Source organism: Amblyomma mixtum, chromosome 1 (assembly GCF_055824585.1).
Source record: "Amblyomma mixtum isolate Tamu chromosome 1, ASM5582458v1, whole genome shotgun sequence".
Classification (NCBI taxonomy): Eukaryota; Metazoa; Arthropoda; class Arachnida; order Ixodida; family Ixodidae; genus Amblyomma; species Amblyomma mixtum.
In genome coordinates this window covers 63,811,731-63,940,330 of record NC_143012.1, presented here as the reverse complement: position 1 = coordinate 63,940,330, position 128,600 = coordinate 63,811,731, and the positions used below count along the sequence as shown (strand labels likewise).

The following is a 128,600-nucleotide window of genomic DNA, read 5'->3' as shown; positions in this document are numbered from 1 at the left end:
GGAACGCTTTTACAATGCCTGTATGCCCTCCATGCTTTCCGCACAGGTTCCCCTTTGGTATCCACAAGAACGAGCTCACATCGGCTATCCTATGCTGTCAGCAGGGGGGACTCCGAGGCGCCATACCACTGTCGTGCAGCAAACCCCCGTTCTGCTGCTGCTGTCACAAATGCTGAATGTCTGTGTAGTAAGTGCCCGCATCTTTTGTATCCTTGGAACGCTTTTACAATGCGTGTATGCCCTCCATGCTTTCCCCACAGGTTCCCCTTTGGTATCCACAAGAGCGAGCTCACATCGGCTTTCCTATGCTGTCAGCAGGGGGGCTCCGAGGTGCCATACCACTGTCGTGCAGCAAACCCCCGTTCTGCTGCTGTTGTCACAAATGCTGAATGTCTGTGTAGTAAGTGCCCGCATCTTTTGTATCCTTGGAACGCTTTTACAATGCGTGTATGCCCTCGATGCTTTCCGCACAGGTTCCCCTTTGGTATCCACAAGAACGAGCTCACATCGGCTATCCTATGCTGTCAGCAGGGGGGACTCTGAGGCGCCATACCACCCTCGTGCAGCAAACCCCCGTTCTGCTGCTGCTGTCACAAATGCTGAATGTCTGTGTAGTAAGTGCCCGCATCTTTTGTATCCTTGGAACGCTTTTACAATGCGTGTATGCCCTCCATGCTTTTCGCACAGGTTCCCCTTTGGTATCCACAAGAACGAGCTCACATCGGCTATCCTACGCTGTCAGCAGGGGGGACTCCGAGGCGCCATACCACTGTCGTGCAGCAAACCCCCGTTCTGCTGCTGCTGTCACAAATGCTGAATGTCTGTGAAGTAAGTGCGCGCATCTTTTGTATCCTTAGCATGCGTTTACAATGCGTGCATGCCCTCCATGCTTTCCCCACAGGTTCCCCTTCGGTATCCACAAGAACGAGCTCACATCGGCTATCCTATGCTGTCAGCAGGGTGGACTCTGAGGCGCCATACCACCGTCGTGCATGCAGCAAACCCCCGTTCTGCTGCTGTTGTCACAAGTGCTGAATGTCTGTGTAGTAAGTGCCCGCATCTTTTGTATCCTTGGAACGCTTTTACAATGCGTGTATGCCCTCCATGCTTTCCCCACAGGTTCCCCTTTGGCATCCACAAGAACGAGCTCACATCGGCCATCCTATGCTGTCAGCAGGGGGGACTCTGAGGCGCCATACCACTGTCGTGCAGCAAACCCCTGTTCTGCTGCTGTTGTCACAAATGCTGAATGTCTGTGTAGTAAGTGCCCGCATCTTTTGTATCCTCGGAACGCTTTTACAATGTGTGCATGCCCTGCATGCTTTCCCCACAGGTTCCCCTTTAGTATCCAAAGAACGAGCTCACATCGGCCATCCTATGCTGTCAGCAGGGGGGACTCTGAGGCGCCATACCACTGTCGTGCAGCAAACCCCTGTTCTGCTGCTGTTGTCACAAATGCTGAATGTCTGTGTAGTAAGTGCCCGCATCTTTTGTATCCTTAGAACACTTTTACAATGCGTATATGCCCTCCATGCTGTCCCCACAGGTTCCCCTTTAGTATCCACAAGAACGAGCTCACATCGGCTATCCTATGCTGTCAGCAGGGGGGACTCTGAGGCGCCATACCACCGTCGTGCAGCAAACCCCCGTTCTGCTGCTGCTGTCACAAATGCTGAATTTCTGTGTAGTAAGTGCCCGCATCTTTTGTATCCTTGGAACGCTTTTACAATGCGTGTATGCCCTCCATGCTTTTCGCACAGGTTCCCCTTTGGTATCCACAAGAACGAGCTCACATCGGCTATCCTACGCTGTCAGCAGGGGGGACTCCGAGGCGCCATACCACTGTCGTGCAGCAAACCCCCGTTCTGCTGCTGCTGTCACAAATGCTGAATGTCTGTGAAGTAAGTGCGCGCATCTTTTGTATCCTTAGCATGCGTTTACAATGCGTGCATGCCCTCCATGCTTTCCCCACAGGTTCCCCTTCGGTATCCACAAGAACGAGCTCACATCGGCTATCCTATGCTGTCAGCAGGGTGGACTCTGAGGCGCCATACCACCGTCGTGCATGCAGCAAACCCCCGTTCTGCTGCTGTTGTCACAAATGCTGAATGTCTGTGTAGTAAGTGCCCGCATCTTTTGTATCCTTGGAACGCTTTTACAATGCGTGTATGCCCTCCATGCTTTCCCCACAGGTTCCCCTTTGGCATCCACAAGAACGAGCTCACATCGGCCATCCTATGCTGTCAGCAGGGGGGACTCTGAGGCGCCATACCACTGTCGTGCAGCAAACCCCTGTTCTGCTGCTGTTGTCACAAATGCTGAATGTCTGTGTAGTAAGTGCCCGCATCTTTTGTATCCTCGGAACGCTTTTACAATGTGTGCATGCCCTGCATGCTTTCCCCACAGGTTCCCCTTTAGTATCCAAAGAACGAGCTCACATCGGCCATCCTATGCTGTCAGCAGGGGGGACTCTGAGGCGCCATACCACTGTCGTGCAGCAAACCCCTGTTCTGCTGCTGTTGTCACAAATGCTGAATGTCTGTGTAGTAAGTGCCCGCATCTTTTGTATCCTTAGAACACTTTTACAATGCGTATATGCCCTCCATGCTTTCCCCACAGGTTCCCCTTTAGTATCCACAAGAACGAGCTCACATCGGCTATCCTATGCTGTCAGCAGGGGGGACTCTGAGGCGCCATACCACCGTCGTGCAGCAAACCCCCGTTCTGCTGCTGCTGTCACAAATGCTGAATTTCTGTGTAGTAAGTGCCCACATCTTTTGTATCCTTGGAACGCTTTTACAATGCCTGTATGCCCTCCATGCTTTCCGCACAGGTTCCCCTTTGGTATCCACAAGAACGAGCTCACATCGGCTATCCTATGCTGTCAGCAGGGGGGACTCCGAGGCGCCATACCACTGTCGTGTAGCAAACCCCCGTTCTGCTGCTGCTGTCACAAATGCTGAATGTCTGTGTAGTAAGTGCCCGCATCTTTTGTATCCTTGGAACGCTTTTACAATGCGTGTATGCCCTCCATGCTTTCCCCACAGGTTCCCCTTTGGTATCCACAAGAGCGAGCTCACATCGGCTTTCCTATGCTGTCAGCAGGGGGGCTCCGAGGTGCCATACTACTGTCGTGCAGCAAACCCCCGTTCTGCTGCTGTTGTCACAAATGCTGAATGTCTGTGTAGTAAGTGCCCACATCTTTTGTATCCTTGGAACGCTTTTACAATGCGTGTATGCCCTCGATGCTTTCCGCACAGGTTCCCCTTTGGTATCCACAAGAACGAGCTCACATCGGCTATCCTATGCTGTCAGCAGGGGGGACTCCGAGGCGCCATACCACCCTCGTGCAGCAAACCCCCGTTCTGCTGCTGCTGTCACAAATGCTGAATGTCTGTGTAGTAAGTGCCCGCATCTTTTGTATCCTTGGAACGCTTTTACAATGCGTGTATACCCTCCATGCTTTTCGCACAGGTTCCCCTTTGGTATCCACAAGAACGAGCTCACATCGGCTATCCTATGCTGTCAGCAGGGGGGACTCTGAGGCGCCATACCACCCTCGTGCAGCAAACCCCCGTTCTGCTGCTGCTGTCACAAATGCTGAATGTCTGTGTAGTAAGTGCCCGCATCTTTTGTATCCTTGGAACGCTTTTACAATGCGTGTATGCCCTCGATGCTTTCCGCACAGGTTCCCCTTTGGTATCCACAAGAACGAGCTCACATCGGCTATCCTATGCTGTCAGCAGGGGGGACTCCGAGGCGCCATACCACCCTCGTGCAGCAAACCCCCGTTCTGCTGCTGCTGTCACAAATGCTGAATGTCTGTGTAGTAAGTGCCCGCATCTTTTGTATCCTTGGAACGCTTTTACAATGCGTGTATGCCCTCGATGCTTTCCGCACAGGTTCCCCTTTGGTATCCACAAGAACGAGCTCACATCGGCTATCCTATGCTGTCAGCAGGGGGGACTCCGAGGCGCCATACCACCCTCGTGCAGCAAACCCCCGTTCTGCTGCTGCTGTCACAAATGCTGAATGTCTGTGTAGTAAGTGCCCACATCTTTTGTATCCTTGGAACGCTTTTACAATGCGTGTATGCCCTCGATGCTTTCCGCACAGGTTCCCCTTTGGTATCCACAAGAACGAGCTCACATCGGCTATCCTATGCTGTCAGCAGGGGGGACTCTGAGGCGCCATACCACCCTCGTGCAGCAAACCCCCGTTCTGCTGCTGCTGTCACAAATGCTGAATGTCTGTGTAGTAAGTGCCCGCATCTTTTGTATCCTTGGAACGCTTTTACAATGCGTGTATGCCCTCCATGCTTTCCCCACAGGTTCCCCTTTGGTATCCACAAGAACGAGCTCACATCGGCTATCCTATGCTGTCAGCAGGGGGGCTTCGAGGCGCCATACCACCCTCGTGCAGCAAACCCCCGTTCTGCTGCTGCTGTCACAAATGCTGAATGTCTGTGTAGTAAGTGCCCGCATCTTTTGTATCCTTGGAACGCTTTTACAATGCGTGTATGCCCTCGATGCTTTCCGCACAGGTTCCCCTTTGGTATCCACAAGAACGAGCTCACATCGGCTATCCTATGCTGTCAGCAGGGGGGACTCCGAGGCGCCATACCACCCTCGTGCAGCAAACCCCCGTTCTGCTGCTGCTGTCACAAATGCTGAATGTCTGTGTAGTAAGTGCCCGCATCTTTTGTATCCTTGGAACGCTTTTACAATGCGTGTATGCCCTCGATGCTTTCCGCACAGGTTCCCCTTTGGTATCCACAAGAACGAGCTCACATCGGCTATCCTATGCTGTCAGCAGGGGGGACTCCGAGGCGCCATACCACCCTCGTGCAGCAAACCCCCGTTCTGCTGCTGCTGTCACAAATGCTGAATGTCTGTGTAGTAAGTGCCCGCATCTTTTGTATCCTTGGAACGCTTTTACAATGCGTGTATGCCCTCGATGCTTTCCGCACAGGTTCCCCTTTGGTATCCACAAGAACGAGCTCACATCGGCTATCCTATGCTGTCAGCAGGGGGGACTCCGAGGCGCCATACCACCCTCGTGCAGCAAACCCCCGTTCTGCTGCTGCTGTCACAAATGCTGAATGTCTGTGTAGTAAGTGCCCACATCTTTTGTATCCTTGGAACGCTTTTACAATGCGTGTATGCCCTCGATGCTTTCCGCACAGGTTCCCCTTTGGTATCCACAAGAACGAGCTCACATCGGCTATCCTATGCTGTCAGCAGGGGGGACTCTGAGGCGCCATACCACCCTCGTGCAGCAAACCCCCGTTCTGCTGCTGCTGTCACAAATGCTGAATGTCTGTGTAGTAAGTGCCCGCATCTTTTGTATCCTTGGAACGCTTTTACAATGCGTGTATGCCCTCCATGCTTTCCCCACAGGTTCCCCTTTGGTATCCACAAGAACGAGCTCACATCGGCTATCCTATGCTGTCAGCAGGGGGGCTTCGAGGCGCCATACCACCCTCGTGCAGCAAACCCCCGTTCTGCTGCTGCTGTCACAAATGCTGAATGTCTGTGTAGTAAGTGCCCGCATCTTTTGTATCCTTGGAACGCTTTTACAATGCGTGTATGCCCTCGATGCTTTCCGCACAGGTTCCCCTTTGGTATCCACAAGAACGAGCTCACATCGGCTATCCTATGCTGTCAGCAGGGGGGACTCCGAGGCGCCATACCACCCTCGTGCAGCAAACCCCCGTTCTGCTGCTGCTGTCACAAATGCTGAATGTCTGTGTAGTAAGTGCCCGCATCTTTTGTATCCTTGGAACGCTTTTACAATGCGTGTATGCCCTCGATGCTTTCCGCACAGGTTCCCCTTTGGTATCCACAAGAACGAGCTCACATCGGCTATCCTATGCTGTCAGCAGGGGGGACTCCGAGGCGCCATACCACCCTCGTGCAGCAAACCCCCGTTCTGCTGCTGCTGTCACAAATGCTGAATGTCTGTGTAGTAAGTGCCCACATCTTTTGTATCCTTGGAACGCTTTTACAATGCGTGTATGCCCTCGATGCTTTCCGCACAGGTTCCCCTTTGGTATCCACAAGAACGAGCTCACATCGGCTATCCTATGCTGTCAGCAGGGGGGACTCTGAGGCGCCATACCACCCTCGTGCAGCAAACCCCCGTTCTGCTGCTGCTGTCACAAATGCTGAATGTCTGTGTAGTAAGTGCCCGCATCTTTTGTATCCTTGGAACGCTTTTACAATGCGTGTATGCCCTCCATGCTTTCCCCACAGGTTCCCCTTTGGTATCCACAAGAACGAGCTCACATCGGCTATCCTATGCTGTCAGCAGGGGGGACTCCGAGGCGCCATACCACCCTCGTGCAGCAAACCCCCGTTCTGCTGCTGCTGTCACAAATGCTGAATGTCTGTGTAGTAAGTGCCCGCATCTTTTGTATCCTTGGAACGCTTTTACAATGCGTGTATGCCCTCGATGCTTTCCGCACAGGTTCCCCTTTGGTATCCACAAGAACGAGCTCACATCGGCTATCCTATGCTGTCAGCAGGGGGGACTCCGAGGCGCCATACCACCCTCGTGCAGCAAACCCCCGTTCTGCTGCTGCTGTCACAAATGCTGAATGTCTGTGTAGTAAGTGCCCACATCTTTTGTATCCTTGGAACGCTTTTACAATGCGTGTATGCCCTCGATGCTTTCCGCACAGGTTCCCCTTTGGTATCCACAAGAACGAGCTCACATCGGCTATCCTATGCTGTCAGCAGGGGGGACTCTGAGGCGCCATACCACCCTCGTGCAGCAAACCCCCGTTCTGCTGCTGCTGTCACAAATGCTGAATGTCTGTGTAGTAAGTGCCCGCATCTTTTGTATCCTTGGAACGCTTTTACAATGCGTGTATGCCCTCCATGCTTTCCCCACAGGTTCCCCTTTGGTATCCACAAGAACGAGCTCACATCGGCTATCCTATGCTGTCAGCAGGGGGGCTTCGAGGTGCCATACCACTGTCGTGCAGCAAACCCCCGTTCTGCTGCTGCTGTCACAAATGCTGAATGTCTGTGTAGTAAGTGCCCGCATCTTTTATATCCTTGGAACGCTTTTACAATGCGTGTATGCCCTCCATGCTTTCCGCACAGGTTCCCCTTTGGTATCCACAAGAAGGAGCTCACATCGGCTATCCTATGCTGTCAGCAGGGGGGCTCCGAGGTGCCATACCACTGTTGTGCAGCAAACCCCCCTTCTGCTGCTGTTGTCACAAATGCTGAATGTCTGTGTAGTAAGTGTCCGAATCTTTTGTATCCTTGGAACGCTTTTACAATGCGTGTATGCCCTCCATGCTTTCCCCACAGGTTCCCCTTTGGTATCCACAAGAACGTGCTCACATCGGCTATCCTATGCTGTCAGCATGGGGGCTCTGAGGTGCCATACCACTGTCGTGCAGGAAACCCCCGTTCCGCTGCTGCTGTCACAAACGCTGAATGTTTGTGCAGTAAGTGCCCGCAGCTTTTATATGCTTGCATCTGTTGCAGTTCCAATTTGTCTCGTAGGTGCGGACTCCAGTTCTGCCGTATACCCCACAGGCCACCTCATCGTGCATGGTCGGGCATACGCAGTGCACTCTCCGGGACCACGTGTCACCCCGCCTTGACGTCCAGTGTGATGCCAGATTATTCAGTCGCCATGGAGTCGTTTTGCTAAAGCTCTCAGCACATGGGTTGAGGCTAGTGAAGGCCAGCTGACAGGCTGAGTTGACAAGGACAATGGGGTGGCCATCCGAGGCTGGAAGTCTTTGGATTGAAGCGATCCAGGCTGGAGGCTTCCTGTAGGCTATCATGAACGTTAGACCATGCTTTTTGGTTGCCTGCTGTGCCCCTTATGTGCATTCTCTTTCGGCGCATAACACTGTCACCTATATGGGCTTTGTAGGACCTGTGGGAACTCCGCCACACTCGGCCAGTGCCTCCTCCGCCAAACTGGGTGACTGGACCTGGGCAGCCAGCTCCTTCATGGTGGAGCCATGCTTGGGGAAGTGCCTTAACCGCCGCTGTGGTGACTCCGCAACCCGCATCCTGACTTCGGTGGTGAGGTCAGGCCTGCGGTGGTTGTTGGCCTCGCTGCGCCTACATTATCGAACCGCCGCTAGTAGCGAGTGGGCTACACATTGGTCGTTTACTGCGCTGTCCACTCTGATCCCTCAACTGCACCTCGCCCCCACTTCTGGACTGACTGCCACAAACCAGTCAGCTCTCCTCATGCTAATTTCTAGTGTGTTCCGTTTTCTCTCTTCCTAGTGCTCCTACAGCCATCATTTTAATTGTAACCGTACTTTTTTCGTTTGCTGTGTAGCTCGGTCTGGTATGGTTTACTTGATTGTCCAGGGTCACACTTTGGAGGAATTAGCGAACCTGTCCTTCGGGGTTTTTCCTCTTACAGCCTGTCATCGCACTGCTCAGTCACTATTTCTTTCCAAAGGGACTCGTGGGCTTTGCTGGGCTGTCATTTATGATCCTTCTGCTAAAGCTGACAGATTCTTTGCTCGTTAGTCATGGTAGAACACCATCATTCACATATTTTCTTTCTACTGCTTGTCAACATTGATTTACTTTGGCTGCAACAGTTATGTTGCGAATGTAGTCCATGTGCACCTGTCCATGACGAGCTGGACAAGACTTGCTTTTGAATGATGTATCAACGTGTTCCTTAAGTCAAGTAATGCCATCTGTGGATCACTGTTGCTCACAAGTGCCTTCTTTGGTTGCATGTAGCCTTTCTCTTGCCACAACGTGACCTAGAAATGCCATGCTTTAGCAGTGGAGTTCAGTTTTCTCTGTTGAGACGCACACTAATCTGCAGACATTTCTGTAGCACGTTCTCCACCTTCTCAACATGGTCACAGCGAGCTTTATGATCGGCCTTTCCATTGCCAGAAACCAACACATAGCACACCGTCCAGGTCATGAAGTGCTCACTGTAGATTTCACTTGAAAATTTTGCTCTCTGGGCACACATCTAGGAGCTTCAAAATGTGGTACAACGTGTTTCCAGCACTCGATTCATTAATGTAGGCAACGAGGTTGTAGTTTGACACAACAGACAAAAATTCAGCTGTGCATTGCCCTGTCAGAGGTGCAAGATCATCCCGAAGAATATGCTTGCATCTATCGGCCACTGTAGAGTTCACTCTTGCCTTGCCAAGTGTGACAACAATGCAGCGCTTCCACATGCGGAAGGTGGTTGTCATCAGCTCGATATGTCTTCACGTCACAAGCTTCTTCAGAATCACATTCATGGCACCACAAGTACCTCAAGAATGTTGTCTTCATGCTGGACGTTTGCGATGGTTTCGCTGCTTTCGCACATTGTTGCAAAACAGTTCTACTTCTTGCGATTATCGCATATTTGATTCCAGGCAGGACGGGCATTTACTGCAGGCTCACGATTGTCTGCGCAATACCCTACAGCTCTGAACTGCTTGCATCATGGTCTTGTACTTTGACATCGCTGCAACACACAACGCGTGACGGCGACAGTTGCCTTTTATTGCATGGACTTCTTGGGTCGCTCTTGAAAAATTCAGTTTTCATTCCTGCTTTGTAGATTCAGGCACCAGGCATACTCTCACTACCTTTTCGAACATCAGCACGGTTGTGTCCATTGGTGACTGTTGCGTTCACTGTTGCCTTACGAAGTGGGACAAACAAAAAGCCATTCCACATGGGCAGGGTCGTTGTCTACTCAATCTGTCCTGACGTAACAAAGTTATTCGGAATCTCATTCACGGCAGCACCACTGTGAAGCTGCAATTTCAGTTTTTTTCTGTTGACATACAACAAGGACGAGTTTGCTTTGCACTCTCTCACGAAGATTACCTGAAGAATATTTTTTGGTTGCCTGGTTTGGTCGATCATGGTTGCCTCCACAGTACATCAACTCTGTGTTGCTGGCTTCAAGGCCTTGTGGCTTGCCTTCTCGGCATCACTGGACGGGTGACGGTGGCGATTGCCTTTCATAGTGCGAACATCTTCAGTCGCTGCTGAGCATTCTTTCAACGCTTTCATGCTGCTTTGTAGATTCATGCTTCAGGCACTCTGACGAACTTTTGAAGAATCACCAACGTGTTTGTGTTGATTGGCCACTGTTGCATTCATTCATGCCTCGCTTCGTGGGATATCAATGCAGTCATTCCATGTGCAACGGCTCATTGTTGCCTCGATCAGACCCTACACCGCAAACATTTTTGCAACCACATTCACGGCTGTACCACCGTCAACTTTGCATTTCAATTTTATTTCGTTGACATGCAGGGCTCTGAAGGAGTTCGCTTTGCTTGATGATTCGGACGGCTTTTCACGCAGTTTCAGACTGGTTTCACTTATACCACATTGTATTCAAGGCAATAAAGGCGTTTCTCAGGCGCTCATGACTGCCTTTGTAAAGCTTGCATCACTACCGTGATCACTTCATGTTCTTGCGGTTTTCATTCTCTGCGCCTTAGAACTGGTGGCGACGCCAATTGTCTTTCCTTTTCCGCTTTGTGGAATTCTGCACCAGGCAGTCTGACGACTTTTCAAGAATCTGCAACAAGCTTGCCTCGATTTGCCACTGTTGCATTCATTTATTCATTCATTCATGCCTTGCCAAGTGGGACATCAGTGCAGTACTCCATATCCACAGTCTCATCGTTGCCTAAATCAGACATGATGCCGCAAACTTCTCTGGAATCACATTCATGGCTGTACCCCTGTAAACTTTGAATTTCACATTTCTTATGTTGACATCCAATGTTGTGAATGAGTTGGCTTTGCTTGACGCGTCGTACGACTTTGCACACTGTTGTAACATGGTTCCACTGATACCACATTATATTCAAGGCAAGACGTGTTTCTCAAACGATCATGACTACCCGTGCAGTGCTTGCGTCTCTGGCATGATCACTTTATGTTCTGGTGCTTTTCCTTCTTTGCGCCATTGAACTGATGTCAGCAATTGCCTTTTATTTGCCACTTTTTGGAACCATGCACCAGGCACTCTGATGAACTTTTCAAGAATCATCAACGTGCTTGTTTCGAGTGGCCAGTCTTCCTTTCTTTCATTCATGACTTGCCAAGTGGGAGATCAAGTCAACCATTCCATATACACAGGATTATTGTTGCCTCAATCAGACCCGACGCCTCAAACTTGTTTTGGAATTGCATTCACGGCTGCACCACTGTCAACTTTGAATTTCACTTTTCTTCGATTGATATGCAAGGTTGTGAATGAGTTTGCTTTGCTCGACGCTTCGTACGGCTTTGCACGCCGTTGCAAAGCAGTTCCACTGATACCATGCTGCTTTCCAGGGAATACAGGCATTTCTCGGACGCTCATGGCTGCCTTTGCAGTGATCGCGTCTCTCCAATCATCACTTCATGTTCTTGCGCTTTTCGTTCTCTGCACGTTTGAGCTGGTGGCTGACAGCAATGATTGTCTTTCATTTACCGCTTTGTGATATCATGCAGCAGGCACTGTGACGAACTTTTGAAGAATCAGCAACGTGCTTGTCTCAAGTGGCCACTGCTGCATTCATTCATGCCTTGCCATGTAGAATATCAATGCCACCATTGCATGTGCACAGACACATCGTCGTTTCGATCAGGCCTGACGTCGCCAGCTTCTTTGGAATCACATTCAGGGCTGCACCACTGTCAAGTTTGAATTTAACTTTTCTTCCTTTGACATGTAAGGTTGTGATTGAGTTTGCCTAGCTCGACGCTTCGTATGGCTTTGCACACCACTGCAAAATGCTTGCATTGATATCGTGTTGTATTCCAGGCAATGCACGTGTTTTTTGGGCGCTCATGACTGCCTTCGCAGAGCTTGCATCTCTGCAATGATCATTTCATGTTGTTGCGCTTTTCCTTCTTTGCACCTTTGAACTGGTGACGGTGGTGATTGCCTTTCATTTCCCGCTTTGTGGAAACATGCACCAGCCACACTGACGAACTTTTCTAGAACCAGCAAAGTGCTTGCCCCGATTGGCCACTGTTGCATTCATTCATGCCATGCCATTGCGGACATCAATGCAGCCATTCCATATTCACCGGCGCGTCGTTGCCTCAATCAGACCTGACGCCGCGAACTTCTTTGGAATCATATTCATGGAAGCACCACTGTCAGCTTTGAAATTCATTTTGGTTGTGAACGGGTTTGCTTTGCTTGACACTTCAGACAGCTTTACACACTGTTCAGAAATTGTTCCACTGATACCACGTTGTGCTTCACGCAATACAGGTGTTTCTCGGATGCTCATGACTGCCATCACACTGCATGCTTCTCTGCAATGATCACTACATGTTCTTGCACTCTTCCTTCTTTGCGCTCTTGAACTGGGGACGGCGGTGATTGCCTTTCATTTGCCACCTTGTGGTCTCATGCACCATGCATTCTGACAAACTTTTCAAGAATCAGCAACGTGCTTGTCTCAACTGGCCACTGTTGCATTCATTCGTGCCTGGTCAAGTGGGACATCAATGCAGCCATTCCTTATGCACTGGCTCATCGTTAGCTCAATGAGATCTGACGTCGCGAACTTTGGAATCGCATTCAGGGCAGTACCGCTGTCAGCTTTGAATTTAATTTTGGTTGTTAAGGAGTTTGCTTTGCTCGAAGCTTTTTACAGCTTTACGCACCATTGCAAAATGGTTCCGCTGATTCAATGTTGGATTCCAGGCAATACAGGTGTTTCTCGGACACTCATGACTATCTTCGCAGTACTTGCGTCTCTGAAACACTTCATAATAAGGGAGTAATTACTCATTGGCATCCACCCGAGCGCAGCCATACGGCTACAAAGGAAAGCTAAACAGCTTTCTCAGAAACTTCGTAGGTAAACAAAAATTCGTCCTGGTCCGGGGTTCGAACCCAGGACCACCGCTACACTTCATGTTCTTGTGTTTTTCCTTCTCAGCACCTTTGAACGGGTGATGGCGAAGATTGTCTTTCATTTACCGCTTTGTGAAATCATGCAACAGGAACAGTGACAAACTATTCAAGAATCAGCAATGTGCTTGTCTCGAGTGACCAATACTGCATTCATTCATGCCTTGCCACGTGGGATATCAATGCAGCCATTGCATATGCACAGGCTCAACGTTGTCTCGATCAGACTTGAAGTCGCAAGCTTTGGAATCACATTCACGGCTGCACTACTGTCAATTTCGAGTTTCACTTTTCTTCCTTTGACATGTAAGGTTGTGAACAAATTTCTTTGCTCAATGCTTATGGCTTTCCGCACTGCTGCAAAATGCTTCCACTGATACCACGTTGAATTCCAGGCAATACACGTGTTTCTCAGGTGCTCATGGCGGCCTTGCAGTGGTTGTCTCTGCAATTATCATTACATGTTCTTGCGCTTTTCCTTCTCTGCGCCTTTGATTTGGTGACAGCAGTGATTGCCTTTCATTTTCCGCTTTGTGAAAGCATGCACCAGCCACTCTGACGAACTTTTCTAGAACCAGCAAAGTGCTTGTCTCGATTGCCCGCTGTTGCATTCATTCATGCCTTGCCAATGTGGACGTCAATACAGCCAATAAATATTCACCGGCTCATAATTGCCTCAATCAGACCTGATGTCGCGAACATCTTTCTAATCACTGTGCGATGTCAGTGCACGTTAAAGAACCCCTGGTGGTCGAAATTTCCGGAGCCCTCCACTACGGCGTCTCTCATAGCCTTAGTCGCTTTGGGACGTTAAACCCCATAAACCAACCATAAACCAACCATAAACCAACCATCTTTCTAATCACATTCACGAGAGCACCACTGTCAGCTTTGAAATTCATTTTGGTTGTGAACGGGTTTGCTTTGCTTGACGCTTCAGACAGCTTTACACACAGTTCAGAAATTGGTCCACAGATACCACGTCGTACTTCATGCAATACAGGTGTTTCTCGGACGCTCATGACCGCCATCGCAGTACTTGCGTCTCTGCAATTGTCATTTGAGGTTCTTGCGCTGTTCATTCTCTGCACCTTTGAGGTGGAGACAGCGGTGATCGCCTTTCATTTGCCGCTTTGTAGAATCATGCACCAGACCTTCTGATGAACTTTTTAAGAATCAGAAACATGGTTGTCTTGAATAGCCACTGTTGCATTCATTCGTGCCTCGTCAAGTGGGACATCAATGCAGCCATTCCTTATGCACCGGCTTATCATTGGCTCCTACAGACCTGATGTCTCAAACATTGCAATCACATTCATCGCAGCACCACTCTCAGCTTTGAATTTCATTTTGGTTTTGAAGCAGTTTGCTTTGCTCGACTCTTCATATGGCTTCGCACGCTGTTACAAAACCGTTCCACTGATTTCATGTTGTATTCCAGGCAATGCAAGCGTTTCTCGCATGATCGACCATGACTGCCTTCATAGTGCTTGCGCCTCTGCAATGATCACTTCATATTCTTGCGCTTTTCCTTCTCTGCGCTTTTGTACTGGTGACGGTGGCGATTGCCTTTCATTTGCCGCTTTATGGATTCATGCACCAGGCATTCTCATTAACTTTTCAGTAACCAGCAACGTGCTTGTCTTAGTTGGCCACTGTTGAATTCATTCATGCTTTGCCAAGTGGGACATCAAGGCAGCCATTCCATATAAACAGGCTCATTGTTGCCTCAATCAAACCCGGCGCCTCAAACTTGTTTTGGAACCGCAGTCACGGCAGCACCACTGTCAGCTTTGAATTTAATTTTCGTTGGGAACGAGTTTGCTTTGCTCGGTGGTTCGCAAGGCTTTTCCCACGGTTGCAAAATGGTTCCACCGAGGCAAGACAGGTGTTTCTCAGACGCTCATCACTACCTTAGCAGTGCTTGCGTCTCTACAATGATCACTTCATGTTCTTGCGCTTTTAATTCTGTGCGCTTTTGAACTGTTGACGGTGGCGATTGCCTTTGTTTGCCGATTTTGGAATCATGCACCAGGCACTGTGACGGACTTTTTGAGAACAAGCCCACTCTTTCATTCATTCGTGCCTTGCCAAGTGAGACATCAATGCGGCCGTTCCATATGCACCGGCTCGTCATTGCCTCGATCAGTCCTGACATCGAAAACTTCTTTGGAATCACATTCACCGCTGCGCCACTGCAAACTTTCAATTCCTCTTTTCTTCTCTTGACATGCAAGGTTGTGAACAAGTTTCTTTGCCCGACGGTCCGAACGGCTTTTTACACTGCTGCAAAATGCTTCCACTGATACCGCGCTGTATTCCAGGCAATACACGCATTTCTCAGGTGCTCATGACTGCCTTCGCAGTGGTTGCGTCTCTGCAATGACAATTTCAATTTCTTGCCCTTTTCCTTCTGTGCACCTTTGAACTGGTGATGTCGGTGATTGGCTTTCATTTGGCACTTTGTGGAAATATACACCAGGCACTCTGACGAACTTTTCAAAGTCAGGAACGTGCTTGTCTTGAGTGGCCACCACTGCATTCATTCATGTCTTGCCACGTGGGATATCAATGCAGCCATTGCATATGCACAGGCTCATCGTTGTCTTGATCAGACCTGACGACGCAAGTTTCTTTGGAATCACACTCACGGCTGCACCAATGTGAACTTTGAATTTCACTTTTCGTCCGTTGAAATGTAAGGTTGTGAATGAGTTTGCCAAGCTTGATGCTTCATATGGCTTTGCACACTGTTGAAAATGCTTCCACTGATACCACATTGTATTCCAGGCAATACACAATGTTTCTCGAACGCTCATCACTGCCTTCACAGTCCTTGCATCTCTGGAATGATCATTTCATGTTTTTTGTGCTTTCCCTTCTCTGCGTCTTTGAACTGGTGGCGGCGGTGATTGCGTTTCATTTGCTGTTTTGTGGAAGCATGCAATAGGCACTCTGACAAACTTTTCAAGAACCAGCGAGAAGTGCTTGTCTCAATTGGCCACTGTTGCATTTATTCTTGCCTTACGAAGTGAGGCATCAATGGAGCCGTTCTATATACACCAGCACATCGTTGCCTCCATCAGACCTGACGTCGCAAACTTCTTTGGAATCACATTCATGGCTGCACCACTGTCAACGTTAAATTTCACCTTTCTTCCGTTGATATGCAAGGTTGTGAACGAGTTTGCTTTGCACAGCGCTTCTTACGGCTTTGCACACATTTGCTAAATGGTTCCACTGATGCCATGTCGTACTCCAGGCAATAAAGGCGTTTCTCGGACACTCATGACCATCTTCGCAGTGCTTGCATCTCTGCAACACTTCATGCTCTTGCTGTTTTCCTTCTCTGCACCTTTAAACTGGTGACAGCAGTGACTGCCTTTCATTTGCCACTTTGTAGAAGCATGCACCAGCCACTCTGACGAACTTCTCTAGAACCAGGAAAGTGCTTGTCTCGATTGGCCACTGTTGCATTCATTCATGCCTTGCAAATGTGGACAGAAATACAGCCATTGCATATTCACCGGCTCATCGTTGCTTCGATCAGACCTGACATCGTGAACTTTTTTGGAATCACATTCATGGCAGCAACCCTGTCAGCTTTGATATTCATTTTGGTTGTGGATTGGTTTGCTGTGCTTGACACTTCAGACAGCTTTGCACACTGTTCAGGAATTGTTCTACTGATACCACATTGTATTCCAGGCAATAGAGGCGTTTCTCGGATGCTCATGACCACCATGACAGTACTTGCATCTCTGCAATTATCATTTCATGTTCTTGTGCTTTTCCTTCTCTGCGCCTTTGAGGTGGTGACAGCGGTGATTTCATTTCATTTGCCGCTTTTTGGAATCATGCACCAGGCCTTCTGATGAACTTTTTGAGAATCAGCAATGTGCTTGTCTCGACTGGCCACTGTTGCATTCATTTGTGCCTTGTCACGTGGGACATCAATGCAGCCGTTCCTTATGCACCGGCTTATCATTGGCTCCTACAGACCTGATGTCGCAAACATTGCAATCACATTCATGGCAGCACCACTCTCAGCTTTGAATTTCATTTTGGTTGTGAAGCAGTTTGCTTTGCTCGACTCTTCGTATGGCTTCGCACGCTGTTGCAAAATCGTTCCACTGATTTCATGTTGTATTCCAGGCAATACAGGTGTTTCTCGCATGATCGACCATGACTGCCTTCATAGTGCTTGCGCCTCTGCAATGATCACTTTATAGTCTTGTGCTTTTCGTTCTCTGCGCTTTTGTACTGGTGACGGTGGCGATTGCCTTTCATTTGCCGCTTTATGGATTCATGCACCAGGCATTCTCATGAACTTTTCAGGAACCAGCAACGTGCTTGTCTCAATTGGCCACTGTTGTATTCATTCATGCTTTGCGAAGTGGGACATCAAGGCAGCCATTCCATGTACACAGGCTCATTGTTGCCTCAATCAAACCCGGCGCCTCAAGCTTGTTTTGGAACCGCAGTCACGGCATCACCACTGTCAGCTTTGAATTTCATTTTCGTCGGGAACGAGTTTGCTTTTCTCGATGGTTCGCAAGGCTTTTCCCATGGTTGCAAAATGATTCCACTGATACCATTGTATTGCAGGCAAGACAGGTGTTTCTCGGACGCTTATCACTACCTTAGCAGTGCTTGCGTCTCTGCAATGATCACTTCATGTTCTTGCGCTTTTAATTCTCTGCGCTTTTGAACTGGTGACGGTGGCGATTGCCTTTCATTTGCCACTTTTGTAATCATGCACCACGCATTCTGACGGACTTTTTGAGAACCAGCCCACTGTTGCATTCATTCGTGCCTTGCCAAGTGAGACATCAATGCAGCCGTTCCATATGCACCGGCTCGTCGTTGCCCTGATCAGTCCTGACATCGCAAACTTCTTTGGAATCACATTCACGGCTGTACCACTGCGAACTTTGAATTCCTCTTTCCATCTCTTGGCATGCAAGGTTGTGAACAAGTTTCTTTGCTCTACGCATCAGACGGCCTTGCACACTGTTGCAAAATGCTTCCACTGATACCACGCTGTATTTCAGGCAATACACGGGTTTCTCAGATGCACATGACTGCCTTCGCAGTGGTTGCGTCTCTGCAATGACCATTTCATTTTCTTGCACTTTTCCTTCGCTGCACCTTTGAACTGGCGATGTCTCAGATTGCCTTTCATTTGCCACTTTGTGTAATCATGCTGCAGGCACATTTACGAACTTTTCAAGAATGAGGAACGTGCTTCTCTCGAGTGGCCACTGCTGCATTCATTCATGCCTTGCCACCTGGGATATCAGTGCAACCATTGCATATGCACAGGCTCATCATTCTCTCGATCAGACCTGAGGTCACAAGTTTCTTTGGAATCACTTTCACGACTACGCTACTGTCAACCTTGAATTTCACTTTTCGTCCATTGAAATGCAAGGTTGTGAACGAGTTTGTCAAGCTCGATGCTTCATACAGCTTTGCAAACTGTCGAAAATGTTCCACTGATGCCACGTTGTATTCCAGGCAATACACAACGTTTCTGGGACGCTCATTTCTGCCTTCGTAGTGCTTGCATCTCTGCAAGGATCATTTCATGTTTTTTATGCTTTCCCTTTTCGGCGCCTTTGAACTGGTGACGGAGGTGATTGCGTTCCATTTGCTGCTTTGTGGAAGCATGCACTAGGCACTCTGACGAACTTTCCAAGAACCAGCGAAGTGCTTGTCTTTATTGGCCACTGTTGCATTCATTCTTGCCTTGAGAAGTGAGACATCAATGCAGCTGTTCCATATCCACCAGCTCATCATTGCGTCGATCAGACCGGGCGTCGCAAACTTCTTTGGAATCACATTCATGGCTGCACCACTGCCAGCTTGAATTTGCACCTTACTTCCGTTGATATGCAAGGTTGTGCACAAGTTTGCTTTGCACGACGCTTCTTAAGGCTTTGCACGATGTTGCTAAGTAGTTCCACTGACACCATGTCATATTCCAGGCAATACAGGCGTTTCTCAGATGCTCATGACTATCTTCGCAGTGCTTGCGTCTCTGCAACACTTCATGTTCTTGCGCTTTTCCTTCTCTGCACCTTTAAACTAGTGATGGCGAAGATTGTCTTTCATTTACTGCTTTGTGAAATCATGCACCAGGGACGGTGACAAACTTTTCAAGGATCAGCAAAGAGCTTGTCTCGAGTGGCCACTGCTGCATTCATTCATGCCTTGCCACGTGGGATATCAATGCAGCCATTGCATATGCGCAGGTTCATCGTTGTCTCAATCAGCCTTGACGTCACAAACTTTTTTGGAATCACATTCATGGTTGCATCACTGTCAATTTTGAGTTTCACTTTTCTTCCTTTGACATGTAACGTTGTGAACGAGTTTGCCAAGCTCGACGCTTCGTATGGTCTTGCGCACTGCTGCAAAATGCTTCCGCTGATACCACGCTGTATTCCAGGCAATACATGCATTTTTCGGACGCTCATGACTGCCTTCGCAGTGCTTGTGTCTTTGCAATTATCATTTCATGTTCTTGGGCTTTTCCTTCTTTGCACCTTTGAACTGGTGACAGCGGTGATTGCCTTTCATTTGCCACTTTGTGGAAGCATGCACCAGCTACTATGATGAACTTTTCTAGAACCGGGAAAGTGCTTGTCTCAATTGGCCGCTGTTGCATTCATTCATGCCTTGCCAATGTGGACCTCAATAGAGCCATTGCATATTCACCTGCTCATCATTGCTTCGATCAGACCTGACGTCGCGAACTTTTTTGGAATCACATTCATGGCAGCACCCATGTCAGCTTTGAAATTCATTTTCGTCGTGAACGGGTTTGCTTTGCTCGACGCTTTATAAAGCTTTGCACATTGTTGAGAAATTTTTATACTTATGCCACATTGTATTACAGGCAATACAGGCGTTTCTCACATGATCGATCATGACTGCCTTCATACTGCTTTTGTCTCTGTAATGATCACTTCATAGTCTTGCGCTTTTCCTTACCTGCACTTTTGCACTGGTGATGGGGGCGATTGTCTTTCATTTGGCAGTTTATGGAATCATGCACCTGGGCATTCTCGCGACCTTTTCAAGAATCAGCAATGTGCTTGTCTCGAGTGGCTATTGTTGCTTTCATTCATGACTCACCAAGTAGAACATCATGTCAGCCATTTCATATACGCAGTCTCATAGTTGCCTCAGTCAGACCCTGCACCTCAAACTTGTTTTGGAATCGCAGTCGCGGCAGCACCACTGTCAGATTTGAATTTCATTTTCGTGGTGCACGAGTTTGCTTTGCTCGGCGCTTCGTACGGCTTTTCACTGTTTTCAAAACGGTTCCACTGCTACTACATTGTATTGCAGGGAAGACAGGTGTTTCTCGGACGCTCATCACTACCTTTGCAGTGCTTGCATCTCTGCAATGATCCCTTCATGTTCTTGCGCTTTTCCTTCTCTGCACCTTTGAACTGGTGATATCGGAGATTGCCTTTCATTTGCCACTTTGTGGAATCATGCACCGGGCACCCTGACGAAGTTTTCAAGGATTAGGAACATGCTTGTCTCGAGTGGCCACTGCTGCATTCATTCATGCCTTGCCACGTGGGATATCGATGCAGCCATTGCATATACACAGGCTCATCGTTGTCCCGATCAGCCCTGACGTCGCAAGTTTCTTTGGAATCGCATTCACGGCTGCACCACTGTCAGCTTTGAATTTTCCTTTTCGTCCGTTCAAATGCAAGGTTTTGAACGAGTTTGCCAACCTCCATGCTTCATATGGCTTTGCACACTGCTGAAAATGCTTCCACTGTTACCACGCACTAGGCATGCACTAGGCACTCTGACGAACTTTTCAAGAACCAGCGAAGTGCTCGTCTCGAGTGACCACTGTTGCATTCATTCTTTCCTTGCGAAGTCAGACATCAATGCAGCCCTTCCATATGCACCAGCTCATCGTTGCCTCGATCAGACGTGATGTTGCAAACTTCTGTGGGATCACATACATGGCAGCACCATTGTCTGTTTCGAATTTCATTTTGGTTGGGAAGGAGTTTGCTTTGCTTGACACTTTGGACAGCTTTGCACACTGGTGAAAAATGGTTCCACTGATACCATGTTGTATTCTAGGCAACATTGGTAGCCAATGTTTTAAATCTATTATAATGTAACCTCTGTACACTTGACATATCATCTAACCTTGTGTTTGGCGCATGATAGCCCTAGTTGCTTGTGTGCCATAAAACCCCATATAACTATCTAGGCAACATTGGCGTTTCTCACATGCCCATGACTGCCTTCACAGTGCCTGCCTCTTTGCACTGATCAGTTCATTTTTTTGCTATTTTCCTTCTTGGTGCCTTTGACCTGGTGACATTGGCAATTTGCTCTCATTTGCCACTTTGTGGAATCATGCACCAGGCACAATGACAAACTTTTCCAAGAATCAGCAACAAGCTTGTCTCGATTGGCCGCTGTTGCATTTATTCATGCCTTGCTATGTGGGACAAGAATGCAACCATTCCACATGCTTAGGCTTGTCGTCTCGATCAGACCTGATGTTACAAACTTCTTCGGAACCACATGTACTGTGAGGTGTCAGCAGCTCTCAAGCGCTCAGTTCTATTTCGCCAGCTGCACGACAGATGGCTACACCTCCCCAGCATCGCGTCCCTCTTAATTCCCGCCATTACCGCTTTGAGCCAGTGTGTCGACTGAACAGTTGTCTACCTGTCTGCCATGCCATGAACCTTTGGAAACTTTTGTGCAAAAACCTGCCAGAGCAAGCCACTGCTGCACCGGGTGATCATCATCTCTCATTTGCTCGTGATGAGGATGACGTTGACCATTTCCAAGGTGTGGAACATTGCATCGACCTAGTGCCCAATGCTGTGCCATGCAGCAGAAGCCCATACTTACACTGTGCAGACAACCGCAAGTTCTTAGATAACCAAACAACCAAGCTCTTGCATGAAGGCATCATCCTACTTCTGTTCCTGTGCCTGGTGCCTGCTGCTGTTCGCTCCACAAATGCAAAAGAAGTTATTGAACATCTACATTCTGTCTTTTATCGCTTTGGCTCACCTGACCACTGCCTGTCAGATCATGGTGCTGCCTTTGAATCTGCTCAATTGTCTGCTTCATGCACCTCCATGGGGTTGAAATACTCTACTCTGCAGTGTACGGAGCACAAGGCAATGGACTGGTCAAGCGCAGTAATGGCTCATTATTATCAGTCCTCCACAAGGCCTCCCCAGAAAGTAGGCTATCATGGGTGACTATATTAGAGGAAGGAGCATTCGCTGCAAACACTACATTCAATGCCAGCACTGGCTTCAGCCCATTTTAATTACTCTTTGGGTACGTCCCAAGGCTACCAAGCGAACACCATCACCGAGTGAGCAACTCTTCCCCCACGGATCGTCTTCTGGATGGATGTCCAAGCACTTCATGCTGAAGTCATGGCTAACTCTGAAGAAGCTCAGCATCTCCAAAAGAGCATCTATGATAGAACGCAGCGCCCATATACATTCAGTGTTCATGATTTCGTGTGGATCCACTGTCAACAACCTGTGCTTGAGACTTCAGAAACTGTCGTTTCACTTCAAGAGCATCTACCGCCTAGTAGAACATCTTACGCCTGCCAGATTTAGAACAATCCGTGTTTCAAGCCCATCCACCAAGCACTTGGCTCAGCCAAGAACAGTGCATGTTTCGCAACTGAAACGTTACGTACCACCTCTGCCTAAAGGTGCCTAGAAGACACATTGCCGGCTTTGCCTCCGCCCACTGAACAAGATACGTTTGCGTGCCCTCAGCAGTGCGAATCGCTCAACCTGCAGCAGTCAGCCAGCAGTTTGACACTTAACTGAGAAGCTGAAATTACTTCACTGCTTAACGGTCAGCGCCACGTTAGGCAGTGCCGATGGCCCGCCTATCTCCAGGACTACGAAGTGAACCTGTGAAAGTGCTGTGCTTGTGCCTTTTTCACTTTGTCTAGAGTTTGTTCATGCGTGACTGACTTTTATTCATGTAGTGCTTTTATGAATTTGCCAAGCATGTTGCTACTACCATTGTCATTTGCCACATTGCCTATTGTCCATGTCTAGCGCTTCCTTCCCTTTTGCAATAGTGATGAAATGGGACTTTGATCAAAAAAGTGGGGCCTGATGTGAGGTGTCAGCACTTCTTAAGTGCCCAGTTCCATTTCACCAGCTGCACGACAGATGGCGACACCTTCCCAGCATCGCCTTCCTCTTGGTTCCCGCCATTCCCACTTTGAGCCAGTGGGTTGACGGAACAGTTGTCAACCTGTCCGCCATGCTGTGAACTTGTGAAACCTTTTTCGAGCAGTGCTCTCATGCTCTAGCCTCGTGTTTCTATGTGTCGACAGTAATAAAATATGTCATTTTACTCCTCAAGCCTTCACTTCAGTCATCTCGCCCCAGCAACGTACTCACAGTACGGCAGCACTACTGTCAGCTTTAAATTTCATTTTTCTTGCGTTGACATGCAAGGTTGTGAGCGAGTTTGCTCTGCAGTTTTGCACCACGAGTATTTCTTGAAGCTCGATGCTTGTGATGGTTCGCTGCTTTTGCACAGTGCTCCAAAATAATTCCACTTGCACTTTTTACATGTCTGGGTTATTCAGGCATTTCTGGAACACTCATGACTGCCTCCATAGTAAGTACAGCTCTGGACTGCTTGCATCATTGTCTTTTGCTTTGTCTTCTCTGCGTCGGTGAATGGGTGCCGGTTTCAACTGCCTTTCAACGTGTGAAGGTGTTTGGGTGCTGTTGAGTATTCTTTAGATTCTTTCATTTCCTGCTTTTTAGATGCATGTGGTAAGCACACACTCAGAACATGTTTGAGCGTCGGTTCTTTCAGCTTGAAATTGTTTGCACTCGCTCGTTTGGCTTTGATACGACCTAGTCCCAGATAATCTTTTGGTTTTCGGTGCAATGCTGCAGTCTAATTTTCATCTTGAGATCAGTCAAGAGTGTATGGGACCTGTTGTTTTTTGTGCGAAAAATGTAGCGAGAGGCATCTACTATTGCTTCGGCATCGTGTGCTTCAGACAGCTTCAACATGTGGCCATAGTTAAATTCGTAGTGTGGATTTGCAATCAGTTGCTTTCCGAAGTTGAACGTGCTATAGATATCTCGAAGGTTTAGTTTCCCGACCATTAGAGGAGCAGCTTGCAATCCCGAAGATGAACCAGCAACATGCATGACCTCCATGCTAAGGTGGAGTGATTGTTGGACAGTGTTCCATTGTTTGGGAGCATTGCTGTCGTTCTCAAACTCCGGTGGCGGCAAAAACCTTTCCATTTCTTTGCCTTCGGTCATTTTGTAGTTGAGGTAGGCATTTGGTTTTATTTCTGACTCCACGTTTCAAATGCACCATGCCTGAAGACTGCGTACGAGGCCAGATTGCACTGGCGGGAAACTAAACCGGTGCCACCGCCAAGAGAAGCATATATGGTCATCTGCACTCCCAACACCAGCGCCCTCAATCTACCACATCGATCTTCAAGCATCGTGAATTGGACTCTGAAAAATATTATTCTGCCTTTCTACTGCAGTCGCCTTTTTGTAAGAGAACTTTACAACCTAAACTGTGCCAATAAACGCTCACTCCCAATCTCCCAGGCTTCAAGTTTTCCTGTCGCCGCTTCTGTGCCCACTGGCATTAGCCAGTTTGAGCCGGACGTGGCTGACAAAACAGGTCGTGGTTTAGCAGAGTAGCCGAATTGGTAAAGTGCTTTCACATTGAGGAAGATTAGATGGAGTAAAATTAGCAACCATTAATGAAAAGTGCACCCTACTTTCTACACAAGGTGCCCAAAGCGTCGAAGAGGCTAGTGGACTTGTAATCAGTATAGAAATTATGCAGTGACTTAGCTCTGGTTAAGCCTGGATATAAAAGCGAAAAGCTGCTGTTATACTTGGTTTGACATCATGGCTGTCGCAGTTCGCGCACAATGCACTGGGAGCACCACGATAACGGTGGAGGCGTTCGGCCATCCACACAGTGCCTGAGCAGAGGAGGAGACTGTAATCGGCGCGGTTAAAATTCAGGGGTCAGTTTGGCTCTCTCAAGGGCTGCAAAGCGAAAGCGTTTCCTGTGCACTGTTTTTTAAAAATATTTTTTCGTTATTGTTTTTCATTTTTTTTCATTTTTACTTTTTCATTCCTTTTATTTTATTTCGTATTAAAAAAACCATTCCTAAACTAATTGGACATTCCCATTGGTTCCAATTGGATCCAATTGGTTCCTGTTGTGTACAGCCCCCGGCCAGTTGGACCCAACTGGACTAGCCAATTGGACCCATTAGGCCAGGCAGTTATTTCACCCAGAAAATATTCACAAAACGTTATGTTCATTGAGAGAGGTAGCTAAATTTTTGTGAATAATATGCTCTAGAATCTTGGATAAATAAAAGGAAAATTGATTTATGAGGACTGCAGGGAGATGCTGTGCCTAGTGCCAATCAACATTTTCTACGGAATTGAAATGAACATGTTTTTACGGAAATCAAAGCCAACAGGCACACATATATCACACACAAGCAACACTGCACATTCAGGCACTAGTAGCATATATTAGCTCAATATGTACATCCAGAGAACATACTTCTGCTCCAACTTATATACCCAAATTTGTGAGGCTCTCATGCTGGAGCCAGTGGCGCTTGCCCACTGAGCGCAGTTATTTAATTTCAGCTGCAGTGGTGGTGCAGATGAGTACTATTTAGTAGGTTAAGCCGCTGATAGCTCTAATTATAGGAACCATATTGGTTCTACCTTATTTGTCAAAAGTGCAAACATTCATTGGAAAAATTGGGTACAGTTGGGCGGTCCAATTGGATGCAATGGGTGACCAATTGGGTCCACCAATTGGAAACCCAACTGGTTCAATTGGATAGTCCATTTAGACCATCCAATTGGAACACAACCATTTCAATTGGAACTACTTGGAAACTCAACTAGTCCAATTGGAACCATTTGGAAATTCAATTGGTGCCAGTGGTTGTTTTGATTGGGTTATGAAACCCGTGCATTTACTAGATGCGCCTTTATTCATGCTCAGACCTTGAGCCTCCGTGGCGGAGTGGTAGCGTCTCCGCTTCAAATGCCAAAGGCCCTGGTTCGATTCCCACCCTTGGCGCAGTTTCTTCTTTTTAAGTAGTGACGAGTCCGAGTCGGCGGTGATGGCTGCGGCCACCTGCGCCATGTGTGATGTCACTCGGTTTCGCGCATGCGCAGAGGTGGCAAATCTGGGCTCACGCGAAGCGCGGTGTTGACTAGCATAGTGAAGCTTTTCGCTACAAAACTCGGCGAAATATGCTATCACATTGCCGCCTTCTGGGCGGGATAATTTAGGGATGCACAACAGTGATTGCACAGGCAGCAATGCGTGGTGCAATGAAGACCATGTGGATGTTGCGAAAAGCTTTGAACACCGCTACTTCTCTAGGTTTACCTACTTGCACCAACACACAGTATATATAAAGAGCCTTTGCTCTTTTGCGTAACCATTGTGTAGCTTAAAACCTGTGTAAAAAATTGGAGGAGCACTTAAGCTCCACTAAACGGGTAAGATGTGATAGTGTATTGGGTTAATTCCCATATATAGAGAAGGTCATTCACTTCTTTAAATTCATAGATACCTGGGAGTCCTCTAGCCCTCCTGGTGCAGTGGTGCAGCGGCTAAGCAATGCGACACTGCTCTGCAATGGCAGCTGCTTCCAGCGGTGGGCCTTGCGTAGCCCAGGTTGCTCCTTAAGAGAGACCAATCATTAATAAATAAAATAAATCAAAACCACCTAGTTTGCTCACTGTGGGCACGTTGTGATGATGCCGCAAGGTCACGTGACAGAGGTGGTCCACCTGCCTCCTAGCTTGCTCCCTGGGCATTGCCTGCCAGAACCATGTTCGTGATTTCTGGCTCACAATGCCTGCGTTCCCTTACAAAAAAGTTTCACAGTCTATAGAAATCTATAACAAAAGTCTATAGGCAATGCAAATGCCATACAGTCTATCGACAATCTATTGATTTATGGCCATACACTTTTAGTAGACTTGTGTCTATAGACAGTCTGTAGACTATGAATAGACAAAAAGCAATATCTATAGGAAGTCAATAGTCAATAAGAATTAAGTCTATAGACTGTCTATAGACCATTTTTATAAGGGTTGGATTTTCTGCGTAAAAGGGTTTTAACGCTATCGTGTTAAAATTGCAAACTCTGTACAAACCCTTGGAAGCTGAACGTGACAGCATTAGAAGTCACTTAGCCCTCCTTCGCAATTCCACAAGCACAATTGTGGAACGCACGCATCCGTCTCGGCGCCTTCCTTTTGAGAACCGCTCCTTCAGCGCTGCTCTACCCCACAGCCATGTCAAGCACATGACTCACCGCGCCATGTACAGAGCAGAGAAAACTTTCCACACGTTCCGAGTGCTGACCAGCTAGCCCACCTGTATCCCCTCGACTCTGTTGTCATACCTCACTCTTATTGGTTGACTGCGGTGTGACGTCAAGACCTCTGCCGTCGACCAATCCTGAATTAGTGTAACAACGTGCAAGGATTTTTCCAATCGCAAGCTCTAGGACTAGCGTTAAAAGCGCAAAACATCAATAGATAAAGTCCACGGTAGAGAGAGAGGGCAGGTAGATGGGTTTCATGGGTATATGGGTGAAGAAGAGTGGAGGAAGCCTCAGGGTACTTAGCCATTTCGATGAGGACCTGCCTCCGTCTGGGAAAAGCATTCATAATACATCATCATCCTGACTATGCCCACTGCAAGACAAAGGCCTCTCATATCTTTCTAATTAAATGGCTTAAATAGGGCCTTCACTCTGATTAGAAAGCTTCGGTGAAGGGCAGGGGGCGTTATGTGGGAAGGTTGTTTGGATAGGGAGTATGAACTTGAAAATCTTATCCAGGCAGTATGGCTGCTAAAGAGGATTAACCAGTTGACCTGCACTACTTTGATAAAGATACGCCAGCTCAGCGGAAAGGGATTGGAGGGGGTGGGGCAGATATGCTTCATCTGAGGAGAGGTAGTATATAAACCAGGTGCAGGAAAAAAATTCCCCAGAAGATACGACTCTGGAATAAAAGTTTCCTGAGGAAGCGCCAACTAGGAAAAAATGTCCCCAGGTGAAGAATCACCCAAAGGATGAATTCTGTGGAGCCTACTTGACTCAGTTGCCCCTTTATTGGGCTGCGAGATAAGATGTACGCATGAAGTATTTTTCAGTACCAGATCACGCTGTGGTCATTTAGTGCAAGTCATGCCAAGGAAACCCACACCACAAAGCACCTCCGTCGACGACTTCGCTGAAGCACTCAGTGATCCAGAGACGCGGTTGCTCTCGGCCACTCCCTTTCCGCCGCCATCACTTTTTTTTTGGTCGCCGTACAGTGGGTGTCATATAGAAAAACTGATAAAGAGAGCCCTTGACCCTACCTCAAACACAACCGCCGCGGTGGCTCAGTGGTTACGGCGCTCGGCTGCTGACCCGAAAGACGCGGGTTCGATCCCGGCCGCGGCGGCTGAATTTCGATGAAGGCGAAATTCTAGAGGCCCGTGTACTGTGCCATGTCAGTGAACGTTGAAGAACCCCAGGTGGTCGTAATTTCCGGAGCCCTTCATACGGTGTCCCTCATAGCCTGAGTTACTTTGGGACGTTAAACCCCGATAAACCAAACTAAACCAAACCTACCTCAAACACTCGCCATAAGGCACCAGTTGATAGCTAACACCAGGAACTCGAGGAAGATACCTCACAAACCAGTGCACACTATTAGCCAAAGCATGCTCTGGCCAGGCACTGCTTGACAGCCTGCATGCAGTATAACACGACCTAGTACATATATAAAGGATAGAGGGCTGGTACCTGAACTACGGCGCTGCGCCACATCAGTCCACCGCCTCCCCGCGAAAATGGATAGAGAAGAATAAGAGGGCCTACTGGCGCGTTCACGCTTGGGTATTTGGCGGCGAGGGCCAGCGAAATCCGCCGCCGCCGAAATGCTGCCTCGTTCACACCTCCCGGCCACCACTTCGTCGCTCGTCGCCTGCTCACGGCGCACACAGATATGGCAAGAGGTTTATAGATGCTGTCTACGTACCCTAACGGTATGCACGCTTACGTACGCTAAATGCAGCTACTTCAACATTCTCACTTTTAAAACAGGCGATGTTTAGCCCAGTGACGCCATCTGTTGATTAGGAGGGGAACCATTCTTGTCAACAAGCTGACGCCAATATTAAGCCTAAAAGCGCAGAATCTTCACTCTAAATAAAAAACAAATCAAATTTATTATTCGCACGTTTTCTTATGGACGAGATGAAACGAAGCGAAAGACCGGTGGCCCATTTATGGCCAGTGAACACGCTAAAGAAAGCAGTAACAACGACGAATCCAGTCCGATGCGAGGCGTCATGCATCGAAGGGCGTCTCTTCCTTCATGGGCGCCGCATGTTAGTCGCCGCGGGAATGTAACCTCGTACTCGCCATTCTATTGGCCGATGAGAATCGGCGGAATTTTTGCGGAATTGACGAATCGGGCTTTCCGCTGGATATTTCGGCGGAACCTCTGCTGCGACATATCGACCTGCCGGAGCAGTGGGGTCGTCGCGCCATACCAGCAGCTGATTTCGTTCACACAAGCCAGGATTGAGAGCAGCACAATCGTGGGGCGCGAATGCGTTAGCCACGTGATTTTTTTTTATTTCGCGGACTTTCTGTGGAGCTCGGAAAAGAGATACATGTGAGGCTTTCTTTAGGGCAAATAAATAAAATGAGGATTTCTGAAGGTGCTCTCCAACTTCGCTATTCACATCTGCCGTCTAGAGACGATATTTACGCATTTAAGCCTATAGTTTCCGGTGCCGCCGAAGCGTGATGTTTATTTTGCGAAAACTGCCAATATTGACATACAGGGATAGAATAAGCGTCGTTTTACCCACCAGCAGTCTCTGTGTCTATGTGCGCCACGGACAGGCAATTGTGATGATATAACAAACTGTTGTGTGATTTCAAACACGGCAGACTTACAAAAGTATGTTCTCTTTCAGAGCGCCACCAAGCGCATACTTTTCCTGTGCTTTTAGCCAGTGTGAGAGGTATGCGGGATAAGTTCCTTGCTTATCATGTGAAAATCCTCTTCTTTCCCTTCCAAACATCGGCAGTGGCCTTTCAATTAGATGCCTATCTTCGCTCAATAAAAAAGAACGAAACGCTGAGGCAGCGTATGAGCATCGAGCTAGCAATATCGAAAGAATATTACGTTATTAGCCATCTTCGCTATACCCGGTACAAATTTCTTGGTATATCCGGATATCTGCTTTTTTGGCGCCAAAGTATACAGCGCACAAAGGAAAAACGTTTGACACTACTTGGAATGTCCTACGTCAATTAGTTTGGCCGTAGTGGGCGTTTGAAGTTTCATGAGGTCATGGTTTGTGGAAGTAAAGGTCGTCGCTGCGAAGCCCTGTGATAAGGTACGCCTTCATTCGACTAGTAATCTTATGCTCCGTAAAGCGCTGAATAGTTTGATACCACTCCGAACATTCTACGCCAAATACGGTCCACAATCTGTGTATGCCATTGGTACCACCCACTGGTCCCATGTTGCACGGCCTTGCGTTTCATGCTAACGGGTCCTTGAGTAATTCTAGCATTAGAGCTGACACACTAAAAAAAGCACCGCTCGAAGATTGTCTCGCGTAATGTACTTCCGGTACAAGATGAATCATGCATAGCCCCATTAACATCGGCATGCGCCTTTTATTTAACTCCAAAAATAAGGTAATTTAGAGTCGGTCATCCGAACAGGCGTTTAAACCCATCAATTTGTCGAGCGATCCAGTTCATGATCTGTTCATCCGTTTCGTCATCGACGGCATTATTCGAAGTCTTCAAGAGCTTCACAATTTTCATCAGATCCTCCCGATGTTGCATGACGTATCCGGTAATTTTTTCTGGAAGCGCCTGCACTTCGCCTTCAGCCTCTCCCGGTTCGTTCAACGCTGCAGCTTGGATTTCTGCAGTGAACAATAAAACAGCACCGGGAAAAGAAACACCACAAGTTGCTCCTCTGAAAATGAGGCAACAAGCTTAACAAGCCGCGGTAACAGACTGCGGTGTAATACTCCTATTTATTTTTAAATTTGCTGTGATTTAAACCATACATATGGTGCCTTAGACTACATGACCTAAAGTACGCGTAGAGTTTCAAGTTTAAGACCGAGAATCTACAGGTGGGCTTGCCGTTTCATTTAAACTTCGCGGAATGCATTAACGTGTCTTACATTGCGCACACTTCACACATGCTTTTATAGCATTTTGCGCCGGACGGTAAGCAGCCGCAAAAGCTTAGATGATAAGTTGTGCAAACGATACTTATGTATTAGGTATAATCTTATGCAAGAAGTACCGCCGAAAGCTGATAAGGACTAGATCAGCCCTTTCTTTCCGTCATAAAGCCACACCGACCTACTCCTACCTACCTACTCACCACCCACCTAACTACCTGCCTGCGTGCCCTTTAAGGCGCCTGCAGACAGGTACTCTACTCTGTCCTGCAATCTTAAAGCATTACGATCCAAACACGGATGGGCGATGCCCGCACTGTGGGGAGACCTGTGATATCTTCCACATGGTGTGGGCATGTACTCAAAATCCCCACCACCCCCCTTCCCCTACCCCTTCAAGAGAGGCATGGGAGACTGCCCTCCTCAACTGCTCCTCGCTTGAGTCCCAAAGGGCTCTGGTGAAACGGGCGAGAGACGGGGCCTCGTCATGCGGTGTCCCGGACTAGGGACGCCGATCATGTAGCGGGGCCACTCTGTGGCTCCCAAACTCTATTACAACAATTAAAAGTTTTCACCACCACCACCTGCCGACATTCAAATATGATCTTGGCTTACTGATGCCGTACTCAATGTTTAAAACGAAGAAGTATGACCGATATATCAGAGCTCCTTCCACCTATAATGTAGTCAGAACGACCCTGTAATACATGCCCCTTATCGGTTAAGTCTCGTTCAGTTTCCGTGGCGTTACGTTTATTTAATGTAACATACCAACCACTCTATTGCACAGGAGTAGTATTCGCAGAGAACTTCAACGACCACGCAAGAAGCTTCCACATTTCTGGACATGAAAAAAAAAACCTGCAGCGCCTTATCAATAAGCACCGTTTAGAAAAAGATGGTCCATAAATATGGCTATCAGGCGAATTAATCTCGGTTGTCTTTTCAACGCATAAAAAAAGAGAATCTTCTTAGTGTGCGTTCACCGACACAAAACACGGCAGCGCTGCACAAATTCTGCGCAATTTTTTTCTCAAGCAAAAATCTTCCTAAACTCTAGCTAAATATTCTCATTTTTCATGAGGCTCTTGTGCACTTCAACTCATTCTTCACCTAAGTGCAATCAGGGATTCCTAGTTAGTCAAATAACCTGCGCCGTTCTACTCCGTATCCGGTTATAGTGATTTTCGTGCCATACTGGGTACACATTCCAGCGACAACTTGATCTTGTACAAAGCTTTTTGTTACTTTGTTGTCTTAGCTTGATAACTACTTGCTTTGACACGTATGCAAAAATGAATGCGTGACAAGTTGAGGATTTTTACTTACGGCACATTTGCCCGAGTATGATGAGGCTCAACACCAGGTAGACCTTCATGGCGATTAACTGCGTTTGGGAGAAAATGAAGTGAGCGTTGAGGAATGAGTCGCAGTTCTCAGCCACTGTAACCGTGGCTCAGTCGCGTCACTTTTAATATAAAATCTTCTAGGTTCTAGTGTAACACAGTGTTCCTCTAGTGAATAGAGTGTGACTCCTCTACAAAAAAAAAAAATATAAATGATAGCTAAATCTCGGCCAACTTCTCGACAGGCACTACTGAGCTGAAAGAAAAAACTCTCTCGGCGTATTTTCAGTGTAAAAACATAGAGGTTGAGAAAGTTTTGGAACCATTAATGCAGAACAAAATCAAGGCTTCGGCGCAAGTTCGTCTAGTCAGTCATGGAAAGAAGTTAATCATGGGCACTGATAAAGTCTGAAGAAGTATTGTTTCGGATCGCCTGTGCTCCTTGAACCGTCTAGAAAACTTTCCTGTTTCGCCAATGTATGCTTGATGGCAATCAGCGCATGGTGTCTTTTAGTCCGTCGGCAACCTGTCTTAAACGTTCATGATCTGGCTCCGGAGTTTGCTCGTCGGGATGTGGGCAGCGCGCATGTAAATTTAGTGCGTATTCTATTTAATCTGAGGTCACTATTCTTATATAGTGCATAAACATTCATTGTATATAGTGCATAAACATCCATAGGACATAAACATAGTATATAATGCATAAACATCCACAGCTCTATGGCCATCTGGCTTCAGTCAAAAACTGCAGCCCATTTAGATACAGCTGCCAATTTAAAATCAACTGTCCTTTCTAGAACCTGGACGCCAAGAATCGTTCTTACTGATGAAGGGCTATTACAGCGAGAACAAAATCAAGCATAGCACCACCGAAGACCTAACAAGTAGCTTGGAATGCTTAACATGACTTACCTCTTCGTTCACACGGGCCCTGAAGATTCGATCCTGTGAGTGAAACAGCTACACTAGGAGGTGTATTTATACAAAAGAACCAACGTGCCTTTCTCGTGTTTAATGTTTTGTGTGTGTGTGTGTGTGTGTGTGTGTGTGTGTGTGTGTGTGTGTGTGTGTGTGTGTGTGTGTGTGTGTGCGTGCGGGGAGGGGGGGGGTTAGGTTTCTTTTTAGGACTGATAAAAGGTGACATCTTTTGCATTGTTTCTGTTTCCATGTTGACTTGAATGCTGGGTCCCTACAGTGAGCCCTCCGTCATTTTTACAATAATAGCACGACTATCTCGGCTGCTGCAGGTGGCAAATACACATTCTACTCGAAGCGTCGTGTCACACGCTTTGAAGTGCACGCATTGCACTTCGAAAATAGCCCTCTCATGCGAGCAGCGCAGGCAGGGTCAATATTTAAAACTATACGCTGTACAAACGCCTGCAAACACAGGGATCGGAAAAACCAGATTAGAAGCTTCAAAAGCCGCCATGTTCCTTCTTTGTGGATCCTCAAGTCCTGATTGTTCTGAGTGATTGCAGCTCAGCGGAAGACTGATTGCTATGTGTTGAGAGCACAACGGAAAGATCCACATATGTTTGTCCGTACGCATTGTTCTAACTCGATCAGGAGAGGCTGTGCAAAGCTCTAGGATCCTAAATGCGCATCACGCGACCGCAGATGGCTGTAACGCGATAACTGGTGTCACGCCTGTTGAGAAATACACCTTAAAAAATGGTTTGGTTTATTGGGGTTTAACGTCCCGAAGCGACTGAGGCTATGAGGGGACGCCGTTGTGAAGGGCTCTGGAAATTTCGACCATCTGGGGTTCTTTCACGTGCACTGACATCTTAAAAAATGGGCTCAAATATTATATTGGTTACGGTTGGTGTATGGTTTATGGGGTTTATGGTCCTAAAGCGACTAAGGCTTTCAGAAGCGCCGTAGTGGAGGGTTCCGGGAATTTCGACCACCTGGCGTTCTTTAACGTGCGCTGACATCGCACAGTACACGGGCCTCTAGAATTTCTCCTCCAAAGAAATTCAACCGCCGCGGCCGGGATCGAACCCGCACATTTTCTCTGCAGTCACAGCCCAGCATGGCAGCCACCGTCAAAATGTAAAGTGACTCAGCTCACTCCGTCTATCTGGAGTTCGTACGGTTGAATCATGTGATTGGAGTTTGCGTCGATCACAATGTACTCCCAATCACGCCGTTTTTGCTACCACAAGCCGCCAGGCCTAACACCGACATAGCCACACTCTCCACTTGAGAATCATTGCGAGTGGTTGCACGTGCAGGTAAATTCAAGCGGTCGGCAATGGCTTCTTTTTAAAGGATGCCTGTTTAAAAAACGACATCTTTTTACAGGCCATTTCTGACGAGCGCACTCCTATTATTATTGCCAAAAAAAAAAACTGCGCGAAGTTCGACGGGGCAAGAAGAGGCACAAAGACGCACAAACAAAACTCATCTCTTATAAAAATGATCTATAGACAGCCTATAGACTTCTTGTAGACTCTATTGTCTTCCTACAGGTATTTCTTTCTTTCTATTCATACTCTGTAGACTTTCGGTAGACAAAAGTCTACTGAAAATCTATGGCCACAAATCTATATATTGCCTACAGACTGTCTATATAGCATTTGATTGCCTATAGACTGTTCTCTAGGATTTTTCTCTAGAGCGTCCATAGACTTTACAGACATAAGTGTATAGCCTGTCAAAAAATTTTTGTAAGGGATATCTTCCAACTGCTTCCTTCAGACAAAGCGCAGAACTTCCGACTGTCATAACTGCTTCCTTCGGCTGTTCGAACGAAACTCTTGTTTGATCTTTCGAAACGGGGAATAAAAGAGCAAAGCGTTCTCTTCCCGCAGCTTGTAGCGCGAAGGAGAAAGAAAAGAGAGCGAGCAGTTGGTTTTATTTATTTTATTTATAGTTTCTGCGCTTTGTGTGTGCGCCTTCCCATGTATACAGAAGGTCATTCTCTACTTCACGTTCATAGATCCCTGGGAGTTCACATATCCCTCCTGGTGAGCGGGTAAACAATGCGACGCTGCTGTGCAATGATAGCTGCTTCCAGCGGTGGGCCTTGTGGAGCCCAGGTAGCTCTTTAACCGGGACCAATCAATAAATAAAATAAATCAAAACCACCTAGTTTGCTCACTATCCTGTGCGAACGTTGTGATGACGCCTCAAGGTCACGTGACATAGGTATACCCACATGATTCGTAGCTTGCTCTCTGGGCATTGCCTGCCAGAGCCATGCTCGTGATTTCTGGCTCACAACGCCTGCGTTCCCTTACAAAAAAGTTTTAGACAGTCTATAGAGTGTCTATAGACTTCTGTATATAAAGTCTATAGACTGTCTATAACAAGTCTATAGGCAATACAAATGCCACAGGCAGTCTATAGACAATCTATAGATTTATGGCCATACACTTTTAGTAGACTTTTGTCTATACACTCTTTAGGCTATGAATAGACAAAAAGCAATATCTAGAGGAAGTCAATAATCAATAAGAAGTCTATAGACTGTTTATAGACCATTTTTATAAGAGTTGGATTTTCTGCGTAAAAGGGTTTCAAAGCTATCGCGTTAAAATTTCCAACTCCGAACAAACCCTTGGAAGCCGAACGAGACAGCATTAGAAGTGACTTAGCCCTCCTTCGCAAATTCACAAGCACAATTGTGGGGTAGAGGAGCGCTGAAGGAGCGCTCCTCTACCCCACAGCCATGTCAAGCACATAACTCACCACGCCATGTACAGAGCAGAGGAAACTTTCCGCACGCTCCGAGTGCTGAACAGCTGGCACACCCCTATCCCCTCGACTCTAGTGTCATACCTCACTCTTATTGGTTGACTGCGGTGTGACGTCAAGACCTCTGCCGTCGACCAATCCTGAATTAGTGTAACAACGTGCAAGGATTTTTCCAAACGTCAGCTCTACGACTAGCGTTAAAAGTGCGTAACATCAATAGATAAAGTTCATGGTAGGGAGTGAGGGCAGGTACGTGGGGTTCATGACAACACGAAATGAACAAGAGTGGAGGGAGCCTCAGGGTGCTTAGCCATTCCGATCAGGACTTGCCTCCATCTGGGTAAAGCATTCATAATATATCATCATCCTGACTATGCCCACTGCTGTACGAACGCCTCTCATACCTTTCTAATTAATTGCCTTAAATAGGGCCTTCACTCTGATTAGGAAGCTTCGGTGAGGGGCAGGCGTTGTAATGTGGGAAGGGTGTTAGGATGGGGAGTATGAACTTGAAAATCTGGTCCAGGCAGTATGGCTGGTAAAGAAGATTAATCAGTTGACCTGCACTACTGTGATAAAGATACGCCAGCTCAGCGGAAAGGGATTGAAGGGGGTGGGGCAGATGTGCTTCACCTGAGGAGAGGTAGTATATAAACCAGGTCCAGGAAGAAATGTGCCCAGAAGATACGACTCTGGAATAAAAGATTCCTGAGGAAGCGCCAACTAGGAAAAAATGTCCCCATGTGGAGAATCACCCAAGGAATGAATTTTGTGGGAACCTACTTGATTAAGTTGTCCTTTTTATTGAGCTGTTTTTTGACTTTGAGAATAGATGTAAGCATGAAGTATATTTCAATACCAGATCATGCTGTGGTCATTTAGTGCAAGTCATGCCAAGGAAAGCCACACCACAAAAGCCCCTCCGTCGATGACTTTGCTGAAGCAACCAGTGATCCAGAGACGCGGTTGCTCTCGGCCACTCCCTTTCTGCTGCCATCACTTTTTTATGGTCGCCCTACAGTGAGTGTCATCATAGAAAAACTGATAAAGAGAACCCTTGACTACCTCAAACACTCGCCGTATAGCCCTAGTGGTAGCTAACAGTTACCAGGATTTCAAGGAAGATGCGTCACAAATCAGTGCACACTATTAGCCAAAACACGCTCTGGCCAGGCACGGCTTGACAGCCTACATATAGTATAACACGACGTACAGTCTTTGTCAAAAGTAACCAGGCTGAATGGTTTGCTTCTAGCTTCTATAGTGGAGCCCTTGTGGCTTTCCTAAAGATCAAAAGGTGTGTGAAAGGTAAGAAGACCCCCAGTCCTCACCTTTAACGATCATTTCATCTTCAGGAAAGCTTTAAGGGCTTGTACAATCTCGAAGCAAATCATGCAGCCTGGTTACTTTTGACAAAGGCTGTATACGTGTATACAGGAGAGAGTGCTGGTACCTGAACTAGGGTGCTGCGCCCCATTAGACCACCGCCACATTAGACCATTAGACCACGCGAAAATGGATAAAGAATATGAGGGCCTACTGGAGCGTTCACACTTGGGTATTCGGCGGCGAGGACCAGCGAAATCCACCGCCGCCGAAATGCTGCCTCGTTTACACCTTCCGGCCACCAGTTCGTCGCTCGTCGTCTGCTCACGGCGCACACAGATATGGCAAGAGGTTAATAGATGCCGTCTACGTACTCTAACGGTATGGCACGCTTACGTACGCTAAATGCAGCTGCTTTGCCGGATGTTGCATGAATGAATGAATGAATGAATGAATGAACGAATGAATGAATGAATGAATGAATGAATGAATGAATGAATGAATGAATGAATGAATGAACGAACTTTATTTCCGGCATCATGGGGCCTCACGGTCGGGGCGCAGCAATTAGGAGGGGGCGCCTCCCAGCCGGCTCTCAGCACCGGAGACCGCGGAGAGAGTCTTGTGGTAAGCTGTCTCCGCCTGACGGATGATGAGTCTCTGCTGATCCGGGTCGTGGCTTCGGATCAGCGCTTCCCAGGTGGCAAGGTCTGGGATGATTTGTGTTTTAGCCCCAGGAGAATCCTGACATTCCCAAATTAAGTGATTTTGCGAAGTGATTCTGTGACAGCTACTGCAGAGCTCAGGCTCCCCAGTGTCTTCGTCGTGCAGTATAAAGTAGGAAAAGAATCTGTTGACCTGAAGCCTCCTCCAGGCCCTGCACTCCTTTGGAGTGAGTGACCTATCCGGAAGTGAGAGTGTTCTCCTATCTAGTCTCGGTGTCTCAGTAATCTCTTTATACGTTATGAGAGGGTCTTTATTCCCACTCCGGGACACTTCCAGAGCTGCTCGGATGTATAATTCTCGAGCGAGGCTGTGAGCAGCCTCATTCCCCGGAATGCCCTCATGAGCAGGAACCCATATGAGGGAGACCTCTCTGCTTGAGGGGTATCTTCTTAGTAATTTAGTGGCTTGACTGGAGACCACCCCCTTACAAAAGTTGTGGACAGCTGCCTTACTGTCAGACAAGATTATCTTGGCTTTGGTACTGACGCACGCAAGAGCAATAGCAGCTTCCTCTGCCACTAATGCACTCCTAGTATTAATCGATGCTGCTGTCACTTTCTGCCCATTCCCATCAACTACTGCAATGACAGAGGCGCCATCGGACCCACAGGCTGCGTCGCAGAAGGCTATGTTACCCGGCGGGTCCCGGGCAAGATTGTTCATTATTGTTCGAGCTCTGTGTCTTCTCCTTTCTTTATCATGCTCCGGGTGCATGTTCTTAGGTATACTGGCCATTTTGAGATGCTTCCGTATGTCTAAGGGGATTAGCTCTGCAGTATACGGGGGCTTCCTCTCGCTCTCCCCTAGGTCATTGAGGATCTGCCTGCCTGCTGTTGAGGAGCTAAGCCTCCAAATTTGCGCTTCTCTTACTGCCCTGGTGATCTCCGCGCATGTATTGTGGACTCCCATGCTAAGGAGTTTCTCCGTTGAGGAGTTCGGTGGGATGTCGAGAGCTCTTTTGTATGCATTTCGTATTAACTTGTCTATTCTCTCCTCCTCTTGCCCACTAAGCTTCAGAAATGGTGTCGCGTATGCAATCCTACTCACTATGAATGCTTGTACTAATCTCAGGAGACAGTGCTCTCGCAGGCCTTTGTTTCTGAGGGAGATCCGCCTAAAGATACCTATGACCTGGGTGACATAGGTACTAAGCTTCATGATAGTGGTTGTGTTACGCCCGTTCGTCTGGAGAAAATATCCAAGCACCCTGATAGTGTCAACCCTAGGCACTAACCTACCACCACCAACAACCTCTATCGAGCCGTATAGGTGAGGGAAGCGAGTCTCTTTCTTCATCTGGTCTTTGTTATTAAGCGAGAAGATCTCAGATTTTTGAGGGGAGCAGGAAAGCCTTCTCTCCAGAGCATAGTTTTCAACCACCTCTGCCGCTGCCTGCAGTCGGTATGAGATGTCAGCGTTCGTTCCCCCTGCTGTCCAAATAGTTATATCATCAGCATAAATACTGTGCTTTAGCCCGTCAATTTTATTTAGTCTGTGGGATAGTCCTCTCATGGCAAAATTGAAGAGCATTGGAGAGAGGACTGAACCTTGAGGGGTCCCCTTATTTCCGAGCCCAATCTGCTTCGAGGAAAGTCCTACAAAGCTTATAGTGGTCTTTCGATTACTTAAGAATCTTTTGACATAGTTAAAGCAATTGATGCCTACTCCGGCTTCAACGAGGCCTTCAAGGACCGCTTTGTGCTCAACGTTATCGAAGGCTTTTGTAAGATCCAGCCCCAAGATTGCCCTGCCCCCTTTAGTTCCGTCGGGATCATCAAGTATATCATGTTTAAGCCTTAACATAACGTCCTGTGCGCTGAGACGCGGTCTATAACCTACCATTTCAACCGGCCAGAGTCCCTCGCTCTCCATGTAGCGCGAGACTCTTGTTTGCACCACCGTTTCCATGAGCTTGCCCAAGCAAGACGTCAGAGAGATGGGTCTCATGTTGCCCAGATCAAGACTTTTTCCCGGCTTAGGGATAAGCACTAATTTAGAGATTTTCCATTCCTCCGGTAAGTCCTCACCGTTCCAAATCTTGTTCATTAGCTCAGTTAGAAAAGAGATAGAATTATCATCCAAGTTCTTCAGAGTGGTGTTGGTGATCCCGTCAGGGCCTGGAGCCGATTTCTTTTTCAGGTCCTGTAACGCTGCCCACACCTCCGCAACCTCGAATGGAGAATCAATGCTTCTATTTTCCCCGCCTTCATATTGCACTATTTCTAACATTCTCACTTTTAAAACAGGCGCCACGTTCTTTAGCCCAGTGACGCCATCTGTTGGTTAGGAGGGGAACCATTATTGTCAACAAGCCTAGAAGTGCAGAATCTTCACTCTAAATAAAAAAAATAAAGCAAATTTATTACTCGTACGTTTTCTTATGGACGAGATGAGACGAAGCGAAAGACCGGTGGCCCATTTATGGCCAGTGAACACGCTAAAGAAGGCAGTAACAACGACGAATCCAGTCCGATGCGAGGCGTCATGCATCGAAGGGCGTCTCTTCCTCCATGGGCGCCGCCATGTTTGTCGCCGCGGGAATGTAACCTCGTACTCACCGTCCTATTGGCCGATGAGAATCGGCGGGATTTTTTCCGGCGGCAGAAATCGGTTCGTGACCGATCGGGCTTTCCGCTGGATAGTTCGGCGGAATCTCTGCTGCGACACATCGGCCTGCCGGAGCAGTGGGGTCGTCGGGCCATACCAGCAGCTGATTTCGTTCACTCAAGCCAGGATTGAGAGCAGCACAATTGTGGGGCGCGAATGCGCTAGTCGCGTGATTTTTTTTCTATTTCGCGGACTTTCTTTGCAGCTCGGAAAAAAAGATGCTTGTGAGGCTTTCTTTAGCGCAAATAAATAGAACGAGGGTTTCTGAAGGTGCTCTCCAACTTTGCTATTCACATCTGCCGTCTAGAGATAATATTTACGCATTTAAGCCTATAGTTTCCGGTGCCGCCGCAGCGTGATGTTGATTTTGCGAAAACTGCCAATATTGATATACAGGGGATAGAATAAGCGTCGTTTTACCCCCCAGCAGTGTCTGTGTCTATGTGCGCCACGGACAGGCAATTGTGATGATGTAACAAACTGTTGTGTGATTTCAAACACGGCAGACTTACAAAAGTATGTTCTCTTTCAGAGCGCCACCAAGCACATACTTTTCCTGTGCTTTTAGCCAGTGTGAGAGGTATGCGGGATAAGTTCCTTGTTTATCGTGTGAAAATGCTCTTCTTTCCCTTCCAAACATCGGCAGTGGCCCTTCAATTAGATGCCTATTTTCGCTCAATAAAGAAGAGCAAAACGCTGAGGCAGCCTACGAGCATCGAGCTAGCAATATGGAACGACTTTATCAGCCATCTTCGCTACACCCGGTACAAATTTTTTGTTTTATCCGGATATCTGCTTTTTTGGTGCCAAAGTATACAGCGCGCGAAGAACAAATGTTTGACACTACTTGGAATGTCCGACGTCAATTAGTTTGGTCGTAATGGATGTTTGAAGTTTCATGAGGTCATGGTTTGTGGAAGTAAAGTTCGTCGCTGCGAAGCCCTGTGACAAGTTACACTTTTTTTACTAGTAATCTTATGCTCCGTAAAGCGCTGAATCGTTTGATACCACTCCGAACATTCTACGCCAATTAGGCGGGCCGCAATCTCTGTACCAATGATACCACCCACTGGTCCGGTGTTGCACGACCTTGCATATCTTACTAACGGGACCTTGAGTAATGCTAGTATTAAAGCTAACACTCTAAAAAAAGCACCTCTTGTACTAAAACGTCTCGCGTAATGCACTTGCGGTAAAAAATCATGCATAGACCAATTAACATCGGCACGCACGTTTTTATTTAACTCCAAAAATAAGGTCATTTAGAGTCGGTCATCCAATGATGCGTTTGACCCCTTCAATTTGTCGAGCGATCCAGTTGAAGAACTGTTCATTCGTTTCGTCACCGACGGCGTTATTCGAAGTCTTCAGGAGCTTCACAATTTTCATCAGATCCTCGCGATGTTGCATGATATATCCGGCAATTTTTTCTGGAAGCTCCTGCACTTCGCCTTCAGCCTCTCCCGGTTCCTTCAACGCTGCAGCTTGGATTTCTGCAGTGAACAATAAAACAGCACTGGGAAAAGAATTGCCACAAGTTGCTCCTCTCAAAAAGAGGCTGCAAGCTCAACAAAATGAACTAAGCGCTGCGGTAACAGACAGCGGTGTAATAATACTATTTACCTTTAAATCTACTGTGATTTGAACCATACCATAGTCCTTCAATGACCATACACATGGTGTCTTAGACTCTGTGGCCTAAGGTACGCATAGAGTTTCAAGTTTGATACGGGACAGCTACAGGTGGGCTTTGTGAGATGCCGATTGATTTAAACTTCGCGGAATTCATTAACCTGTCCTACGTTGCGCACACTTCACACATTCTTTTATAACATTTTAAGGCGGAAGTCTTTAATGCTTCACCGTTGTAAGCAGGAGCTGTCGACAGAAATGTCACGCTTTTCAATTGGTCGAAATGGTCGTGACGTCAGAGAGCGCGAATTTCAAACGAGGCCAATTGTACTTGGCCTAGGAACCGCACAACCAATTTAACAATTAAATAAATAAATTAAACCGAGTAGGCAATTGGTCGATTTGGGGAATCGAACCAGGGTCTCTGGAGTACAACTCCGCCATGCCAGCTAGATGGTTTGGAATGAACAAAGGCGCGTCTAGTGAATGCGGTGTCTTCGTTCACTCCCATCTTCCTGCCTTTCCGTTACGGCGAGGTTCAGGTGTCCACCGATGTATGCGAGACAGATACATTTCCTTTCCTCAAAAACCAATTTACCGATGAGCAAGGCGTAGAGCCGAACGGGCGATGGCGTTCTGTGGACTCCCTGGCAGCGTTGCAAGACGCTGTCGCGTTCCACTCTCAGAGGCATAGCTAAACATCTTAACAACACATCAGTGACACAAGCAGCAACACCACGCTTAATGCTTTCGGCCCACCGCGCTTTAGGTCAACAAAGCGCCCCCTGAAGTTTTGCTCCGGACGGTAAGCAGCCGTCAAGGCTTAGTTGATCAATTGTGCAATTGAAACTAATTTATTAGGTATACTCTTATGAAAGAAGTACCACTGAAAGCCGATATGGACTAGATCAGCTCTTTTTTTCCCTTCATAAAGCCACACCCAACTACTCGTACCTACCTACCTACCTACTCACCCACTCATCTAATTGCCTGTCGCCGACATTACATTACGATATTGGCTTACTGATGCCGTACGCAATGTTTAAAACGAACTAGCATAACCGATATATTAGAGCTCCTTCGACCTATAATATAGTCAGAACGACCCTGTAATATATACCTTTTATCGGTTAAGTCTCGTTCAATGTCCGTGGAGTTAGTACGTTTATTTAATGTAACATACCACTCTTGCACAGGAGTAGTATCGCAGAGAGCTCCAACGAACACACAAGAAGCTTTCAAATAACTGGATACGAAAAAAAAGCCGTTGGCGTCTTATCAATAAGGGCCATTTAAAAAAAGATAGCTCATAAATATGGCTATCAGGCGAATGAATCTCGGTTGATTTATAATACATAAAAAAAAAGAATCTTTTTAGTGTGCGTTCGCCTACATAAAATACGGCAGCGGTGCAGAAATTCTGTACAATTTTTTTTCTCAAGCAAAACACTTCCTAAACACTGACAAAATATGCTCATTTTCCATGCGGCTCAATGTGCATTTCAACTCATTCTCCACGTAACTGCAGTCAGTGATTCCTAATTAGTCAAATAACCTGCGCCGTCCTACTCCGTATCCGGTTATAGCGATTTTCGTGCCACACTCGGTACACATTCCAGCGTCAACTTGATCCTGTACAATGCTTTTTTGGTAATTTGTTGTTTTAGTTTGAAAAGCCCTTGCTTTGACACGCATGCAGTAATGAATGCGTAACGTGTTGAGCATTTTCACTTACGGCACATTTGCCCGAGTATGATGAGGCTCAAGAGCAGGTAAACGTTCATGGTGATTAGCTGCGTTAGGGAGAAAAGAAAGGGAGCGTTGAGGAATGAGTCGCAGTTCTCAGCCACTGTAGCTGTGGCTCAGTCGTGTCACTTTTAATTGAAAATCTTCTAGGTTCTAGTGCAACACAGTGTTCCTCTAGTGAATAGAGTGTGACTCCTCTACAAAAAGAAATATATGTGGTAGCTAAATCTCGGCCAACTTCTAGACTTGCACTATTGAGCTGAAAAAAAAAAAGCTCTCTCGGCGTATTTTCCGTGTAAAAACATAAAGGTTGAGAAAGTTTTGGAACCACTGATGCAGAACAAAATCAAGGCTTCGACGCAAGTTCGTCTAGTCAGTCATGGAAAGAAGTTAAACATGGGCACTGATCAAGTCTGAAGAAGTATTGTTACGGAACGTTTGTGCTCGTTGAACCGTCTAGAAAACTTTCTTGTTTCGCCAATGTATGCTTGATGGCAGTCAGCGCATGGTGTCTTGTAGTCCGTCGGCAACCTGTCTTAAACGTTCATGATCTGGATCCGGAGTATGCTCGTCGGGATTGGGGCAGTGCGCATGTAAATTTAGTAAGTATTGTATTTAATCTGAGGTCACTATTCTTATATAATGCATAAACATTCATAGTATATAGTGCATATACATCCATAGGGCATAAACATAGTATATAGTGCATAAACATCCACAGCTCTATGGCCGTCTGGCTTCAGTCAAGAATTGCAGCCCATTTAGATACAGTTGCCAATTTAAAATCAACTGCCCTTTCTAGAACCTAGACGCCAAGAATCGTTCTTACTGATGAAGGGCTATTACAGCGAGAACAAAATCAAGCATAGCACCACCGAAGACCTAACGAGTAGCTTCGAATGCATAACATGACTTACCTCTTCGTTCAAGATGCGATCCTGTGAGTGAAACAGCGACACTAGGAGGTGTATTTATACAAAAGAACCAACGTGCCTTTCACGTGTTTAATGTTTTGTGTGTGTGTGTGTGTGTGTGTGTGTGTGTGTGTGTGTGTGTGTGTGTGCGTGCGCGCGTGTGCGCGCGTGTGCGTGCGCGCGTGTGCGTGCGCGTGCGTGCGTGCGTGTGCGTGCGTGCGTGCGTGTGTGTGTGTGTGTGTGTGTGTGTGCGTGCGTGCGTGCGTGCGTGCGTGCGTGCGTGCGGGGAGGGGGGGTTAGGTTTCTTTTTAGGACTGATAAAAGCTGACATCTTTTGCATTGTTTCTGTTTCCGTGTTGACTTGAATGCTGGGTCCCTAGAGTGAGCCCTCCGTCATTTTTACAATAATAGCACGCCTATCTCGGCTGCTGCAGGGGGCAAATACACATTCTACTCGAAGCGTCGTGTCACGCGCTTTGTAGTGCACGCATTGCACTTCGAAAATAGCCCTCTCATGCGAGCAGCGCAGGCAGTGTCAATATTTAAAACTATACGCTGTACAAACGCCTGCAAACACAGGGATCGGAAAAACCAGATTAGAAGCTTCGAAAGCCGTCATGTTCCTTCTTTGTGGATCCTCAAGTCCTTATTGTTCTGAGTGATTGCAGCTCAGCGGAAGACTGATTGCTATGTGTTGAGAGCACAACGGAAAGATCCACCTATGTTTGTCCGTACGCATTGTTCTAACTCGATCAGGAGAGGCTGTGCAAAGCTGCAAGTTCCTAAATGCGCATCAAGCGGCCGCAGATGGCTGTAACGCGGCAATTGGTGTCCCGCCTGTTGAAAAATACACCTTAAAAAATGGTTTGGTTTATTGGGGTTTAACGTCCCGAAGCGACTGAGGCTATGAGGGGACGCCGTCGTGAAGGGCTCCGGAAATTTCGACCACCTGGGGTTCTTTCACGTGCTCTGACATCTTAAAAAATGGGCTCAAATATTATATTGGTTACGGTTGGTGTATGGTTTATGGGGTTTATGGTCCTAAAGCGACTAAGGCTTTGAGAGGCGCCGTAGTGGAGGGTTCCGGGAATTTCGACCACCTGGGGTTCTTTAACGTGCACTGACATCGCACAGTATACGGGCCTCTAGAATTTCTCCTCCAAAGAAATTCAACCGCCGCGGCCGGGATCGAACCCGCACATTTTCTCTGCAGTCACAGCCCAGCATGGCAGCCACCGTCAAAATGTAAAGTGACTCAGCGCACTCCGTCTATCTGGAGTTCGTACGGTTCAGTCATGTGATTGGTGTTTGCGTCGATCACAATGTACACCCAATCACGCCGTTTTTGCTCCCAGAAGCCGCGAGTCCTAACGCCGCCACAGTCACACTCTCCACTTGAGAATGATTGCGAGTGGTTGCAAGTGCAGGCCAGTTCAAGCGGTCGGCAATGGCTTGCTTTTAAAGGATGCCTGTTTAAAGGACGACATCTATTTACAGGCCCTTTCTGAAGAGCTCACTCCTATCATGATTGTCAAAATTTGCGCGAAGTCGACGGCACAAGAAGAGGCACAAAGACGCACACACAAAGCTCATCCCTTATAAAAATGGTCTTTAGACAGTCTATAGACTCCTTGTAGACTCCATTGTCTTCCTATAGATATTTATTTTTGTCTATTCATACTCTGTAAACTGTCGATAGACAAGTCTACTGAAAATCTATGGCCAAAAATCTATATATTGCCTACAAACTGTCTATATAGCATTTGATTGCCTATAGACTGTTCTCTAGGATTTTTCTCTAGAGCGTCTATAGACTTTACAGACAGAAGTCTATATAGCCTGTCTGAAAAAATTTTGTAAGGGATAACTTCCAACTGCTTCCTTCAGACAAAGCGCAGGACTTCCAACTGTCATAACTGCTTCCTTCGGCTGTTCGAACGAAACTCTTGTTCGATCTTTCAAAACGACGAATGAAAGAGCAGAACCTTCTCACCCCGCAGCCTGTGGAGCGAAAGAGAAAGAAAAGTGAGCGAGGAGTCGATTTTTATTTATTTATAGGTTATGAGCTTTGTGTGTGCGTCTTTGTGTCTCTTCTTGCCCTGTCTTCTTGCGCAGTTTTTTTTAGCGATCACTATGAACCTACTAGCTCAACATCTTGTCTGACTCCTATTATTATTTCCATCTCTTGTTGTACCCGGTGTCTCTTGAACGAACTTCTGAAAAATGTCTATTTTTACTTGGCGATATACTTTGTTTCAGTTAGCCTTTAGTAAAGCAACACGCCAGCAAACTCTGAACATCCTTAAAATGTCCCAAAACTAACACATCGGGATGTTTGCAATCTCCCCCGGAGGTACCCATTTGACCCGAACACATCCAAAAAACATTCCCACAGCCAGCAGTGTCCAGAACGTTGTGCGTTCCAGGAAAGGCCTCATAAAGTTACTTCGTAATTTCTCTGCTGTAGTTTGACGAACTGCGCATTATTTTGTAGTGCTGAAGGACGACATCGTATCGTTGATGTGTGCAATATTTCATGTTCCGTTCGAAACTGCACCGCTAGTTTTCTAGCCGTTCTTAATGTATCCAGTCTGCTAAAATGAAGACAAGCAGCTGACGCGTGTATGCACCATTTAATACACAATATATGAAACATTGCGGAATCAGTATAATAGGTATACAGGGCGTCTCACCTAATATTTTACATAATTTTTAAGAGCACGCTTCTTGAATTAGAAAAGCGCTTTTTCGGCATAGTATCGTCAGTGGCGTAGTACATCAGAATACAGCTTGAATATTGAATAGCTAACTCTTAAGTTGCCTAACTATTACTGCTGGCTACTTATCATTGAGAGCCGTCGCTATGGCTCAGTGGTTATGGCGCTCGGCTGGTGACTCGAAAGACGCGGGTTCGATCCCGGCCGCGGCGGTCGATTTTGGATGGAGGCAATATTCTAGAGGCCCGTGTACTGTGCGATGTCAGTGCACGTTAAAGAACCCCAGGTGGTCGAAATTTCCGGAGCCCTTCTTCACTACGGCGTCTCTCATAGCCTTAGTCGCTTTGGGACGTTAAACCCCATAAACCGTAAACCTTATTTATTGAGAGGCGTCTAGCCCATTGTAAATAATATCCATATCAGTTTTTAGAATTTCTAAAACGTGGCCACCCTGGGCGCTGCAGCCCAACAAAATTTGGCTATTTCGGTGAGTTACAGGCACTGGAGAGGTTGCTTTTCCTGCAGGCTTCTCGAAAGTGAAAGTATTTTGACTCGATGTAGCCAAAATTTGATGGGCCACGGTGCCGTGTGTAACCGTCTTTTCAAAATTGTAAAAAAATATATATGGATATTAGTTACGGTGGGCTACACACCACTTAAGAATTAACGAGCCTAACAATAATACTTAAAGTTAATTATTCAGTATTAGTTAGCCAGCTTACTAGTTATCCCGTCTTAGCTGTATTCTGATGTACACACACACATGCCACAGATAAACACACAGAGATAAACACACACAGGCCATGGAAATTATTCAGAAATCTGTTACCCTTAACTCCTTCAAAAGAAATGCTATAACTTACCTCCTTTCTTACTCTATTTGAAAGGCTGTGCGCTAAAAAGACGTTCACAGGAAAAAAGGATAGAGACGACAGGAAAGAAGCGCTTCTTTCCTGTCGTCTCTATCCTTTTTCCTGTGAACGTCTTTTTAGCGCATAGATTTTCAAATATGAATATGTACCAACTAGCCAGTCAAAAAGCTTTACTTCTTACTCTAATGATTGAAAGGTTGTTCACATAGAAATTCTTGATGTCCCTGTTTTTCCGTTAACTGTGTGAATTCTCTTGTATTTCTCATTCTAATATGCCTTGTAAATATCTAGTGTATAATTTAGTCAGTGCTAAAGTATGCACCTTCCTCCTACTTTCTACCCTGTATAAATATGTTTTTTTGGATAATGAGAACGTATGAAGTTCTTCTTTTGCTGCTTGTCCTGAGCACTGTATCGGGTGCTTGGGCCCCGTCAGGCAGAGTACATCTGCCTTTTGCCCTTGTATCCGAGACCTTGTCTGAAATAAAGAATATCTATCTATCTATGTACTACACCGCTTACAATGCTATGCCGAAGAAAGTGCTCTTCTAACTCAAAAAGCCTATTGTTCAAAATTGTGTGCAATATTAGGTGAAACAGCCTGTACGCACACCTTAGGAAAAAGTCTAGAAAGTTCTAAAAACAACTACTTACAAAAATCCTGATGAGTTCTGAGAGGCCACGCAGCAATACATTTATCAGCACATTTAAGCCAGCCACTAAAGCTCGTCCAAGGGTAAAAGTCAGTGAAGTCCATTGTGAACGTTGATAGGCGACTAATAAAGCCAGAGTACCCAATGACTTTGCTCTTACTTAAGTGCAATGAGGCGAAATCCGTTTCCGCCTCCGTTGCTGCCCCCGCTACTACGATGATGACGTCATAGGCGACGTCACGCGCATGCGCCGGCAGCTGGCAGGGTGGCGTCGGAGCGGCGGTCGGCGCTCCATATGTAGACGGGGGTGATGACGTTTTAGGTGACGTCACGCGCATGCGCAGTACGTTTCCGGTTAGGACACACTGCGCCATGTTGATGACGTCATTAGCCTGAATGACAGCTAGGGTGGGACAACTTCTGCGCGCGGACACGCCGGCGAGTCATGAGTCTATAAGGCTTTCTCCTTAAAAGGCTAAACCTCTGCGAAACAATGGCCTCGTCCTTTGACAATAATCAACCATCATTTTTTTTATTTATATAACCATTTGCGCTTTTTTCATTCATTCAACTCCTTTTTTGGCCTGAGGCAACAAACATTGCCCCCTATGTCTCAAAAAAAAGAAAGAAATTCACCAGGCGAAGCAGAACAGGGGGCGCAGCTGTCGCCCAAGCAAAGAAGAAGAAAGGGCGCTCCCGTCCCTAACCGCCGGGCCGCTGAGTCTCCGGCGCTCACGGCTTCGCTGCCAACGGATGGTTGGTCTCGTGATCTGAACCGTCGGACTTGAACACGGATCGAAACTACCGAAGCAGCGGGTGAGCTTCTCGAAACCGATGTGATCGCAAGCGAGTGGTGTCGTCCCATGCGTGGGCATACCTAGATGCGATAGCATTCTGTGCCGCAACCTGCCGCAGTGGCTTTGACTTTCGGCTGGCTGGTTCAAGGACGGAGGCGAGATGCCTATGCATTTTCAGTTAAAAAAAAACAGATGAACAACAGCTCAAGGGCTGAAACACAATTGAAATCGATTTGTATTCAGTTGGTTCCAATTGCGCTTTGGCCTCTTCGAATTGCTTAGTGGACTATGCGGCGTGAATGCACGTTTAAGAACTCCATATACCGTTTAAGAACTCCATATTATATCGAAGCCCTCCAGTACAGAGTCACTCACAGCGCATTTACAGCTAGGGGCGGTTAAACTTCACATGCCATACCTCCTACTACAAATTCCCGCAACTCAAACAACTTCCGCCTGCCACTGTGCACAGTTAGAGATTCACTATCCGATGGGCAGGTTTTGATGATGCCGCAAGGTCACGTGACTAGGTGGCGCACCTGCCTCCGAGGTTCCGGAACCCTTAACGTTATCGCATTAAATGTTGAATTCAGTTATCCCCAGCGTGCCTTCAAGTATAGCCAAAAAACCGACCTACTGACCGACCGATCAATGAACGAATCAGTGAATCACTCACTCACTCACTCACTGACACTCACTCACTCACCCACCCACCCACCCACCCACCCACCCACTCACCCGCCCACTCACTCACTCACCCACCCACTCACCCACTCACTCACTCACTCACCCACCCACCCCCTGACTTACCCACCCACCCACTCACTCACTCACTCACGCACTCACGCACCCACCCACTCACTCACCCACCCACTCACCCACCCCTCCACTCACTCACTGAATCAATCAATCAATAAATCAATCAATCAATCAATCAATCAATCAATCAATCAATCAATCAATCAATCAATCAACTTAATTTTCTTTATTTTGCTGTTTTCTTCCTAGGTAAAAGATGGGAGTCTCGGGCTTGTTCAGGTGGCTCGTAAGGAGGTATCCATCCATTATGGCCCGCTGCATCGAAGAGACGGTGAGCACGGCTCCTGGTGACGTTATGAACCAAATTTTTAACTTTTTTGAGCCGTTATCCTTAGGAATGGTTCTTGTAGCGCTCAGGAGAGCAGATGCACTGCATTTGTTTGTATTCCTATTACTTTTAATGAACCGCTAGTCGAGCTTCATGAGCTTTTCAAACAAGAACAGAAGAGTGCATTTGCGATGGAAATTCAAACAGAATTAGTCTCCAGAGTATGAGGAAGAAAGGAGCAGAAGCCATGCGAATCGAACAAGTTAACAGGGTGTGTTCATGGTTATTGCAATGGATTCTGTCACAAGATCGGACGAAAGGTGTTTGGGACAGCTCACTGCGCTCAGAATCCATAAGGTCTGCCTTATTTTATGGGTTGCACCGAAGTTCCAGCTTCAGGTATCGGGCACAACAGCCAAGCTGTTGGCAGCCGTTACAAGTACTTCATTAGGCGTTCACAGACCACCTGTTGGCTGTCTGTGAAGTGCCTGGAATTTTCCGAGACACTGATTTAGGGTTTTATCTGTACGTTGAAAGCGCTGGAGGCGAGGATGTAGTGAAAGCATATCAGACGCTGGACCGAAAGGCCACAGTAGCTTGGGCTCAGTCTCGCAAGCCGGCAGCCATCTTTAGTCATCGCATTACCTTCATCTCCACTACAGCAGGCAGACACGGTGACACTCTCTATATGCCGGCTGCCTCTATGAATTTGTAGAATAATTATGCAGAGCATTCCGCAGCTTCCTTGGGAGTATAAAAACTCCGAAGAAATTTTACTTTACTATGCCCCAGACCATCGTATTTGTCTCATCTAGGCTTTGAGGTAATCAATTATAGGAGATTGAAACCTCGGTTAGAATGTAACTGCAAGCACTTCTCATGTTTTGAAGTGGGAATATACTTGCATTGCCAACTCTAACTATCCCGTATAGTGATGGAAATCTGCTCCTGAGCTTGGGCAGCATACCCGGCGCCTATTGGGGAGTGCGTTAGAAGGGTGTTCACTCCCTTTTGACTCCTCTACAGGGCCATTCGTGTTTACAGTGCATAGGCAGCACAACTTAAACCATAACTTCGACGTACGGCAGTGTGCAAACATCAAAACTGCGCTGACGTGACTCCCTTAAAGGGCATATCTGGAGCGCATTTTCCCACCTTTGCCGAGGATTCAGCGTAAATTTATTTTCTGGCCATGTTTACTGTTCCAGGCGACGACTGTTGACGAAGTCGAGGTTCCCGTAGACACGACCAAACCTAACCCGAATGGCGTGGAGTTCGACAACTTGTACCTGGACATGAACAACATAATACACGTCTGTTCCCATCCAGAGAACAAGCAAGTTTCAGTCACTGTTCTTCAGTTACTCACCTCTCACCGTGTGTGCTTCTAATTTCGAAGTATCTGTTGCTCTACTACGCGCGTTAAGAGGGAACGCGCTCGATTCACGTCAGCATTTTCCATCGCATACAGCCCGTTTATCGGATAAGATTCGTGGAACAAACGTGCTTATGGACGAGTTGATGACTCGCAGTATCCTCGCAAGTGGGTCGTCGAGGGAGTTCAGAATTCGAATTATATATACAGTTCACGCACCTTTAAGCCCCACCGGCCCAAATGACCACTTCTGCAGCGCAATAAAATTTTAAATTTCGCGCTGTAACCTGGGAGTACATACTGTGAACGGAAAGAAGTGTAAGGTAGTAAGCTGTCCTCTATCGCACTATTTGGACCCAGGAGCATAAAAGGGACAGCCGTCCCTCCACAAAACAGAAAAACACATTACAGCGACAGATGTCGCCCGATGCGCACACATACATACAACCACAAGCAACGTAAGTGTCCAAAACACAAAGTGTCCAAAGTAGGAGAGTCCAAGAGGGTCCGTACGCGCGGGGGAAGCACTCGGGAGGAAGACCGCGCACCAATTCCGCGCACAAACATCGCGCACTACTCTGACGCGCGACACTCAATATGGCAGGAGCCGCACCGTCACACGGCTCCTGCTTGCGATGGTGAAGCGGGTGCTCCACCGTCGCAAGAACATCTACAGGCGGCGCCTGGAATCGAGGCAGCCAATGCGTGACCTTTATTATCAGCAGGCATGTCGCTTGGCTCGTTTCAATGCTTCGTGCTATAGCTCGGCATAATGCTGCTGATTTCTGTTGCACCGGCTCCCGCCGCGTGGAGTATATTACTTTTGTCCCCGAATATACGTCCTGAAAAAAAAAACTTCCAGAAGTTATAAATTCCTTATCATCACTCAATGGCCATCGCTGGCACCTTTGAGCCCTGGTGGTATCGAAATCGCACGTGTTAAAAACTTGCTGCGGCAATGCCTGTACGCATTCAATAATATTTGCGACGCGGATATGAGTTTGCAAAAACGTTTCACAAAGCATTTAAAAATCGGAGCTGAATATAGGGAATGCTTCCCGAGACATAAATATACAAATGTGCTGTAGCTCGGCTTCTTCACCCATGCTAACCGTGCTGCTGCGTTTCCTTCCTGAGATCGCACAGCCCAGTGGAATCGCGAGGACCGTGATGCCGACAGCAGCGGGTATCGCGGAGCCTGGTAAAATTTTAGCGTATTTTTTTTTGTCCACTACTGAGCCGCGAGGGGATAAGAAATGAAATCTGAGAGTAGTTCTGGGTGTTGCAGGCAAATGAAAAACAGCCTGTAGCGGGCTAGAAAAACTAGAGTTCCAGCCCTAGACAGATGCTTAGACAGGAAGAAGTGCGCGAGCGGGCAAGTTTACTACGCTTAAAAGAAACTGCACGCTTGGAACCAAAAGGCGCACAACCTGATTGCCTGTACTGCAGTGAAGAGTGCGACTTCTACCACATGGTCTGGGACTGTCACAACGACTCACAGATCTTCAATATCACAAATCCGGCACGCCAGAAATGGTTGGCGTACCGGGCCAAGCGAACAGCTGAAGCCAGTAGGAACCTTTCATAGGGTTCGCAACCAGGACCCTTCCCTTTTACTGGAAATAAAAGTTTTCAACAACAGCAGCAGCACGAGCAACGCATTTCATCGCCAGTCGTCACACGCGTGGGTATTCAGTCGCGTCATTCTTGAGTCATGCTCTCTTATTGAGTGCCTCTTCCGACTGCAGATATAGACTCTGGTAAAATATTCACAGAAACACCTAATTCCATTGCGCTTGCAATGCGGTCATATTAGCAGCTGTTGAGGGCTTTAACGGAAATACGTCACTTCCGTTCTGGTGAGGTCACTTACCTCCTGCCAATAAGCCAATGGAAACGCTCCGGTCTGACGACGTCATTTCCTTCCAGCCAATCAGCGAATCTAGCTTCCGATGATACGTTTTCTTCCCGATGAGGCTAATGATGCTGTTGCGTTAATATGATGTCAAAATAGTTTAGCTCGGCTGTTTTCAGTACGTTGATTTCCTTGGATAAGAATTCTCATTTTTTTTCTTGCTTTGTCTTGTTCTTCATAACGTAGGCCTTCTCCCAAGAGCGAAGATGACATGATGACCGCGATGTTCGAGTATATCGACCGCGTCTTCAACATCGTCCGTCCGAGGCGACTTGTTTACCTCGCTGTCGACGGTGTGGTAAGTACGGCACACCTGCGTCCAAACTTCTGGCGTTCGAATATTTCTGGCATTTCAGCGCAGCTTCTAATACCACGATATTTCGATATTTCGCTTCTGCAGATAAAGCTTCTGCGTATCCTATTAGAAGGCGCACGCTGTACGTGAAGGACAAAACTTAAACATGACGCGAAACTGGTTAGAACTGGACAGTTATGCGCGAACTGGCAATTGGTTTATTCCACCATGCCTTTTTAAAGTTTTCTAACCTTAATGCCTTCATGACAACGTATAGGATGGGGTTGAGTCGTTCACTAATTATTAATTCCTACTGCAAATTAGGTTGTACTTCAGGTTTGAAAGCCTCGCGCTGAGGGTGCAGTGATAAAAATTTATAAAAAACGAATTGCAGAAGGGGCAAGGGGAAACACGGAACTACAAGCAAATATTAAAAAAAAAAAACATCGATACAGGACGCTTGACCCTAATGAAAAATGAAACATGGGGACCCATGTTTCCCCCTTTCCTCTCCTTCCTCCTTTCCTCGGCTCTCTTCCTAGGCCTTGGGCCTTACGCTGTTTCAATTATAACATGCATAACCAACTCGCCCATCCCTCGCCGCGGTGGCTCAGTGGTTACGGCGCTGGGCTACTGACCCGAAAGACGCGGGTTCAATCCCGGCCGCAGTGGCCGAATTTCGATGAAGGCGAAATTCTAGAGGCCCGTGCACTGTGCGATGTCAGTGCACGTTAAAGAACCTCAGGTGGTCTAAATTTCCGAAGCCCTTCACTATGGCGTCCCTCATAGCCTTAGTCTCTTTGGGATGTTAAACACCAATAAACGAAACCAAACCAAATCAGTTCGCTGGTCCGGTGATATCGCTTCTCTGCCACCATAGAGGGAACTTCATGAGCGACGACGCATTCTGGTGCCATCGAGCTGCTAATCCTATCGCATTAAAAGGTGACAAATGTACGCCAATGGAAGTCCTCCAACGAATGGCATTGATCGGTTGTCATGGCAGAGCTGTCATGGACACTAGCAAGTGCATGTTGCAAGGTTCAGGACGGTTGGGCGTGACGTCATGGCAATCGGGGGGCGAAAAGGGTTGGAGGACTTTGTTTGAGGGGTGCTCGCACTTTAGTTCTTGAACTGTGCCTGACTAACTGTTTCCTGAATAACCTTTCCGAACTCGTAATCGCTCTCCACATGCAAAAAATCAACCGCTAAATGAGATAGCACGACGGCGGATTGTTGACTCTATCTAATCAGTCCCTCTCCTTACGCAGCGGTCGCTTTTAATGCACTTAGAGCAACCGGGCAGGTGTTTAAATGATAGAATAACACTTCTTGTACGACGAAATTAAGCAGATTTCTGGTGAATTTTGGCCTTAACTGCAGGAACCACGATTGCTCTCCACAGTTCCAAAAAGACCCAAGTTCGGCGCACCGCTGAAGAGTAACTACCATGATCAGCTGAATAAGAACGTAAACAAAAACTAATTTCGTTCTAGCTTTCGCTTGCTTCGATCTTTCTCTGTAAAAGTCTGTCTTATGCAGCCTCAGTAATGCGAAATGCGTAACCGCCATGTCCACCAATCTAGGACAAAAATTTCGAACATTACGAAACTGTAAGGTACTGATATTCAAATATTGAAGATAATGGCCCGTTCTTCTGATATGTAGCGAAATGGTTATTTTGTAGTGTTTCCATCGATTGCATCGAGCAGTCAAGACTGCCATAGAAAACCACGGTGGGAACCTTTTGACGGCAGCAAAAACGTTGACAGCTAAAAAATGCAAGCCTGCCGCCAGGAGATGTGCGCACATAATGATTGTTATCGTGAAATTTTACAATGTATGAAAAATTGCGTTCATAAACTTTTTCTCCTTCAAAAATGTTGTTGTTCAGAATAGTGTCGCTGTCGCTCTACTGCTTTTAGTCATTGGCTACGGAGTGCAAAAATGGCGTGTACCACTCACTGTTGCTTGCCTCGCTGCTGTTGCGACGTCTTTCGGTGACTAGGTTACTGTGATATGATGGAATGCCGACAGTGTCGCGGTGGCGCCAAATGCGAGAATAAACGTGAAATGGTGTCACTAGTTCTCCAGCCATCAGAATGAGAGATAGAGGGAATCATTCCATTAAAGAGCGCCGATCAGGTTTTGTATCACGTGCCCGGTTGACTAGGGCGAGATGGTCTCCGTGGACTTCTGTGAAAATCAAAGCAATCGCAGTAGATAACCAGCTAAACTAGCTGGACATCTTTGGCAGGCGTGCCTTTAACGGTATTACGCATGAGTTTGCTTTAATCTCTTCAACCTTCGCTCTTCGGGGGCAATATATCCACGACCCTTCCGGACAGTACTTAAGATACTCGATTCGCTGCTTCATGCTGCGTCTTCTACTTGAGTGACAACTAGTTGTAAGGCTTAACGACCTTGACTGTTTCCGTGATAGACTGATTTGCGTCATAGGATTCTTGATAACATAAAACAAAGTTAACAGAGTTGAGCGGGAACCTCGGTACACTAGCCAGATTTTCGACAAAAAGACTTTGGCTAGCGGAATGAGGCTTTCCCTCAACCCTAGTTCACTATATTTTATGTTAGGCGTTTTTTGTCATGCTTACACCTAATTCCTAAGGTCACAAGGTCACTTCCTAAAACGACATTTTGGACTTAAAGGAAGCCCTAAAGAGTGCTAGCCCCGATAACACCCTTAAGGTGCAAGTACGATGGGATGTTCCGTTAACACCGCGCCTACAATGTTAACCCTTGGCGGTGTCTTTGCACCGTTCTAGGTGTTAAAATGATCAAACTGCAGTTGCAGGGCACAGGTTATAGAAGTACTGCAGCGACAGTGTGTTTCCGCGACTCTTCACGCAGCCGCCCCGAGCCAAGATCAACCAGCAGCGCGCCCGGCGGTTCTGCACCTCCCAGGAGTTGATAGAGAAGGCCCTACTCATGAAAGAAGTGCGCGCCGACCTTCTGGAACGTGGCGCCCGTCTGCCGCCCGAGCGTACGCTCTTCGATAGCAACTGCATCACGCCGGTAAGAGTGATGCAGCATGCGGTGGCAGCATTTACTCTCAAACCGGTGGAATTGAAAACATTCGTGGCTATTAAGCAGGGCAGATTAACACAGCGCTGTAGCACAGGGACACAAGAAGAAGATACGCAAGACAGGACGGGCTCTTTAGGAGAGCACTTTGGAATGGGAGGTGGTACTTCACAGTTACATGGGCGGTCTGAGCAACGATGCCTTTTCAGTTCAATTTGTCTTTTCTTGCTCTTTGTCACGCAAGTCACGCGGCCTCGCCATCGCTAAGCTTGAGCCAGTGACGAAGAAAAGGGGGCGTGGCTTTCACTGCAGCCATTCACAGAGAAGAAAAAAATACGGAATGTAATCGATCAGGAATCATATCATTCAAGCCTTGTACTCATATCAAAGTTTCCACCTGTGTTCGCCACAATGCTCTTTTTTTTTGTTCGGCGTACAGTCTGAGCTGTATTGAGTGCCCACTCGCACCCTTCCCATGCGTTAGTATAAACACTTCCTGACACTGCATTGTAGTCGTCGTGGCAACATCATGTCATAACTGCATTCCGCAGAGACTAAACAGCGAACTTGAGCTGAAGCGGTAGATGACATTGTTAATAAATATACTTAGCTGTTAGGCATAGACGCGTAAGAAGAACCTACGATGGTTCTCCTTGAGAGTTTTACAATAAGGAGAGGAGGGTTGAGTTGTAGTAAGGGGTCGAGGAGCTGAAAATGGCATGTTGATTTTCCAGGGGCATAACGTAGCGCTAAAGTCTCATTTCGGCCAAGCACTCGCAGATGTCTTTCTCTTCAGTGGTATCCGGACAGTGTTGGTACTGCCGTGGGTCGATCTGGCTGCGGCGTCAGCTGCGTCGTTTCCAACAATGCCACTGCGTCCCGGTAAGCCACGGCAAGTTAATATCACGAGCCTCTTCCAGTGCAGACACCGACAACGCCGACACCGGATTATCTGGACAGCGGGGCCTTCAAGGCTATCGCGTTAAAGCGGGATGAACGTACTATTTTTACTAGTCCCGTGACTGGAATCGCCTACAACTTCTGTCGGGCGTACTTTTAAGGGTGTCCATCCAACGCAGGGTACGGAGTTCATGGAGCGGGTGACCAAGTGCCTCCATTTTTACATCCACCACCGGCTCAACTCTGACCCCGGGTGGCAGAACGTTGAAGTAATCCTATCGGACGCAACCGTGCCGGGCGAGGGCGAACACAAGATCATGGATTTTATTAGGTCACAAAAAGGTTTGTCTACGCATGTCTTTGTGTGCATGCGTGCGTGTGTGTGCGCATGCGCGTTCGCTCTAGCCGTATAAAACTAAAGAAAAAAGTAGTCGGCAAGCATAATCCATGCGCCGCGTGGCGTTGTATTCATACCCAACAATTCTGGACACAAGCAGTTTTCAACGGTAAAGAGTTTGTGACTGCAATTTTGTAGCGAGAGCTACACTACGCCAGCTCTTAAAGCCTTCAGCGTAGCACCCCTTGAGCTCCGTGGAAGCGCCGTTGGTCACGTGGGTTGGCCACGTGGTGCGGAGCAGCTGGTGGCGAAACCGAGCTGCAAGAGCTGTGCGCAGGCGCCGTGTCGAGTGGGGTAGGGGGGAGTGGAGAGGGGGAGAGGTGTCGCAGCTGTACAGTAGTCGGCTCGGCGGAGCTCGCGTCCCTCCAGGTTTAACCAGAGCTAAACCACAACCAATTTTTTTTCATATGTTATAAGACTTCATTATAACAATCAATATATCCGCATATCTCCGCAGGTTTTTTTTAGCTGAAGTGCATCAAAACCTAGTCGACAAATGATTTCGTGCTTGACATGGACTCGTCACTTTAGTTGCTCTCTCATTCCTGCCTATCGTGATTGGTGAAAGTACAGGACGCGAGCTACCGCGAAGCGAGCATGCAGCATGGTTTTGTGAAACAGTCCCAAATTGTCCGAGTTGTTTATTTCATTGTTGACGTTCTTTTTTTCCTTTGCTCCTGCAGGCAGCCCCAATCATAACCCCGACACCCAACATTGTCTTTGCGGAGCCGATGGTAAGCTTGTTTTTTGTTTCTAATTTTGCGTCGCAATTTTTACCGAAGTTTCAAAAAGGAGAATATGCGAACACTATAACTATGACAGAAGAGCCCAAATGTACGCTCTCCAAAGCCCTGGACGCGTATGTTCAAGTGATGGGGTGCATTATATGGCTGTGTCGCGTCAACAAAAAGTGTCCGCAATTTTTTCCGCATGATTACGTCGTCCTGTGAAGATAAATGTGTGAAAGAGTGATTATGACAGATAGTGTGTGATAAAGTGTTGCCGTAGAAAATATTTGATTAATGAGCTGTAATTACCTAATTAGAAGCTAAAGACCACGAAAAAATACATTTAAACATCATAATAGTCATGGACATCGATATAGTACGTGGACGCTTTGCCTTCGCATTGTTCCAATGCGTGTCGCCACAATGATCTCAAAATTTTAACCAGGATTTCGTGACAACGGTTTCCGTTAGTTCTGCCCCTGCGTAGCACATGACAGGAAACTAACGGATGCATTGTTTCTCTACTTAAAAAGAAACACCACGGGGGAAAATTGGCAGTGGCTTAGCTCGGCTATGCCAGGATATACGTAGCGAAAGCGAGAGCAACGACGAGGCAAGCGGTGTGACGTCATACCAAACGGCGGCGGCGGCTCCGCGGTGAGGCGCGCGATGTGACGTCATGCCAGATGACGCGGCGAGCGCGCGGCGTCCGCCAGCTGCGGCGGTTGCTAGGCAACGGCTCAAGGTCGGCCTCCGTGCCTCCTCGGAGCCCTGCCACAGTGAAATCGCAAATTCGTGACCAATGTAGCTTTCGCTACAAAAGATCGATCTGAGAACACCTTCATTTCTGCAGTGAAGCATTAGACCTCTCGCCTACGGCACGACGCTTACGTGCATCTGGACGCTTTGGCTTGTAGCGCAGCAGCGTGAGATGGCCTAACCGGGTTGTGAAAACGCCAGTTTTAGGGCATTTTTTCCTTTTTTTCAATAAAAATGGCATTCTACATTGGAAACCCCAGTCCGTTATCTAATCGAACCCGCTGGCAAAACATGATTGGAGCTATGGATTCTTCAAAGATATTGTTTTCGTCATCGAAAATGACCCTAAAATTTCATAGTATCCATAGACGTCCCTTGGTTAAAATTTGAATTGTTAAAAAAAAAAAATGTTCGGCGAGGCATGGAGACGCCGCTGCTTTCGACGTTTGTGGGAGATCACCTAGAGCGTAATTCATGCGGAAAAAATGGCGGACCGTCGCGATTGCAGCCTGGCTATCGCGGGTGCCGCAACCACCGTCGAAATATCGGCCTGCCGGAGCAGTGAGGTCGTCGCGCCTTGCCAGCCGCTGATTTTGTTCGCTCAAGCCACGTTTGAGAGCACCACAATCGTGGCGCGCGAATGCGCTAGTCACGTGATTTTTTTTTGCATTTCGCGGGCTTTCTTTGGAGCTCGGAAAAAATGTACACGTGAGGCTTTCGTTATCGCAAATAAATGGAATGCGGGTTTCTGAAGGTGCTCTCCAACTTTGCTATTCGCATCTGCTGTTTATGTCAATATTTACGCATTTAGAAAATTATCTTAACTGCTAATTAATTAATTGCAAAATAAAAAAAATTGCCTATGATGCGCAGCCGGTTGGTAGCGGTATGTAAGTGTTTTCCCTGGCCTACCTCAAATATCTTATTTTTTAACCCTTGGCTGAAGTTAGCCTGAACGTCCTGTATAAGTGGCCCACCAAATTTAGGGCGCCAGGCAGATGTCACACGATGTTGACGAAGTTGTAGCTTTCCTATGATTTTTCTTTGTTTCACAGGTGACCTAATTATGCTGGGCTTGGCCACGCACGAGCCGAACTTCACTGTTATCCGGGAAGACCCGAGGGGCAGTTTAGTCCGATTCTGCGATCTCTGCGAGCGGCCCGGTGAGCTTCGTGACACACCATCTATAGGCCATTTTGGTCACCAGCAATTATGCAGTAGCTTTGGAAGCCCTATGAGGCCAAAATGCATGGTCGGTAATAGGAGGATGAATAGTAGTGACGTGATCAGACCGGGAATGACGGCACTTCCGCTAAAGGCTGCTGCTAATGTTATCGCATCGCCAACACATAATGGAAATGTGTGTTCTTGTGAATTTTTATTTTGTGCCTGTTACACTTACTATCAATGCACCTTAACTCCTATCAGCTACGGTTCGCCAACTTGGAAGCGAGCAAAAAGTTGCTTTAAATTACATTAAGGGCAGCCCTGCTAGACACGAAAGCGGAAAATAGTGGTGATGTCAAAGTACTAGACATGAGGACGAAGGGGAGGTGTTCTGCATCGCCGTTTTATCGGTATCTAGTTATGAGTAGACAGCGGCCATTGAGAACAGAGTTGTTATAAGGCAGGAAACATAAAAACTTTGAAATATGGTCTCCTTGAGACCGCAGTACTTGTAAATAAATAAATAAATAAATAAATAAATAAATAAATAAATAAATAAATAAATAAAATATGATCATCGCTACCGCGGGTTGTTTTCACAAGCCAACAGCAATGGCGTAAAAGCCGCTTTGTAACATGCGATCTCCGAGGCTAGTCTACAGGGACATTCACGTGATCCCGGAGTGAGTTCTTTTCGATCTTGACGCCAGTAGTTTTAATCGAGTTAAGAGGAAAGGATGTTCAGACCTCGAATCCAATTTTCATAGCTGTAAACGCTCGCTTTGAAGCCAAAGAAACATCAAAGCTGCCCCCATAAATGCCGAAAATGTGAATTTTACTAAGAGCAACATTTTATGGAGTTGTTGTTGGTGTCGCTTCAAGAAAAAGGGGCTGTGTGGACTATTGAGCAAACATGATATAAAGATATCTCGGCTGAAATTAAGAAGATGAAAAGCACTCAGTCGGGACACGTAGGCCGGAGAAAATACAGCCGACGAAGTGAATGGAGGGAAACGTATGCAAGGGGTCGCCAAAGACTCAGCCGGGAAGACGGCTGAGTGTTTGGCGAGTCTTTGGATGGGCTTTGGATGGGCTGTAATAAATTTGCTGTATGCCTGGGATATCAGAGCTCGCCGCTTCTCGAATGTTATCCATCGAGAACTTTTTAAATGCGCTTTGTAGAATCTGAGCTATCTGTGTTCAAAATTTGAATTTCAGCGTCATCACGCCTATCCCTCTGCTCTTGTATCTGTATGCCCGTTGGAAGGTTGGGCGCTCTTCCGCCGGCCCCACCTTCGGGGGCGGAGCTTCCTGCGGAACTACGCGGCTTATTGGCCACGGCCATGGTAGCTTCGTGACGTCTGAAAGAATCTGACCAATAGCCATCTCTGAACGGATATACGCAGGAGCATTGCGACAGAGGAGGGTGCGAGCATGAAAAAGTTGCCCGGAAGGGCTCGGCAACTTTTGCGTGTGATTGTGGGTTCTTTGCTGCGTGCAGTAGTGTTTTATTTGGCTCAGGTGATCAGGACGACGGAGTTCAGTGATTGAGCGAGTTGATGTGCTCTCCCTGGAAGGTGTTTCAGAGGTCCTTTAAGAACTTTGCGGGGATAGGGCATATGGAGCAAGACTGGGTTGACTGGAAAGTAGTAAGAGAAGCATTGATGCTACAATGGATTTTGCCTGCCTGATGATGGTGATAGTTGTCATTTCTACCTCTATTTTCTTCAAGGACATCTAACGGCAGTTTGTCCTGGGCTGCCGGAAAAGCATTTAGAAGTAAGTTCCTGCTCTTGAGTAGGCATTCAGACGTCACATACACAATACTTCTATCTTCTAATTCTCCCGTCTAGGATAGCATCCTCATAGAGAAGCCGCGTGAACACAAGGCTAGGTTCATTTTCCTTCGCCTGCATGTCTTGCGAGACCTCTTGGCACGTGATCTTCGACCATACAATCCAGAGTTCGAGTTCAAAACCGAGGTACGCCTGTTTAATTTTATCTTTGGGTTGTCTTTTGTAAATGACGGCGATTATAAATCAACAAAACGCTGGCAGGGCAATAACAAAAGTTATGCCCGCGTGCCAACAAAGGTGACAAAAAAGGTTTCAGCAATTTCTTTTTATACCACGTTTCGACCTTTCTACTACATCCTCTTCGTTTATACAAGCAACGGCCCCTGTATATTTTTTCTTTAAAACAAGGAGACGAGCTCCATAACACGTGTCTCTTTTCCGTCTCTTTTTTGGCCAGTGATAGCAGTTCTTTGTTTCCGTCGTTAAACAAGGTTTCAGTGTTTTCTACGTTGTAGTACGAACATGTAGCTATTTCTTTTGTGCTAAAGGTAATACAATTCCAAGACGTTTCACCAAAGCCACGGAAGAAGAACGGCCAGGGATAGAACGGCCATCGCATCCTAGCGGCTATTGAAAGCGTGCATCCTCTTCTACAATGTGACACCAGATGACGCATTTTCGATACCTCCCTCTACACCACGTGTTTCTCATTTCCAAGGCCCTATTGTACGGCGTCAGTACAAAGAAGTTCGAAGTAGTCTTCCACACCAACCTACTAAGATTCCGACGTTGTTCACGACGTTTACGGAGTTCCTCACACAGGTCTCAATCCAGAAAAGGCAGACACCTTTAGGATACTTAAAGGGAACGATAACTGACTTTTAAGGACCCTTGCTTCTCAAGCGAAGCGATATCAGAACACTTAAGTAGGGCTCGTGGACAACAGTCTTAATGAAGCAACAAATGGAAAGTGCTGCGGCGCCATCCAGTAAGAAGATCACAAAACACCTCACTCAGCGATGAGAAGGGATCGTGACTGTGCCTGTGCCTGTAACTGTGCTCTACGTTGGGACAGTCACGTTAAAATTGTGAGTTCGTTAAGAGACTCAAGGGCTAGACAAAACGCGAAGATGACGACGAGACGATGTAACTGTGTTCAAACTTTAGCTAGCAACAGGCAGTCTTTTTTGGATTGGTTTATGGTTGATTGGGGTTTGACGTTCCTTCATCCGCAAGCCACCCGGACGGCGATCACATAACAGAGTGCGATAATTAGGTTTGATTTATGATGGTTTAACCTCCCAAAAGGACTCAGGCTATGAGGGACGCCGTAGTGAAGGGCTCCGGAAATTTCGACTGCCTGGGGTTCTTTAACGTGCACTGACATCGCACAGTACACGAGCCTCTAGAATTTCGCCTTCATCGAAATTTACCCGCTGCGGCCGGGATCGAACCCGCGTCTCTCGGGTCAGCAGCCGAGCGCCATAACCACTGAGCCACCGCGGCGGGGCCCTTTTTTGGATATACGCAGCAAACGGGATTTCCTTCTAAGCTGTGCAGCGGGTCTCTTGTTGCACCCTTGCAAACCTCACACCCAGCAACTCTGGACACAAGTATTTTCAATCAATCAATCAATCAATCAATCAATCAATCAATCAATCAATCAATCAATCAATCAATCAATCAATCAATCAATCAATCAATCAATCAATCAATCAATCAATCAATCAATCAATCAATCAATCAATCAATCAATCAATCAATCAATCAATCAATCAATCAATCAGCGGTTATGGTGCTCGGCTGCTGACCCGAAAGACGCGGGTTCGATCCCGGCCGCGGCGGCTGGAATTTCTTTGGAGGAGAAATTCTAGAGGCCCGTGTACTGTGCGATGTCAGTGCACGTTAAAAAACCCCAGGTGGTCGAAATTTCCGGAGCCCTTCACTACGGCGTCTCTCATAGCCTTAGTCGCTTTGGGACGTTAAACCCCATAAACCAAATCAATCAATCAATCAATCAATCAATCAATCAATCAATCAATCAATCAATCAATCAACCAATCAATCAATCAATCAATCAATCAATCAATCAATCAATCAATCAATCAATCAATCAATCAATCAATCAAGTTTATTTTCACATCAAGGATGTGAGGAGTGGGGACAAAAAGCCTCTAGAGGCTTTACGGAGGTCTCCGCCCACTACAGCAGCTACATTGTGCACAAAAACCCACAATCACACAATGCTACAGTACATATTATGCCTGTGACATATTTAAATGAAGAGTACATTGCATCGAAAATAAACATGTTCAGGGCATCAAAAAGCACATAACCATCAAACATTCACGTCAAGACGGAAGACATAACAGCAGGCTGAGTTAGTACAGTAAATAAAGAAACAATATGTTGTTACTCTTCACTAATTAGATTTTCACAATTGTTTACAATAGACGGCATATTATAGGACAGCATTTGTCTGCCATGGTTAGTTCGTGTTCGCGGATAATACTAATTGTCTCCAAAGCGTGTATTGTAGGCGCGTTCTCTGCATATTAGTCTAGACAAATCAGCGAGAAATGCAGTTCCTTGATTAATATTTGATGTGTACGCAGCAGGACAGAGTACAATTGCACAATAGGTACTATGTGTAATGCCTCAAGGACAGGTTTGATGTGTGCATCATTTGGAATGTTGTTAATTGCACGAACTGCTTTTTTCTGTAGTACACGGAGTTTTGTAGTATTGCAGACAGTGGTTGTACCCGTGAGCGTGAAAGAGTTCATGAGCTGAATTTTTTCACATATTGTAAGATTTCACTGTAGCTATCAATATTTCCGCAGAGCTACCTTCGGAAGGCCTGGATTTTTTGCTATTGACGTTTTTGCTATCGTCAAATGCTTTCCCCAGTGATTTTCTATGGCAGTCCTTACTGCTCTAAGTGAGCGTTGGAAAGACTATAAAAGAATGATTTTAATAAATATCGGAAGAATGGACCATTACCTTGCATATAGCTATACCAATACCTTGCAGTTCTCCAGTATTCAAAATTTTTTCCCCAGAATCTCTGGGGGAGTGTGTACTTGTTCTTCACCATCGAGAGTTTTAAAACACTGGATGTGCAGAGCTCGCCGCACAGTATATGACCCATTAGCAAGCCCGGTGAGGTGTATTTTAAGAGTGTTAGCTCTTATTCATCACGCTTCTCGATTTCTTGGGGTCTGCTACCACCTCCCTTCGGCGTGAAATTTTCTGTCCGAGGAATTCAAGATGGCGGCTCCCATAGCAAATCTATATTTCAACCCAGTTGGTGATTGATTGGCGACGTCGTTGGTATATCGAATTGGTGATTGGTGACGTCACTGATTTTGTGACGTCATAATTAACTAGTCAGATGGCTATGTCTAATTGTTTTTAACTCAGTAATTAATGAGGCATCATAAAACAAATTAGGTATTTGGAATCCTCAATATGAGTAGGATAGGTTAGACACCAAGATTAACAAATGAAGTTTATATTTATTTATGGTTATGGTTATATTTAATTGCTTATAATTAACGAACCGATAACGTCATGATGTAATGGTATTCGTAGCGGGATCGATGAGTAGGACATGTTAGACACCTAGTATTGTCTAATTAGATTGATATTTACTTATGGTTATGCTTAACATGGCGACCATATGGTCAGCACTCGGCAGCTCACAATTTCATACCTAATGGCGACCAGGCACCTACCGCCTTGACGTGAGGAAAAATGGCCCCCCAAAGAGTCGAAAAACCTTTTCGACCCAAAATTGGTCAAAAATATCCGACCTCAAGGCGGTAGGCGCTCCGCTCGCCATTAGGTATGAAAAGTAGCCTAATCATGTGGCAATACAACACATGGACGATAGATGGCGTTACCGAACAGACAACGCTCGTTACTTCAACGTCTTCCAGGCGGTGGCGGCATTTTTTTTGTCGCCAAACGCTTTACCCGTCCACAATACAAAGAACAGTATAGTGCGCCGGCCATTCCTCGCAGGCATGACGTACGATTTGCGACAAATTCTGTGTTTGCAGAGAGCCATTGACGATTGGCTGTTGCTGTGCTCCATGGCTACCCAGTCAAAACGCACTACAGGAATTTACGACAGAAAACTTCTGTAGTCTGTCGTATTTTGGGCATGTAGTATTTCTGTAGTCTGTCCTCTGTAGTCTGTAGTGTCGTACTTCTGTAGTCTGTCTTCTGTAGTGTAGTATTTCTGTAGTCTGTCTTCTGTAGTGTAGTATTTCTGTAGTCTTTCTGTAGTGTAGTATTTCTGTAGTCTGTCTTCTGTAGTGACGTAATTCTGTAGTGTCGTATCTCTGTAGTCTGCCTTCTGTAGTTCATTTGTGTAGTGTGTTGTATTCCTGTAGTCATTACCAAGTACGCTTTATTTGTCAATTAATATGCAGCTACAGAGCAGCAGTCTGACTCTGAACATTCGATGCATTCCTGCAGTACAGCCAGGTATAAAAACGCCTCACTTGGAGCAAATCGACTATTTATTTACATATATACAGAATTTTTCTTCAGCAGGTCTCTCTTGTTCAGACTGTCCTAGGTGAAGAAAAAGAACAGTGATATATATAGTATGCATACACAACAAATGCATGCAAATGTTACAAAAGTCATACAGTGGAATCTTGATTATGCATTCCCCTTTCATGCAACGATCCACATTTAACATCAAATTGGCACGGGCCCGACGTAAACCTATAGGAATAATGCATTAAAGCCTCAATTATACAACTGAAGAATATGCACACGCCGCTTCATACAATGGCTGGCGGGAACCGTCCGGAATGGGGGAGACATTGGCATGCAGAGCACTTTACTGACAGAAGTGACGTCAACCAAGCTGTTTCCAGACAGAAATCAAGATGCAGACGTGCATGCAACGTGTGACCAAGTGCATCATGGCCTGTAATGACTGTTCTGCCAACGGCTCAGAATGAGTCCGTGCATGCAACCCGCATCTATCAGTGCGAGGCGGTCCGCCTGGCCCGTTTTTCCGCGCGCTTCACTTACGAAGACGTTGCGGGAATAAAAACTGCACGTTCATACCACCATAAAGTTATTGTAGAGGCGGTAAAAAGAGTAGACATTTCTGTGATCGCTGGTGGCTAGTTCAAAAGCGCTTCTCGCTACACCTTGAGTAAAGCACATGTTAGGCCTACAACACCAAGCAAGCGGTGTACTGTCAGCCGGCAGAACGCACATAACTGCAGAAATCGTGCTAAAGGTGGACATTGCGCTTTCTTTTTTCCTTTAAGATACGAATTCTTAGTACAACATGAACTGGTGGGCGAGTTGGTCTGACATATCTTAGTGAAGCAGCGCAACGGCACAAGGCCAAGGGAAGAAGGGGACAAACAGCGCTGAACTGACAACAAATGTTTATTCCGGATGCTAACAGCATATATATACTCTTTTGCACCTTAGAAAAAACAAAGAAGCAGAGAGCAGTAGAAAGTATCAATCCCAGTCATTGTGCGCATGCAGCTGTATCGCGTGTACATCGATCATTTGAAATCAGGAAGTTGTGCTCTTTCACCGAGATGGCAACGGAAGGAGTGCTGATACAATTCACACCCAGCTTCATGATCTCAGATGCCTCAATAATCTCTCGTGTAAGCTTATCCTTGTGTTTGGTAACAACTTGGCTGTTTTTGAATTCTGGGTAACATGAACAGTCACGACAGTGAGTACCTATGTGGCGGGCCGCGTTCTTGACATTGTTTGCGTGCTCTTTAAATCTTTCATTAAGACACCGGCCAGTTTGGCCGATGTATGACCCACCACACTTCAACGAGACTGAGTACACCACGTTGTCTTGGCATGGCACATACTTCATCCTGTGGTTTTTCTTGCAATTATGACCAGATTCCGATCTTTTATCCGGGCGATTAACTCTCGCACACAAGCCACTCAGTCTGACAGGAGCCGAAAAAACAACATCTACTCCAGCCTTTTTGCCTATTCTCTTCAAATTGTGGGACACAACATGAACATAAGGTATTACTGCCAGATTTTTTTGCTTGGAATGGGGGACAGCTTTGCCCTCCTTCAGCTTTTTCAATATCCCTTCTGCTACTGATGCCAGAATATGAAGGGGGTATTTTGCGTCTGTTAGCCTATCAACCTGATTGGAGAAACTAAATTCAAACTTGTGTGGGCAGGATTTTTGCATGGCATTTTGAAAGCATGACGCCACAATGCCTCATTTAACAAGCTTCGAATGGGCTGAGCTGTAAGGAAGTAAGGGCTTTTTACCCCTAGGATCAAATGCCCAGCATACATGGAAATGAGTAAAATATAAGGTCAGATCAAGGAACTTAATGCGATCATTCACAGCCACTTCATGCGTAATTTCCAGCGGCGAAAGCACTTCACAGAATATCGCGCACAGGTCATTCACTTCCGCAGCGAAGCTACCCGGGTCACAACCTAGTAAAATTAGGTAATCATCTACATATCGGAACACTCTTGCAACTGTTGAGCTCATGAGTGATTGTTCGAGTGCCCTGTCAAGCTTAGCAAGGAACATGACACTTAGCAATGGAGCGATGCAAGATCCTATGCAGATCCCATTCTTTTGAACTGTTTTTATTCAAAAGAATGGGATCTGCATAGGATCTTGCATCGCTCCATTGCTAAGTGACATGTTCCTTGCTAAGCTTGACAGGACACTCGAACAATCACTCATGAGCTCAACAGTTGCAAGAGTGTTCCGATATGTAGATGATTACCTAATTTTACTAGATTGTGACCCGGCTAGCTTCGCTGCGGAAGTGAATGACCTGTGCGCGATATTCTGTGAAGTGCTTTCGCCGCTGGAAATTACGCATGAAGTGGCTGTGAATGATCGCCTTAAGTTCCTTGATCTGACCTTATATTTTACTCATTTCCATGTATGCTGGGCATTTGATCCTAGGGGTAAAAAGCCCTTACTTCCATACAGCTCAGCCCATTCGAAGCTTGTTAAGAGGCATTGTGGCGTCATGCTTTCAAAATGCCATGCAAAAATCCTGCCCACACAAGTTTGAATTTAGTTTCTCCAATCAGGTTGATAGGCTAACAGACGCAAAATACCCCCTTCATATTCTGGCATCAGTAGCAGAAGGGATATTGAAAAAGCTGAAGGAGGGCAAAGCTGTCCCCCATTCCAAGCAAAAAAATCTGGCAGTAATACCTTATGTTCATGTTGTGTCCCACAATTTGAAGAGAATAGGCAAAAAGGCAGGAGTAGATGTTGTTTTATCGGCTCCTGTCAGACTGAGTGGCTTGTGTGCGAGAGTTAATCGCCCGGATAAAAGATCGGACTCTGGTCATAATTGCAAGAAAAACAACAGGATGAAGTATGTGCCATGCCAAGACAACGTGGTATACTCAGTCCCGTTGAAGTGTGGTGGGTCATACATCGGCCAAACTGGCCGGTGTCTTAATGAAAGACTTAAAGAGCACGCAAACAATGTCAAGAACGCGGCCCGCCACATAGGTACTCACTGTCGTGACTGTTCATGTTACCCAGAATTCAAAAACAGCCAAGTTGTTACCAAACACAAGGATAAGCTTACACGAGAGATTATTGAGGCATCTGAGATCATGAAGCTGGGTGCGAATTGTATCAGCACTCCTTCCGTTGCCATCTCGGTGAAAGAGCACAACTTCCTGATTTCAAATGATCGATGTACATGCGATACAGCTGCATGCGCACAATGACTGGGGTTGATACTTTCTGCTGCTCTCTGTTTCTTTGTTTTTTCTAAGGTGCAAAAGAGTATATATATGCTGTTAGCATCCGGAATAAACATTTGTTGTCAGTTCAGCGCTGTTTTTGTCCCCTTCTTCCCTAGGCCTTGTGCCGTTGCGCTGCTTCAATAAGAGATTCTTAGTACAGATACTGCTACCTGCTCCTGCGTAGTGACAGCGGTTTTAGAGAAAGTTTGAACAGAAAGACATGTCGCTGGCATGGCCGTATACTGTGCACTGCACATCTCCGAAGGGTAGTAGTAGTCATATTCCTGGCGCGTCGTTCATATTTTTTCGAGATTCATCCGACATCTACTTAATGTGCAGGAACAGAGCGCTCGCCTGCCTTGTCTAAAGCCGCCTCTTCCACGCTGAAAAGCCTGGCTGCGTGCGGTCTCAGAACAGTCTGCTAATGTGGTCCATAAGTGCTGTTAACAGTCTGGTTCATAAATATAATCTTCTGTGCGTCATCTCAGTAGCAGACTATCCTTAAGCAGAACTTGGGTAAAGCAGTATCTCACTATAGTAGGCAAATTCCAGTGCGATTTGCAGGTTATTCCAGTGCCTAAGTGTACCATACAGACAGTTAGGAAATACAGTCAAGTTACGAGTTTTGTAAGCACATGAGCTTACCCAATCTATTCATGCATATAACAAGAGACTATTGGCTTGAACAGATATTTACCGCCGCAGGCCACAGCACTTCTGTGCCAGGTAGCGCGTCACCTTCTTGTGGTACTTTTGGAGATCATCAGCCGAGCAACCCTTCAGCTTCAAATAGTGCCAGAAGGAATCTGCACAGATGGGGTAATAAGTAATGTTAGTGTGGTTGAATATAAAAAATGAGCAGATCGAATAATGAGCATTAATACACCTAACATAGGTTGTCAGTTCGAATCCGTGCTGCAAGAAAAGCTCTAACTTAACTAGTAAGTTTATGCTGCACGACAGGCTGAATCGTATGACACCATCTGGTACATTCATGCCAAACGGTTCACCCACTAATTTTACAGGAATGTCGTGACTAAGCAGCCAGACTTTAATGCCTGCCAGACAGATATACATATACTGATCGATATAGTTTAGTTTCGAGCTGTGGTGCTCGAGCATCACACTGCCACCTGCTATTATTTTATTCCATTATCTAACCACCTCGGCTCCCATGGCAACTACTGGGATACACTGCTGCATTGGAGGCTGCCAACTTGGGTTCTATCCGTGGAATCAGCACAACTCAGGCTCAAAACGCAACCAGGCTGAGAACGCAACGCAATGCTCTAAAATTACTACCTCGGGCTAATAGCTCTGGGAGCAAAGCTTCACACACTGGTGCATAATATTATACTTCAGATACACCCAGCAAAGCAGTAGAGAGAAAAGCCCTTTGATGAATAACAAAATTTAGCTGGAGTTTAAAAACCCACTTGCACTCTGCGTAGGTTTGGGACTTGGGGGAAAAAGAGAGGTGCAGGAAATTGCAAAGGTTTTCATGCAATTTCAACAAAATTTCAAAAATTATACAGCCCCTGAATTAGGGATGGCATACATCAAAGTGGTGACAAATGGAGTGACAAAGTTCCTTACACAGTGTGTGCACTGATGAGGAATGAGGAGGATTTGTGTTTAACTGGAAGATTAACAGCAAATAAAGTTTATTGCGCATATCTGCTGCCTATGAAAGGCTAACCGCCGAATTCAGAAGTGGGCCTCAACTCGATACTCCGTCTCCACTCTGTGCAGTGGAGAAAACAACTGCTTTTCCATTTGATGGGCAGTTAGGATTGAAGAATGCCACTCGGCATTTCTTCAGACAAGGAGCTGCTCTAGAGACCTTCTTCCAACTGCCGTCCCTCGAGGAAGCATGAAAGGCAAATGATGATGAGAATAAGGCGAAAAATTGCCTTTGGCTACAAAAAAGCATGGCATGGCTATTATGTGTCTGTTTTATCACGCTGCACCACCTTAAGAACACAAAGAACCTCACCGTTTATTAGCCTAGTAAAACATCGTTTGCAAGCTGCCTGACGAAAGCAACAGAGAAAAACTACCGGAAACGCTTGCACATCTGGCAACCTTTGCCACCAATGATGTAGCGTCTATGTAGGCATTTACGAATGGTGTAAAAACTGCCGTTCGTCAACTTGTGGGAGGTTTCGCTGGCCTGCAGAGGCCAGCGGCGAAGCTGAGAAGTACCAAAATGGGTTTGGATTTATGGGGTTTAATGTCCCAAGTGACTCAGGCTATGAGGGATGCCATAGTGAAGGGCTCTGATAATTTCATCCACATGGGGTTCTTTCACGTGCACTGACATCGCACAGTACACAAGCTTCCAGCATTTTGTCTCCATCAGAATGCGACTGCCGCGGCCAGGATCGATCCTGTGTCTTTGAAGTCAACAGCTGAGCACCGCAACCCCTGAGACTGCTTCATCATCAAATTATGCATTACATAAATGACACTGCATCACAGAAAAGGACTAACAGTCATGGCCAAACTGTAGTTACAGCCAAAAGTTGGCACCGTGAACCTGCTCCCCACATCCAAAAGCTTAGACAGCTTCAGCCAACACACAGGAATCAGATTGTCTCCCAAACCCCATGACACTGCCTCCCAAAGAAGGTGGCAGCCAATAAGTGGGCAACAAAAAAGTAAACTGTGGGTAACAACTTGAACGTCTTGCATCACGCTACAAGGTGATGTGAAATTTGAGGAAAGGCCCCAAGAAGCACATAATTTTTAGATTTTCAGAGCACTCTTAGCCCTTTAAATGCCAAATGTTTTCCTAAAAAACATGCCAGAAATTTTAAGCAATCAATTTTTTTGTGTACATTATTCTTGAAGCCACTTCATTGCATACACATGGGTAGCTGCAGAGCAGTCAGCTCAATGCACCGATTGTGGTTGACAGCACTCAGACATACAGACAAGGGACAGAAACAAAAAAGATGATGGCACAGGCACTGAACTTAAAACTTTTCCCAGAACTGCCGACATACTGCATAAATACCCACACCACAGGCACCAACACGCAGCGATTTATGCACTCGTGGTAACAAGAAGTGGTATGAGAAGTAGTGGAAAAACAACAAAAGCTAGAAGCAAAAACCAGAGGACACAGCACAGGATAAAACCAGAACAAGGTGAGAGAAAAGTTTATAAGCAAGTCATTTTTAAAAGACTGCCAACAGTGGATAGGTTTGACCGAAAGAATATTTAAGAACTGGTCTGATAAAATGGAACTAAAAAACCTTATGCACAAACACAGACCAAGCGCAGTGAAAAAAAAAATGAAGGAGAAATGGCAAGAAAAAACACGCAATAGAAGCAAAATGGCGATTGGGTAAGCAAACGAGAAATAAGCAACAAGCGAAGGTGAAGTGTGCTAAAAATTAAAAGGATAAAAGGGGAATAAAAACGCGCATGAGCCACAAAGGTGAAGCCAACAATTAAGATGGTTAAAAGTGGAAGATGACGTACAGTGAAGCCGAGAGATAAAATATAAAAAAGTGAAATTCAATAACCAGTATGAAGGCAAAAATCAAGGAAAAACACCAAAAGAGGGAAGTTGGCAGAAGAGGCAAGGCATGTAACACACATGTAGAACCAGGGCTAGATCAAGTACGTCCACAAAGAAAGGCAATCCTCCGAGTGAAACCAAGCGTGTTCTTTACATTCACCCCGGAGCCTGAAAATCTCTGCGGCTTCCACCATTGCATTGCGTCAGCTTATTACGGGGCTCTATTAACACAGTGGCTTTCTCGAACTTTGGGCAGCATGGCTTTTTTGCGTCCCATTATCAGCAGTGGACTTGCAGGTACCTAAGAGATGTACCTGATAAATCAGTGTAATGCTCTCTTAGCCTTCCATTGATGCCAATGTATACCTTGCAGCAAGAAAAAGGGATTGAGAAAGCACTTCTTGTGCATGCCACTAAGGGTTTCTGTGCAATGCAGTGCAGCCTGTTTCTTTTTTCTTTTTATTGACGATCCTAGAGAGGTGTGATAGGTGATGGGGGGGGGGGGGCGGCAGCAAAAAAAGCACCTACTCTATCTCTCGAATTTTCTAAAGGTAAATTTCACAGAACCTTAAGAAAATCGGAGAGAAAGCAGGAGTAGACATTGCCTTTTCTGACCCCCTAGCACCTATTGCAGTTGCGGAATCCTAAATTAAAAAAAGAAAGACGCTGCACCACGCAGCACAGAAAACCCTTAGCGCCATGCGCGGAGGGCATTTAATCAATCCTTTTGTCTTGCGGCAAGGTATACATTGGCATCAATGAAAGGATAAGGGAGCATAAGATTGATTTATCGGGTACATTTCTCGGGAATCTGCCAGTCGGAAAAAGCAAAACCACAAAACTATCACACAGAGGCAGGTGACAACACAAGGCCGTACTGACAACTGAAAATTTATTGAACAGCAGTGCTTATATAGACAAGTCACGTGTGTAATCTGCAAACAATCGTAAAGAGGCAAAAAAATTCAATGGCAACCATAGAGCTGAGCAAATATGACAATCACCTGCTCAAAAACGAAACAAAAACAACCGGGGGAAACACAGACAGAAACGCTAATTTTCCTGAAAAATGAACACAGTAGGCGTGCTGACACACTTATCTGGCTCTGACCTCAAGATGGCAACAGCCTCGACAATTTCTCTTTCCAACTGCTTCTTTCTTCATCCAATAATCTGTGTGCAGTTCAGTTTGGGATAGCAGTCTACAATGAGACAGTGAGTGGGACGGCAAATGCCTCCGGGTCTACTCAAGGAACACGCATACTCTTGCAAACAAATGTGTAAACATCTACCACTTTTGGACGATATAAAACTGGCCACAGCTGAGGGGAATCTCGTACAACATGCCCGTTGGCGGTACTTTTTGAATGCCTCATGCCATGTGCAACGGGGGTGGTGTACACGATTCCTCTCAGCTGTGGTCGATTTTATACCGGCCAAATTGGTAGATGGTGAAACACTCCCTTGCAAGAGTATTAGCATTCCTTGGGTAGGCCCGGACGACCTTGCCTGCCTGTCCACTGTCCCAGTTGTAAAGACTGTTAACCTAAACTGAACTGCACATTATTATTGGATGAATAAAGGGCCAGTTGGAAAGAAATTCTCAAGGCTGTTGCCATTCTGAGGTCGAAGCCAGATAGGTGGGATAGCACGCCTTCTGTGTCCATTTTTCAGAAAGAATTGGAATTTGTTTCCCTCCCTAGGTTGTTTTTGCAATGATTGTTTGCAGATTACATGCGCAACTGATCCATATGAGCACTCATTTCTTCAATAAATGTTCAGTTGTCGTACCGCCTTGTGTTTTGCCTGCCTTTGTCCCATTCTGTTTTGCGGTTTTTCTAACGATTTCCAACCAACTGGCCTACAAGCACGTCCTAAATCTGCAAGTCCATTGCCAAAACTGTGACCGAAAAAAGCCATGCCACCCATGTTCGAAAAAGTTCCATTGTGTTAAAAAAGCACCAGAATAAGCCGACATGACGAACTGGTGGGAGCCGCCGGGATTTTGAGGCTCGAGGATTAATGGGCAAGAACACCCTCAGAAAAAAAGATTGCCTTTCTTCAGGATGTTTGACCTAGCCCTGGTTTTAAAAACATCTTGCATGCCTTGACTTTTCTGCCAACTCCTCTATTTTCGCGTTTTTGTTTGCTTTTATCTTTAATACTCATTGAATTTCATCTTTTTATATTTTATCTCTCTCTTGTTTTTACAGTAGCTCATCTTCCTCCTTTAGCCATGTTAATTCTTGGCTTCACCTTTGTTGCTCACCTGCATTTATTCCCCTTTTATTCTTTCAGTTTTTTAGCTCACTTCACCTTTGTAGACCAATTCTTGTTTGCTTGCCCAATCACCATTTTCTTTTCACGGCATGTTTTTTCTTGCCATTTTACTTTTATTTCACTGCCCTTGATCTGTGTTTGCGTGTAGTGTTTTAGTTCCGTGTTATCAGACCAGTACTTGAAAATTTTGGTCAAACCGTTTTACTGTTTCACGTGCTGGTGGTCTTAAAAATGACTTGCTTAAAACTATTCCTTTAACCTTGTTATGGTTTCATCCTTCCCTGCTCTATAGTCTTGGTTTCTGTTTCTAGTTTGTGTTGTTTTCCCACTATTGGCCATATCACTTATTGTTGCCACGAGTGCATAAAATTGCCACCTGTTGGCGCCTGTGTTTTGGTTATATATGCAGTGTTTCGGTGATTCTGGAATAAATCTGTAGTCAGCACCTGTGCCCTCATATTTTTTCTTTCTGACCCCAGTCTGTGTTTCTAAGCTCTGTCCACCACAAAGGATCAGACCAACTAGACCGACAGCTTGTCCTATTCAAGCTCAATGCGTACTTTTCAAAGAAATGCTATGGCGAAAACACTGTACTTACAGTAAAGCCTGCTTGACTGAGCGAATACCACTGGCAATTCGCAAATTCCCAGCCTGCTCCTGATTGCTGGCTCAAGCCGCACGCAACTTTGTGGCTTGCACGACTTCCACGCAACTCTTGGTCCCTTGAAACTGAAACACAGAGGGATGAGTGAGAGATATCAGATTTGATATGCTTGTATTGCTGCAATGACTAAGAAAAAACGATATTTTCCATAAGAACAATTATTATTTCACACTAGCTTCGCAGAGTAAACCTCGTTTATCACGACCTCGTTAACACTGACATACTGCACAGTCCCAGCCTGACTGCATCTAGTTCTATGGTGTCATATGCTTGTTAGCTATGAGCCCTTGGCCTTGCACCGGTTAATACAGACAACCACGGAATGGGCAATCAGCTCCGACCTTTTGAGTCATAGATACTCACAAGCTCAGTGGTCCCAGGGGTTCTAGAAATATTGGCAGGGCGACACAGTAACAAGCATTCCGCACCACTTGCTCTCGCTTCATTGCAAAAAAACTCTCACAGCAGACCTGTCCTACATTTTGCAGTGTGAAAATAATCAAATTCAAAGCATGCACACAAAATGTGGACCTCTCTTCGAACAGAGCTTCAGAAATACGGGTATAATTATTGTAATTAAACCTACCTGCAGTTTTCAATTTATCCTAAAATTTTATGCAACTCGACAAGCAATAAGCATTAAAAAGGAATTAAAATAGCCAGCACTGTTTAAACAATATAGCTGCGAAGAAATACGAGACGTATCCACTACTCTCCAGTGGTTCTTTAGCTTCATGCATTATCAATCTACACTTTCTTACAGGCACATTTGCACGCGAAACTTGGGTTTAACCCAATCTTGATGAATCTTTCTGGAATGCAACAATCAGGAGAAACCAGTTTTACTCAAAAACAAAGGGCCCTATACAATGCATCACAAGGCCGGCTAGGCGCACTCAAGACTACAGCCCCTTCCACAAGTCTCCAATTTGCCTGTCCTCCACAAGTTGCAGGATCCCTGTCCACTGCTTGTCGAATTTCGCTATCCCGTCTTGCTAGTTCTCCCACTGCCCTTCTCAAACTCTTGGAATTCTGTTGCTCTAGCAGATCATCAGCTATTGTATTATTTTTTGTTTTAGCACTACACACTCCATGCCAACAATGCTGGATAATGTACTTTAAATAGGTTTGTAGAGCGTGCAAGTGGCTTGCAGCTTGACGAATAGGTGAGAAAAAAACGCGGAGCCTGACAAATAGGTGTGAAAAAAACGTGGGTTATTTGGAAGAAATGGGCTTGGGCAGGAGATGTAATGCAAAGGCAAGATAACCGGTGGTCCTTAAGAGTGATAGAGTGGATTCCAAGAGAAGGCAAACGTAGCAGGGGGCAGCAGAAAGTTAGGCGGGCGGATGAGATTAAGAAGTTTGTGGGGATACGGTGGCCACAACTGGCGAAGGACAGGGTTAATTGGAGAGACATGGGAGAGGCCTCTGCCCTGCATTGGGTGTTAGACTGATGATGATGACAACCTGGTGAATTTGCCTCGCAACAACCGCTGCAGCCTGATATTTTGTAGAGCAGCACAATGGCCTTCATTTTTTGAGTGGTGAAGTATTCAAATAGCATTTTGTTTCAACCATGAGTGTAAAGGGAAGGCATTTTATGTTGCACAAAATGAAGGAATTACATGCATACTGGGCTTTGGAAGAATGCCCTGTGGACATTACAAAACACTGCCATCCTTGCTTTATCTCTGCCAGGTAACAAAATTCATTATTCTCCAAATACTTTGGACAAAGACAAGCTGCCGTGCACTCATTCGAGCTCAGTGGACTTTCCCTCAAACCAATCTTCAGTAAATAATATCAGGATTAGGCAAAAGCAACTGTAGTGTATTTCAGTGAGTCAGTGCCTTTTACAGAAAGTTTTGGAAACAGAAAAGTTTATGAGCTTTGTGAGCACATGATCGCCCAACCTATTTACATAGTCAAATGGGAAATTTGCCTTCCTATTCAATTTATGCACATTCAAACAATATTTACCGCTGTAGGCCACATCAGTTCTGTACCAGGTAGCACATGCCAAAAAAAAGCCTTGATAGCATAATAAGTAATGTGTGGTTGACTATAGAACTTAAAATCTAGGCCATATCTCTTGGATCTAATCTTGACCTATTTCTGTATAATACTATACTGCAGATACAAAAAGCAAAAGCAATAGAGAGAGACAGAGAAACTTTGCTAATGAAATGAACAAAATATTTACTTAAAATCACTGACCTGTTACTCAGCATGAGGGAGGAAATAAGAGGGAAAGACGAAGGAAAACAGGTGCAGAAAATTGTTAACGTTTAGAAAATAATAAATTTAAACAATTTCTGGAAATGATGTATCCATTACTTTACTTGGTTTTAAAGGATTTAATGCCACAAAGCGGCGCAGGCTATACAGGGCGCTATTGTAGAGGACTGGAAAATACTTTAGGTGTGCTGACATCACACGGTACCTGGGCCTCTAGCATTTCGTCTCCATTGAAATGAGACTAGTACAGCTGGAATCAAAACTGGCTGGAATCGAACCTGCCTCTTCCGGGTCAGCAGCCAAGCACAATAACCACTCAGCCACCATGACGGCTCCCATTTGGGGTGACATGCATCAATGTGGTGACTGACGGGGCTGACAAAGTTCACTTCAGAGAGGGTGTGCATTGATGAGGTTATATAGTTCAATTCTCCCTGTGCCACATAATTAGACAGGTAAAAATTTATTATGAGCATATGCTGCCTATGGCAGGCCAAGAGATGTAAGACACAAAGCATATGTCCATAAAATGAAAGCAAGAACAGCACAATTTCCTGCTGTGAGTAGCCGCTCCACTATCCAAAAGGATAGCCAGCTTCTTTAAAAAATGTATGTCCTGCCTATGTCCATTTATGATTCCCGCTCAGATTTTAATTCGCATTTATTTCCAACCAACTCAGTTCTCTCCCAATCTCTTATCATTAACCCTATGATTTTCCTGAGTGGTTCACCGCACTGTTCTCAATTTTAAGCACTTTGTAAAGTACCCCACTTTTCCCGATAGCTTAGCAAAGGCAAAGCAGTTTAAAATTTCTTTTTGAGCATACTGCAAGGTGCTGCTCGTAACTTCTGAGTGCATGCCTAAGGCAATAAACCCCTTTCTTATTCTCCCAACCATTTCTTTCAAATGCTCTATATCTGTGCATGACCTGGCCGAGGTGTATTCTGTTTCGACTTCCAGTACCTTACTGCATTTCATAAAAAGGCCTCTTTCCTGATTATTAAGTATTGATTTAGCTCTCATTTTCACACTGAGTATTGATGTCCTCAATCATTTGCAAGAATTCATCACTTATACTACAACTCACCATTAATACTACAATAACATGAAATCAAATATAACTGAGCGGTTCTCCATGAGTCTTCGCATTTCCTGAACCAACCTGCTGCTATGCAGAGAGGGTCACCTCGTCTAGCATCATCACATCTTGTTCAGGGTATGTGGGTTGTGCAAAGTAAACAACAGTTGATTTCAGGTCACTGCAGTCAAAGCTACAAAGTAGCTGGTGCAATGAAATGTTAGTTCTAAGAAGGTCTGCTCGTTTTTTTTTATGCAGGCCCAAGTGAACACAGGCTAAACTGCATGCTGTTTGATGTCAGTGCAGGATAAAGATCCCCAGGTGGCCAAAATTATTCTGCAGCCCTCTGCTACGGCACCTCTTTTCTTCTTTAACTCCCTCCTTTATCCCTTCCCTTGCATCATTGTTCAGGTGCCTATCAAGATGTGAGACAGTTACTCTGTCACTTCCTTGGCTCAAAAACCAATTTTAAATTTTTCAAGGATACTTTCAAGAACGTAGAGGTACAAACTGTACAGTATAACCACATGCCACAGCAATAAACCAGCAATACATCTGCGCTGACAGGAGCTTGCCAAGTACGCTGCAAGGATGCTATGCCACGCAAGATTTGGTGTCATCATACAATGTTACTTTACTGACTGACATTTCAGTGTACAAGCAAGAAATACCATCAAAGTATTATTGTACAGCACAACGTTTTTAAAAGATAAACGAACATTTTGGCCCTTTTAGAGGACACACAAGCATAAAAGGCAACAGGTGTGGAATAGTCACTGCACCTGAAGCAGGCTCAACTTTATAATAACAGCGCAGTGTCAAGAGCTACATGAGCAGCTATATTTCGTACAAATTTGCAGTTCATGTAATAAGCTGAGGTACTGCTGTAAAGTGCATGTAGAGTTCTGCATGCATTTTTAAACACAGCAGTGAGCCTATGTTGAAAATATTTTTCAAAACAGGCAGGTAAGGTATGCGTAACTGAAAAAGATAATTACCATGAATGGCTTGGAGGGATGGCACAGCTGAAGGCAGGAAGCACGCATGGCCCAGAAGATGCTGGCAGCTGGCAACTGCAGATAAATACGTCCCGACCAACAGCTGTCAGTGCCAGTGACAATGTCATGAATGACAACAAAACAAACTGTCGACTGCTTCAGAAACTAAAATGAGGTATTAATATAGGAACACAAAAAGCAATGAGGTGGCCCATGACAAAATAAATAAGGAGATTGTATGTGAAACACCCATACACATTCTTTGAGTACATTTACATGACTGTCATAACCACATTGAAAGATGAGCTGGCTGGAATACCGCTTTATTCTTATGCATGATGAAAAGAGCCCAACTATTCGAATATAGCATGCGCAGGCTTTAGTTAATTACTATTAGGGTGCCTTGCACCAGCGTCTAATGTATTCTTAAATTGAACATAGCACCCAGTCGACCAGTTTACCTTGCATAAATGAGAAGAGAAAATGCAAAAGACATGCATTCAATACCAAGGAGCCCGATATCTCACGTCACAACTGAGCATGATACGAAAATTAGTAGTGCATTTAACAAATTCCACACAAATAAAAACAGCAAAACATTTGTCGAGTGGTAATGCAAGTAGGGGCAAGAGCAAGAAAAATACCGAAGAACACTGGTGAGTGAGGTGCAGGGAGGTCTGTGGGTAGGGTTCCGTGCCTGGGAACAGTTCCGAGCGCGGAGAACTGCTGCCGGCAGTCAACCAAGAATAAATAAGAGAAAGTGAAAATGAATAACAAACCATCACCAATTGCGAACGACCTGAAAGCGGGCCGCATAAGCGAGGCATACAGCAAAAATCTTGAAATCCCAAATAAGTGTGCAGTTGCATCCCCAACAGTTCAGTGCCCTGAAGGAGAGGAAGCATGGACGCCTACAGTTCAGGGAAGACACAAGAACGACCTAACTGACATAATATTGCCAAATTCTGTTCCAATGGGGAAGCACAGATAAAAAGTTTACAAATGACTAGTACATATGCGCCAGCCTTCCACATGCGATCACTGTCTTCAAAATAATTTGCATGACGAATATTAAGAAGTAAGCACTGATCCGATGAGCACCAACACCGAGCAAAACCATCCGTCGTCTGTTCGCAGTTCGCCTAGCGCGAGTGCTTCATCGCGCAGCACTGCCGCTCATAATAATCTTCTAAATAGCACAAATCCATCCGATGGGTACCAGCCGCGAGCAAAATCACCCGTTGTCAGTTCCCTCGCCTGTTCTCAGCTGTCCACGCAAAAGCGCTCTCACCCGCGGCACTGATCGTCGTCTTCTACGCAGTACAAATCCATGCCAGTTGAATGTAGTAAACATTGTCTGTAGTTTTTCGCAGCGCTAGCAAGCGACCGCATAACTCTGTTGTGATCTCTGGTGGCATTTTTATTTACCACGGCACCTGAGTACTAAACGCAGACATAGACTATGAAGCAAGACTTGTCACGCAGGCTATACGTCCGTTCTTTTCAGGCAACGCATTATAGCTGAGGCAACCGCACGCAGACTGCCTCCGCTGCCATCCCTATATAGCCGCACACTAATAACGCGTGTGAATACAGATCAGTAATAGAGAAGCGGTGACGGTACTCACCAACCATGCAGCTCATCCAGGCTTAGTAAAACCGCGCCGTCGTCTTCATTGCCTTTCCAGATGACAAGACGTCGTAGCGCTGCCTTTCTTCATGGCTTTGCCCGTCCAAACTCACCGATGTTGACTGTGCGTAATACTCGTCGTTGGCTTCCAAAACACACTTCTGTTCTTCACACATGTCCGCCGCACAAGCACTCAAACAATGCCATGAAAATCCAAATAACACAATACGTGAGGCAACGCACGCACTGACATGGCGCCGGCGCCAGCGGCTTTGCCCTTGTTTTTCCGTCGTTGAAAAACTGCAACTCAAATGCGCTTTTTTACTACTAATATTTAAATTATGTTCAGAAGAAAAATATTTCAATTTTTTTAAATTTATTTTTTTATTAAGTGCGAACACTAAAGCGCTTTTAAATGCTTTTGTAGAAGCTGCGATCCTGTGATCCCATCACCCAGGGTGCCCCGGATGTTCTAGCAGACGACGGAGCAGACGACGGCGCAGACGACGCTGTTGACGGAATGAAATTTCGTTTGCTGCCAGCTAAAATCTCTTAATTGCGACAAAACGGGCAAAGAAATGCACCGTACCTCAAGCTGGTGCATATCAAGGATATGTTGGACGTGAGCGGTAGGACTGAGAGCAGCTGCGATGCATTACTTTGACTGACGCGGGCATGCTCGACGGAGATTTACACGAAACTGAGGGCTTAACTGTGACCCGTACAAGCGGATAACTTTGATATCAACTGCTTTGCGAAACTACGCCGATAGTTGCGTCACACTTTAGCTGATATGCAACAGCGGCTCGCACTCGCCGCATCTTGCTCGCGTGTACTTTCACAATTGAGCAAGAGCCCACATGAAAGCCGATAGAAGCAACTGTGTTTTCGAGTTCAGATTGTTCCGCGAAATACGAGCAGCTTGTTTTAGCACGCACTCGAATTGTAGTTCTCAGCCAGTGCGTCACGAGCGGTGACGATGGCCTCGATGACGAGCGTAAGAATCACCTTAAGGTGGCCGCAACGAAGCCGGTATCCCAAGCGTATATGTGAGCTAAAAGTTGTTTACCTGTGCTGCGAACGTGGGCTCAGTCGCAGTCCAGCCGCTAGCTGCTCAGTTTTCCAGCCTTGCGAGCCCAAGTCGCTGGCTGCTGAGCATTGCGGGAGCTGAGCTTTCAGAAATGACACTGCCCGCGAGCGCGCCGGGCGACAGTTTGCACTGCTCCCTGGATGTCGTATTCGTCGCTAAGCCTGGCAGGTTTCATATCGATGCCAGAGCTGAGAGTGCTTTCGAACTGGCTAGCGCTGAGGTGCTACTCTCTTCACTGTACGTTGTACTGTGAACCATGTCTCGTAGTGAAATAAAGATATGCGCGGTTTCCGCGCTAACGGTGACGTCGAGGACGAGCTTAATAAACGCTGTAAGGCAGCAGATATTCGATGCATATATGTGTGCTAAATTTGTTCACCTATGCTGCATGCAAACGTGAGAATAAAGTCTCGATCGCTCAGTCGCAGGACAGACGCTCGCTGCTCGATTTTCCAGCCTTGCCTGCTCAGTTCGCGAGCTACTGAGCCAATCATTGAGCGAGCCGAGCTTTCGGCAACGACGCCGCCCGCGGGCGCGCCGGCCGACGAACTGCGCGCTGCTCTCTAGCTACCCCTGTCGTCGCTAAGCTTAGCCGATTGCACATCGACGCCTAAGCTGAGTGCGATTCGGAACTGGCTAGCACTGAGGTGCTACCCTCGCCACCGTTTTACTGTGAGCCCCGCGTCATAGTGAAGTAAGCTCGGTTTCCGCGACCCCTTCAGGAGCAGAGCTAGCAGAAGCCAGGCGAGCTGCAATGGGCAGCAGAAGCGGCTGTGGGAGAAAATTTGTTTTGCTGTTATCGCTTCTACCAACAACTCGATATTGGCTAACGATACTCTATCCCAGAGCTTAGTAAATGGACGTGAACAAACAATACCAGTGAATTTTTCTGACGCCGGCTTCCAGGCTGGCAGGCCGGTCCCGAGAAGAGCGCCCTTACGCTTGCATGGCAGTGGCGCACGTCAAAACCGCCCCGACATTCTACTCTTCGCTCAGGTTGTCGTAGCACACTGTTAATAGCGAGGGACCAGAACACTTTAGTGGACCGAGCGTGAGGGACCAGAACACTCTAGAGGACGAGGCGCGAGGGCGCAGGAGACTGAACCAAAGCGCGCGATCGACTGACGTCAGTCCCAAGACTCATTTCACGTGAGAATCAAACGAGCAGGCGAGCTGCAGGTCACTCTTGTAGGTGTGAGGAAGTGTCGTGGAGCTGCTGCCCGATCGCAAGCGACTGCTGGCCGCATGGCCTTTGCTATTGCGAGTGTGAATGGACATTAAACGCACGTTTACAGTAGGGAGTCACAGAGTTCGCGCGAGTTAAGCCCCTTGGTCACGGAGGGGGAGCCCCGAACTAATACATCCTCATGGGGAAGTCACTCACTGACCGAATTCTTGCGGCGCGACTTCATGTCGCAGAACTCGCCACCCAATCCTTGGCGTCGCGGGGTAACGCCACGTCGACTGGCAAATATTCGGGTTCTTGCTCCTCCGGGAAATTACAGCGCAGGCGCGACGCAACGGTCCACGCGCGCGCCCTTTCTAGGCGTCCGTGTTCAAACACGCTCAAGGCTGTACTGGGCCTTAGGATTCGTACGCTGTTCTCTATATTTAGCGAGATGGTTGTGTCACTGTCATGAAATTTTCAATGGAAGCAATGAACGAAGTCGTACGTAAGAATATATATATATTTTTTTCATATTTTATGATGATCTTGCAGCATGCGCGGCTAAAAACTGAAACGTGGAAACTTGATATGGGAGTCGCCTTGATCATTTATACAGGCAACAGGTCATGCGTGCGTAACATACATGCTGCCTTTGTGATAGCAGGACGATTACTGCGAGTAATCTTCCAGCTTTTTCGCCATCAGGTTACTCTCATTACGTGACGTTAAGCGACGCGTATATGTGACCTTAGCCTTTTCTCCGCATGTGGTAGTGGGTACAGTATGTTGCGAGACGCACAGGTCACAGCAGCCACGAGTACACTGACCTTCAGTAGCGCTATTCGTCATGCTCGCGCCGGATGGAATGAAGACGCTCGCGTGGCTCGCAGCATGCCACTACCGCAAGCACTGCCTCATTCACAGGCACAGCTAGCATTCTCGCTGGTGCATATGCTTTCTCTTGAGCATGGTCTTCTTTCGCTCACACTGTCATGTGCGAACTGAAGGGAAGATTGATTGCGAGCGGCGCCTCTCATCCCCGCCAATTTTCGTGCGGCCGGTAGCTAGGTAGGGAAGCGAGTTGCAAACTCGAGTCGCGTTTGTGAATTAACACTTCATTTAATTCCCTCGATGATCGTCGCCAATCGATCAAAGCAAGTCGCATCGTCTTCGTGGCTCGCCAAAGTGCAAGCGATTTAACACGAAATTGGTGAATGTCCGCCTATCACTATCCCACGATGGCGCTACAGAAATTCGAGATTTCTGTAGAAAACCACAATTACCATCGACTGCAACCTCTAACACGACACTTGCCTCGACAGATATTTGTCCCAAGACAGAACCCACGACAGATATTTGTCCCAAGACAGAACCCACGACAGATATCTGTCGCAAGACAGACCCACGACAGGTATCTGTCGCAAGACAGATACCTCGACAGGCTGTAGTGTCGCGCGACTGAACCCGCGACAGGCAACTCTGTCGATGCACGCAGGCCCTGTCGCGCGGCACGACTCTCCCTGAAGCACGACAGCACCTACGACAGAAACCTGTCGCGCGACAAATCCTGCGACAGGCACCTTCTGCACACTACAAAATACAGGAATGATGACTGTCGTGCGACAGAACCCACTACAAACACTTTTGTCGCGAGAAAGAACCCACGACACGAGCCCCTGTCGCACGACACAATGCACTACAAGAGAGCTTGTCGCGCGACACAAAATTTTGTCGCCCGACAGATACGCGACAAAAAATTCTGTCGTGCGTTTTGATCGGGTAGGAACGACTTCATTCCCAACATTCCATCAGTAAAGATCTGGTAACTTTTTTTTTGCTTTTAATCAGTGTTTTTTCTTAACAATCCTGATATGTGAGTCCTTCGAATGAATTTTTGTTTCCCGCATAAAATGACGAAGATTGACAGTGAAGGTCCGCTATCTTGTTTCAGGGAAAATGTCATTCACAGGTTGATGGACGTGTACAGGCATACCTTGAACGCGAATAAGGTATGATATTTGCTTTCCTTGGGCTCGTCTATCAATCCTGTGCACTGTGTTCTTAAAAGTACACTAGAGCAACATGCGGCGGTTTCAGCCTGTTTCTCATGGAGAAATTTGTGCTAAATGCCTTGAGCCAAAGCTATCGATTTAAATGTCCAAGTTAGCATTATCTTTCTGATGTAACATTCTTTTCCCAGGGCTACCTCACGGAAAATGGAGGTGTTGACCTGAAAAGACTGGAACTGGTCCTGTCCGGTACGGCTCTTATTTTAGAAAGCAAAATTTACCACAGTTTACAAGCCTTCTCTTATAAAAATGGTCTGTAGACCTTCTATAGACGTCTTATACACTCGTTTGCTTTCCTATAGCTATTTCCTTTTGTCTATTCATAGCCAATACACTGTGTACAGACAAATCTGTACTAGAAATGTATGGTCAGAACTCTCTAGATTGCCTGTAGGCTGGCTATAAAATTTACATTGTCGATGGGCAAGCGTATAGCATTTGTCTAAATAGAGTCTAAACACTTCCTTGAGAAAAGTCCATGGTGAGTCTATAGGCTGCATAAAGAAGTTTTCGTAATGGCTAATATATTCCATACGCCCTGTATGTGCTTGTAAGACGTGTGGCATAGCGTAGACGCATATCTTTTGTAGCTCCTTTCATCATTGGATGTGTCCCATTAAAAACCGTTCTACAGCGCCGGCTATGCTGTATCTGTTAGAGCCAGTTTTCAAAGCGCACGAAGATTCGTCACCTTCAGCACCTTCATGAAATGTTAACGCAGATGGTTCACAAAACCGTCGATTTTGACAAAGCGAATCGAAAGCAACGTGTCCAACATAGTTCCTTCCTTTGATAAGCAACACATTCTGAAAAAAAAATAAATATTAGTCTTAAAGTGGTGTATATTCTCTACAGAAGACCACTGCCGCTCGATGTGTTGAAGGTCGCGTATTGAAGTTTACTTATGTAACTTAGAAGAAGTAGGAAACTTTATCTGCCTGCGGCGTGAGGCGCTGCGTCTCCAACAGTAGTGTGTAATTTTACACCATACTCTCTAGTCAACATATAACAATTTATTCATGTAACCAAACAACAATTGATGAGTTACGTGAACATTATTGTCATGAAAGTGCTAACATAAGACCTTGGCTCCGTTAAACAGCTCACACTAAGTTTTGGTCATATTACAGGAGTGCTCCAACTGTTTTTGATATCCTTCGCAATAGTCATTCTTAGCAACTTCTAACAACGCGCTGTTCAAATTTTCTTCCTGATAAATGTTTCGATGCAGAGATGGCCAAGTTCGAAGACGAAATCTTCAGGCGACGCCTTCACAACGAGGTAAAAAAAATACCGAGGACACTTTGGAAATTCTAAAGCGTGCTTGGCGAAAGCCTTGTAGTCAACCCACTGCCGAACCGCTTGGCGCGGAATCACTGGGCCGCTTCGGAGCCATGCGTCTCACTCACTCGACTGAAACGAGACGTCTGGCGAGGGAGCGGCTGTGCAGCTGCCACCACCGACGCATGCGCGCTCGTTCTACCGCTACTGTGTGACGTCACGGTTGCTGTGCACAGCTGCGCCCCCCACCGGCGCGCCGGTTGCTAAGGAGGGGAGGAGGTTACGCCGCTGCGCGGAGGAGAGGCCACAGTTGGCACGATTCCAGCACGCGGACGGACACCGCGAACATGAGCCATTAAATGCTTTCGCCTTAATATCCCTAAAACTTCGGCATTGCTCGGTGAGAAGCTTATCAAAGCAACTCTATGTGATAGTCCTCCTTGTTTCTCACATTTCCCAGACCATCTTCAAGACGCGGACCAAAGAGAAGGCGGAGGTGAAGACGGTGAGTGCCGTTCCATCTACCTTTCCTTTGACTTTCCTGCAACTCCTGCTAATGTCGTATCCTGCTCGAGCACCATACTCTCGCATTCAGTGCCAGCCGGATCAGCCAGTTTGGGCAAGTGTACGAGACGGAGATGCCACCTCATAACTAGCGACCTATGGCAGGTTCTCTCAGATCATGAATGGCAGTTTACCGATATCCTTCAAGAGAAAAGTATACAACAGCTGTTGCTAACTGGTACTCAAGTATGGAACAGAAACGTGGAGGACAACGAAAATGATTCACCTTGAGGACAACGCAGTGAGCTATAATGATTGATGTAACATTAAAAGCCAGGCAGAGGGCGAGTGGGGTTTTAAAGGGAGCAGCGCAGAGACAAACCATGAAGGGAGTTCACAGGGCAAGTGCTGACTATCAGCTGAAGATTTATTTGAAAAAAAAGTGAAATATATACATCCCTAACCAAGTTCCCTTCCTTAAAAAGTAAAAAAAAAACACCGTATGGTTGTACACATCTAAACGACAACTCGCGGCACACACGACCATTCCATAAACAAAGAACACTCATACTCATGCAAATATTGCCATATATATGCATATGCATACATTGTATATAATCATGTATTTTTGTCCTTAGCGGTCCCCGGTTAAGGATGGCCATGACAACTGCAGTACGATGAGCTCGATGGCAGTTTTAAAATGTTCGGTGTTGATGTTGTGTATTGAGTTCGGAGGTGAATCATACGAGTCCCAAGATAAAAGACGACCGTGGTGACCGGACATCGGTCGGTGATCGGTGCAGATGGCTAGTGCGATTCTAGAAGCGATATAACTAATATGACAGGTGATATGACTGATGCTCCTAAAGAATAATAAAAAACTGACACAGTCGAGAAATACTCCGCAGCGTTTCAACTTGGATAAGGTTAGCTTTTGATATCAAATTAGGCACAATATGACAATATAACTAATGCATTGTTTAGGAGAAACATCTAAATAGAGTAAGTTGGTAAAAAATAGAGCACTTACTCGTTTGCATCCACCCAACCGCAGCCAGACAGCTACAAAGGGGATCTATACAGCTCTCACAGGAAATTTCCGAAAAAGGTGATGGTCCCTGATTTGATCGCCACCCCAAGACAAATTTTTCTTAATCTACGAAGCTTCTGTGAATTCATGCATAGTTTTCCTTTGTAGCCGCATGGCTTGGCTTGAGTGAATCTTAAAAATTAACTTCTTCATTATTACAATGTAATTAAGTAGAATATAAGACACTGAGAGCCCCAGTTCGTACCGTTTTTATCTTCGAAGAGAGGTTCGACTGACAACAGTACGTCACCTCCGACGCGCATTTTATTCTTTGCCTCCTACCTCAGTCTTTTCTTTTGTAATTTTCACTTTTTCTCTCCTCTCTTTCTCCCTACCCTCTTCCTTTCATTCCCACGGGCTCCAGAGCAGCAGCCCGAATATACAGCTACCGTTTGCGGTATTTATACCTTTCTTTTTAACATTTCTTAAATTTATAACCACCACTTTTGCTACCGGAGAGTGTAGCGAGAAGGCTATATACTCTGAAGAATGGAGTATAGCTCAAGCGAATCCTTCTAAAATGTGTTAATTGGAGTGTGCTCGTTTCACTTTGTCCTTTTCAGACTGTTGAAAGCGACGACGACGACATATCGCTCCAGCCGGACAAACCTCAAGCACAAGTTGTAAGAACATTGTCTATTTTTCTTCCGAATTTTAGACGAAATTTGAGTCATGTTGCGAACAACAACAAAAAAAAAACCGTCGACCATTGTTTTTTTTTATTACACTATTATAGATTTCCTTCATATTCGAGTACCTTGACTATTTAAGACGGAATGTGGCGGTTGCTCTTGTTTGTGAGTTTACAGGGTGGTACCTATTTTTAGCATGGGTAATAATCAAAGAGAAGGGGTTGCATAATCACAACGTGAATGTCGTACTCTCTGCCGCAAAATAAACTCGCCCAGTCTTGTCACTGATCACGCTGGGTTCCATAATTACGCAACAATAATGGCATTGTACGGTTTTATAGATATAGCAGCAAAATATTCTACAAATCAGAAATTTGGCACTAAGAAGCCACGGCCATGTTTTGGTGCAAGACATGTGGAAGTAAAAAATATTTTAAAGCAGGATGGTGCCTAAGTATTGTAAATAAATTAATACATGAAAATTTGGTGAAAATAAAATTTTTGTACTAGCTCAAAGCAGGAGCAAGAGAACTTAGCAACCTAAAATTTGGTCAAGCGCTTTTCAGCTCTTTTCTTCGAGTAGTTAGGGTTTTCTAAGGCCAACCGTAAAACATTCACTAACTTCGAATTTGCTATGGGCTGGTTGGTTGCCTCTAATTTGGACAGTTTACTCTGGAGCGTTATATTTCAGCAAAGGAAAAACAGTGATTCTGAATTAGCGTTTTTTTTTTTGGGGGAAACCATGTGTTCAATTAAACAACGCTTTCAACATTGCCATATGAACTGTAATTTTTTCCCACCTGCACTGGCCATTCGTAATTTTCGTTACAAAACATTCAAGGCAATCATCCTGCATCCATGTTTGTGTTAAAGGGCAGAATGTTGGAAAAACAGGAATATAATGGAAGCTGTTTTTTACTCCTTATCTCCCAAGCCTTCAGTTTCCACTGAGCAGAGTATAAATGTATATAGAGATAGCAGTTAAACTATCCCATACAAGTAATCATAGCATCTAGCACCTGATGAGTATTTTGTAGTCTGTTAAAATTATCGCCACTGGAACTCTGTACTTATTCACGGTCTGCCCATAGGCGCGAACTCTACTTGGATGCTGTCGTTGGAAGTACTATCAAGCATAAAAGTTTCCAGGACGCATGACCAGGAACCAAAGCTGACATCTCCGTCATTAGCCTATAGCGCCCGGCGACGCTATAAAGCGCCGGCGCTAAGATCGGCGTTACAGCGCGCGCTAGAAAGAGAATAAAGATGGACCGCGCGTGCTCGGGGCGCACGCCCGGCACGGGCAGTCCGGAACTAGAAGCCTGCCACGCTGGTCGTCTCTCTGGTGCTCCGCTGCGACCCCGCAAATCCTCAACAGTGGTGACTCCGGCCTAAGACATGACCGACCCCAGCAACCTACCGCCCTCAGGCGGCCTTCCGCCTGACGCTACCTTGCGCCCACGGCACGTCGCAGCTCTCCAGCTCCGCCTACCAACATTCTGGCCCAAGTGTCCGCAGACCTGGTTCGCCCAAGTGGAAGCCGTCTTCCATCTGCACCACGTCACCTCGGAGGCATCTCGGTATCGTCATTTACTTTCCAACCTGCCTTCTGAGGTGGCTCAAGAGGTAGCGGACATCATCGCTGCACCCTTGGGCGATACCCCGTACCAGCGACTAAAGCAGGGCATCCTGGCCCGCACCACGGCGTCAGAGAGTGCGCGCCTCCAGCAGCTGCTCACCTACGAAGAGCTTGGAGACCGCCGCCCCTCCCAGTTACTCCCAGTGCGACCCCGCAAATCCTCAACAAGCCAAACAGGAGGAGGTGGTAGTTGGAGGCAAGCACTCGAATGCGGGGCAGTGAAACAAGACGTTTGTTAGCAGGCCTGACACCTACCAATGCGTCTGGATCGCTTTTGCCGCGTCCTGGAGACTTTTGTCCCCTATAGTACATCCAAAAGTGCCACAATATAAATAAGTAGCAGTAAGGTTTTTGTTAACGGCCTAGGCTGCCCAGCTGCCCTAAAGCTTTTATGCTCGGGGACAACTTTTTTTTTGGCAATGCAGCAGAGGCTAGGCAGCAAATAGAGAGAACCAGGTTTTCGTCATCCCCACGTGCCGTTGGGGTGGTCTCCTCAGCCCTAGCGACCCCTCAACGCCTCTGCAACTTCCCTCCTTCCATCCCTCCGCATCCCTAACCAGAACGACGAAAAACCCACCCCTACGGCATGGGGACAAACACCCATCTCTCTCCCTTTCCCGCACATCCTCTGCTTCATTGCCAAAAAAAGGTCCCCGAATCTAGTAGTGCTAACCCCCTTCATAACCGGCTAACACCCCGAATTCTTCTCCATGTAACCCGGTCATTTCAGGTGTTCCCCAAGGTACAGTCCTAGGACCTTTGCTTTTCCTCATATATATTAACGATCTTCCTTCCAGTATTTCCTCTACCATCCATTTATTTGCTGACGATTGTGTAATTTACCGCCCAATCACTAACGGTACTGACGCTGGCATTCTTCAACAAGATCTTAACCGAATCCAAACTTGGTGCGAACGTTGGTTAATGTCTCTCAATATTTCCAAAACATGTTTAATCTCATTCCATCGTCGGCAGGTGCATACTCCTTCTAAATACAATCTTTTCGGTTCAGAAGTATCGTCCGTCTCTTCCTGTAAGTACCTGGGTATTACTGTAACGCAAAACCTAACATGGTCATCTCATATCACGAACATCGCTAACGAAGCTAATCGTACCCTTGGTTTCATACGGCGCAATCTACGTTTTGCCACCCCATCCATCAAATCATTAGCATACATAACTTTTGTCCGTCCTAAACTAGAATATGCTTCGGCAATATGGGATCCTCACCAGTCTAACCTCTCTTTAACCTTAGAAAAAATACAAAATCGAGCTATCCGTTTCATTTATTCTGAGTATTCGTACTACACTAGTGTGTCTGCCTTAAAAACTAAAGCTAACTTACCCAGCCTTGAAACGCGACGAAAAATTTCTCGATTGTGCCTCTTTCATATGTTTTATCATTCATCTTTAGGAGAATCAGTCATATCACCTGCTTATCGCCTCTCAAGCCGTATTAACCACCATAAGGCCGTCTACGCCCCCCCGCAAGAACTACCGCTCATTCTCGATCTTTTTTCGTCACGTCATCCCGGGACTGGAATGATCTGCCACAGGACGCCGTGCATCACATCAACGCCATCCATTTTAAGAACACCATCAAGACCATTATTGTTTAACTGTCATGCCCATCCCTCATGTAATGCCCCATACCAGGGGCCTTTGAGGTATCAAATAAAAAAAAAATACTGTTTACACGCGGTGTACTCCTTACTGCATTGAGCTCGAATACAAAGTTTGTGGTCAACGTGTTCTCAGTGGCCAGCGCGTCCGGAACAAAGCGTCTGGCGTCGCAGTGAGTTATGTGGGAGAAGAAAAAGAGGCACGAATGTGCGAATTCCAGCCAAAGTTCAACAAATACCTAATTCCCGAGAAATGTTTCTAGGAAAAGTAGCGAGAAATCGCTTGTATAAAAAATTGCCTACTGTTTCTCTGCCCTCAAGTTGGTTCGAGATTCTGTTCCGCTGTAGATGCTGCGCCAAGTCTATAAGACCTGAAGGTATCTAATGAAGAGCCGCTTTGAAACCCCGTATACGTATGTATGTTAAGCGAGTTTTAAAAGCAAGCCAACATTCGGGTGAGGTTCTGCTTTGCCTGCTGCGTTAGGAGCTTAAGTGTATGACAACACGATATAAAGGCTGGCTGAGTTTAGTGTAAAAAAAAAGTGTCTGAAGGCCTATTTCAGGTGTCAGGAAAAGCAACGCACCCGAACGCTTCGAGCTACGCGTTGTCCCTGCCTACAACTTGTAATATTAGGAAACAATTTTTAAATCCCGGCCGCGGCGGCTAGAATTTCTTTGGAGGAGAAATTCTAGAGGCCCGTGTACTGTGCGATGTCAGTGCACGTTAAAGAACCCCAGGTGGTCAAAATTTCCGGAGCCCTTCACTACGGCGTCTCTCATGGCCTTAGTCGCTTTGGGACGTTAAACCCCAGAAAACCAAAACCTAATGAGAGGAAAAGGTGGAGAGGTCGGCCGGTGGTAACATGGCCCTGGCCTGCTACTCCACTACAACTTGTAGTATGTAAGGACTTCTAACGCTGTTCTCTATACTTTCTTACCGTCACCTGGTTAGTGCAGATTATAACGCACGGGTCATTTTAGAAATGTCTTCAAGAACTCGTGAAACTACTTTTTTATTTTATTTACCGTTTCCATCTGTAACGTCTTATCCTGCGCAGAAACTGGATGATGATATGATGGCACCCAAGGGTATCAAGCGTAAGCTGGAGGATGACGACCTCTCCGATAGTGACGACGAACATCACGATGAAGTGCGGTAAGCATTAGCCAACCATTTCACTGCCTGATATATTAGTAGTTTTTTTATGAAATGTACCGTTCTCTAATAAATAGAAAGCAACCTTCCGGGGCCATATGCAATTCAGCTCGTTCTTTCACTGCAATATCTTACTTTTTTTCATAATAGAAAATTGAAGCTAACAGGAGTATGTTTGCCTGAGTTAAAGCAGCGTTTTATGACTTGATCTGTTTTCTTATTTTGCTTATAACAGTGCGCGGGACGTGAATAACTTTATAAGAAGGAAGCCAACAGCCACGGAGCAAGCGCCTCGGTTCTGGCAGTCTTGGTGTCATAAGCAGCATACACTCTAAACAAAAAGGTGTAAAAAGAGAGTAAAGTTGTCCCTTTCATGAAAGGGTGTGCGCTGGAGGACATGTCTTACTCCCTTTTTAGTCCCATATAGGTGTATTTGTGTTTAGTGTGCAGAAGGGTTCTCGCACCGAACTCCGGAACCGAAGTTAAACCGAGATGATAGCGCACCAAATTTCTGTTCGGCTGAACTGCGCTAATCGACCAACAGTTTTTCTTCTGCTTTGAATGAATTATCTTTAAGGGATCAAATTTTTACATTATTAATGTCACGTTGATGAAGATCACAAATTGTTTTAAATAATTCCTCTATGCTCCTTGATTGCGGTGGCTACCTTCATATATACGGCATAACGAACCCCTCGTTTCCTTTCCGTTGTCTTCTGGGCAAGTTTAGTTTCTCACCCTAAACTAAGCTGATCATCGTCCTGCTGAATTGCTTTCACAGTGCGTTACTGTTTCGACGACAAACTGAGTGAGGAAAGTCTTTGTTTTATTCCAGGCTCGGAGAGGACGGCTGGAAAGAACGCTACTACGTGTCCAAGTTTGGCGTCAGCCCAGAGAACGTCGAGTTTCGCCGTGACGTGGTAATCCTCGCCGATATTCTCATTCAGCAGTAGTTTGTTCCTAACGCCGCCACCTTACGATGTTCAATAAAAAAAAAGTAGTAGGATAGTAGAAGAGCGGACAGAAACAAGATAAAGTTCGTAGTTCGTCTGCTTAAACCAGGGAGTTTAACGGTCACTGGTGCTTCCCAATGGACAGTGTGCGATATTTGAAGTGGTGTGAAATGAACATTGCAGATATTGTGTACTCACTTTCCTTTCGTAATCATCGGGGTCGTAATCAGAAGCTCTATTTTTGTACAGTGAATGAAAAAGATATTTTGCCATTCTCTTGAGCTTATCTCTTTTTAGAAATTAGCTGCGGCCGTACTATACCAGGAAACTGCTTTATCTTATCTCCCGAACCTGACTCGATTGCCACCACTCATGGCTGCGCTTATCTAAGCTTCATATCTCCGGCTTCCACTCAATGCCTTTGCCCTTAAAGGTGCAGTGAGGAGGAATCTGAACTCGTCTTTCTGCCGCGGGAACTCAATCTACCCCTTCCGAGCATTCTCAGAAACTTCGACTTTTTGCCCTGTGTGGCCGATTTCCCCAATTAAACGTAATTAACGTCCGGCTCCCGCCTTTTTTTTATTTAATTCTCCCCGTACGGTGGGCGGAGTCGACGAACGCGTGGAGTGCCTTTCACCCAGTCCCGTGGCGGCTCGCCGCTCTGCCATCGGCGGAGTAATACGTAGTAGTCCGTAGTAGCAAATAGTCCGAGCGTATTTTTATTTCTGCGGTCTTATTTTGCGGCTATATTATCTGCGAGTGAAACTATTTATTCACGGTAACCTAAAAAACAAAATAAAGCGAAAGCAAAGCCTCCACGGAGCTGGCTGAAAGGAACTCCACGTGTTGGTCGACTCCGCCCACCGTACGCGGAGAATTCAAAAAATAAAGGGAGGAGCCGGAGGTTAATCCGATTTAATTAGGGAAATCGGCCACACAGGGCAATAAGTCGAAGTTTCTAAGATTGCTCGGAACGTGTAGATCGAGTTCCCGCGGCAAAAAGACGAGTTCATATTCCTCTTCACTGCACCTTTAATCTCTAGCAGTCATTGTCGAACCATAGTCACTGCCTTATAAAAGGCTCTATACTCGATGATACGAGTACATGCACTAACTTGCCCTACAGTACATTCTGATGGGATGTGTAATAGTTCGGTGTTGACCACCTTTTAGACTGTTATATCCCACAAGCACAGACCTGTGTAAATCAAGTGACTTTGTTACTGGCGAACTTTAGCCTGACCTGTTTTTTCTGCCATTAAAATACATAGCATGATCATCATCCATCGGTTACCAGCATGCACATAAATTATGAAGTCCTTTTCCTTCCCTGTATTTCCGCTGGGATATCACTGAAAGCTTGTTATCTAATCTCGGCCGTTCTCTTTCTGGTCTTAAGTAAGCTTTAAATTTTCTTACCTTTACTAAAGGAGGGACTGAAATGCTGGAATCTTTTTACCGTGCCAATAAAACTTACCATATGACCAAGATAGATGATTACAAATATCATCTCTAGTTGGTCGCTTAACAGGCCACTGAGGACATCATCTAATTATTTTTCTGAGTAAAAATTTATTCTCCAGCTCTTTCTGGCTGTGTTGACGTTTGTCCAAAAAAAAACATCATTTATCGCTTAGAAAATCGAATTTCAAAATGTTCCTGCCAGTCGATTCGAAATTGTGACGTCGTCACCGAAAATGACGGGTTGCCGCCGTTTTAATGTCATTGGGGGAGTAGCGTAGCCTCCGGGATCCCCGCGGAAGAATCAATGTCGACATACGCATTTCATTTGGGGAAAGTGACATATGGTGGTGACACCTGTGTTTCGTTTATTATCTTTCTTCTAGCATATAAGCTCTCCGTTCTCGACCAGAGAGGTCTATTTGCGATCAGAACGCGGTAAACCATGGATACAGGGCAGCTTATATTGGTCCTCAGTGTCCCTTTAGCACCGCCTCTTCATGACGTCACTGTGGAGGACGAGGTTGAATAGCGGCACAGGCGGAACAGGGACATGGCAAGGCAGAACTTGGTAGCCCTACAACAGCCGGTGATCATCATATCGTTAGATCAGGGGATTGCGGAAGCTGTGGAGGAGGCTCAAATGTGAACCTGCACCGTTCTGGACCCGTGTTCCTGGGGTCACCCCTGTTAACCCTTTGAGGGTCGAATTATTTTGAAGAAAACTTTCCCAGGTGGTCAAATTACTTTATTGCGGATCTTGAATCTACAAAATGTATATAATCGAGAATAAATAGTAAAAAAAATTAGGAACAGTACTTTGGTGACAGCATCACTCACAACTGGAAAATGTTCAATAGAATAGAATAGCAACGGTGATAAGCAAGCTAAGAGCAGCACCAATAAAGATAGAAATCAACTTTCGCCGCCTCTGCAAAACAGTGCCCACAAAGAGAAAACACGTTTCGCGCGACTCCGTTCCGATCCCGCGGCGGAATCGAAACCGCGTAGGCGCGTTGCCACAGAGGGCGAGAGTACCTCGCGAGCAACGGTGATAAGCAAGCTAAGAGCAGCGCCAATAAAGATAGAAATCAACTTCGGCAGCCCCTGCAAGATAGTGCTGACAAAAAGAAAACTCAAATTTCGCGCGACTCCGTTGCGATCACGCGGCGAAACCAAAACTGCAAAAGGGGTGTTGCCGCAGTCTGTGCCGCCGCGCTAAAGCTAGACATAAGTTCTGCTTATCTCCGTAAAAAGGCAGCACAAAATTCAAACACTTCTTGTAAGTCCTAAGAGGTGGCAGCACCCCCCAGTGAGCACGCATTGTTCTTTTGGCGCAAAGTTTCAAACGCAAGATCGAAACCGTACCCGTACGGCAAAGACCTTGCGGGACAGAAAACCGCCGCCGTACATATACGGCAAAAACCTTCAAAGGGTTAAAGTGCGAAGAGACGTCGAAATAACAGCCGGCCACTTTTGGTGCAGGTTGCCGCGTATGTCAAAGGGCTCTGCTGGGTTCATCGGTACTACACCAAGGTAAGCGTTTAATCACGGAAAGTTTAAGTAAACCTGTCCCTTTGAAAAAAATATAATTTAGCTCCAAGAAAAAATATCGGCCATTTCTTAATTCTATTACAACCACAGTTCGAGCTGGGCATAAAGATGCGGCCTTGTCTTTGAGCCTCATCGAACTATGGATACCAAACTTGGCCTTATTATGACTGCACTTTTAGTGCGCTAGTCCTTACTGTGACCATTCCCAGAATTTAGTCTCCCTGAAGATTGCTGCTGTCAAACGGCCTACCTGAAACGTCGGGCAAGTGCGTTCATTTCGCGAGTGTCTTAACGCGAGTAAATACGGTACTTGAATGTACTGAAACATTCCATATCAGCGGTTCCATTTCAGTAGTTGGGTAGGTAGCTAGGCGGGTAGGTAGGTAGGCGGGTAGGTAGGTAGGTAGGTAGGTAGGTAGGTACACACTAAACAATTTCTCACCCTTAAGGGTGCAAAAAAGGGTGTGCCATAAATTTACACCCTATTTCACACCCTTTGAGCACCCTATTGAGCCGCAGCACCCTACAAGCAGGAAGCAAAGGGTGCATTTACCAGAAGGGTGTAAACGAGGGAGCAAGAAGGGTGCTACAACTAATGGGTGCTGAAGTGCTCACAAGGGTGTACATGGAACTGAGTATATTTATTAATGTACGGATAGATATAATCAAGATATAAGCAAATATCTAAACCAAAAACACGGCGAGAACTACAGCTGATATCCTTTGTACAGAATACGTATTTATTTGCCTTGCAGAATACCACAGTTTGCTTTGTCATTCCTTATTGTCGAAAATGCATAGCGATTATGTGTGCATATTACTCATGTAATTTATAGCAGCAGCAAATACAAGCGATAAATGTTTACACAGTGAACCACAAATCCTATAAATGTAAACAAACCAAATGGCTGACATGGCGGAGCGCGGACACGCGCGGAGCATGGAAATGACTTCCAAAAGGTGAACTGCTCAGTTACGTCTTTAAGTACTTTCGAGCTTAGCGAACATGGAACGCCAACCAGCAAGAAACACGCAACCCAAAATTACCGACGGTCGCGGGGAAGACCCTGCTACACCCTCGGCCGCTGCGGTTGGCTGCTTTTGAGATCGAGAGTACTAACTATCCACGACAGCCTCTAGTGTGAACAGATTCACACCAACAGTAACTTTTGTTAGCAGAACTAATTAAATATACTTTCTAGGTTTGGCATTGTGCACATTATTTTTTCGCGTCGCTTGTTTGTGGTGCGTATCTGGTGTCCAGAGTACGCATTCGGTTCGAGATCGAAGGCGAAAGTTCCCCTAACTCATTCGATGGTGAATGTCAATCGAACCTAATGACATTACATGTTCCCGTGTAGCAGTCGATTAATGACATTAGGTGCTAGTGTCATGCGACGAGAATTAATTCATGAGAATTAATCAATCAATCAATTAATTCATTAATGAGAATTAAAATTAATGACATTAAATTTGGTACTGCTCGAATCGTCTTAGCTTTGCAAGTGTGCCTGCGCAGTTAGAGCCTTAATACAGCGATAACACTCACCAAGCGCAACGCACCAACCCATGATTGGCCTTTCGAGAACAAAAAGAACGCAAGCAACGCAAGCTGGAAAGAAAACTCGTGAGAGGCCCTCGCCTGGCCACCCTCGCTGGGAGTCCTAGTCCTCTCAGTAAAGACTCAAACAAGTCCCATAATTGTCTATCAATTTTAAAACTTTTAAGTTGTTCTGACACCTATGAAGAAATTTGTAAAATGTTTGTACAGTTTTAGTGTGCCAAACTGCGTAGTTGTGTTTTTTTTTCTTCCCTATAAATGGCAGAAACATCGGCTTAGGCCTAATAGTTTGAAGTTTTTTTAAACTGCTAATATTGTTTGCATGCTGTGTGTGAGAAGTTTCGCGACTGCCTCTTGTTCTGCTACGGTCACGTGATGTTGTTTTCTTGGTGCCGTCGCCGCTTCAACAGATTGCTGCATCTGTCAGAGCCTGCTGTTTGGAAGTGCGTGCGACCGAAACGTTGCGTGCGACCGTGTGTGTACGATTCTGCCCCGCGATGCCGCGTTGCGTACCACACTTTGGTGTGGTCGGCGCGCGAACGACGTTCGCTACGAGCCTATACGCTTCAGGGCACGGTGGAATTCTTCAGGGCGACACCCTCAGCGCTCTCAAAGACGCAGTGTGCGCGTGCCCGGTTCTTGGCAGCAAATTGGACCTGGCGTCATGCTCGTTCCAGGCAAGTGCACGTGTGTTCCTTTGCTTGTTTTCAGCTGCGTTTGATAAGGTGGCGGTGTATGGAGTTTAACGTCCCAAAGCGACCGAGTTTTTGTGAGACTCCATAGTGAAGGGCCGCGGACAATTTCGACCACCTGTGGTTCATTTAACGCGCACTGACATCGCACAATACACGAGCCTCTAGCATTTCGCCTCCATCGAAATGCGACCGCCGCGGCAGAGATCGAGCTCGCGTCTTGTGGGTCAACAGCCGAGTGCAACACTGAGCCATCGCGGTGGCAGCCGATAAGGTAGCGTTACGCGGAAATACTGCCAACTGAGGCTTTTCGGCAAATGTTCGAATCCGGATGGTGTTCACATCGCTAAGAGAGGCATGGCATATTCATGCACGTGAGGACCAGAGCTATACAATTTGCAGTGGAATATATGGTTCGCGCCTGGTTCGCGTCGTGTTCCGCTTGGTAACCGTGCGGGCCGAGCTGTAGCTTTTACATTTGTTTGTGTAAGAGCACATGGCACATTTTGTTCTCTTCCTTTGTGTTCTTTTGCGCTATTCATGTGTAAGGATTACATGCAGCAGTTTTTATTTTTACTATGGCCTTACGAGAACAGGCACTGCTGAACTGTGCTATTATTTCTGGCGATGGTTGAAATAAACAGTAACTGGAGGGGCGCTAAACTTTTCGTTTTTCACAGTCTCGTTTCGGGCTTCGCGGCCGAAACCTATGTGCATGAACCTCAGGGCGACGGCGGCCAGCTACGATACGATGCGTTGCTGTCGAAGCGTTTTGTTCATGTCTCTTGTCTTGTAGCTTATTTTCTGAGTCTTCCAAAATTTCCCTATTCGCCCGGAGATAGTACCCATACGTAGTTTGACTAACCAGGCAGTCACCCTCTGACTGTACACGTTAACCATTTGCCATACTGCTGCTCCCCCTTTGTCTGGCTTTGCCTTAGCAGTCGCGCCGTGCAACCTAGCTGTCATCGCCGCTGCCTTGCACAGTCCGCAATGGACATAATATTCGATTTGCCGCGGCTGTGAAGCATAACCGAGAAAAAAAAAAGAAAATATAACTATGTTTGTCAGTAACAAAAGGCTGAAACACTTCTTGTGGGGCTACGTGCTAGCACACACAAGAGCGAAAGGCATTTCATGCCCAGTACAAGCACTTCATCCACTTTGCTGATTTTTGTAGTGGTCGGTGGAGGATCGCTCACCATGCAAATGCATATTAGTGATTTTGCTCATATCAGAATAAATTTAGTGTACATTACTGGTCTGTTTTCTAATCCGTGTGCATAGCTCTGCTCTTGCACATTTACTTTGTTTTGCTGTACTAGGCAACGGAGGCAGTGACGGCGGTCCTTGCCGCACCAACTTGTCTTGCATGGAGTTTCCTGAGACTCGTGCACAGTATAAAAACCAATTGTTATTTGCCGTTTCCAGATTTTGGACAAGACGTTTGATGAATACGTCAACCTTTCTGCTGAGGACAGTATCCCAGATTTGTCCAAAATTCAGCTACGTGCACATGTCAGTGAGCAGCAGTGTGCATCGACATCTTCAGAGGTATTTGGATTCAGTAGTCGTGTAGTCAGTGAAATCACAACTCAGTTTCGAATTCATGAATGAGCTGTTGGCTTTTTCTTGCAGCCCACTGTGTCTGACAGGACTCTGGCCAGTGGCGGAGATGACCACGAAAACAGGACTGTGGCCAGTGGCAGAGATGACCACGAAAATGGCCTTGATGTGTCCTTCAATCTGTAAGTGCATAGAGCGGTACAGTATGATCTCAATAATGAGCCTCACAGTATCGCAAATTAATATTTGTTTTGCCTGTTAACCATGTAGTAAAGAAAAATTTATTTAGTGTAAAAACAGAGAAGTCGGCCTGATGGTACATATCTATATATCAACCTACTACTCTGTGCTGGAGCGTGGAAGAGGAAAAGAGGGTTCAGAAACAAATGAACAATACACTGTAGCATGGAAACTGAAACCACACCTATCCGTTATGGCTAACGACATTTGCCTGCTGCTCACTTTATCGGTGCTTGCAGTGTGCACTTTTCAACTAGCAGTCATGGCGGTGCTGATGTCAGGATAATGCTTATTGCTCACTGTCGTGTTCGCTGCTCCCATGCTTATATTGCCGCCGTTTCAAGTAAAACTTCTCTACACATCAGATTTTAAAATTCATACACAGTACACTTGTGGTACGAAATTTTATGAATTCGAATCATATCGAAATTTGTGACAGACGTGATTGTATCACCGAGATTCTGCTTGGATGTAATTCTGCTTTCCTCATCATAACACTGGCTTTGAACATTAAGATTCTTAAAGTCCGAGCGTCATAAATATTCTGAAGCACAACACGCTTCACATAGGCATCCACTATGGCCTTTTGTTGCATTTAGAATAGAGGCTAACTTCAGAATACTATCCAACAAATCCATGAGAATGTTCATTACTGATCTTATGCATTTCAGTTCCTCCTAATTTATATACTAGACTAGTTCTGGAACCTTGACAGTGAATTTAGTGTTGGAATTGGCTGGTAGAGACATGCTACTCAATCTTACACAGAAGGCGTACAATTAGGGTGCAGTAGTACAGCGGGAGACAATTTCTGAGACGAAGGAGCTTAAGAGTTCAGATAAAGCAGCTCCTTCTTCAAGAGTAATCGAAGGCATGCTGACGGAGGTCTCTCCTCTTGTGTTAATGATGAAAGTTCTATAGATGTTCTGGTTGTTTTCTCTTGATATCTTCTTAAGATGCATGTCTGATGAAGCGTCAGTCTGCAGTTTTTATAGCATTTGCAGTGTATAGAAAGATTGCTCCTCCCCAGGCAAAAAGCCTCCCCAGATGAACTGCAAATGCAGGAAAGGATGTCGCTGACTTCCCGCCATAGGATTACCGAGCTTTCAACAAGTACTGTTCAAGAGGCAAAGGAGAAATACCCTTACTTAAGGAACTTTGAAAAGCTATGTCAACTCTTCCTACTATATTTGAGAGACAGCATTTACATTATTTTAGGCTACTTCTTAGGTGAGGCAGCATTTGTTGAAAAAGTAATATAGGTTCTGTGACTGGTCGAAAAACAAATTTTTAATGCACACTAAATGCGAGTGATTGAGTAAAACTTGAAAAAATGGAAGAAAAAATGCCAATTTTCGAAGCTGAATTTTCTGCACAGTAGCACCTCACAGTACGCACTATAAAATTTTGTCTAAATGAGCTGTTTGGGAATCAACCATCCACATCGTGGCAATGTCTTTGTAGCAAGCAACTGCTGACATCAGTCATGTGTCGGCTACTCCTGATTCCAACGTTATCTGTGTTGTGAAAAAAAAACTGGTCGCAGTTTGGTAATGTGCACACTGAGCTGCTCTACGGGGGGAATGCATACAAAGCGTTGTGTACCGGTTGCTCTCGAGCCTTAATGCAAGAAAAGGTGCATGAGCATACATTTTTTTTACCCAGCGATGATGTCATAGTGATGCAACAATTTTGTTACTGCTGTAGTTGGACTCTAGTGACTACACTTATACTAGCAGTTCCTGCATTTAGCTGTTGTGTGTTTCTTAAGCCAGGGCTCACTGCTTACCTCCAGCGGGGGATGCACTATGGGTAATTTATGCTGATGTCGCACATTCAGGCGACTAATTAAGTAGTAATCACTGGGCAGGTACTAACAACATATAAAGCAAGAACCATGCAGGTGGTAATCAGGTTGTAAGCTTGGACAGTAACAGGGGGGGGAAGGGGTTAGCCCATGAAGGAAGACACACCCTACACACCTTAGCGTGGCAACGTTTTAAGATGCAAAACCAAGTGAAACAAAACGAAGCATATCAATGAAAGCAGCTCGAACTACCACGCTGTTTTGACTTTGCCTAGCCGAAGAAATGATTGCTATTTTTTAATGTGAAAGCATTTATTTCTTGGCTCATGACGCGGTGTTCTGTGCATCGAGTGTGTGAACAGAAAGTGTGCACTCCTAGTTGGAGAGCAACATGGGTCACACCCTATGGGTGCTTGTGGCAAGAAGAGCCACTTGCCAATGCATTGGCGCTTCGCTTAAACGCTGCCCCACTGTGCTGGCAGTGGCATGAGCACTCACCGGCGTCTGTGAACGTTCAGCAGAGACTGACTAATTATGCATTTAGTATGGGGATTGGCCCATGGAGGAGCTCTGAATAGTGTGCGGTTTGGTGGCCACTGCGAACTAAATTGCACAAATGCACCAACAGAAACAGCAGTAGTGCACATTGCTTTCGCATTTCTCCACTAAAGCAGACTTCAGTGCCCCCGGTATACTCTTTTGATTATGAGATTGAACCTTCTTAAGCAAGTCAAGTCTTTGAAGTACAAGGTAGTGGAGGGCTCCGAATTAATTTAGGTCATCTGGGATTCTTTAACATAATTCACATCCCATAGCAGACGGACGTTTTTCCATTTCGCTTCTATTGAAATACAATCACAGTGGCCAAGGTCGAACTGCCGACCTTGGAATCTGCGGCCGAACGTTAGTCACTGAACCGTCATACCTGGTAGATTGATGCCATGCTTTGCGTCAACTGCATTCTATGCATTGTTACTAACTTTTCCTGAAAACGATTTGCAGCACTTTTGCTCTGATGTCAACAAAATTCTTTACTTATTTCTGATTTTCAAGATAAGTTTGTTGAATGAAAATGTGCTTTATCGTTTTTTCCCCCTAATGTTGCATTCTTCTGGGGAAGAAAACAAAAAATAGCTGTTTTCTAACTTCCAAAATTTCTTGAGATTTCACATCTCTTCTGTGCACTCATGTTCTGTTGTACTACAAGAAAACTCAGCTACTGCTTCCAAAAAATTGATGTGGTGAAAAAGTTAGTGCTCAAATGCATTTGGGCAGAAGACCCATTAGCTGTGCCACGAAGGCTGTGCTTGTGCCAAGGTTAAACTGTCAGCATCATAACTTTTGGTTTTCTTTCGTGTGTGACTCGAAATTTTCAGGCTCAAGTACACCTTCAGAAATAAGGTGGTGTTAGTATTTTGTGAGGTCAGAGTGCTCATTTGAACTGTGCATTCGTCAGTTCCTTGCCTTATATTCAGTAGATGCCATGATAAAGTAAAATCACCGCTTTGTATGCGTTGCTGTTTTGTTGTAAAGCACTTTTACATACTTTTTTTTTCAGTTTTGCAGTGACTTTCAGAGATTGACGAAGGTCAGCCCTTCAGCTTGCATAGCAGAGGGGATTGACAAGATTATAAAATCAGCCCAAGTGCAACTCATTCCTTGCGAAGCAAGCATAATGGATTCTCTCCGACGTGCTGGAGAAATGGCACCAGAGAGGCTGCGAACGCGATGTGAGTAGTGTTACAAAGGCTTTATTGCTATACTTCAGACCTACACTCTGTGTCAAATTATTTTTGCAGGGTTTCATCTTATAGGCATAGCATTAGACTTCATCTGTGTTTAAAGGTTTGGTTCTTTCGAGGTTTGCAACTCGTATCTGGTCCTGCATGGAAAGAATTTGATGGCATGTTGCTTAGTCTGCGGAATAGAAAACTGTTGTAATATAGCACAATTATATGTGTAAATAAGGAATGTTTTTAGCTGTGTCAAGCACTAGACAATATTTGAAGACCCGTTGGAATGGCCGTCAAGATAGAGCAGACTTAAATAAGATAATGTTAACCTAGCAGCAATGTTTCATTACTTGTGGGCACAGAAGATTACAAACAACTCACTTTCTAAACAGCCTTTGTCATATAATTAGGGAACTTTAAGAAGATACTAAAAAAGTGCATTCAAACATTCCCTATAAATGTTTTGCTTTTGCAGACATCCTAACAGTCGCAGTTGTGCGGATAATTTCTGCAAGTGTTAAAGAGATGAATGGGCTCTCAGCTTTTTTTGTGCGAGAGAAGGTAAGTTTCTTAATTTTGTGCTGCTAGAATGCGTGTGTACTATACTAATTTGCTTTGCTGAAAACATTGGTCTAAGACGTTGCTGAGCTTTAATCTGATACATTAAACAGGAGAAGCCTAATATCAACGTAATTACTTTAGTGTAATGGTTTAAATTTTGTTAGCAAATGTGTTATAAATATATAAAGGTAATAAAGTTGTCATCTAAGAATTGTGAGTGCTGCTGGCTATGGTCCAAAAGTTAACATTGCGTATAAACGAAAATTGCATGTGTAAATATGAGACAAGCCATTTTGTACTGTTAACATTCTTTGTATTGTATTGAAAAAATGTATAATGTACAGACAACTTTATGAAGAGGGTGACTTAAGCATGGAGAGATGGGATTGAATTAATCCCTCATGGGCTGTTTCTAATAATGAAATATTTTCTTGCCACAACAGGACTTGAGCGTTCCGGCAACGCCATGTATAATTTTCACTGGACAGCAGATTGAAGAAGCAGACATTCTTCATATTAAGGTGGATCGGGAGAAACTTCATGGTCAAAAGCGCAGAGGAGGGGCTGGCGGCTGTTTTATCGGCCAACTGGCTCTTCAGTGTCCAGTACGAACGCAAGCTCTGCAACACGCCTGTAGTGTTAGAGCGCCTTTTTCTTGGCCTCACACTAAGCACACCAAGAGTAGTGGCTACTAAGTTTCTCAATAAAGTCACAAAAAGTGTGTAGTTAAGTATAGTCATGGTGATGTGTATTTTTCTGTGATATGTAGACGCATTGTGTGAAGTGTTTTATTAGTGTTTTTAATAAATTTGCTCTGCTATGCCAAAACTATAGCCTCATATGCACTCACTCATGTGCACTCTGATATGCATATATACAAGGCTCCGTGTGCCGCACATGCCTCAAATGAGGAAAATGTGGCCCTGCTGTATGATGGGTTATCTGTCTGTGTTGTCAAGGAAGTGTATGTTACTATTGAAGTGGTCAGCATTGTTTTCCGTAATGAATTTTTCCTTGCAGGCATGTCTGGATGGTGACCAAGCATATCCGGCACATGCATGTGTGCATGGAGGTGCCCTCGATTGGCATGCATGTGATCCAAAAAACTGGGTAGCTATAGAACATTATGCAATGTGTTGCCAGCAGTGGCCTGTCAACCAGCATTGTCTGCAGATTCGATCATTTTACATATATGGACGCATTTGCTGTCTTGCATCAATCCTAGCCTATTGCTTGTTCGGTGAATCAATGCGGAGCACCCTTTCAACACCCATTTTGAAGGGTGTTATGGTTAAAATAGCACCCTTTAGTAAGGGTGCAACCTTTACACCCTTCAAAATTTCATGCTGTGCACCCTTTCTTAAGGGTGCTGATGTCTGCACCCTATCTCAGCACCCTTTTTCGAGCACCCATTTGGGTGCAAAGGGTGTTCGTCTGGGGACAAACTGATTTGCACCCTTAAGGGTGAGAAATTGTTTAGTGTGTAGGTAGGTAGGTAGGTAGATGGGTAGACAGGCCGGTAGGTAGGTAGGTAGGTAGGTAGGTGGGTGGGCGGGCGGGTGGGCAAGTGGGTAGCTAGGCGGGTAGGTAGGCGGGTAGCTAGGCGGGTAGGTATGTGGGTAGATAGGCGGGTAGGTATCTGGGTAGATAGTTGGCTATGTAGGTAGATAGGTAGGTTGACCGTTCACCTTGTGTTTGGCGTTGTTTGGCCTGAAATGTCCCTGCGCCATTAAAACTCACCATAATCATAGGTGGGTTAGGTGGGTAGGCAGGTGAGTAGGTAGGTAGGTCACTGTGGCGATGAGCACTGTTATATCATCCCAGTGGCGTTTAGGATAACTTCGGTGGAGCTCAAAACGATACTGCACGCTGAACGTGGTACAAATTCCATCTTTTTTTCTGATTTTTTTCCACATGTCTCGATAACAGGGCTGTGCTTCCTGGAAATGGTTCTACCCCTACTACTACGCGCCTTTCGCGTCTGATTTCGTCGACTTGGGTGACTTGGAGATAACCTTCGAGGAAGGAACCCAACCTGTGAGTCCATGCCATGCCTGTATTCCAGGGCACATCTCGTGACAAGTAATAGCGCCCACACTGGGGCTTGCGAGTGCCATTGCGTCATCAGGGAGCGCTCGGAGATTTAGTTCATGTCCGTTATTTAAAAGGAACGTCAAAAATGTACGTTGACCACGCTCGCCAGTGGTCTTAATTTGCGCTGAGAAGTAAGGTCAGAACATTGATATTTTACAATATTTTAGTTTATATCCCGTCCTTTTCAGTGTACACTCCGCGAGCTATACATGTTTCATCGTACACTATGCAGATTTTATGCACGTCTGGTCTGTGCAAGATTTTTTTTTGTTTAAAATCGCCTTTATGGCATGTCGGGCCATAAAGGCAGCTATCACTGTCTCATGAAATAAAAATAGCGCACAAGGAACACAAGGGACGGAAAGGAAACGAGGCAGACAAGCGCTAACTCGCAACTGAGGTTTATTGCTGACACGCGCAATATAAGGTAGTCACTTTAAAAAAAACATAAAAACAAAAACAACCACACGCAGTCCCTCCTCGAAAGACCAAGTCAGAGGGAAAAAAATGGAATGGAAGCATCAGGCGCCACTTGTCAGCGTCGTTTCCTTTCCGTCCCTTGTGTTCCTTGTGCGCTATTTTTACATCATGAACGCTATCCAACTTGCCCAACTTTCGGCTGTGCTTAATATCACTGTCACGAAGTTATTTACTCGAAAACTTCGGATCTGTTTACGTCTGTAGCCATCGAGTGATCTACTCTATTCATAAAAGATTATCGGCACCAAAACTTCACCTCCATTCAAAGATTATCCCTGGTCTTTCTTCCTACAAACGACATTGAGAACAAAATACGTGGTGCTCATCGGCCACTGACTTCGAAAAGCGATGCTCGTAGACTTTCTAGTATCACAATAGTGCAGCCCGAAAGTGATGACGCGAGTTTCGCCTCGCAGGCAGTAAAATATCGTAAACTCCTGCTACAGCACTCTGCCTTCAAAAATGAAAATTAGCGAAGTGGGGTATGACGTACCTTTTGCCGACATATAAACGATAGCCCCCGTTTGTTCCATGAGCCAGGAGGACAGATCTTGAGACTCAATAATTTTATCTAGCGATTTCAAGAGGAAAATTGCACCGTTTGTAAAAAACATTGGTGCCTGCCGAGCCCAATAAAAGTTACAGAACACTGACCAACAAACGACAAATTTCTCAGCCGTTTTTGTCGGAAAAAATTTCTCGGTTTTATGGTATTTTTGTAGTACTATAAATATTTCTGTATTATATTTTTGCAATAACTAAACAAAACTCTGACGTTACTACAAGAATTTATATTGTTAGAAGCCCATGGGAAAGATCTCTTGTGACGAGAGGAAATATATTAGTGTGAAAGCACTCATACGATCGTCACAGCCGAGCAGAAATCTTGCTTGTGCATCTTTCTAGTGTATCGCTCGTTGCCATAGCAGCTCTGACACCAGGTGGCAAGAATTTGACCCGGGCCGCCCCTGAAATTTGGTCTTGGGCGATTTCGGCCAAAATCAGTGAATTTGGCGCGCGCCACTACCGAAATTGGACCTTAGTCGATTTCGACCAAAATCGATGTCCAACCATAAGGAACCATGCCCGACACGATGACGACCTCCAAATTTGACCTGCATCATTTCCCCCCCCCCCCCCCCAAAAAAAAAATTGCCCGGGGCGCCCCGAAAATGTAGTTCACGGCTTTTAGAGGCAAATTTTGTCGAGCCACAGCTAGCGGCCTCCTTGTTCACTCAATCTTCTTAACCTCTTCTTAGAATCCTTTCCGTAGCCCTTAAGGACAAGCGGTTATCCTGCATTCGCATTACATGCCCTGCACAAGCCCACTTCTTCCTCTTGATTTCGACTAGAATGTCACTAACCCGTGTTTGATCCCTGACGCACTCTGCCCTCTTCCTTTCTCTTAGCGTTACACATATCTTCTTTCTTTCCATAGCTAGCTTTGTCTTTTTTTTTTTTTTTTGAGGATCAAGCTTTTGCGACGTCCGAAATATGGGGTCTACTGCTCTGATGATAAAACAAGTCCTAATTTGGAGGAGTTTACAAGTTTGTGGTTGTTGGGCTTTGGGTTTCACTGGCGTTTTTTTTTTTTTTCATCTCGCGCAGCTGAAACCGATGGAGCAGCTGATGAGCGTCTTACCGACTGCCAGCAACCACCTCCTTCCCGAGCCTTTTGCTGACCTCATGGAGGACCCGGTGCGCTCCTATCTTTTCTTCAGCACGACGCAGCCGACCATGTTAGAATATTCGGAGGCAGCAAGGAGCAGCTAATTTTAGGGCTCATGTTCACAGCGCCAGCTCAGAAAAAAACACTGAGCCGTTTGCATATTTGCGGACGACGACCGTAAGACAGCGTCCCACTTCTGCCCGGAGTGTTGAACGTGGTTCTCTTATGGGAAGCTCCTGTGGCACTCGAAATGAAAGGCCACGATTATCGAGAAACGGCGTTTTCTTATGAAGAACTCGAAATTAAAGGCTTGCAATTGTACCAAAAAAAAAAACTAGAGACGTATGGAAATGATGATAACTGGGAGTTTTAAACAGTAAGAAAGAAGGCATTGTTGATTAGAGGACTAAATCGCGTGAATGTTTTCCTAGAAGAAATAAACGGGAGAAAATTGACTCCTCCCAAAGGAAGTAAAAACTCTCAAGGGCTGACGGAGATTAGGATGGGGAGATAAGATAAAAAAGTGGTTCAGACTATTGCCAAGATTTTTAAGGGAATCCCGAATATACGGTAGATTTTTTAAGAAGGGAGCCATTACACATAAGTTAACTTTAGCATACCGTGTGCCGTGTTATCGTTATCGTTATCGTTAACGCAGTGCAGGGAACCCGCGCACCGTTACTGTACAAATGCTGATAGCCTTGATAACGCCAGATGGCGCTAGGTGCTTGGCAGCTGCGAACAAGCCTGTCAAATTCGGACCAATCAACGCTTGCGCATTGCCTTCGGGCGGGCTCCCGGTACCCCGGTAGCGGTGCCACGGTACACGGTATCCTTGAGGTATCTATTAGCATCCACCAAAGTGCAGCCTACGGCCACAAAGGAATGGAAAGGCAAATGGAGAAAGAGGCGCTTTCGTTCCTATCTTTCTCAAGCACGCTGTGGAAAATCGCGGGCCGTGTTCACAACTGATCGGCTCAAGCTGCGAATGTGAGCAACTTCGTTGTTGAACCAAGCGGCTACCACGAGACGGCGCTACAGGCATTTCTTTCCACGCGCTCCCTTATTCCTGACGGCATCTTTCAGAGGCTGTTTCCTCGCAAATCGTAGGTACTCGCGCACCCAGAAGTTATTCGAGTGACTAATGGAGCGGAGAAGTCTCAGATATTTCTGTAGCGAGTAAAGTTTTGATGTGGGAAAAACAGATGCGCTTATGCAATGTTGTTGTGACTTTTGTTTAGGGAAAGATGGGGAAGGCTGAGTTTGCAATTGAAAACCGCAGTGCGCAATTAACTAATCGAAGCACACGCAAAAAGCCTGAAACTTCGTTACATTTTGCATAGCGTGAGCAAGGGTGCCTCCACCCATCGCACAAATGCGTACTATCGCGGGAAAACGTAACCGACGCCCACTTCAACTTCCGATCACTGCCACTATGCGTGGGGGCGGCACCTGGCACAGCACTTCTGGTGTCGAGACAGGCGCAGTGAGTTCTTCCCGAAACCTGAAGTTCTTTGTCAAATGGCGGCCCCACGAAGAGTGTGGCACGGGTCGGAACTTGAAAGGGGGTCTCCTACTTTTGCCCATGATTGTACATCAAGTCAACCTAGTGGACCATACCAACCGTCATTGCGATCTCTGTATTGCAAGTGATCTCCTCTGCGTCTTAGTAATCAAGTGTAGCCTGTGCTGCCGGCCGAAGAGTCTAAACCAGTTTTCCGTGCTCTGTTGTTCTTAGGCGTCCCCCGTCATCGATTTCTACCCGTGCTCCTTCCAGGTCGACCTCAACGGCAACAGATACCACTGGCAAGGTTGGTCTACGTTCCCTCCTGACCTCTTCTTGTTGACCTTACCCCCGCCTTTCGTCTGACACGTGACTCATTATTCCCACGTTGGCGCTTTGCCACCGTGGACCTTTACAGTTTCTTTCTGGAACAGCCTGCGCTGGAATGAAGCCAGCAGTTTCTGAAACTGGGGAAAGCTTTGGGAAGTTTTAGGTGCTTTCCTGTTTTGATTTTCCAAAATTGTAAGAGGAAGGAGAAGGCGTGATAGCTGCCACCACCTTGGCTCAGTGGGTGGAACACTGCAGGCGGCGTGCCCAGTCGCTGGTTCAGCTTCCACCAGCGGCATGGTTGGTGTTTTTAGCGCGAAAGCAGTCCCCGAGCCCATTGAACGTGGGCTTCCGTACGCATCGGTACATAGCTGCTTTCTTGCGTGAAAGGACCGCCTGCCCGCAACTAGGCACGGCCGAAACCCAAAACGCGAAGTCAAGATAACTGCTGGTCCTTAAGGGTAAGGAGCGGATTCCAAGCGAAGGCAAGCGTAGCAGGGGAAGGCAGAAAGTTAGGTGGGCGGATCTTCATGCTGGGAAGCAGAGGAACCCCCCAGAGGGCATTCCTGTCTCCTTCCTATTTAATATTACCTTCATTTCACGCAAACTGGCAGCAATCACGGCGCTGCAGCACTCCCTGTACGCCGACGACATCACGATCTGGACTAGCATAGGTAGTCACGGCGATACAGAATCCAATCTGCCGCAAACTAGCGACGTTGTGTCCGCTAAAGCCCAAAGTATAGCAGACCAAAGGAATAGAAAAAAGTAGGCATGAATTAAGGAGGTTCCGCCACGTTGAATTCAGACCGCAGACTCTGGTCAACAAAGCTGCCACGAGAGCAGATAATTAATCAGCGTTTTGCGCAGGCGTCGTCAAGTTGCCGTTCGTGGATGAGAAGCGGCTGCTCGACACTATGGACTTGCTCTACCCCCTGCTCGGCAAAGAAGAGAGTGAGGGCTCGCAGTCGCTTATTTTTCCCTTCTTCAGCAACATGGTAACTCGTTCCTTCTTTGATGACAATGCTTGTTTGTCGCTTCGCAGCGAACCGCAACACGGACGGAGACGACGTTCTATACTTCCGCGAGGGGCACTCCGGTTACGACTACGTATCTTCTTTATACGAAGGCAACGAAGACTACGACACGGTACGACGTTAATGCGCAGCCCCTCTCAACCATTTCGCCTGCTGTGAAACTGTGCACTTAGCCTCAAGAATTCCGAGAATCATGCATAACAAAGTTGTAGTGAATGACGCGGGTTAATGACACCCTAGTCGAAATCGAGCGGAAGAAATGGACAGGGCGTGTAACGCGAAGTCAAGATAACTGCTGGTCCTTAAGGGTAAGGAGTGTATTTCAAGGGAAGGCAAGAGTAGCAGGGGGCGGCAGAAAGTTAGGTGGGCGGATGAGATTAAGAAGTTTGCGGGGATACGGTGGCCGCAACTGGCAAAGGACAGGGTTAATGGAGAGTCTTTGGAGAGGCATTTGCCCTGCAGGGACATAGTCAGGCTGATCATGATGATGATCCAGAAACTTTACTGTTGTGAACGTTATGAGCGCGAAAACCTTCTGCAACTGGCCAAAGTTTCTACAAAAGGGGCTTGCAATCTGGGCATGTGAATACGCACTTCTGTAGAGGCCATTGGTTGGTGGGCCTTCTCTGAAGTGCATTTGCCACTTCGATCTTGAAATGTGTCCGACTATATATTTCAGAGCCCCGTTATACTTATTATTGGTGTAATATTAGAAGTCTCGTTGGGAAAAAAGTGTGTCGTCGGTCATAAAATTCACTGAGCGGCTGGAAAAAAGTGACGTCACCAGACGGATAATTTGCATTGGCTGAAGAAAAATGAGGTTACCAGAACGGAAGTGGTAAAGGCGTCAACAGCTTCTAATGTTATCGCATTGTCTGCAAATAATCTAATAGGTGTCCGTGTGAAATTTCACGGTTAGCGTCAATGAGAGAACTATAATGTCATTTGGTAACAGGTTCGTAGAAGAGGACAAGCTCAGTTTATCCGCCTGTTAACATCCACATTTGAACGCGTTTTATGGGCGTTCTGCACAGTAAAAAAATGAAGGAGGGGCAGGCAAGAACCCTCACTCATTTGGCCTTCAACAAGAAGGCTTTTCTTCGTCTGGAGAAATGAAGACAAGGCCTCTTGTTTAAAAGTTGTCAGAGGTCGAAGGCTTTTCACTGGCGCCTTGTCCACATTGTGCTGTGGAGAACTTCTACTTTCCCACTTATTTATCTGCCTTGATAGTTTCCGCTGGGATGTTCTTCCTGTACAGTTCCAGCAGAACATGAATGGACACATTGGTCGTTTTCAAACTACGCCGTTGTGTCGCCGACAGATGTTCTGTGGATGTTGCATGCTCCCTTTCGCGCGCGCAGGTAGTTAATATTTCAACAGTCGCATAAAAATAAATGCGCTTGTTTTATTTTAACAACGCCTGATTGTTGTTACAAATAAAATAGTAGAAGTAACTGCGATAACGCCAACTATTATTTGCAGGAATTTGACCTAGACCCGATGTATTTCGGCGGTACTGGAGGCAAGATTCGTCTGAGTCGCAATGTAGTTCCTCCGGGGAAGTAAGTCGCAGACGGCTTTTTTAAATATTTTTCAGTGAATCTGGTAATGTTGCTCCGAACAGTAATTAGCTGCCACTCCTTTTTTTCTTTTTTATTTATTAATAGATAATACTTCCACATTGGAAATAAAGATAAATATTATTTTACAGGCCTGAAAATGGCATTTAGTAAGGCGGACCAAAATATACACACGAAAAAGGAAAGTACTTAAGCCTATTGCAATGCACTTGCTGAAAGCGCCTGCTTGTAATGAATGTCTTCTAATTTTATTCAAATCAGGCAATTTAGGTTCACGTTGTACAATATAATTCAACGCAATAACACTCCTTTTCCATCACGACATGACTGGAAGTTGTCATAATTTCAACAGAATATTTTATCGAAAACATCCCGTCAGGGCAAAAAATCAAAATAGCAGTACATGCGCAATACCAAGCGCATTAAATTGTGAATGAAACATATCTTAACAATATATTCAGTAAACCAGATCTCACCTGGGAAAACATACCAACAGAACTTACATTACCGACTTTTGAAACATTTTGATGCATAAAAATAATGTGTCACGCACAATTCAGCAGTATCCTTTTGCTTAGTTTATTTATTAGCAAGGCTGTTCTAAGCTAGGCTTCTTTTTTTTTTGAACAACTTAGAAAGAATGAACCTCTATTTTTTATTCCCAGAATAACGTGAAACTTTGACTATATAGTTCACACGTGCGGTTGTTATGGCATATAGTTCACGCGTGCAGTTGTTATCGTATTTGCAACAGGTTTCAGAAGCTTGTTTCCTTTTTTTTTTAACATTGATCAGCCATTCTACGCTAGCTTCAACAGTTAGTTTCTGAACCATCACAATGACATACGATTCATGTATTTTCGCAGAGAAGCTGCATATGTGCACGATATTATTCAGCGTTAACGTCACCCAGGGTTGCCGTTGGGAATTTTTCAAAAAGAGCCAGGACTGAAGCTAAAAGTAGCCAAAAGTAGCCACTCCACCTGATCTTGGCGCCAAATTTGTAGCCAAGTAGAAAAGAACCATTATTATAAGCAACTTTTATTAATGAACAATAAATATTATCATTTTGAATCAACACAAAAACACAGAGTAAATAAAGAGCACGGAATTTTGGGCCTCTTGCTCGGCCTTGAAGTATCAGGTACGTTGCAAATAAATAAAAGTTCAGTCCGCGTAGTTTATCTAGAGTAGATAGTATTCTTGCCGGAGTAATTTTGGGCACATTCTATTAAACAACTCAGCAGGAACGTTAAACGATGATGCTGTTTTTTCTTGGCGTCGTAGCCCAAATTTGATTCACGGAATCGCCATAAGCAAGTCCAGCTTCATTTTGTTACGGATCTCTGTTTTCGTCAAGTGCGCGCAAGAGAACGCGCGCCCTGCATCAGCATTAGAAATTGGAAGGGTCAAAGTTTTCAGTGCTCCTTGCGCCAGGTGTTGAAAAGGGCATTCGCCGCAAGTGTCCTTGTACGATGCCGCTGCGTGCCAGAAAGTCAAACATGATCTGCGATCAAGTGCACCGCTAATTCTCTGCTGCTGGCGTATTTCAGACTCCAGTTCGTTGGAGGAATATATGCGTCGAGGACGCGCGCGCGCATCAAGGCGACCAGGACAGCAATGAGGACAGCAAAGCTTGGAAATAATTGTTCTTTTCTGTTCTTGCTTGCTATTGTATATGCAATTGGAACAAAAATGGCTAGTAAATGCGCCAAAATAGAAGTTCAAAGTAGCCAGAAAGTAGCCAAGGAGCCAGCGTGAAATTTTCATCGCCAGACGGGGTCGAAAGTAGCCAATTTGGCGCAAAGTAGCCACCAACGGCAACCCTGACGTCACCTTAGAATTACAGCGTTTATGCGTTTTTGTTTGCGTTCATTATAATTTTTCATTGTTGCTGACGCAGTCATCAAATGCTCACTGACCAGATCTGCTCAGTGTGGATCGCAACTTTTCTGACACATTTTTTTCAGTAACATGCAGTCCGTGGTTCAAGGCGTGGACGACATTCAGGGATGCATGGTTACATGGTAAACTGGTGCTCGTTCCTCTATAAAATGTAGACGCCGAGTCACGCGTAAAAAACGAATTAGTTCTTTCTTCTCTGCGTATAGGCATCATTTTAAAAATTTACGTTCATCCATGAAATGTATAGCACTCCCGAAACATTTTAGCGCCACTCAGACGCACTAATAACCTAAACAAATCATCAGGGTTGTCCTGAAATTCTAGTAATGACGGTGATGATGATGATGTCCTAAGGCTTAATGGCACATGCCCACGGCGGGAGATTGGCCAGGGTGCATAGCGGATACCTAGTACCTAGTACCTCGCTGGGTTGGAAAAAATGACGAAGGGGAAGCGTGGATGCGAAGAAAGAAAGAAAATAAAAAGGAAAACAAATTTTATATTATAATGTACCGTCCCTGCTCTGCTCAAGCTTAAAACTGCCTCTCATACGCGCAATGTCGAGCCGGTGAAAACTACGTCACCTTAAGTAGTGATTAAGGTGGCTGATACTGCATACTTTGTCTCCTGTCACTCTTTAGTCACTGGTCCAGGGCCCCTTTAAGCATTGATTTCATAGCAAAAGCGCTTGCTCCAACCATAGAGTTTCTTACTATTACCTAGAGGGAAAGCTGGCAAGCCGTCTATGGGAGATTGCATGGAGACCCCTCGTGACCACTTCAGCCACCATGGGCGCTCAAAGCATCATGGGGCGGTGAGCTACTTGTTGCGGAACTGCAACTTTTGGCCAAAAAATAATAGAAAAATAAAGCTGTTTGATAACTACAAACGTCCTAACATTCAATATCTGGTCTAATGATTGCAACAAACGAGCAGAAAAGCATTTAAGTGCAAAGTTTGCCCAAAATAAGAGACGACTCGCTCTCCTATTGGCCAAGTATTGAACATTATAAAAACTAATATTTCGTGCTCAACAGGCGCGCTTTTAAAAGGAAATATGTTTTTTTTAAATGTTGTTGCTTAAATACTTTAAAAAGTTTTTAATGGCATTTTGGAAAAGTGAAGCCTTTTATTGACGTTGTGTGTCGTTGCGGTTTCATTACTATGGTTTTTACACACTGAATTCGCGCGAAAGTCGTCTGCGCACACACGGACAGCGTTTTCGGAATGAAACTTGTTAGTAGTGCCACTCCGTGTTCCCGAAAAATTACGACCGTCCCGCAACAAGTAGCTCACCGCCCCATGATGCTTTGGGCGTCCATTGTGGCTGTAGTGCAGCGCCGCCAGCTTTCCCTCTAGGTAATAGTAAGAAACTCTATGGCTCCAACCGCATACATACCAGCTACACGTCCTTGGTAACCGAGGTGGCAGCCATTAGGGTAACGCCTCTTGATAGCCAGCCGCGAGTGTGAGGGCAAGACACAGGGGGACTAATATGGCAGTAGGTACCATGAAGGTATTGGAAAGTGCTGGCACTACCTACTCTGCGCTCTTCACCCCGCTGCCTTTGAACAATGAGCTCATGAAACGCATTGCCTAGACAGGTGCAATGTCGTTCTGAAGACAGCGAGCTCACCACTGCCTAACGCGACCTTCCTCTGCGTCACATCTCTGTGCTAAACAATTTGAGATCAGAACAGAGAACACTGATCATCAAAACACATTGGAGTTAAAAATGTATAGAATTACATTATATAAACTACCTCAGTTTGTTTCATAGTACACTCAAAGTGGAGTAGGTATAAGGGGATGAAGTAATTATTAACATTCACATGGGAAAAAAGAAATTCATAGGACACCTAATTTAAATATATGTTGGTCGTCCGATAGCATTAGCTGCTGTTAATGCCTCTACCCCCTCCGCCCCACCTTTTGGCTTTCTCTGAACTCGAGCCATTCCCCCCCCCTGCCTTGTCCTTCCTTGGAAATGCCCCCCCCCTCCCCCTTCCTTGGAAATGCTCCTCCTTCCAGTGCCAGCCTATTTTGTTTGCCTTGTTCTCATTTCCCTGTACCACGCTGACTAATCCTCTTATCTGAGTTTTTCAGGTCCTACAGCGCCTCCCCCCCCGTCGCAGCCCCTTCAAAGCCTTCGTTCATTACACACCCCCCGGATATAAGTTTTTCCACTATTGCAGCTTAACGAACCAAGATTCACCTCCCTCCCCTTCCTGACACGCATCCCCTCTCACACCACTTTCCTTCCTCACCCCCGGGGCCTTCCTCCTCGGAGCGAAGGCCCAATTTAATCCCTGACGGTCATTTTGCTAGTGTGTCTAAACTTGTATGATTGTAAATAGATGTACATAAACTGTACATAAGTTTTCCCTTTATCCCTGCGTCTCTATTCATCGAGAAAAAGTTGGTTTAACTCTCAAGACTGAAGCTTATTTCTTCGCACCAGGGGTGCCCCGCCAGAGACGGTTTGTTCCAACTCGAAGACTGAAGCTTGATCTTCGCACCAGAGGTGCCCCGTCAGAGACGGTCTCTCGATGAATAGAGACGCAGGGATAAAGGGAAAACTTATGTACAGTTTATGTACACCTATTTACAATCATACAAGTTTAGACACACTAGAGACATATTAAGCAGCAATAGAGAAAACAACAAAAAGGTGGAACTGGCTAATACTAGGGGAGGCCCCTACTCGGCATAGCCGAAGGTGCATAGCACCTTACCTTAGCCCAGAACCACCTTTTTGTTGTTTTCTCTGTTGCTGCTTAATATGTCTCTAGTGTGTCTAAACATACAAGTTTAGACACACTAGAGACATATTAAGCAGCAATAGAGAAAACAACAAAAAGGTGGAACTGGCTAATACTAGGGGAGGCCCCTACTCGGCATAGCCGAAGGTGCATAGCACCTTACCTTAGCCCAGAACCACCTTTTTGTTGTTTTCTCTATTGCTGCTTAATATGTCTCTAGTGTGTCTAAACTTGTATGATTGTAAATAGATGTACATAAACTGTACATAAGTTTTCCCTTTATCCCTGCGTCTCTATTCATCGAGAGACCGTCTCTGAGCCAGATTTCTGCGAAGCTGGAATCGCAGTTGAAGAAAATATCGTGACGGAACGTCACTAGCCAGTAAATTTCAGGTTCTTCTACTCTCCTTGCACCAGGGGTTCCCCGTCGGAGACGGTTGGTTCCAACTGGAAGACTGAAGCTCTTCGCACCAGGGGTGCCCCGTCAGAGACGGTCTTGTGTTCAGTTGAGACGCAGGGGTAAGGCGAACACTTCAAATTTTATGTACAGTATTTACAATAGATACAAGTTAAGGCACTAGAGACAAATTAAAACAGCAAAGGACAAACAACAAAAAGGTGGAACTGGCTAATACTAGGCGAGGCCCCTACTCGGCGTGGCCGAAGATGCGTTGCATCTCACCTTAGCGCAGAACCTCGCTTCCGGCTCCGGGGCCCAGTTTTAAAGCCCTAAAGGCCCAGCCCACATTCCGTAGCACCCAATCATTCTACATTCTTCATATCATTGGCTAATCGAGAGCATGGTCAGCCCTCCAACTACCGTAGGGTAACACCCTTTCCAGAAAAACAAACGCACGGTCGTGCCAGCATGTGCGGAGTAGAACGTTCTCCACCACAAAATAAAAATAAAAAATCTCTGCCTCTCCCGTAACCGAGAGTAGAGTAAGCATGAAATGTTTACGGGCGCCTAATGTCATCTCGGTGGACACCCGAACCGCACTGTACAGGAAGGGAGGAACGCCACCACCCGTTCAGCGCGATGCCTTGTCATTTGAACGCAAGGTTTTTTGAGGAAAGGAAATGGCGCAGTAATTCTCTGCCATCTCGGTGGACACCCGAACCGCACCGTAAAGGAAGGGAGGAACGCCACCACCCGTTCGGCACGATGCCTTGCCCTTTGAACGCAGCGCTTCTCCCCCGGATCACGTACGACAACGAAGTGCAACATGCAATTTATGTGGTTTTTGCACGCGTTATTAGAAATCGGAAATTATAATTCCGTGCGTTATCAAACCCACAGCTCCACTGATATCTTGATAAACATTGAGAAGGCACTGGCAGCAGTTATTTTTTGTCTCGTTTGGAGACCAACCAGCGCTTGCATGCCGGTCGCGTAGGAGGGCTTACGGAGTCTCGTTAAATCTCGCTAAGTCTCGTACGGTGCCCGGGATGTTCTCGTTTCAGAGCCCGGATGACTGGAATTCAGTGCCCGGATGAGTGGATTTCAGTGCCCGGATGACGAATTCAGTGCCCGGATGACTGGATTTCAGTGCCCGGATATCTGGATTTCAGTGCCCGGATATCTGGATTTCAGTGCCCGGATGACTGGATTTCAGTGCCCGGATGATGGCTCTCGGTCTCGGCGTGACGTCACCACACTGCCGACAACGGGGGCTAAAAGCATTTCATGCTTAAAACAAACACAAATACACATTCGTGCCAGAACGTGCGCGAGTCGGTTCCGCGGGGCGGGTGGACACCCGTACTTCCCGGCGCGTTCGCGAGCGGCCGCGTTCCAAGAAAGGAGACCCTCCGCTTTGAGTGCCCCCAGCCGCGTTCCAATGACCCCCGCAAACGCTACCGATCCCTTACATGCAGCTTAACGAACCAAGATTCACCTCCCTCCCCTTCCTGACACGCATCCCCTCTCACACCACTTTCCTTCCTCACCCCCGGGGCCTTCCTCCTCGGAGCGAAGGCCCAATTTAATCCCTGCCAATGATGAACGCTTTGCCCAGACGAAGACAAGTCCCCTTGTCGAAACGTTGGCTCAAGCAACCTGAGGTTTTCCCCTCCCTTGTTCATTTTGCGATTATCTATAGTAGCGTCACTCCTAGTCTGGTGACGTACCTCCCTCCAGCCAGTGGGTTGCTGTGGTCTGATTACGTCAATTCCTTCCAGCCAATCAGCGAATTTAGTTCCCGACGACATATTTTCTTATGAGTGAGCCTTGTAATGCTATTGCATTAAAATTCACTGGACGTTTAACCTTGTGGTAGAGCAAATTTCAGCAACAGCTGCGGTGGTGCGGAACGCCAATCTGAGTGTTCACTAACTGATTGGCAGGGGTGTTGTATGTCTGCTGCATTTATGGCGCTACAGTCGTATTAATAGCGTCGAGGATAAGCTCTGGTGCAAGTTTTCAGAAACTTTCGGAACACCAACGCGAAGCACCGAGTCTAACAAACACTTAAAGGGAAACTGCATAGGTGTTAGAAATCAACGAGCTTAAAAGGGTCGAATGTGTGAAACTTGGAGGTAAAGCATGCGAAGTCTTTTTGGGCTAGCACTTGAAATAGTGAAGTAATCGCAGATTAAGATCCGGACGCCCTTCAAACTCCTCCGCAGCGCACTACGACAAGTGGGGGGGGGGGGCGCATGATGACGTCATCGAAGGTATCTGTAAATTTCCAACGCACAAACGCCTGCTTTGAAGGAAAAAAAAAAACCCACGCCACCGAAGGCGACCACTGCCGAGAGTTGTTTTGCAGCGTCTAACGAGTCAGGGCGGGGGTGACTGACGACAGCGGTAATTTGAAATCATACCTTTCGTGACGTCACGCTGAATTTCCCTGCACTCCTCCGATGCACTGAGTAGAAGCGCAAAATTCAATTGTCGATTACGTTACTATTTTAGATGCTAGTGCATAAACACTTGGCATGCTTCGCCTACAGCCTATATACGTTTGAATTTTTGAACATCGCGAAATTCTCAAAAAAGTTTTGAAGTTGCCCTTTAAATCGCGCCCATTAGGCGTCCTGGAGTCCTATATATGTCTCTTCGTCAGGTTGTATTGCTTGTGATCACTTCGGTGTCCAGTTGATCAATCTGTGTCCTAATTAACTGATTTTTTCTCTTTTTTAACCAGCGCTCGCCACAGAAGTATCCGGTAATGCGAGTCACTTGTTTTCAGTGAGAAAGGTGAGTTTCTTTACACCCTAAAAATGACGTTAAGTGCTTAACGCTCCTATGGGTCGAGTTAAACGGACACAGGAATGAAATTTTGTGGCTTTTCCTTTCTAATGACGCGCAAGACATTAGTACATATAAAATGCCGTGTGAAAATCGCACATGCTCGCTAAACAGTTCGTTATTGGTTGATTCGGTTTTGGTTTGAAGGCCGAACAGTGGCTACTACGTCAATTGACTTCGAGTCACGTTGCGTATCATAAAAAAGCGATATTAAGGCGGAATCCTTTAATGCCTCATCGTTGTAAGCAGGAGCTGTCGACAGAAATGTCATGCTTTTCAGTTGGTCGAAATGGTCGTGACGTCACAGTGCACGAATTTCAAATGGGACCAATTGCACTTTGGCTAGTAACCATGCAACCAATTAAAGGGATGGTATAGTAATGCTCCAAGTAAATGGGATTGAGTTTACTTAATTAGTTAATTAACCAATTAGCCTAATTGGTCGATTAATCTAATTAACCTTTCTAGTCAGACCAGAAAGATAAATAAAACCGAGAAGGAAATTGGTCGAGTTGGGGAATCGAACCAGGGTCTCCGGAGTGCCAGAAGAGCACGCTAACCACTCCGCCATGCCAGCTCGATGGTTTGGAATGAACAAAGGCGCGTGTAGTGAATACGGTGTCTTCGTTCACTCCCATCTTCGTCCCTTCTCTTACGGCGAGGTTCAGGTGTCCACCGAGATATGCGAGACAGATACATTTCCTTTCCTGGAAAAGCAGTTTACCAACGAGCAAGGCGTAGAGCCGAGCGGGCGATGGCGTTCTGTGGACTCCCTGGCTACAGTGTACTAGAAAGCCTTTACACTGTACCCTGGCAGCGTTGAAAGACGCTGTCGCGTTCCACTCTTAGAGGCGAAGCTTAACGTCTTAACCACACATCAGTGACACAAGCAGCAACACCGCGCTTAAGGCTTTCGCCTCACCGCACTTTAGGTTAACAAAGTGCCCCCCTGAATTTTTTAGACGTGCTTGTTCAGTCTTCGTCATTCCGACTCTTGTGGTCGGTGGGCGTATGCGTACGAGTGAATTAAAACGATGAGACAGCGATTATATCGCAGTTATCTGCTGCATCACGTGTCGTGTACTCAGTTTTGCCTTCATAACCACCGTACGGCAGTTGAAAACGAAACAGCATGAGAGATGAAATTTAGTTACAAACCCAGTGTGCGCTTAAACTCCCTTGGACGTCCTAAGGACGTTTGAAACGTCGTGGGAACGTTTGGGACGTCGTTAGGACGTCGAGTGGAGCTTCAGGGCTTATTGGGAATTGTCTGCCGGGTTTAGGCGAATTTTTCGTGGTGATATGTGTGTGGTAATGTATTACGCACCACACGTCTTACGATGAATTAAAAACGACACACAAGATAACTTCGTCCCAGTTCAGAGTAAGCTTCGTTACCTCAAATGCTGGAGACACAAAGTGAACTGAAAATAGGCACATTCGTAGCAGCAGGAGAAAATTTAAGTTTAACCAGATTCCTGCGTAGACATTTCGTTTTTATATGTTCTGTCTTAAACCTTGTCAGCTTCACCCTTTCCAACCTATAGTTAGCAATGAAAGTGATGAAATGTGTCAAGAGCGTTTTCTTCTTTTTTTGTCTCCTTTGTGGCGAGGCTTAATACGAGAACATTTTTTTGATACGCTTTCTGTAGTTCAACTTTTTCAGAACTCGCTGGCTCCATTTTGTCGAAAACCTTTTTGAGCTCAAAAAGTATGGCTACATGAGAGGGTCGGGGTACAGCACTAACTTGCAACTGAATTTGATTGATGACATGGAGGCATATCGAATTTATCTGTTTCATCACAGAGTGGCTCTGTTCTTCATTTTGAGTAAGGCAGTTACTGAGCCTTGGCTTTCCTCATAACCGACTATTACTAATTATGCGATAGCATTAAAACCCTAATTGGTAGAAAAATGTGTCGTCGGGAGCTAAATTCGCTGATTGGCTCGTGGAAAGTGACGCGCCACCAGACGCGAGCATTGCCATTGGCTGGAGAGAAGTACCGTTACCAGGCCGGAAGTGACTCCATTTCTGGTAAAGGTATAAACAGCTTCCAGTTATATCCCATTGCCCGTATGTAATGGGGCTGGTTGTTCCGGTGTCCTTTTATGTGCACTGAATTTGCTTTATGTTGAAGAGCATACACAGTGAATTAGCATTCACCCTGCTTGCATTTTCACAATTATGTCCTTCAATGCATAGAAGATAACTGTGCCGCAAAACTCGCGTAATTAAAGCCTGTCAAGCCGCCGTGGGGGGGTCACTGGTTATCGTGCACGGCTGCCGACTCGAAAGTCGCGGGTTCGATCCCGGTCGCGGTGGTCACATTTCGATGGAGGCGAAATTCCAGAGGCCCGCGTACTGTGCGATGTCAGTGCACGTTAAAGAACCCCAGGGGGTCGAAATTTCCGGAGCTCTCCCCTACGGCGTCCCTCCTAGCCTCAGCCACGTTGGGATGTTAAGTTCAATAAACGAATAAGCCGTTTAAAGCCTGCCCTGCGTTCACTTTTATTTCCTTCAACGCAGGAACGAGGCTGGCGCATCCGAAGAGCTTAAGGCCTGCCATCATAACAGGAGAGCCGAAGTCGTCAGGCGAGTACTGCTCCACCGACGGCAAAACGCATCGCACGAGACGGCAGGGTTGCCTGTGGTGTGGCCCAAAGCATTTCTTCTCGACACTTTCTGGAAAGGCGGAAGAAAAGATTCCTCGGCTCCCATCTCATGCCGTTCATTATCTGAGTCACTTTTTTTCCTTCTGCACAAAGATCTTGCCCTGCGATAGCCACAGTTTCCATGTCACGCTGAACATAGGGTATACTCCAGAAAAATCGTGCGCTCATTCTACAAAACAAGCTTGTATAGTTTCAGTAGCAACGTCACTGCATGCTCATTCCACCGTCCGTCCGTCCGGCGTCACATCCAGCGCCTGGGGTGACTCATCGCGAGCGTGGCTGCCAATGAATATACCAGAAACAACAAATTCCATAGCGCTTCAAGAACAGCCGAACGCCAACCTTACTGTTGTGTACGGAGGAGACGCCATTGAAGGTAAATATGTCGTAAAGATAAATCTATCCCTCTATAGAAAGCTGCTGAAGAATAGGGGCTGAGCAGCTTGGAAGGCTAGGCATCCGGGTGAATGGAATGGAAATGAAGCTCATCTGCTCCATAAACTGAAATCGCTCACCATGCAAATGTTAATGCGCAAGCATTATCTGCCTCGTGCGTAGCGTGGATAAAAAGTGCCCACTTCCGGTGGACACTTAACTGATCCACTTACAGACGTAGTACACGTCATTTGAGCAGGTGGAGGCGATGCTGACCAGCGATCGTATCGAGGACCAAAGAGCCCTAATAAAACAGGTCCGTCTGGCAACTGAAGCCAGCGGAGCCCCGGAAGCGTGTTCGCCAAATGCAGCCGGCACAGCCAGCGATGACAGCGCCGCCCACCGGCAGGTAGCAACCACATTAAGGCTGGTTATAAATATTCATTCAGAATGACGGCTTGACATCGCTGCTATGGCGCAGTGGATTAGAGGCTCGTGTTGCGTATGGAAGGTCGGCCGTTCGACTCCGCTCTCTGTACTGTAGTTTTATTGTTTTTTTAATTTCATTTTTTTCCATTTTTTCCCTTTTAGGTCGCAAATCGTGATGCTTAGTGGCATATAACGCCGTTTAAGAGGATTTATTATACCTTTTA

The 128,600-nt window shown here is 46.1% G+C and overlaps 3 protein-coding genes and 1 pseudogene across 7 annotated transcripts; 3 read left to right on the top strand and 1 right to left on the bottom strand.

The window, feature by feature from the left end:
* Positions 1-51,274: 51,274 nt before the first annotated feature.
* Positions 51,275-119,009, top strand: LOC149366508 (5'-3' exoribonuclease 2-like). The gene is made up of 26 exons (XM_089571149.1): positions 51,275-51,349; positions 52,555-52,682; positions 54,823-54,934; positions 57,803-57,967; positions 59,056-59,218; positions 59,957-60,007; positions 61,816-61,923; positions 63,660-63,706; positions 63,781-63,909; positions 67,788-67,831; positions 87,950-87,988; positions 88,118-88,175; positions 88,367-88,424; positions 89,467-89,516; positions 89,977-90,021; positions 91,674-91,733; positions 96,062-96,159; positions 96,995-97,079; positions 100,059-100,109; positions 110,217-110,324; positions 112,470-112,559; positions 114,269-114,341; positions 115,232-115,315; positions 115,407-115,510; positions 116,881-116,960; positions 118,949-119,009. Exons 1-26 carry the CDS (start codon positions 51,275-51,277, stop codon positions 119,007-119,009), a joined length of 2,166 nt encoding a protein of 721 aa, XP_089427275.1.
* LOC149366511 (uncharacterized) lies at positions 68,235-84,159 on the bottom strand. 4 transcript variants are annotated; one of them, XM_089551090.1, is made up of 6 exons: positions 83,907-84,159; positions 82,923-83,004; positions 82,279-82,353; positions 77,898-78,028; positions 72,188-72,296; positions 68,235-68,302 (listed from the first exon to the last, which is right to left on the bottom strand). In XM_089551090.1, exons 1-6 carry the CDS (start codon positions 83,920-83,922, stop codon positions 68,257-68,259), a joined length of 459 nt encoding a protein of 152 aa, XP_089407216.1. In that variant the 5' UTR covers positions 83,923-84,159; the 3' UTR covers positions 68,235-68,256. The 4 variants fall into 4 exon arrangements, with proteins under 4 accessions (XP_089407216.1, XP_089407222.1, XP_089407229.1 ...); XM_089551096.1 differs by having other exon boundaries at positions 82,923-83,001; XM_089551103.1 differs by having other exon boundaries at positions 68,235-68,307; positions 83,907-84,158.
* Positions 102,186-107,526, top strand: LOC149366510 (uncharacterized). Its single transcript, XM_089547171.1, has 4 exons — positions 102,186-102,365; positions 103,812-103,934; positions 104,019-104,128; positions 105,217-107,526. Exons 1-4 carry the CDS (start codon positions 102,186-102,188, stop codon positions 105,446-105,448), a joined length of 645 nt encoding a protein of 214 aa, XP_089403297.1. The 3' UTR covers positions 105,449-107,526.
* Positions 107,525-109,022, top strand: LOC149366509 (uncharacterized; annotated as a pseudogene). The gene is made up of 3 exons (XR_016283203.1): positions 107,525-107,723; positions 108,202-108,287; positions 108,731-109,022. The product of XR_016283203.1 is annotated as an uncharacterized LOC149366509 (transcript).
* Positions 119,010-128,600: the final 9,591 nt, after the last annotated feature.

Coding starts and splice junctions, on each gene's coding strand:
- LOC149366510 (XM_089547171.1), top strand. CDS start 102,186: ATGCCGCGTTGCGTACCACACTTTGGTGTGGTCGGCGCGCGAACGACG. Junction 102,366..103,811: donor TGGCGTCATGCTCGTTCCAG/GCAAGTGCACGT, acceptor TGCCGTTTCCAG/ATTTTGGACAAGACGTTTGA. Junction 104,129..105,216: donor CTTGATGTGTCCTTCAATCT/GTAAGTGCATAG, acceptor GCTCCTCCCCAG/GCAAAAAGCCTCCCCAGATG.
- LOC149366511 (XM_089551090.1), bottom strand. Junction 82,354..82,922: donor TCACTCACCAGTGTTCTTCG/GTATTTTTCTTG, acceptor ATTTATCTGCAG/TTGCCAGCTGCCAGCATCTT. Junction 68,303..72,187: donor AAGTGCTGTGGCCTGCGGCG/GTAAATATCTGT, acceptor CACCTAGGACAG/TCTGAACAAGAGAGACCTGC.
- LOC149366508 (XM_089571149.1), top strand. CDS start 51,275: ATGGGAGTCTCGGGCTTGTTCAGGTGGCTCGTAAGGAGGTATCCATCC. Junction 63,707..63,780: donor TGCCGGAAAAGCATTTAGAA/GTAAGTTCCTGC, acceptor TCTCCCGTCTAG/GATAGCATCCTCATAGAGAA. Junction 97,080..100,058: donor TCGAGTTTCGCCGTGACGTG/GTAATCCTCGCC, acceptor CTTTTGGTGCAG/GTTGCCGCGTATGTCAAAGG.